Source organism: Cannabis sativa, chromosome X (assembly GCF_029168945.1).
Source record: "Cannabis sativa cultivar Pink pepper isolate KNU-18-1 chromosome X, ASM2916894v1, whole genome shotgun sequence".
NCBI classification, from domain to species: domain Eukaryota; kingdom Viridiplantae; phylum Streptophyta; class Magnoliopsida; order Rosales; family Cannabaceae; genus Cannabis; species Cannabis sativa.
Window position 1 is genome coordinate 16,409,114 of NC_083610.1, and position 142,117 is coordinate 16,551,230.

Sequence of the window (142,117 nt, forward strand, 5' to 3'; positions counted from 1 at the left end):
ACACTTAAAAAAACCTCAAATTAAAAACAATTACACTTAGATTTCTTTTTCTTTTAATAAAAAAATCAGCATTAAAAGAAAACACCTAAAGTAAATCTAATTAAAAAAAACTAAACCTTAGTTCACAAACTACATATGTCAAATATATTTATCTCAACTTTAATACGGATTTTAGAACAAAAATAAAGGAAAAAAAATCCAGCAATTTGTGATTCAAACCCATAAATTAAGATAATTTTTTGATTCTTAAAGCTAAAAGTAACTTAAAATAAGCTTACCTGTACAGGTTTTTTTTTTTCTAAAAAAAAAAAATAGTCCGGATAAGTTATTAAAAGAATAATCATTCTATTATAATAAGTTATACTTGGTAATTATAATTAAAAAAAAGTTGGGTTTTAGTATTGGTGGAATTTTGAGATGTTCATGTGGAATGTATGGATTAAATTATTATTTACTTATCCTACATGTGATTGTGATCAATGGTGGAGCTAGGACTTTCATCTAGTGGGAGCAAGAGCAAATGATCAAAATTAACATTGATGCAACTATTTTTGAAGAATAAGGTAGCTGTGTTGTGTGGTGGGAGATTCAAATGGAAGCCTTAATATTGAAGTTAGGACTTGTTACAAAGAAGTTAGAACTGGCTGAGGTAATTGGGGGTCAGATAAGCTCTTAGATAATAAACAAAACAATTGGACATAGTTATTATGGAGACTGACCACTTGCTATTAGAAGTAAATGAAAATGGTGTCATTATTTGGCCTACTTGTTAATTAAAGTAGGTTATTACTATCAAGTTTTTCTAATGTATCTTTTTGGTTTTTGTTAAACAATTTGCCAATAGGATTGCTCACTTTTTGCTAGAGAGCCTTGTTTAAATTCTGATCCTATTATTAGAGGGGATATATTGTTAGAAAAATTTATTCTACTTAATCACAATATTTTTTTTTTTTTATATCAATCTTGGACATGTGCCTAATGAAATTTTATGATACTTCCATTACAAAAAAATAGATACTTATCAAGTACCACAATAAGCTATATTAGGACAATTTGTTAGGAGTTAGTTAAAATGTTAGTTGTTAGGTTTTGTCAGCTTCCAACTATTCATAAGTTGGTTAAGTTCGGTTAGGTGTTAGTTACTTTCAATCTATTGTCATATGTATAAAGAGCATTGTAAGTAATGCTAAATCAATATAAAGCTTCTTTTTGTCCTCTCTCTTTCTCTCTTTTTTTCTTTCTTTCTCTCTTTCTCTCCTTTGTTTCTTTCTATTACAATACCTCCATCATGGTATCAGAGCCATGGCCGCCGTTGCTGGCAAACATGGCTACCATTTGTCCTAGAAACTCAAGTTCTCAAGCTGTCCAACAAGGAGCTCCGATTCCAGCTCCAAGAAATCGAACTAGAGATCAAGAAGATGTGACTGTCTACTTTAATCACACGATCTCAATCAAGCTCAATGACCACTAACCATTCGAGATCAAGTTCTTTGTAATCGATTCCCACGAATGATCACAACTATCTCCTATGGAAGCAGCAAATCCTTACAGCCATTCGTGGAAACTGATTACAAAGATTCCTCCAAGATCTTCCCCCTCCTCCTCAGTTTCTCAGTGATGCAAACAAAGCTGCATTAAATTTTAATCCCAACTTCGTGAATTGGGAAGTACAAGATCAAGTTCTTGTATTTTGGCTCCTATCTTCAATGTCTGAAAGCTTATTGACTCAAATGGTGGGATGTAATTTTGTCAAATAAATTTGGAAAGCTCTTGAACAACACTACACTCTAAAAGTTTCATCTAAGATCCTCGAGTTCAGAACCAAACTTCAAAAGATAAAGAAAGGAACACTGAACATTAATGACTATCTTCTTAAAGTCAAGCAACATGTCGACTTTTAGCCTCAATTGGAGAGGTTCTATTTGATCGAGGTCATAATACTGCCATTTTCAAGGGCTTACAAAGTGAATATGACACTTTATCATCTCTACAAATACTCGAATTGAAGGTTATACAGTTGGAGAAATGGAAGCCTTACTTCTTGCATCTGAATCTCGAATTGGAAATGAGGATCAAGAAGTTGAACCTAGTGTGAATATGGCCACTACTGATCAAGATCTAGCTATGAAAGCATTCTTTGCTCAAACAAATTGAAGCTACAAATCTCCTGCTTATTCCAGAGGTTAGTATTGGCCAAATAGCTTCAATTCTTTGAACTTTTCCTCTTTTCCCAACACGAGAGGAAACTTTTAAGGTAGCTCCTCTCGAAGAAGCAACACTAATCCACAGGCCACATCTATGGCAAGAGGACGAGAAGATCGATTCCCTACTGCACCAAACAGAATTCAGTGTCAACTATGTCATAAACTTGGTCATGTTATTATCGACTATTTTTACAGATTTGACAAGAGCTTCCCTAGTGTTTTCTCTACAACAGATCAATCTCAATCATAGGCCAATATTGCTCACACAACCCAGGATCAAGATGACAATTGGTACCCCGATTCTTGAGCAACAAATCACTGCATTCCAAATGGACAGAACATCATGACACAAGCTGATTATGAAGGCCCTAAACAACTGTATGTTGGCAATGGAGCTGCTTCACCCATCTCCCAAATTGGTAACACAAATCTGCATCCTAATACTTGTCATAAACCTTCAATTCTCAATAACTTACTTTATGTACCTAAAGTCACAAAGAACCTTCTTAGTGTCTCTAAGTTTGCTACAGATAATGATGTTTACTTTGTTTTCTACCCTGATGTGTGTTATGTCAAGGGTCAGGTGAGTAATTCCACACTGCTGACTGGGAGACATCACAATGGCCTATATACTTTTGATTCTAGCCAACTCTAGTTGTCTGCCTCCCCAACCCCCTACAGCACATCCAGTTTCACTAATCAACCATGTACTAACATAGCTACTGCATCTCTTCATCAGAACCATGTTTTTTTTGTCTGTGTAAATTGTAATAAATCTGTCAATGAGTATGAGTTGTGGCATAAAATTTAAATGTATAAAAATGTTAAATTACATAAAAATTAAAATATTACACATTATTTAATATTCAATATGTTAATTATTATACAAAACATAACTGAAAAAATTATAAAAATGAAAATACAAATACATATTATAAAATATAAAATGTTAATGAAAAGATAGCTAATATATAAATACTTACTGTAAATGTATATTTATTTAACTTTTTAATTTAATTTTTATCTATGCTTATTATATATAATTTAATTATATTAATAATAAAATAATATATATGAAAAAAGTAAAATTAGATTTTTAATAAAAATTATGTTAAAACACAAAATTTTAAAGCTAAAAAAAATTATAAGAAGCCCATATGGAGTCGGTTATTTCATAATAACCGACGTTATAAAGTCCTTATTTTTAACCCCTACAACGTCGTCTAAAAAGTGTCGGTAGCAAATTTCGTTATAACTGATGCTGAAAGACCTTAAAACTCGTCTCTAAAGTCTAATTTTATAGTAGTGCTTATAGCTGGAATATCATATGAGTAATCAGAAGGTTATTATGCCAGGGTGCTTGTAGTTGTAGGTTTACTAAATAGCAAAATAAAGAATTGAAGAAACTAAGGCAAAGAAAGTAAACCATAAGAGTTATAAATTATATCTGATAATGGAGGTTTTACCACTGATGGTTTAATCAAAGTTTGAACCTTCAAGAATGGCTGTAGTAGTGTTTGGAGATACTTCTCAAAGCTTTGGCAATAGTCTAAATGGACAGAAAGAGTTTCCTAACCATGAATGTTTGTTTAAGAGATAATTAATGCATTTCTTTCTCTTTCCATATATTTTATCTTTTAGTTTCATCAACACGGGAATTTATCCATAAAGGCTAAATATTATTTTGAATCTTATGTTTTGCAAAAGTTACTAATTAGACCCTCTGTTTTGTTAAATGATAACATGGATCCTGTATTTTCTAAAATTATAAAAATAGGACCTGGACTGATTTTTTTGTCAAAATAAAACTTAATAATAATCTGATTTAGAGATGTTATGATAAAATTTGTTACATTTCTTTTATATCTGTTAGTGTTAGAAATTGTCTTAAAGTTGATTATATTAAAAAAAAATTATTAAAAATTAAGCTCAAGGTCTTATTTTTACCCTTTTGAAAAATATAAAGTCAATTTTGTTATTTATTAAAATAGAAGGTCCAATTAATAACTTTTACAAAACAATAAATTATATTTACACATCTATAAATTAATTATAGGTTTTAAAACAATGATGTTGTTCTCTCTAAGCCATAAGTACAATGATATTAGTTTCTTTACTAATTATAATATTTAGTGGAAGAAATAATGTACAGTCGATATGTCCGAGTGGTTAAGGAGACAGACTTGAAATCTGTTGGGCTTCGCCCGCGCAGGTTCGAACCCTGCTGTCGACGTTTCAATTTTTCTTTTTCTTACTTTTATTTTTATATACCCTCATATGGGGGCAACTAACAACATTTGAGTATGCAAATTACAAAGCTGCACTTAAAACTAGTTCTTACATTATTTGAAATAATTATAATCATAGTGTTTTGATAGGCGACGACCATGTGAATTGTTGTTTCATAGATTATCTTATTCCACACAATAATAATAATAATAATTGAACAGCAACGACTCATGGAAATATCCATGTAATGCCTTTATCAGCTGGTCCTCTACTCTGTGTTGAGTATTAAGACCAGTTTAGTCTTTCTCAAATAATCTCATCATCCCATTCAAATCATAGGACCACTTTTCATTAATGCATGTTTTGATCATCTAACTAATACTAGGTATGGATGGATTAAGATGCCTCCAATTGGTGTTTGGTTTTGAATTGAAATATTTCTTCATTTACACAATTAACTGATAATTTGAGAATAATGCAAAAATAAAAGATAAAAAATGAATAAATTTCCTAAGCACTACACTACAGCTCAGTGACACCCTATCAATTTGCATAATAGAGATTCCCTCTTTCTCAAAACCAAACCCCTCTTAAGCCAGAGACCCATCAATCCTAGATGGTATTTTTAAATGTATTGTTGGGGATAGGGAGCCCACCTTTTTTTTTTTCTTTTCTTTTCTTTCTATTTTTTTTTTTTATTTAAGCGTTTATATATTACAACATGTTTTACTTGAGACTCGAATTCAGGACCTCCAACACTCACACACCCACCTATCACCAAGTGGTTTCTTTTCTTTCTATCTAGTATTTTATAACTTTGTATTAGATATATAATATATATATATATATATTATATATTCTGGCTCTAATCATTTCTGTCTCCACACTAGAATATATCAATATGGCCCCTGACCCTGAGTATATATATTGTCACCTTTTGATACCCATCTGTCCTTTTTCTTCTGTCCCCAAAAAAAAGGATAGTAATTATGCAGAAATTAATAATAGTATGGTACCCAAGATAAACCAATAAACCATATTGAGTGAGATTGTGTAAAGTGTGAAGAGGGAACCACTAAAACAGGAAAGAAAAGCTGTCATTTTGCTGAGCTCAGAGAACTACCTCCTATCTATCCTAAGTTTTAAACCAATGCATTTGGCATCTTTCTTCATATGTCTATCAAATCCAGCTAGACCCACCCAAAATTAAATGGTATTATTCTCTACCTAATCATTTTATCTCATATTTATTATTCTTAAAACAAAAGTTTGAGCACATATATACAAATTGTTTTTGTCAACTTTTTCATGTCTTAATTTCTTGGCCTTTTCTATAATCATGTACATTTTTTTTGTGTGTTTTTATTTCTTTTTAATGCAGGTGCCTTACTATATTCTAGTGCTTGTAGACATATATTAATATATTATATAAGTAAATATTTTTTTAAAAAAAAGTTTATTCTTGTGAAAACTAGAATCTTATATATGGGAATATAAACGATAACATCTTATTGTCAATTAAGAGATTTTCTGTTAAAAGATAGTATCCCATAATATATTAAACCAATTTTATTGTAATACATCAATTAATTTGAGCATTTAAAAAATATATATATAGATAGTTAATAGAATCTAAATAAATTTAGATTAGTTTAATATATTATGGAACATCAATTTTTAACATAAAATCTTAATTCGCCGTAAATAGGGTAGATATGAAAATTTATTGGGGCTTTTTTAATAATATACCTAAAATTAATTTTATTTATAAAAATACCTTTAAGAAAATTATTTGCGCAAATACCGATGTGCCACGTCAGCATACATACCGAAATTCAAAATAATTACCGAAAATAAAAAATTGAAAAAATCTCGTTTCCAGTAATTTTCGCTTTTTGGGAATTTTTAAAAAAGTAACCATTTAGTTGCTTTTAATGTGAATAAGATATCAATTAGTTACTTTTTCATTAAAATATTTATTTTAGAATTTTACACATATATACATAATAAAATAATTATTTTAATATATGAGAAAAATTATTTTTCTCTCCGAAAAAAGACTACTAATATTAAAAGTAACTTGTTTGTTTCTTTTTTATATTTAATTAATAAAAAATAATAAAATTTTAAACTTAATGATATCATAAATTATTGTAAATTTTTTATTATATTGTATTTAAAGTTACCATATAGTGTACTAATAAAATACTATGTGGTAATATTTTTTAAATAAAATGAAAAATAAAATATTTTAGTAACCTATAAAATCGGCTACCTATTTAAGATATGTTTATGTTATTTTTAATAACTTTTCATATTAACTTTGACTATATTTAATAAATTAGTAAATTGTAATCAAATATAAAAAGTTACCCTTTGGCAATAAAATATTTATATATATAAAAAGTTACCATTAAAGTTATTACTATAATAATATATAGGTATTTATTATTTTGAAACATAACTTATTTATGGGTTAAGCAAAAAAGAACTTATTTTATAGTGTTTAAATTACTATTTCGTATTCATATAAATAATCTTAAAAATATATTGAAATTTATAACATATAAGCTTAAAAGGAATATAAAAATTTATATAGTATTAGAAAATTAAAAATTAAAAAAATTTATAGAAAAGTGAGAGAGAGAGATATATATATATAATTTCATTTCATTAAGAGAAAAAGATAAAAGACAACTCTCTTCTCAAAAAGAAAAAATAAAGACAAAAAAGATAAAAAAAAAAAAAAGATTTATAAATAAATAAATCAATGATGAGTTGTTAAGAAAAATAAACAGAGTTTGAAAAAAAAAAAGAACAATAAATAGAGAGATGCTAACTCTTAATGGCTGGGTGGTGGGTAGCAAAAATTAAAAAATTGAGTTTCGGTACACCTTTACCGATTTATTGGAAAGAATTCAGGTATTGATATCAATAAAATATTTGAGCACATTTTCCTAAATATTTTCAAAAATATGTATTGTGATGTAATTATCTCAAATTTATTTACGGGTTTAATTAGTATTTTCTATTTTATGCTTTTGTTTTGTTTTATTTTTTAAATTACTTCAAGCGACAAAATATAGTATTAAGTCTGATTCAAATACTATATGTTTATTATATTATAATATTTTTATTGTATTTATTCTCTTTTACATTTTCTTACTATTCACATTCAAACTATTTTATACTATTTATCTTTAGTTACATTTGTTTTTTTTCAAAAAATCTTAATTAATTTCTTTTAATTATTACTAAAATATGATTCTTTTTCTTTTCACAAGTTTTCTCATATTTTTTTTAACACTTTTTCTCTATTTTACAAAAAAATTAAGAGCTAGCACTCCTCATTTATCTTTCTCTCTTTTACATGATTAATAAAAGTAGTATTTTTGTAGTTTATTCGGAGTTGAGTTATGAATAATTTTTGCATATTTTAACAAGGTTGATGTCTTGTTATTTTTCTATTGATATATAGTTATCTTTTTGTTTATATATAGTTATTTTATGTTGTTCTTTAAGTGTTTTATAATTGTTTTTATGTGTTTTTTTTTTTAAATTCACAATGTGCAGTAGTAAATGTTGATATATTAATTATATATTACTCATTATATTATATATCTTGTTTTAAAATCATAATATTTTATTATTTCTATTATTAATGTAATTTGTATTTAACTTTTAAAAAATAAATTATCATTTTAACTGTCATTTACTCGAAAAGAGAAAAAAAATTGAAAGTATGAAGTTGTAACAACAAATTCTAGTACAAAAAGATAAATTAAGTTGTCAAAATTAAGTTACAAAAAAAATCATAAAAACAAAAATATATTAAGGAATAAGGAGTTGATATATTGTTTTGAATATTACAATAGGTCATTATTTTGTTGTTATTTTTATGTTGCTTTGTAGTTATTATTTTGTTGTTTTATAGTGTTTTCATTTTATTTGTTAAGTTGTTTTATAGTTATTTTTTTTTTATTTTATTGAAATACAATATTTTTTTAATTTTAAAATTTTAACACATTATTTTTTAGAAACTTAATACTATAAAAATGTAAAAAGAAAATGTGACATAAAAATGTATTTTTTTTTTTTAAAAAAAAAAAGTATTTTTGTTAGATCCCCGTCTTATATTTCTAATAACGATCATATTAGGTTCTATAATTAAGTTAAGATAATAGTTGTAATTTATTAATATAGCCACTCTTCGTGCAACTAATTCAATTTTTTTTAGTATTATAATAAATAGTTATTTAAAAATATAATTCTAATATATAATAAAATTATAAATATATTATCTTATTTCATATTATTATTAATAATTTTATTTATTAAAAATTAAATGTATAATTTATTAATTATTATTTAAAATTATTTATTAATAACTTTAAATTTTATTATATATACTATTTTAAATTAATTTGTTAAAAGAAATTATTTTTAAAGTGACACATTGGAATAACGTGGCACATCTCTAGTAGAAGTGATACCTAAAAACCACCTACCATGTACGAATAATGTGTACATATAATTAAATATGAGTTAGCAAAGTAAGAATTGGTATTTAGATAGAAGTGAAAGATATTGTGGCGTATATATAATTAATGATATGCTTATTTATGCTTTAAAAAAAAAAAAAGATATGCTTATTTATAATAGATCATAATGCATGTGAATAATACTAATTATTATAATTGTGGGAAGAGAGAGAAAGAGAGAGTGATCATTAATTTCAATGAATATTGAATATCGAATAAGACATATAAGACATAGGAGGGCTTAGTTTTGTAGCTATTTATGTTATGAAGAATTTACACCATGTCCATTTCATGATAAAAGAGCTTATCTTTAACAAAAATGTAAATAAAAGATACCAAGCTAAAATATAATTCACTTTTGCCATTTCTGTAAATGCCAAGAATAATGTAGTTTCACACTTATATAATCTAATCAATTTGCATACCTAAATTTATAAATGAGATTGTTTACAGTGTTCTATTAATTTTAGTGAGCACCATAGATCACAGTAAAACTATTTTTTTTTTAATTTTCAAATTAAATAATGGTTGAATGATTAATTTTTTGAATATATATTATTTATATTTATATATGTATATGATAATGAAGAATATATTTTTAGTGTTATGGTTGGAATAAAAAGTAATTTTAGAGCTAAAATTACACATTTTGTTGTTGGTTTAATACATGTTATCTGTATTTTTAGAGTGATGACGTCTACAATTCTAAAATCCAATATCAGTCAAGGACATGCCCAAATCTAGGCCTAATCAAGTAAGTCATCCAGCCCATTGGCAATGTTATGCTACGGTTCTAGATTTGGGCGTGAGTCCAGCTCACCAACCTAATAAGGCCAGACTACTTTGGTCCGGGAGATGTTGTTCAACCCAGAAGATGAAGAGTCCATAAGGACCAGTCTGGATATCTTCATGGGGCTATCTGAATATGGGCAATCGAATAGACACTTGGAAAGCTTCTAGACATCACCCTACACGGAACCCTCCAAACATCGGGTCCCATAGTGTCAAAGTTTTTGCTCCCTACTTCGAACTCGCAGAGTGCGCACGCTACCAAAAGAAGATCACCATTTTATCCAACGCCATATTCTTTAACATTCTCGGTATGAGTGTGGATGCACACGACACCTAGCATCCTCAGATTTTCTCCTCTTGTACGAACAATCCTCACCTCGTGAATTAAACCTCACTCAAGTGGCCCAAAGTCAATAACTATTGTATTTTACCCCATCAAATGGCCTAATTGATACCTTTAAATCCTACTAGGTTCCCTATATAAATAGAACATTACCCTTTCATGGAAAGTGTTAGAAATTGAATTCTTGGGAGAAGAATTAAGAATTAGGATTCTTCAACTAGGAAAAAAATACTTATAAGAAATACTTTGAAGCTTTTCTGGCTCAATAATATTGACTCGTGGACTAGAATTCATTAACACTTGAACCATGTAAAATCTTAGTCTCTTCTTCTTCTTTAGTTTACTTCTTTCTTAAGCTTATTTATTTTATAATCAGTTTTTGAAAATTTCAGTAAACATTTTGGTGATTTCGTTGAGAGCTGATGAAAGAATTAGCAAAGTTGTCATCTACAATGATGGTTGCAACACAAAATAATTACAAGCATCAAGCCCCGTGGTTAGGGCGTTAAATTATCTCTGCAATATCAAAAAGGGAGACTCTTGTCCCCCAAATTCAAAAAATAAAGAGCAACAAAAACAAAAGATGGATAAATTCAAGCTGAGCTTTGGCGTTAGCTTCGGTGGAGGTTAGAATTTTCTCTTAAATGACTTGGTTAGAGATCGACTCTTGGACTATAGATCGTCTATGTTGTATAGCCATTCACATTAAAAAGTTACACTGATATTTTTTATTTGTCTAAAAAGTCATTTACACGCGTGTAAAATAGATTATTTCTTTTATATATTGTAAATTATTTTGAAATTATCAAATTTTTGTAGTCTTAAATAATATAACTTACATAACTATGAAAAAAATTGGACTAAAAAATTTTCTTGTAACAACAAGAGATACATTAGTATACTCTTTTTTGAAGTGCATTTTAGGAGTACCGGATAAAATTGTAGGAAAAAAATTATTTATATTTTGTAGTGTTAAAGCATCTCCAATAAAATACTAAAAAAGTTGTGTATTACTATATTTTTTTTTATCATCTTTATTTATAATATTACTGTTATTTAAGTAATAATATTTGTATATTTTCGATACAATAATAAATGATGATCAACAATAATTTTATTTTTTTACTTCTTTATACTAAACTACAATTATAAACAGTGAGCTAAATATAACAAAAACTCAATTTTTGTATCAAACTTAAGCACTCATTTTACATTTTGCATTAAGAATAGTCTTACTTAAAAAAATAATTCTGACTAGATACAAACTCTTCCAAATTATCATTAGAATAATTAGAAAATTTTATTCCTGAACTTTCGACAATATTAATTTTGCCTCCTAAAATATATAGCTTGTTAAGAATCCCACCTCAACTTTTACATCTACAGAAATTTAATCCTTCTGTTAAGTTCTGTCCCATCATTCCGTTTAAATGATAACGTGTCTTTGTAAATTAGTAACTATGGACCTTAAATTTTGACAACTATCAAATTGTACTCCTAAAAATAAACATGAAAAAGATTTAACACTTTTTTAAGTAAATCTTAAAAAATTAATTTAGATTTTAAGAAAAAATTATTTTGAATTATTAAAAAAATTAAAAAATAAATTAAAATTTTAAAACTAATTAAGCGATTTAAAAAATTATTTATTTTTTATTAAAAAATTCATTTAAATACTAAAAATTCAATTTTTGTAAAAACTAAATTTTATGGGAACAAACTTGAGTATATTTTATTTTTCTCAAAAATGTAGATTTGTTTAAGTAAATATCTATTCTATATAAAGTGTGCCTATATAACTAAAATTCTTGGTTTTTGAGAAATTTATGGGTGAGTTTTAATTTTTATTTAATAGAATAATTAAATATTATTTATATATAATAAAATAATAATAAAACAAATCTCATTAATATTTGAACTGATATTTGGGTGACTTTTAATTTTTATTTAATAAAATAATAAAATATTATTTATATATAATAAAATAATAATAAAACAAATTCCATTAATATTTGAACTGATATTTGATGCTAAATATTCGAGAATCACAACACACTTAAAAAAAACAACCCGGGATTTGATACTCTGAGACTCTCAATTAAAAAAAAAAAGTAATATGCTCATCAAATTTGTATTTATTTTTAAACATGGTGAAAAAATGAATTATCTTTCATATTATTCAACAGAGTAAAACAAGTTTTATATTGGTTTACTATTCAACAACTTTGTCAAGAATTCTTGTAAGTTGTAACCACAAAATTGTCAGGTCAAACCAACACTTTCATTGCAATATTCACAGACTAACTACAAAATTATTTCATAGCATTTACGGAACCGCAGACCCCTAATCATCTTTAATATGGACGTATCAGAAGCCAGATCATTAACCTAAATTGGTTAATTCTATTATGTTTTGGAACAAATCGTCTATAATATAAAAAACCCATCATACTTGTATCTTGAAACATTCTTCAGGAACCAAGATTTTAAAACACAATTGTTACCTCCTTAAGGTCAACCCACTCCCAAGTCTCATTTGTTGTATTTATATCATAGACCAAAGCATGTCGGCCCTGTAAATAATAAGAAAATCAAACGTGGTTTAAATCTCAAGGCAATAGAGCCTTTTCCGTTAAATCTCAAAGATACATAAATATACAAGATAAAAAAGCCAATCTAAGAAGTGGGTGCCACGTTAAAGCTAAGGAAACATTAAGCAACTGTTAGGCTTGTTTTACAATTTATGGTGTTTTAAAAGAACATATCGAAACAATATCACATAAAAAAAACCTCCACATCATTTAATTTTTTTAAGGTAGTGTTCAACTAGGAGATCTAACGAGTTTCGCCCCTTCGCTAATGGTTTCTAAGAGTTCAAATTCCAGTATTGTATAAATCTTCAATTTGTTCTATTTCTTATATTAAATGAAATTTTGCTACTTTTTTTTTTTTTAATTTACAATTTTATTGCTTATATATTATTAGGGACATTCATGAAATTAGGATTTCTTTGAAATATACAATTAATGAGCATTACTTTTTGATCATAGTGTGTTTTCCATGACTGAAAACCTCAATAATCTCTATCATTTGATATCAAATAAAATAAAATTATCATGATGTATACATTATGGTTATTTAATGAGTAATTAGTGTGTTGAAATTGTCAAGCTGATATTTAGAATTGTTTATAATTGAATTGTTTCTTTGTCAAAATTAATATTAAGTATATTTATATGTTTATAAGTTTATCTATTTTCTCTTATGCTCATATAGCAATAGAATCATACTCATATAGACATGTTATTTTTATTTTGTAATTTAGATCTTCTTAGTCATTATTTAGTTCACTTAAACCTTTTCCGATTATGCTAACTGAAGTTTTGTTTCTTTTAGGTACTTCATTACAAAGATCTGTATTACATGTATTGTTTATTTTTGACTATGAGGAGGTGGATTTCTTTATTGGGAAACATATAGTGTGACAAATTATTGTTCATATATTTAATAATTCTTTTTGATTAATGAGATTCATATATATAAATGTGTATATTGAATTCTTTATTCAAATAATTATTTTTGATTTTTACGTGATTATTTATTGTTCTTTATTCAAATAATCTCACCTAATAACTAATAATATTTTTTCTTTAATTTTTTATTGTATCACTTTCAAATGACATAGAAAAAAACTAGCATAAAATTTAATATACGTGCCTCGCACGTAGTTTTTGCTAGTATATATATATATGTATATATATATATAAAATTAGTTTACTTTATAACTTTTTTTCAAAATAATTTTATATTTTTATTGAATTTTTAATTATTTTCTTTATTTGTTAAGATATGAATTTATAAATAAAAATAAGTTTAATTTTTCTTCAAAAAATCTTAATTTATTTAAATTATTTATTAGATTCTCAATAATTTTTGTTTAATCTTTTAAGATACCTGATTATAAATAAAATAAAGTTTGAAAATAGTTTTTTTTAGGATTAATTTAAGTTTTTTTAAAATAAATTAATATCTTTATCAGTTTTTTAATAAATTTTATTTATATTTTTTCCAAAATTAATAAAATATTATAATTGTTTTAAAAAAAAATAAAGTATTATAATTTTTAAAATTAATTTTTTTAAAAAAAAAATGGGCAAAATTTTGTATTGGTCAAAGTTGTGAGGGTAAAAATGCTAACAAGTCGTATATTTTAAGGAGAATTTTTAACAAACCGTATATTTTAAGGGGCAAAATTAAGTAATGCCAAAAATTTAAGGAATAAAAATGCTAATTATTCTTAGGGTAAATTGCGGCATAAATGCCTAATGTTTCTGATTTTATACACTTAAATACCTAATGTTTATTTTTGGTAGTAAAAATACCCAATGTACAATTCTCTTACACTGTTACTACTACTTCCGTTAACTCATAAATATGGACACGTGAAGGGTTCAGATGCATTACATTTATTTTTATTTTATTTTAAAACTTAATATTCTTAATATCAGAAACTAAATGCTACTTGTTTAAAAAAAAAGTGTTCTCATTAACAATTTTCACATGATATTGACACTTCAATTCGATAATCATGTTCCATATACTATACTGGTTCACTCAACTATGGTAATTTAATATTGCATCTCTCTTATTTTTTTTAAAAAAACAAATAATATTTAGTATTTTATATTAAGAATATTAAATTTTAAAAGAAAATAAATAAATATAATGTATTTGGGCCCTCCAGGTGTCTACATTTATTAGTTAATAACGGGGTAAGAAAATTGTAACATTGGATATTTTTGCCACAAAAAATAAACATTACGTATTTAAGTGTATAAAATAAAAAACATTAGGTATTTATACCGCAATTTACCATTATACTTATCATTATTATTTATTGATGTAATGTAATCCAACAAAAAATGTTACTTTAAAGTCATGAGGTTAAGCTTAACTTTATAGACACTAGCTAGCAATAATACTGAATAATATAAAATTGATTAAGTTTAATCTCAAAGATAAAACGGATTGTAGGCTCCACAAAGATGCATTGGAGTTGGATACGCCGGATTTCAGGTGACGTGGCGTTCCAAATAAGAATCCTGCCTCCCTGCATGGCTTGGATCAGAGTTGTTGGCTGCTATATTATTTCTTTATTTATACTTAAATTAATTATAATTATGATGATTAATTCTTTTCTTATTAGTTAAAATTAAAATTATATAAAAACAAATTGTTCTATTTTTCATTTCCAATTACATGATTATCATATTGTACCTCACATCTTTTCTGTTCTGTACCAATTTTTCTCCGGAGACCGGAGCAGTTAAGAACGACATCTCTTCTTTCCCACTGTCCGTCACCAAAAAAAAAACAAACGTCACAGTCAAACACTCATTCACTGCCACGTGTCACCACGCACAATTTTCTTTTTTTTTTATTTATTTATTAAAATACTTGTAAAACTACTTATTCATTCATTCATGCCGAAGTTGCTCTCTTCAATATTCTCTAAAACTTTTCATGGTGATTTTTGAAGAGAGAGGCAAAGTCAGAGCTTTCTTGTGACCCATATACCCATTTTCTTACAATGTTTAAACTTTTCAATAAGAACCTTCGTCTTCTATGCTCCCGTTTCCGGTGGCCGATTCGCCGGAGGTCAAAACCCAAAGTCATCATCAGGAGGTTCGGCAAATCGAGCTCTAAACCTCACGACCGAGCCCAAACTGAACCAACCAGGGTTTCTGGCTCAGTGGCTTCGGCTGCGGTACACCCAAATGGTCATTTAGGTGAGCCGGCAACGGCTATATCGTCTGTACGGGTTGCGACGTTTAACGCAGCCCTGTTTTCTATGGCTCCGGCGGTACCCAAAACGGAGAGCTTCGACGACGAAAACGGCGACGTTTTAAAGTCTAGGAGCGTCAATTTACGAACCAAATCAGTTAATGAGCGACCCAAGAGTATTCTCAAGCAATCTCCATTACATCCCAATTCTGTAAATATTACCAATAATAGCTCTGAAAATCTCTCAAAGCAACAGAAGTTCACGAAATCGAAATTGAGGGTTTCGATTAATTTGCCGGATAATGAGATTTCGTTACTACGAAACAGGAAATTAAGCTTTGTAGAAGGTGAGATTGAGAAAGAGAAAGAGGGTTCTTCTTCATCTTCCATAACTAGATTTCTCAGAGGAAAAGCTCCATTGAGATCGAGTATGAGCTTTTCCGGCTGTATAGACTACGGTGGAGAAGGAGATGATCCGTACAGAAGCAAGAGGACTGTGCTTGAAGTTTTGAGAGAGCTAGACGCTGATATATTAGCTCTGCAAGATGTGAAAGCAGAGGAAGAAAAAGCCATGAAACCCTTGTCAGATTTAGCTTCAGCTTTGGGTATGAAGTACGTTTTCGCCGAGAGTTGGGCGCCGGAGTACGGTAACGCCATCTTTTCAAAGTGGCCCATTAAAAGCTGGAAGGTTCAGAAGATTTTCGACGACACTGATTTCAGGTATTCAATAATACTAATTAATATTCATTATTTATTGATAATTATTTATTTCCTTTTTACATTACCTTTTATTATTTTCCCTTCATTTATTTGTTTTTTTATTCTTCGATGATGATTCTTTTATTATTGCCTGAATAAAGTTATGAAATGCTTAGTACTTCTAGGAAATTTCTTCATCATTTAAGTGCTGAAATGATCAATCACTTTTCTTGTAAAGAAGGTTTTCATTTTCATCATTGTGTTTTTTAAATAAGAATCTACAAAGTTAAATTGCCAACATCCATTTATTTAAATTATTCCCCAAATAATAATAATAATAAAACAGCTACTGTAAAATGTATTTTGTTCTATACATTTTACATAGCTGACTTTGTGATTTTTGATCTTTCCCTTGATTCCTTACTCTGAAAAAGTTAATGTACTATTTTTTCCTCATATCATCTTGTCTGGTTGGTATTTACGCTATATATCAAAATAAAAAACCGATGTGAGGACTAAAAGGACCAGGACATGGGCCACTATAAAATAACAGCTGTATGAATTGACCAACGGCTGTTGACTCCCACCACTCTAATTTAATCTTTTATTTATCATCATGCATTATCTTGTTTAATAATGTCTTGATTATTTGTTAATTTGAGTTGATATTAATGGTTAAATTTAGATAATATTAAATAATAGATTAACCTATGTTTCTTTGTTTCGACTCTATTATTTTTAGTTTCATTTCAAACTATATGTTTGGCAAAATGAATCAAAATAGTGTTATGGAATATGGACCCGATTTTGGCGAAAATAATTTCAAATATAAAATCAATTGCTAAGTTCTGACACGATGACTCAAAAAAGCAAAAAAGATAACTGAAGGACAAAGAAAGAAATGTACTATATTTGGTCAAGTTTATGTACTATTTTGATCTCTTTTGTAAAAATAAGACTTTTGAAATATAATTTTTTTTAAAAAAAAAAAATATAATGTCCCAACACATATTAACCAAAATAGAAGGGTTAAAAATATATTTTCTAAATTTTTAATTTTAAAAAGAGAAAATTTATATCAGTATACTTCTTACAAAAGTATATTTCTTTCTTTATTATTTTTTACTCTTTTTAGTTAGTATTGTTGATATTTGGTAGATATTGAGTATGTGTTACAATTATGTTCGAGATGTATTTTTGAGAGAACATATTTTTGTCAAAAATTATACTTTCTTTTCTAAGAAAATACTTTTAAAAACCATAAATTAATTCTAAATAAAAATTCTTTTTAATTAAAATTTAAAATAAAAAACATGAATAAATAAATAGTGTGTTGGCCAGGTACCGTAATTAAACCAAACATAAAATATCAACCCATGTCATCTTTGAGCACTTTATAATAAGGTGCATTATTTTGTGCATTTGTTTGGAGCAAGGTGCAATCAGAAAGTGAAATTTCTAAAGTTGTGTAGTATTATTTGGGCTTTGAGAGAAATAAAAGAATTAATGGTGGTGGCAAATGAATGAGAATTGCTAAAAATCACTATTGGTGCATAACACTCTCTTTAGTGTCATACCGCTATTGGTGTAATTAAGTATCGGATCTCATATAACTTAAGAAAATAACTTTTAGACAAACTAAATTGTATGTAGTATTAATTGGGCTTTGAGAGATATAAAAGAATTAATGGTGGTGGCAAAAGAATATATGTGTAATTATTATTAATTGTCTACTTTTGGTTGATTATTATATCAGGAATGTCCTGAAAGCCACAATTGATGTTCCTGAAGTTGGAGAAATAAACTTCCACTGTACTCACCTTGATCACCTTGATGAGAATTGGCGTATGAAGCAGATAAACGCCATAATCCAATCAAATAACGAGCCCCACATCTTAGTTGGAGGCCTCAACTCCCTTGAAGAAACTGATTACTCACAAGAAAGATGGTCTGATATTGTAAAGGTTCGTACACATAAATAAATATATACAAAAATTATATATTATTGCAGCCATTGTTTTTACTGCGTGCATGTAAAAATATTTTCATACAGAAACAAGTGGTAACTTTTATTTTTGCTACATAATATAGTTACATGGGAGTGGTACTTTTATAGATTTTTATAAAATTTTAAATAATTTAAAATGCATGTCAGAACTTATAATTCAAAATTTCAAAAAACCTACACGTATAAATGCTGAAATAAATATATTTGAAATATTGGAAATTATTTAAAATTTTCTTAAAATCTATATATATTTATGTTGGTAAAGCATATATATACTATATATACATTGTTTTTTTTTTTTTTTAAAATTTTAAAATCATATTTTATATACATTATACACTGTCATATGAACAGTATATGAAAAAAAATGTTAATTTATATCTATTACTAAAATATAATTAAAGATGTTATCATATATATAACTTAGTGATTTTACATTTCTCCTCAAATAATTTCGAATTACCCTCCCCAAAATAAAAAATATGCATATATATAACTATAACTGTTAGAATTTGTGAATATTTATTTTCACACATTAGCAATGTGAGAGACTAACTCTAATAACAGCTCCACTTTGCTCACAAAGGATCACAAGTAGTTTTGATACTATGTTTTTCTTTTTAGAATGAGAGAATAAGATTAATGATAGTAGCTCATTCATCTTATATATGACAATTTATTTCCACACATTAACAATGTGGGACTAACTCTAATAATGATAACTAAAAATACTTATAATATTCAATGATTTTTCAAATATATATAACTCTCTTACCTTTAGATTTAATATATTTGCACATACTGATGCAGTACTATGAAGAGCTGGGAAAGCCCACACCAAAGGTGGAAGTAATGAAATATTTAAAGAGTAAAGAGTACACAGATGCTAAGGACTACGCCGGAGAATGTGAGTCAGTTGTGATGATAGCCAAAGGCCAAAGTACGTGCCAATTAATTAATTACATATTCCTTTGTAGTTGTCAATTACTGTATATAAATGATTATATCGTGTCTAGTTTTTATTCTGTCTTGATCCATAATATATAACCTGATATATTGAGCTAATTAATTAATATTGGAATATATATATATATATATATACAGGTGTACAGGGGACATGTAAGTATGGAACTCGAGTAGATTACATATTGGGTTCTCCAAACTCTTGTTACCAGTTTGTCCCAGGTTCATACTCGGTCTTTTCATCCAAGGGTACTTCTGATCACCACATAGTGAAAGTTGACATAACAAAAGTAGATAACACTGGTCAACAAAATGTCACCACAAAGAAAAGACATACTAAGAAGAAAGTTGTAAAGGTAACAGGCTCTTCTCAATCCAAAGCTATATGGAAAACACATACGACGTAAGACTATAATAGATTTGAATTTCTTTGTTTTTAGAAATTATAAAAAAATAATTTATATATATTAACTAATTATATGATTTATAGGTCTAGTGTTTTTTTTTCTTTTTCAAAGTGAGAAGAGTATCTGATTTTGAAGCTGCTCTGCTCTTGTGCCCTACGTGTAAATCATCTATCGGAATTGAGTGCTAGCAGCTGCTGCAATATATATTACATGATCTATATATTTGTTACTCTTATATTTTCTACACATAAACATTAAACATTGAGAATATCATTAATTATTAGAATAGATTTAAGTATATGTAAAAAAATAAATATTTTTTATTTAAAATTAATTGAAAGAAAACCCATGTTCGTGCATTAATACTATATATATGTGCATTCATTCAAAAAAAAAAATACTATATATGTGCATAAAGTTATCAAATCAAATTATATCCGATCTAATTATTGGATGAGACATTCGATCTAATGAATCACCGCTTCGATTATTGTCCAATTGTTATCAAATTAAATTTACATATTTTTGAAATATTTTTATTAATTATCTTTTAAAAATCTATTAAATTTGAAGCTGCGTAACTAGATTGTTCAAGCATTTCTTTTTAGGGAGTTTCAACAGAGATAAGGTGAAATAGATTTTCTTTTTGCAAGAGAAGTTCGATTCTTCATTCGAAATAGAAGTTACCATCAAATTTAGTTACATAGTAATAGGATAATTATGTGTCAATATTAAATTGCATGTTGGTCCATTTTATATCGTTATTAAAATGAAATAAAAGATAAATAACGTGGAAAATAAGCAATAGGATATAAATACAATATAAGTACCATAAATAAAAAATAAATATCAAGTTTAGAATTTAAATATGATGCATGCAAACACTTAGAAAAACATACATAAAACAATTTAAAAATTCCACGATATTAAAATTCTGCTTTAGGGTCGGTCAAATTAATATCGAATAATCTACAAAACTTGTTTGGTCTTTATTAATTGTAACTAAAGTAACTCTTATTTTTCTTACAAAATAAAGTACTGTTTGTTTGGTCAAGTTATGTCCCCTAGTGTCAAAGACAGAGACATGACTTTGTGAGTGTAATCCATTATTTCAGATTTCATGACTTAACTTAGTAGCGCCGCCTTAAGGGTTAGTATCACACTAAAATGTATCACTTTATCCTATCATAAAGGAAGCCAACCTTGACAATGTATGGTTCAGCACCTTTCTTAAGGGGAAGAAAACAAAACTGTCTCAAGGCCCTCACCATACCCTCGGTGTTACACTAATATGGAGACTATGGGTTTCATAACAGATGACAATCCCCTCTCCCACTCATTATTTTAAATTGTGTTTATCTTTATTAAAATCTCTTTTGAATAATTGATATTAGTCTTTAACCAAGTTGTAATACATTAATTAAATTACTATAACATAGACCTGAAAAATAATTTAATTAATACCATATTACATAGTGATTTTTGAAAATACCATATTTTGAAAAATATTAGCTAATTACGTGACTAACTTTTAAAGCAAGTCACTTGGTGTGTATTACTAGGTTATTAAACTATTTAATACAACCTAGCATTTTATATAATCGATTTCTCTAAATTCAATGCACATAAAATATATAGGACAATCCTAAATAATTATGTTTCTAAGAGATGCATGATTATCAAAAGTAAACTCTATGGGATTTTATATTGACAATTAAATGTGCATGTACTAATAATTATCAAATAATTAATTAAACATGAGATTGTTTCAAAAGTCATTGCTAATAGGCTTAAAGTGGTTATGCCTTCTATTATATTGGATACTCAAAGTGCGTTTCTTCAAGGTTGTTTAATATCCGATAATATTATGATTTATGGAATAATGCATCATTTGAAAAGGAAAAGAAGGGGTCGTGATGGTATTATGGCGCTCAAGCTAGACATAAGTAAGGCTTACGACCGTCTTGAATGGGGATATCTTCGGGCCATGCTCGAGAGGATGGGCTTTGATGGAAGATGGATCAATTTAGTTATGTCTTGTGTGGGTACCGTTTCTTACATGATTTCCCATGGGGGTAAGGAGTTAGGTCCTATTACTGCACAACGAGGCCTTCGTCAGGGTGATCATCTGTATCACCGTATCTATTTATCCTCTGTACTGAGGGGTTCTCAAGTCTGTTGCGTAGCTATGAACAAAGTGGTTTAATAACGGCCTGCAAAATTGCTAGAGGAGCACCGGTTATTTCACACATGCTTTATGCAGATGATAGTTACATCTACTGTAAAGCTACAGAGGAAGAAGCGTATAATGTGAAAGAATTATTGTACACTTATGAGATGGCTTTAGGGCAAAAGATTAATTTCAACAAGTCGTCTATTTTCTACAGCCACAACACCAGCACTTATCATCGGGATACAATCTGCCAAATTCTTGGTATATATGAGGCGGATGAGAATGGCACTTATTTGGGGCTCCCTTATTCGGTTGGTAGGAACAAGAATGCTATTCTTGGTTTTCTGAAGGACAAAATAAGAAAGAGAATTCAAGGCTGGGAAGGACGAATTTTATCTCGAGCAGGAAATGAAGTATTGCTGAAAGCGGTTGCGCAATCGATTTCCAGCTATGCTATGAGTGTTTTTTTGTTACCTTTGGATACTTGCAAGGAGTTGGAGCGTCTTATGGCAAAATTTTGGTGGCAAACTGATTCTATTCAGAAAGCAGGTGTTAGTTGGATGAGTTGGAACCGGTTGAGCCGTCATAAACATACTGGAGGCCTTGGCTTCCGAAGCTTGCGGGATTTTAACTTGGCTCTTCTTGGAAAGCAATGTTGGCATTTGCTAGTCAATGATCACTCTTTGGTGAGTAAAGTTTTCAAAGCAAGATATTATGCAAATGGTTCTTTCTTTTCGGCTGAGTTGGGAGATAACCCAAGCTTCATATGGAGGAGTATTTTTGAAGCTAAGGGGCTGTTACAAGCAGGTGTCACTCAAACCATTGGTACAGGTGATCAAATCTCAATACTAAGGGACCCTTGGCTTCCTCACCGCTACAATAGTTTTGTCTCTTCAACTCATCCTGCTCTTCAAAACCAATATGTCAGCAGCCTTTTAATATGGACGACCGTGCTTGGGACGAAGAGATTATTAGAGATCTCTTTAACGTTCGAGATCAAGAGCTGATTCTATCTATTCAACTAAGTACAACTGTTACAAATGACTATTAGAGTTGGAAATATGAAAGCCTCGAACAGTACTCGGTCAAGAGTGCTTATAAATATTTACAAGAAATGAAAGGGGCCTGACCTAATGATGGTGGTTCGAATTTTCGGAAGGAGCTGTGGAATCTGAAGGTTCCACCAAAAGTTAGTCATTTTCTATGGAGGGCAGCTTCGGGTTCGCTTCCTACTTGTTTTCAGCTGAAGCACAGGCATGTTCCTGTTAATTCTATATGTCCTTTGTGTAATGCTTCAGATGAAACGATCTACCATGCTTTGGTGGGGTGTGATTTTGCTCGTGCGTGCTGGCATAGAACTATGGTGGACGTGGGCAGCACTTTAAACGACACTTTCTGCAATTGGCTGCTGGTTTTGTTTAGTCGTGGTAGGCAAGAAGAGATGGAGGAAGCTGCGGTTGTTAGCTGGTCAATTTGGCTTGCTCGTAATGACTTTGTTTGGCAACAAAAGAGTCGTACTGCTGCAAATGTGGTTGCTTCAGCAAGAACTCTGCTTGATCAATACAAATTCGCTCAAAAAAGAAAGGGTCTTTCTTTGTCTCCGTTGATTGATGGGGACTGCATGCTTGAGCGGTGGCCTGCACCTGCTATAAATAAGATCAAAGTTAATGTTGATGGCGCTTTGTTTGAGCGAGAAGGCCGGTTTGGTTTTGATTGTGTGACTCGAGATTCCAGCGGTAATTTGGTAGAAGTTTACACGATGGGAAAGGTGGGGCGGGTGCAACCTGAAATAGCTGAAATTGTTGGCATTAAAGAAGCTTTAAGCTGGATTGACCGTCATTTGTGGGGACAAGTGATTTTGGAAACTGATAGCTTAGTTTGTGTTCAAGCCGTGTAAAGCCAAATTACTTTATCATCCTCTTTTGGTCTGTTAGTTCATGATGTTCGTACTCTTCTCTTATCCTTAAATAATATTGAGTTGTGTTTTGTCAAACGATATGCAAACAAGTTGGCTGTTTTAGCAAGAGATTCTTTTTTCTCTACAGGTTGTGTGCTTCAGTTAGAGGATTGTTCCAACGAAGTGCGTTCTATTATTTTTAACGATTGCTAGTTAATAAAGTTGCTAAGTTTATTCAAAAATAATAATAATTAATTAATTAAAGATTAAATGAAATGTGAACTGAATAAATATTGGGTATTTCTAAAATAATAATTTTTGAAATAAAAGAGATAAACTACACTAGAACAATCTCTCTCATAAAGAACTCTTTTTCTATTGTTTTTTGATGTAGCTTTAGGAATTTCACACCATCCTCCTTTGACCATTAATTTACCATTATGTAACTAGAAGCACTATTTTTAATTACTAATTAATTTTATTAAATTGATTTAAACCTCTCTTTATTAATTGTAATTAAATAGTTAGAATTTATTTAATTATTTTAAGAGAAATATTTTAAAATATTTTAAAATATTTCAAAAATAATTAATTATTAATTAATTTTTAAAATTAACTATTATATACAATATATAACATATAGTTAGATTTTAAAACATTTAATTAACTAACTATAAGACAAGATAAATGTGCATTTAGGTTAGTTTAAAATAATATTATAAAATATTTGTAAAAATAAGTTATAACAACCTATAACTAGTTTTAAGAAAAATAGTTAATTTATTATATAATAATATAAATATAAATAACTATCATATTTATTCAAAATAAATAATTAATTAGAAAATATTATAAGCTTATAACAAATTTTTTTAAAAAAATATTATTTTTATATATTTTTAAAAAACATCACTAACCACTTTTTAAAAAAATATAATTTTTATATGGTATATATATCCTTTTTATGATAAAATATAATTTTAAAAAATAAAATATCTTGATATCTTTTTATTTGAAAAATGATAAATACATATACCCAAAATAATAAAATTACTTTTTGAAAAATTATTTATTTTAACATATTAAAATAAAAGAATAATACACATAACAAAATATCTCATATTTTTATCTTATTTTATTTTTTCAAATAAAATATTATATATACACAAGTGAGGGGCCAGCCTTTGTGGCCTTGGATGGTGGTGGCGGTGACGGGTGGTGGCGGTAGTTGTCGACCACCAGGGGATGAGGAGGAGGGATCGTCGGTGCTGGACCAGTGTGGCAGATAGAGGATAGAGGCTTGCTCCGTTTTGGCTAGAAATGGGTCAAAAGACTCAATTGCTCTAATCATGGAGCTTGACGGCCTCACACCTACCATGATTTTGTTGGGTTTTGTATCATAAATAAAACTCATTTCAATATAATCAGATTTACTAATTAATATAAGATCAGAAATCGATTCTGTGTTGCATGATTCGCATGATAATATTTCATGAGTTTTGGTAGATCGAGAGGTTCAATGGTGGAGGAGAGGAGATTCGGTGGAGGTGGTTGGTGGTCTCGGTGCATGAGTCTGGGTGTATCGGTGGTGTGAGAAAGAGGAAGAGAGAGCGAGGAAAAGGAAGAGACAGAGAGAGAAATGAAAAAGAGGATATTTTCAATAGAAATTGAAAATAATAGCATTTAATTGTATAAAGTAATTAGGAGTTTAAATTTTATTAAGAGATATTTTTTTTAAGGATATAAGATGAAATTTTACCAAATTCAATTAGATTTGTCCTATTTAGAGGGATGAGAGTTTGCTAGCTCTTAATGTTGTCTTATAAATATAATTTTTAATTAAAATAATAACATAAAAACTCACTGTGAAGTAGCAATTCTTGTTAATTTTGAGCTGGCATGTTAAATTAATACACATTTTTATTTGTGGAATAGAAGATTATGGAACAGTCATGACCAACTGAAAATGACACTTTACAAAGCTTTCACCACATTTCAATAAATTGTACAAATGCATTTGCTCGTTCCCAAGTATAAATATATATTTTTTTAGTATAATAATCAAAACTTATAAACTCTTTTAAGAAAAAAAAAAAAAAAACTTATTATCTCAAAAAAAAAAAAAAACTTCTAAACAGAATATATATGCTTGTCAAATTAACCATTAATTGTTATATTGAAGCAAGTTTCATTCGATTAAGACTCGGAAGACAAAGGAGAACACAAGAAAGAACAGAGAAAGTTATTCTGATCTGACTTTAAAACGTAAGACTAATAGAAATTAATAACACTAATGAATTAAGTAGTAATAATTAATCAAAATTACCGTGAAATATTGAAACATCAACCAATAATTTGTTAATGATCATTATGTATTATTATTAGTTCTTGCAAAAATATTGATTATAACAAGCAAAGAAAATGGAAAAGAAAAATAGGGCATATATGATATGAATATTATAAATAAAATAGAGGATATATATTATGGGTTCATCTTCCCGCCAAAAATGAATTGAAAGCAATATTGGCAAAACAATAAAAGAAAGAGAAAAATGGGTACTCAGTAGTAATGGTCACTGGTCAGGACTAGTATAAGGAAGCATTAGCCTCGTGGTCGTTTCTCCGTCTAGGCTCGGCGTACGAACAACTCCTCTTCGCTGCTTATTCTTCTCCATAAAGATCTTCAACCGTCCATCACTCCTCACTCTCTCAAGAACGTATCTTGGCCGTCCAAACTCATCCATCGAAGACAAAAATGGCGGCAAATTCTCCAAACCCGAACCAATACTGTTTCTCCTCACAATTCTTTCAGACATTGCTGTTTCATTTCTCGGTTTTAAAATCGATCTTGATGATGGTGGTAGTCCTTCCAGTACCGCCCGATACGAATCATCATTGAGATTAACGCTTCTCATTATTACGGAGCTCTCAAACCCCAAGCTCTCACTCAATTCGAATCCGCTAATATCGGCTTTATTGTCAAGGCATCCCAGAGCTCTGGTATCGCCGTAAGTATTAGATGCACCTTCATCGGCTCCGTTACCGGATTGTCGGTCGACGGCGGTTGACGCAAGAACGTTTCGCTGTACCGGAGCAATGTCGCCGGTTGATGGTAATGCGCTGAGTAAACCGGTTGTCGGAGGCGGAACATTCTTGCACCGATGAGTATGTTCTTCTGGTTGTTGGTCACTAAGCATGGTTTTCTTGAAGATACCCATACCTTTTTTCCAACTAATATTTTAGTGTGATAAAAATCCCTAAATAATATTATATATACGTATAAATAATACTTAAACAACGGTTTTAGATGAACCGGAGAAGGTCAGTAGTTTTGGGCTTTCGGCCCGTTTATTGACAAGGCCCATTTTGAACGCAACTCGTTACTAATGGGAAATTTACATGGTGTACTAATTTTTGACATTTTTTTATAAAAATATTTTCAAGCGGTATTTTTTACTTTTTTATAGTATTTTTTTTATAAGTTTCATACTGCAGTATACTGTGTTAAGTTTTCACTAGTGTTCTACTGGTGTTTTTTAGCTGTTCTACTGTTGTTTTGAGTTGTTCTACTGTTGTTTTGAGTTGTTCTGTTCTGTGTTCTACTAGTATTTTATAAAAACACAGTATTTTTTAAAACTTTTCCGTGTTATAATATTTTTGTAAAAATTAACCCAAATTCTAATGTTTTTGTAAGTTGCTTATTAGTAATTTTTCTCCCCAAACTTTAACATGTACCAAATTATACCTTGAATTTTTTTGGCCGTTAAAAATTTTCCCTTAACTATTGAGATTGTTAGATTTAAGGATTTTTGTCTAATTTTAGTAAAAAAAATTCTAACATGGATGAAAGTTCAAGGGCATGGTTTGGTAGATATGAAAGTGTGAAGATTATGGTTTAGTACATAAATAATCACTGAAACATTAAAATTGAATGAAATGAGAAAAAAATACTTAAATCTAACAATTTCAATAATTCGGAAGAATTTTTAATTCATAAAAAAATTCAAAAAATACGATTTAGTAGATGTAAAAAGTTTTTGGAAAAAAAATTAGTAATTAGCCTTACTGATACTATACTCAATGTCGCGGGAAAATTGGCGTTGACTCTTTTGTTTCAAAGTTGATTTAATCAAACTTTGCTGGCTTCACCAACAACCTCCCTAGTCACGACGGCCGCTGCTAAACTGAACGGGAAGCGCACAGTAATATCCTGCGCACACTTATAGCTCGGTTAGAGGGAGATGGCAGATGACGAGAAACTCCTGAAAAAGCTTGAGGACTCCACTAAGGATGCCATGCGCCACCAGCTTGAAACACTCCACTCCATACTCGAACACCAGGGTGGCGTACGTTATCTCCAGCGCCTCCTGCAAGGCTACGATGCGCCTTTCGACGTTGATACCTTTCGCCGCGTCGTACCGTTGTCAACTTATGAGGATTACTCGGACGACATCAATCGGCTCGCTGATGGCCCTCACGATCATGATCGTGGTCAACCTCTTCTGTCCGTTGATCCTCTAATCTGCTTCTTTTATAGGTAATTTTTCTTTCAACTTCTCTTTTGTTGTTATGGAGATAAGTTTGTATGAAATTAAATATTGTTGGGTCATGAAGCTCTGGCACTAGCTCGATGAAACCCAAGTTGATTCCTTACTATGATTCACATCTTTCAAAATCGGCCTCGTATGTGGCTCATCAGGGCAGCGCTGTAATTCTTAGAAGGTATGTGTTTGAGTGACCTTTGATTATTTAATGTTATATGCATTTGGGTATTAGTTAATCAAATTATGGGTTGATCGATATGAAACTTGTTACCAGATTGTTTCCTCCGAGACCCTCAGTCAATAAATTTATTGGCTTTATTTATGCTGATAATGTCACAACTACCAAACTTGGTTTTAAGGTGATGGCTGCTTCTGCTTTTGCTTTTCGGAATAATAGTAGTAAGGCTGCCTATTGGGCTCATTTTGCCTCAAGTTCTAGTACTATAGAAATCATTCTTGGATCCAATGTTGAGCACCAAATGTATTGTCATATTCTTTGTGGACTTAGGAACTCTGACCTTATTGATGGTATTCGTGCTCCCTATGCCATAGGCTTGATCCGGGCATTTTCACTCTTGGAATCCAAGTGGATGCAACTATGTGATGATCTTGAAAATGGGTTCTTGAGTTCAGAAATTTCTGATGTTGCAATGAGAGATTCAGTTATTGAGGTTCTTGGTGGGCCTCAAGTGGAACTTGCCAACAAAGTTAGATCAATATGTCAAGAAAAGAATTGGGGTGGAATTGTGAGGAAGTTATGGCCAAATATAAGATATGTTAAGTGTGTTACCACTGGAAGCATGAAACAGTATTATCCAAAACTTAAGCACTTTGCAGGAGAGACACCTCTGTTAGGTGGTGACTATTTTGCTTCAGAATGCTGTGTAGGTATTAACTTGGACATTACACAACCTCCAGAGACAACCCGATTCGTGTTGCTTCCTACAGCAGCCTACTTTGAGTTTCTTCCATTTGATTTCAATCAGATCAGTTGTGTTGGCGAACAAACGGTTGACATTTCTGATGTTGAAGTAGGAAAAATGTATGAAGTGATTGTCACTACTTACAGAGGATTATATAGATACCGTTTGGGTGATATAGTAAAAGTTGTTGGTTTCCACAACTCATCTCCAGAAGTTGAGTTTATAATGAGAGCACCTAAGTCTCTTTCAGACATAATAACCGAGAGGGGTTTGATGTCTGCAATTGAAATTTGTCAATCTGTCATGAAAAATGCCTTGAGACCAGAAATCACAGAGTTTTCAAGCTTCTTAGACTCGGAGCTAAACCCGAAGCAATTGAAAGTGCTAGTTGAAATTGGAGAGGAATGCATGATTGTGGAGGAGTCACTTATTGTTCTTCTTAGGGAGATTTGCTCTATACTTGAGGATAACTTGGGAAGTCTTTACAGGGTTAAGCGAGATAAAGGCGAAGTAGGCTCTTTGTTGCTAACCGTTGTAAAGCCTGGTAGCTATGGTAAGCTGGCCAAGGTAGCCATTGATAATGGGGTATCAGCTAGTCAGTATAAACCACCAAAGATAATACGACGCCGTGAAGCTGCAGCTTTTCTTGAAAGTTATAGTCTTGTTACTGTGAGTTCGGATTCAGTTGAACAAGGGAGAAATTGAACCATGGAGCCCCCAAGTGGTGGCCTGGGGTGTGTGTAGAATTGAGTTCATGGAGACTCTATAACTACAAATTTACAGTAAATCACTTTACAATAAATGGCCAAGAGCATGATAGAATATATATACTACAGCATTGTAAAGGTGTAAACTTTTAAAACAATGAGTTATTTGTTTAAATTTTACAATTATGCTTCAATACAATTGATTTGATGTAAATTAACTAAAAAAGTAAATAAGAGTATTTAAATTTTATTAAAACTATATAAAAAAAATTATTAAATAAATAAATAAGTTGTAAATATATTAATTAGTGACAAAAATATAAATATAAATAAAATATATAATACATATTATGATGTAAGTTTAACTTATATTTTCTGTCAAATTTGACATAATTTTTAGTATCTCAAATGTGAAATTTAAGACACATTTGCATAACTATTAGAGTATCATTTTATTAAAATACTTTTTGGGAATAATACTTTTTAATATCACAAAATAAATTACAATTTTTATTTATCATTGTTACTTACTTTGAGATGGCTTACAATATTATTACTTGTAATTCTAAATTATAGAACATATGTGTTGTAATAATGCGTCATGATTTAGAGAAATAAAAAAAATACTAAAATACACCAATGGTATTTAGTACTACCTAAAATGTTATATTATTATTATTGTAATTAAGTATCAAGTCTCACACAATTTAATATAATAACTTTTATAAAATATCTTTAACTATTCATAAAGCGTCACCTTATAGTAGTATTCACCACTATTATTGTAGCAAACAAGATTCTAATAAGTGGCTTGTGGACCTAACTGCTCTAGCTACGTAAAAATTTCGGTCATAAGCTTCTTTAATTCACTCTTTACATATATTATTATTTATGTGTATAAAGTTTAAGAATTGGTTTATTTTGTATTGAGTACTTAATTTAAAGTAATAAAAGCCACTAAGGCTAGTTTAGTAGTGAGAGAGGGATGGGAAAAAGGGAGAGGTCATGAATTCGAACCTAGAATCTTAAAGCTATTAAGCTATTAATTGATTGTAAAATATCATTATGCTACAAAATAAAAATAATTAAAGTAATAATATAATAAGAACTTAAAATAATAATATAATAAAAAATATTCTAAATGGAAAGAGTCTGACCTTAGCAAGCCAACCTTTTGCTTTAATAAATGATTTTATCTTGTTTTAACATTTAACTATTAGTTATGGTTAATAATAATAATAAAAAAAAATAATTAAAAAAAAAACTCAAGCATGGTTTTGCACGACTAAGAATATATCTCAAAAAGTTGATAAGCAAAAAAAGAATATATCTCAAATATACCATAAATGATTTGTGTAATACATTGCGCAATTTTCATTTTGGTATTTGAGCTTACTAAACTGCCAAGAATTACAGTACTAAAACATTTAATAGTCAAATTTTCCAAAGAAAATTCCCCACAAAAATAATACTTTTTTATTAAAAAAAAAAATAATAAAAATGATTTCTCAAATCTCTACACGTTAATGGATGCTTGGATTTGTTCCAATGTTTTCCCTTTTGTTTCTGGCACCACTATGATGATGAACAATATACTCAGAACATTAATTGCTCCATAGAGAATGAAGGTACCTGAGACCACATTCAAAGCCCAATTAAGTAGGAATATCTATAGTAAAAAGAACAAAATTAATACTTAATACACATTGTTTTTTGGAACAAATAAAAGGAATTGTCACTTATACTCACCATAAGAGCTCCAGGACATTAGAAAGTTAAAACTGTAGGAACACAACCAGGCACCAAACCAATTCACCAATGTTGCTAAGCTTCCAGCTTGACCTTTGATATTAATTGGGAAAATCTACAACATGGATATATTCAGAATTATTAATCAATAAATTCAAGAAGGGAAGAAATAAAAATCCATATTCTTTCTCTGTGGTAGGTATAATCATATAAAAGTAAATCTTGCAAAATTGTTACCTCAGACATTACAACCCAAGGAACAGCTCCCATTCCAATTGAGAATGATCCAATGTAAACCTAGCGTTCAAAGAAAGAAAAACTCTCAAAAACCTTTGGTAGACACCAATATCTGAATGGGGTACTTGACAAAACAGATTATATATATACAATTCTTTACAAAGTAATATTTCTCACACTTTCCATCTCAGTCTAGAATGCTACTATTACTAATATTTGAATAGATAATATGATAATATACCAGTATGCCAGTTACAGCAAGAATGGGGACTGCTTTGAGTGCCAATTCATGAACCTGTAAAGGAAGTTTTTTTTTGTTATTATTATTATTTTATTTTGTAATATTAGATATCCTAAAAAACCACAAATGTTTTGGTGTTGGATTCATAAATCTGTACAATATGTACCTTGAAGTAGAATGAAAGAGCAGGAAGAAGGCAGCCAAGTACCAATCCTGATCCCGAAATCTTGAAACATTGAAATAAGATTAGCTCTTTAGACATGGAAAATGGGATTTCAATAAGAAAAAACTTTGAGGAGAAAAGATCAAAGTGTTCTACCAATAACAGAGGTTTTCTTCCTAATTTGTCAACCACTATTGCCCCAAGTCCAGTAACCACAACCTGAAAAACAAAAACACACCAACAAGTTAATATTACTATAATAATTTTTAGTTTTTAGTGAAATGAAGAATAAAAATAGGAAAACCTGAAGGATAGCATATATTGTAGTTCCAAGGCTGGCTGAGAATCCTGAGATATTATACAAAAATGAATATTAAGTACATGTTTAAAGCTAGATTTTAGAGAGAAGTATCTGGTTTTGGTTTAAGATTTAAACTCGGGCAAGAAGTATCTCATTGCACTATTATGATCACAGTACCTGCTGATTCAAAAATGCTGCTGGTGTAGAAACAAACTCCATTAATTCCACCAAATTGTTGACAAACCATCAATCCTATTCCTATCTGTTCATAAAAACAAAACAGAATCAACAGAAATAACTAAAAGATATAGAAAGGGTAACTCTATGATTTGTTCATGATGAATTATTACAGTAACAGATCGTTGATATCTCTTTTGGAACAAGTCCAACATTTTGGCCTTTGGAAGGTTTTCGAGAGTTGTGATATAATCCTGCAAACCATGACATGGTATCTCTTGTTATGTTATCTTAAAAAGACTAAGACATGTTCAAAATTGGTAGCAAAACACAAAAGTTTATGATCATTGTTCATTGACAGGAACCTGAATTTCGGCTGCCTCCTGAGCTATGTTGGCATTCTTACCACGAAGCTTCTGCAATGAGACTTCAAAGTCTTTATGACGTCCTGTCTTCGCCTGCATTCATAGCGAGGTTGAGAGTTGAGACCAGGAAGAGAGTTTATATTGACTTTGTTCTTTTTACACTTTGATAGCATCATACCAGCCATCTAGGAGACTCCGGAATGAAAAAGAGACCAAAAAGCAAAATAGCGCATGGAATAAGACCTGCGAATACTTTGAAAGTGAGTAATTTGCAAATGTATCAATCAAAATAGAGATTTCCACTCCTAACTATACTTCTTTGAGTCTGTCTGACTATTTGTCACAACTGTTAATACATAATATGCCTATGAAATTTTACCAACTAATGCTAATGTCCTCCATGAGAGTACATTGCCAATGATGAAGGAAACAGATACTCCACCGCAGATCATGAACTACAAGAGCAAGAAGACATCATCAGGCTTGCTCATATTTCATGCTTTTCTTCTCTTCAAATAACTCTTTCCTATAAAATGACTATAATCTCTAAAGCATTGCAACATTTGAATATGTTCACCTGGTTTGCAGCAGTTAGTGATCCACGAAGATTCTTGGGTGCGATTTCAGCTATGAAAACAGGTACCTTACCATTTGTCCAAAAGAAGCATCAAAAGACAATGGTTTTATCAAGTAGGATGAACTAAAACGACTAGAATGAGAAGAAACTCACCACATAGGAAAAGGCTCCCATCCCATATCCAGTTGCAAGTCTTCCAAGGTCCAAAGGCAAAACTCCCTTTTTAGCATTCAAGATTCAGGAAATTAATAATACATAATATAATATTATTGATCATATAGATAACTATGATATAAAAAGAAAGACCACCCAACCACAAACAACTTAAGTTTTTTAGGTGAAAAAACTCGTGAAATCCCAAATTTTGATAGAACAGACCTGAGCAAAGTAAATGGAAAGCCACCCTGCAACACAGAAAGCAGTATACACTCTCATTGCCTGCAAAAACAAGTACATTTGCTATGTTAGATTTAGACTGAATTCTGAAACGAAAAGTTCAGCAAGTATTCAACATGGTGCTATCTTGCTTACCCATTTTCTACCAACATAATCAGCAATTGGACCACTTGTGATTGCACCAATCATAGCACCAAAAGTCAATATGGAACCAAATAGAGAATACTGTGTACATATACATATACATAAAAGAGTGGAAAATTCAGCTTATAAATATCATAGTCATAACAAGTATATTCACAGAACACATTCAAAAACCAATATTCAGTCAAGTTTCTTTTCCAAAAATCACAACATTTCATCAATAATTGATTTGAATACTGTAGCTTTCAATCTTTCTGAAATTGCCTGACTGAGATTTTAAAAGTTCATAAGCAACAGCAGCTGTCTTTCTTTCTTGCTAGTTTTGACCATGAAATTTCATTTCAAAGTGCTTTTCTCTACATACCTCGTCTAAAGATAAGTTGAGATCCCTCCTTATAGCAGTCTGAGTAGGTGATGAATAACCCGCCTGTCATTTAAACAAAATGTCTCAGAAATCATAATAACAAACAAATGTGTCTGCTTATTACCTTAATAAATAGAGTAGTTGAAGATGATTATATATTTCTACTAAGAACTTACACAGGTTCCAAACTCATAGGAACCACAAACTGCAACAAAAGTGCTAAAGTAAACCATCCATGGATGTTCTCTGCTACTTTCATGGTCAGTTGATCCATCTTCAACAACCATGAGTGGCTCTCTTGTCTCATCTTCTTTGGTAGCCATTTCTGCTTTTTCTAAATAACCTTCAGTTGATTATCTGGGTTTCTCTTTCTCCACATATATAATTAAAGAGTGTTAGAAGATAAAGATTCAGACCAAGTGTATCTTAAAAATGGTTTTTCACCAACTCACTTGAAAATAAAAAAATCAAGAAACCCACTTGGAGGGTGTTCAGTTTTCTAACAAAAATGTCACTTTTCAATTCCTATGTTTGGCCTACAATTCCTCTTTCCCATACTTCTCTTAAACTCTTTTAAAATGTAACGTAGTCTAATATTATATTATATGATATCTACACTTTTCTTGCTCCAATTTGATACTCCTCTATATAAATTGACAAGGCAATAAAATATTATAGTTTAGTTTAATGCAGAATTCCTTGTCTTTTTGCAGGTAAATCAATTAAATAGCACATGGTGTATCTATCTATCTATCTATGAAAAAGATCTAAAATGAGAATAGTCTTTTGTTTTACCTTCTCTATTGACTGTTGAGGCAAAATTAAAAAAGAAAAAGGTTAGATTAAATTAGACAATGAGTAAGAAAGAGATCCAAAACAATGAATGTTTTTGTTTTGGGTGGTCCTTAATTGAGTATGGCCCACATTATTTGGTCCTCTACCTGTGGTTGCAATGGATTTGAAATTAGCTGGCGCAGCCCTAAGTTATTACCAAGTTGAAGAAAGACTACAAAAAATTGATTTGAATCAAATAAGATCTTGTGAAAATGTGTATTTTTATCATTCTTTCAACTACCATATTCTTATAATTATCAAAGAATAGCATCAAATTATATGAAGATGAAAGACGTGAAGGTAGCAGTTGTTGCAAGATTAGTGAAACAAAATGTTAATGCATACCAGCTAGTGGACAGGTGGGGGTGGAAACGAGACAGGTGATGAGTGGGCAATGCACCTCTCCCATGCAAATGCAATTTACTCGCACTCATTCTCGACTGGTGGCGGGACGAGAGTTGCCCTTGAAGGAGGTAAAATCCATATGGAGAGGGAGACTTTTTGGCAATCAATTTTCACATGTAACAAATTATAGTAATTGAGAAATACTTTTTTGTTTTTATCAATTAACTAAAAATAGTTGTAGTTCTCAAAAAAAAAAAAAAAAAAAAAAAAAGACTAAAAATAGTTCTATATTAAAATCAATTTAAATCTACCCTTTATTATGCAATATACTCTTATATATACTACCTTAATTAATTGACTCTTAAATATAAATAACCCCAATTGTACCATAGCAGCCATGGGATCTCTACCTCCTCTATGACTCAAAATATCTTATAATAATAAGGATATAATTGGTAGAGTAGTTGAAAAAAAAAATTAAAAATTTAAAAGAGAGTAAAATTGAAAAACACTTAAACTTTTTTTTTTTTTTTTGATGAATTTAAAAACACTAACTTAAAAGAGGTATATAACTTAATTTTCAGTAAATTATACATGGGTTTTTTTTTCGTGTATATATTAAAATGGTAAAAATATTACACAAATATATTGGGCTGACCCTATAAATATTTGTACCGCAATAATTAAAATTTACAAAAATACCTCTTGCCCTAATCTTTCAGCCGCACGAACCACCTTCTTTAACAACAACAGCTTCTAGCAACCAAACCAGCAGGCCGACCGTAAAGAAATCAAGTCAGACGGAGAATCACCATAAATTCTGGCTATTTCACTTAAGAATAAGATCGTAAGAAATTCAAACACATATGATTTTGAAATTTGAGAAAAAAATATACAACACTTATATTTATTGTGAGGCAATTAATATTAAACCTTAAAATAACTAATAATGCCCTTATGTAATACAACAAAATTTACCACAATTTAATTTTTTTTGTACGATTCGTGTATTGCCAATTTTAATTTTTATTTTTTTAAAATAATAATATTGTAGTTGCACAACTATTAATTTTTTAGAATTAAAATTTCTTGACAATGACCAACTAGACAAGTCAAATATACTATCATAGGATGCAAATATAATAACATCATCCCTAAATTAGAAGAGAAATGTTAAAAGGTACTATTGGTGTCTAATATTTTTTTTGGTGTCATATTACTATTAATGTAATTAAGTATCATGTCTCATACAATTTAAAAAAAATAACTTTTAAGAAATATCGCTAATCTATCATAAAATAACACCTATAAAAAGTGTTGGACACCACTCGTACTCAATAACAATACGCTAATTAAAAAAAATAAAAAATATAACAAATTAAATCAATAAAACTCATTATAAACTCTTTATTTATTTATTATTTTCAGGAGGATTGCTATTAGGCACTTAACGCACTTAAATTCAATAATAATTACAGTAGAACCTCTATCCAAGAATATACTTGGGACCAAGTAAATTATATTCTAATTGGGAGGTTATAAATAAATAGAGTTACACTAAAAAAAAAAAATTAAAAAACCAAAGAATATCAATGTAACAATAATAACAATAAATAATCATTAATACTATATCATAATAAAAATATTTTAGAATAAATATAATACTCACACATGTATTATAATTTAAAATGAAAATATTAATTTTACATAAATAAATTTACAAAATACATGTATATATTTTATTAAGATGTAATTATTCTTGTATAGAGGTATACTTTCTTAATACGGGACTTAGAAAATGTATAACTAATTACAATTTAGAGATTATTCTTATTTATAATTGGCCCAAATCGGGACTTGATTTTTTTATAACAAATTATAAGTTATTCTTGAATAGAGTATTCTTAAATAGAGGTTCTACTGTAGTATGAAGTGTTTAACGATTTTATTAATAATTACTCAATGAACCCAACAATAGCAATAGGAATTAGGATGCCAAGTTACCATGCATTGGTGCCTTTTAGTTTTAGTGTTTATCATTTCTGTGTCGAAGATTGCAAATTTAGTTACTTTTGGTTCTCTCCCAAAGCTAAGAAAGCAAAGTATCAGCTACCATCATTTTTAATATTTCAGCACAGAACCGATACCCTATTGGCTTTTGACTTTATGGGTTGCGTTTCATAATTACAAATTAATTACCTAAATCATCAAAAAAAAAAAAAACTTGGTGCCCTCATGGTTGTGAAAAATACAAATATTTAAATTAAAAGCACGATTATTGGCTGCTAATTGACAGCTTGGGCCCAAGTCTTGGCATGTGCAAACTGATTGGATGCTTTTATTTATGAGAATCTTCCCATATAATCAGATCAGATAGACACTATTTTAATTGGGAAAAATACAACTCAATGATCAAAAATTGAAAATTTGAAGGAAGTCCTCTCTTAAGTTCAAGCTGATGAGAACATTAGAATTGTCTGTGAACTCTTAAATGATTCTTAAATTCATAAACTTGTCATTAGAAAAAGGGAGAAAAATAATGTATCAATTCTCTTTCCCCTTAAGTGTTTATTACAATGCTATATTAATAGTTTATTGTAACAAATTATTGAGATATCATTACCCTCTAAATTAATGATTAAAAGGTCAACTCATGGATCCATATGGTACTATAGTATACATAACATTTTACAAACTAAGCATGCACAGAAAAAGAGCCAAAAAAGAACACAGGCTTCAGCTTCACAAAAATCACTAGATGCACAAGCAAAATTAATCTGTGGAATATAAGATAATATATACAATTCTAATGTTCTATCCAATCAGGCTATAATGAATATGATACAAATGAAATTGAAACGTCAGTGGGTATGTTTGAAATCATCATCTCTGTTCAACTTAAGAGCATGTAGGAAGAATGAACTAATGATACAAGAAAGTTAGCTCCAGAATTAGGAACTTACCAATTAGGACCTGATACTTTCGATTTAGTTTCATTGCCTATACTACTGGAAGATACCTACAACCAAAGGGTGTTAACTGTGATACTGGTGAAAGCCGGAACTTGAGAGATTACCTGAGCCACTACTGCTGATGGATCTCTCGATATCATCAATATCAGCGACTAAAGGAATTGGTCGTTCTGGGATATTGGGAACTGACAAGTCTGTTTCTAACATTTTCACAACCTGATCCATAGTTGGCCTGGCATACAACTGTGGATGAGAACAGAGAACAGCAATTAACACATACTTTTCTAAGATTTCAGGCACACCCTTTTCTGGCATATTATCTTCAATAACATCTAAAGCTCTCCCTTCCCTTACTAAAGACCATGCCCAATCTGTTACAAGAGAGGGTTGGCTCTCATCATTCACAAGAAGTGCTTTCTTCCCACTTAAAAGCTCAAGAAGGACAACACCAAAGCTATACACATCACTTCTCTCTGTCAACTGGCCATACAAGGCATACTCTGGAGCTACATATCCCATAGTTCCAGCTACCCTCGTGCTCAAATGTGTCATTCCCTCAGGTGTGAACTTTGCAAGTCCGAAATCAGCCACCTTGGCTTCAAATGTCTCATCCAAAAGTATATTATTAGCTTTAATATCTCTATGGATGATTGAGGGTTGTGCTCCATAATGCAAATATGCCAAACCCCTTGCGGTCCCCAGGGCAATATTTTGACGAATAGGCCAACTGAGCTTGTTATCAGGAGATCCAAACAAGTGGTCATAAAGAGACCCATTTTTCATCAAATCACACACAATGATTCTTTGATGACCCTCATAGGGAGTAGTAGCAATGCAATAACCTCTCAAAGCAACAAGGTTGACATGTCTAACACTAGCAATAACCTCAACCTCATGAGCAAAATTAGTATCTCCTGAAGCTGAACAATTCTTAAATCTCTTCAAAGCAACTTCACTACCATCAAGCAAAACCCCTTTATAGACATTCCCATACCCTCCTCTCCCAACTATGTTATCCCTAGAAAAGTTTCTAGTTGCCTTCTTAATCTCATCAAAAGTAAACTTTATCAAATTAGTACTGCCACTAATGGACTCTAAAGCCGAACCCAAACCTCTCTCTCTATCTTTAGAACGTTCCTCCTTCCTCTTCTTCACCTTATACTCCTTATGTTTATGCCATAACAACCAAACCCCACCAATTATCACGAGCAACCCTAAGCCAGAACCAATCAAAGCGACGAAAATCACAACTTTCTTCCGCTTCTTCGTACCTGTTGATCCCGGAGTCGCGAAATCGAGCAAAAACAAGCAGTTAGCCGTCCCTATATCCGTAGGTCCAAAATGGTTGGCGAAAGCCGCCGCGTAAATCGACGGGAACGCCGTGCAATCGGAGACGTTCCCGATGGAAGCTCCGATCAAATACGAAGCCCGCAAATTGGACAGGCTGGTTGTGCAAGCGGCGCAGGGCGAACCATTGAGTAACGACTGGTTACAATTATCAACTATACTGTTCACCACCGATTTGGGGACAACGGCTTCGAACTGCGCCCTGGTGGTGATGTTCATGCAACCCTGGGAGATCCAGCTGGTCTGGAAGCCACACTTGGACAGAATATCGAAATTAGGAACGTAATCCTTAAGCAGGTTTTGGTAATCGGACCAGCACGATTCAGACGAGTTGAGAGGAGGTACAAACGAGTTGGTGAGTCGGAGATAGTTCGACTGGACGAGTCGGAGGCTCTGGAGGACATACCGACACTCAGTGGCGACGTCAAGAGAACGCCGTTTAGGGCTCGGAGCTAGTTGCCGGAGGACGGTGAAGTTCAAAGGGCACGAAACGGCATCGTTTTGAAGCTGAGTTAAGGCGACGGAGTTGAAGCAGGATAGCAGTAACAAAAGCCGGAGGGCGACGAGGAAGAGGGCAGAGAAGGACATTTGGGCCTAGGGTTTCATGGAAGGAAAAACAGACAGAAGAGACAGAAGAAGAGTTTGGTGGTGGAAGAGGAATAATGGTGGGATTGAGTGAAGTAAGGCAGCCAGCCAGTTATGACAGTTGAATATGGAGATTTTGGAGATGGAAGGGAAATTGATATGAAACTTCCCCCCAAAACGACATCGTTTCTTTTCACCTAACCTTACTTGCTCATCCAATTGGGCCTGGCCCAGTCCAATATTTCAAAGCTCAGTGGGCCCAACATTCGCCGGCTTTGCTTTATCTCGGAATATTATATACACTTTTTTATGGTTGTATTATAATATGATATAAAAGATAAAATTTCAAGTGGAAAATAAAACTGTCCTGAGCACTATAATGGTTATATTGATGCGTTATAAATTAATTGATTCACTGATTTTGGATGTAAGCTTCGTCTAAAGTCATCAAACTTTGTCCTTATCAGTTAATTACTATTTTTGGTAGCGGAGATAAGTGAGAGGAAAGAAAAAAGTGTGTTTGGTTAGAAAGTAAAGGTGGAACAGAAAAAGATTAGTGGAAAGAAAAATTTCGACAATGGAAGAACCAAAAGAAAAATAAATTATGCTTAGTTAGACAGAAAAAGGTTTAAGAAAAAACAGAAAAGAAGGGAAAAAAAATGGGTGAACAGTGCTTGATAGGCGGCGGTTTGCGACGAGGTGCTTGGCTGGGTTGTCGGGGTTTAATACTTGTCAGGCCGATCCTGAGAATGAAGATCTTTTATTAAAAAATGGTATACCATAGTCATTAAAATCAATCTGATACATTAATTTATTTGAGAGTATTTTAAGAAAAAAAAAAACTGTCTACTACATGGTTAATAGTATTTAAGAAAATAGTTAGTTGAGTTCACAAATTTGGATTGATTTAATACATTATGGTACACTAATTTTTCACAGATGATCTTAATTCAATCCTAAGATATATTGAGCAGAAAAAAAAATTATCATTTAAAAAAGATGCCGTTTTTAAAAGTGCTAAAATAGTCTTTTAAGAGTCATTTACAACAATAGTAAAAATAAGAGAAAGAATTTTTTCAATTCAACAAGAGTCTTGATCCAACTTTAAAGTATATTTTACTAAACTACCAGCATGGTTAGCATTGCTCCAAACATGTGAAACAACAACTCAGGAAAAAAGAATAAAAGACAACGAACATCCATAATTAAATCTAAGAAACACGATAAATCTGTCAAACTAGAATTCAAAGCATTAGAGACTCTAAGTGCATCGATTTCAATATGAGTAATATGTATTTGTTCTTGCATCACCCCATTAAGGCTATGAAAAAGGATCTTAGCTTCTATTTCATCTGAACGAGAACAATCTTGAACTGGCTTTGAGAGAGCGGCTATCACACGACCTTGATTGTCTCGAACAATGGCACCAGTATAAACTTGCCTCCAAAATTTAGAGATTTTTGCTCCATCAATCCATATTAGAATAGTGTTCAAATCTGTGCTCAAGCATCTCTAACCAAGCCACTTTTTAATCTCCTGTAAATAAGTCATGCTGAAATGATAGTTAAAGTAAAGATGCTCCACAGATTTAGCCTGAAAATTACACAATAGACATGTATTCGTTTGACAAATATTGAATTTCATTAGTCATCTCTTGTTTGCAACCTTTGTAGAACAGCTAGCCAAAGTATAAAACGATACTTTAGAATGGATAGTCTCTCCTAAACTTGATTAGTCCAATTTACTTTCTCATAAGTAGGAAGAATAGCCTTATAAGCATGGTTGATGGAGTATCGGTGAGCTAAGAACTGTTGCTCACAACAAAACTGCTTAATTTTGTCCTTCACAACCACTATTTGCCTCCAATACCAGCTACTCTGCATGTTGGAAGAGTAGTTCCATCAGTTTTAACCCTTCAAGTAAACACTATGAACCTATTTCACCCAAAGATTATCTTGCTTTGAAGAAATGGCCCACACATACTTGTCAAGCCGCTTGATTCCAAATTAGTAACATTCTAAAACTCAAGCCACCTTCTTTCCGAGACTTACAAAGCTTTGCCCAAGATACATAACCTGAACCATTATGTTCTTCTTTACCTTTCCAAAGAAAAGCTCTACAAATAGCATTTATTTGCTTCAGTATCTTCTTTGGTAATAACATGATTTGTGCCCAATAAGAATGAATGGATACTAAGATTGAGTTGATTAAAGTTACTCTTCCAGCAAAGAAAATGTTCCTTGAGCTCCGAACTCTAATGCGAGCCACCATTTTTTCCAATATACACAAGCATTCAGGAGTTAACAGTCTCTTCACACAAATAAGAATACCCAGGTACTCAAAAGGCATGCAACTCCTTGTAAACCCTGAAGCATCTAGAACTCTTTGGACTTCAACTTCTTCCATTCCACTACAATAAATTGCTTACTTGGACTCACTAGGTTGTAAAACCAAAGCAGAAGAGAAAAGTTTTAATCATTGGAGCATAAAATAGATAGACTTGAAATCACCATTGTAGGAAAGCAACACATCATCAGCAAAGCATAAATGATTCAACTGAAGGCCACAACACCTCTCTTGGTACTTGAAACCATCCATCCTCCTAACCTTCATCATAATCCGAGATAGGTACTCCATCCCCAATACAAAAAGCAATGGAGACATCAGGTCACCTTGACAAAGACCCCTTTTAGCTCCAAAAAAATCTTTGCATTTGCCCATTAATTATCAAACTGAACTGAGAAGTTCGGATACAAATCATGATCAAATCTATAAAACTCTGAGGAAAATTGAAAGCTTGCAACATTTCTTCAATGAATCCCTATTATATGGTATGATAAGCTTTCTTCACATCCAACTTAATCATACAATTAGGCCTCTAATTCTTTCTTCTATAAAATCTAACAAGGTCTTGGCACACCATTACATTATGAGCAATGTATCTATCATGGATAAAATAGCTTTGATTTTGAGAAATCAAATTATTAAACACAAGTCTAAGCCGAGAGCAGATAAGCTTAGTCACAACCTTGTAAATAACATTACAATAAGATATATGACGAAATTCACTAACATTTGCAGGGTATTTATTCTTCAAAATTAAAATAATGATAGTTGAATTGATTTCTTTCAATATTTTACCTGAGTAAAGGAAATTTAATATTATTATTTATTGATCTCTTTATTATTTATTTTAATTATATATAATTTGTATATAAAATTAAAAATATGTTTCTCATAATTAATAAAATGTATAATAAATTATAAATAAATTTTTATGCACATATAATATAATTAAGTACTATACATGAAATTATAAATTTCTCATAATATTTAATAATAATAATAATAATAATAATAATAATAATAATAATAATAATAAAAAGAAAAAAGAGTCTCCCGATAGCTTCGGACTGCTGAAACTACCTGGGAAGAAGAAGTCCCTTCATGGTAAGGGTGAAGTTCGTGATTTTCTTTGTTTTGTGCCTGGTTTTTGTTCTTGTTAACAGTGATAGGGTTATGGATTTAGAATTGGTTAATAGGCTATCTGAAGTCTTGGTTCTTGATGAGGGAGATGGCCCTGTTCTACCTCTTAACAAGGTAGGGATTGCAGAGGGTAAGAAGAAACTTGATTTGTGTTTGATTGGGAAGGTTATTGGTCCTAGACCAGCCAATAAGGATGGGATTGAGAGAGCAATGAAAGGGATTTGGAAGATAAATCACAGATTCCAGGTTGAAGAATTGAGTTCGAAGAACACTTTTCGATTTTCCTTTGGCTGCCGTGAGGATAGGCAGAGAGTTTATGGTGGTGGCCCTTGGACTATTGACAAACAATTGATATGCTTTGTCAAACCGATGGGTCTAGGTGAAATTTCAAAGATGAATTTTGATTTCACATCTTTCTGGATCTCAATTAATAATGTGCCTTTAGCTTGTATGACGGAACTTTTCGCTCGGGAATGGGGTGAACGGATTGGTAAATTGGAGGACATCAAGATTGTTAATGGCACCATGAAAGTGAGGGTAAGAATAAATATCACCGAGCCTCTTAAACGGGGGCTGCGGGTTGCGATTGATGATAATGGGAATGAGGTTTCTCTCCTCTTTCAATATGAACACTTACCGGATTTTTGCTATGATTGTGGCATCATTGGCCATAAGGCTTTAGATTGTCCCCTGCGAGACTTTGGTGGAGATAACCCACGGATTGACAATGGGAGATTTGGTTCATGGCTGTGTGCTCCGACATCTCCTCCCCGTGATAATTTTCGATTCAACAGAAAACGAGCGGACTCTCCTTCAAGCAGACCGATCATGACGATGGGCGAAGCTTCTAGAATCATCTCGGCAGTGGAACGGTCTCGGCCTCGTTATTCTGGCCCTACCCCGGAGCAGTTGGCTCCGACTTCTGTCTTGGAAGCTCGTGAGCGTGAAGAGGAGGAGAAGAGTGTTGCTGGTGTTGATCCTGGTATTAATGGTGATATGGGTGAAGTTAATAAAGTTGATATGGTGGGTGGTGGTGTTCATTGTGTTATGGCTGAGGTTAATAAAGATAATAATGTGGTGAGAGAGAGTGAGTTGGCCGAGATGATGGATGGTGTGGCATCACATAGTGTAAATGAGTTGTTGAAAGGTAAGGAGGTGATTAATGGTGGGTCACATGACGTGATAGCTTCCTCGGTTGGAGTGCAAATGCAATGTAATGTTTTGAGTCAAATAGAGGGTCCCAGTAAGGTGCCACTTCAACCAATTGATAAAGGAAAAGCAATTTTGCATAATCATTTGAATGAACATTTATCTTTTAGTCATGCTTTTCAACAAACTTTTGAACCCCTTATCAAAGCACAAAAAGCTAAGACTTGGAAGCGCGTTAATTCGTCAAAGGGTCGTGGTTCTAAAGGTATGCCTAAGTCTAATTCTTTTCCTTTGAGCCCGAAACTTTCTCATGTTATTGTGGCTAATGTTATGAATAAATTGAGCCCGCGAGGTGGGGGTGGTAGTAAAAGAAAAATGGATGTGGAGTATAGCAATGATAGTGCGAAGAAAGGTCGAAAAGATGGTAGTTCGGTTAGTCCTTCCGAGGTCACGAATATTGTTTTGGCGAAGTCTGCAGAGCAGACTCGCCAAGAGCCATGAGTCTGTTATGTTGGAACGCTCGGGGGTTGGGGAACCCCGGTGCGTTGACTGCCTTGCGAGCTCTGGTTCGTAAGTTTTCCCCAAGTTTAGTTTTTTTGTCGGAGACTAAACTTTATGGTGGTTGGGCGGAAGGGATTAGGCGACAAATTAATTTTCCTAATAGTTTTCATGTTGATTGTATTGGGAAGAGTGGTGGTCTGTTATTATTATGGAATGACGATTGGGAGGTTAATGTTAAGTCATTCACTTCTGGTCATATTGATGCTTTGGTTAAGTGTCCTGGTAGGGAGGTGTGGAGGTTCACTGGGTTTTATGGCAACCCAAAGGCAAGTTTACGGGCGGAGTCGTGGAGATTGTTATGTCGGCTTAAGGATTTATTTGATCTTCCTTGGGTCTGTGGTGGTGATTTTAATGAGATTCTATCGATAAATGAGAAGAAGGGTGGTGCTGATCGTAGTGTGGCGGCAATGTCTGAATTCCAACAAGCACTGGATAGGTGTTCTTTGGCGGATTTGGGGTTTGAAGGGCAGTGTTTTACATGGTTGAACAAAAGGCATGGAGATGCGCATGTACAGGAACTGCTTGATCGTTATTTTTGTAACCAAAGGTGGCATGATTTGTTTCCTTCTGTTAAGGTTCTTAATGGTGATTTTCTTCACTCTGATCATAGACCGATTGTGGCCACTTTGGAGAATGTGACTAGAAGGCGGCATTTTGACAAAAAGAGGGGTTTTCGGTTTGAGACTCATTGGTTGAAGGATCCTGAATGTTAAGAAATAGTTAATAAGTCATGGTTATCAACGGCGTCTCCTTTAGCTCATCAAGATAGTCTTATTGATATTTTTGGCTCGTGTGCTAATCAGTTGGGGGAGTGGAATAAAGGTAAGTATGGATCAATTCCTAGGTTGGTTAGAGAAACACAGAAGCAATTGGATGATCTTCTTAGTGTCTCGGCGCCTTTAGTGCATATGGAAGAGGTAAAACGTCTTGAGTTTAAATTGAATGACCTTTTGACTCGTGAGGAATGCTATTGGAAATTGAGATCGCGAGCTGATTGGCTTGCTCTTGGGGATAGAAATACTAAGTATTTCCACAATAAGGCCACGGGTAGGAAAAAGAAGAACGCAATTGTGGAGATTATGACTGAGGATGGGCGTAAGTTGAGTTCTGAAGAAGATATAGTTTGTGAGATTGAGAGATACTTTGGTACTATATTCTCGTCTACTTCTCCTTCTGTGCAGCAGGTAGAAGAGGGTATTGGCAATATTGAAGCCAGGGTCTCTCAGGATGAGCGGGAGTTGCTTGAGGCTCGGTTCACTGCTGATGATGTGTTTGCGGCGGTTCGGGCTATTGGAGCCACGAAGGCGCCTGGGCCGGATGGTTTCCACGCAATATTTTTCCACAAGTTACGGGATATCGTTGGTCCTCGGGTTCTTCTTTGTGTGCCTGGATATTTTAAATGGGGAGCAATCGGTCAAGAAATTTAATAAGGCGCATGTGGTATTGATTCCGAAAGTCAGTAGGCCTGGGTTTGTGAAGGAGTACCGTCCTATTAGCCTTTGTAGTGTGATGTATAAGATTGTGGCTAAGGCTGCGGCTTTGCGGTTAAAAGGTACTTTGTCTCCGCTGATTTCTTCGTTTCAGAGTGCTTTTGTGCCAGGGCGGGCTATTCATGATAATGTTATGGTTGGGTTTGAATTGTTACATTCTTTGTTTAAGAAGAATAATGGAGTGCGTGGGTTTATGGCGTTGAAATTGGATATGAGTAAAGCCTATGATAGAGTTGAGTGGTGCTTCCTGCGTGCCATAATGTCTAAATTCGGGTTTCCAAGCCGATGGGTGGATTTGATTATGGATTGTGTTACTTCAGCTGAGTATGCTTTCTTGGTAAATGGGAGGCCTCGGGGTTGTGTGGTGCCTTCAAGGGGATTGAGACAAGGGTGTCCTCTTTCTCCTTATTTGTTTCTATTTTGTGCTGAGGCGCTTTCGATGCTCCTTCAAAAGGCTGAGATAAATGGGGAGTTACTGGGGTTTAGGTGCTCTCGGTCTGGCCCTCATGTGTCTCACTTGTTCTTTGCTGATGATAGTTTGATTTTTGGTAGAGCCAATGGTAGGGAGGCGGAGGCGATTCGTCGGATTCTTCAGTGTTATGAGAGGGCCTCTGGGCAACAAGTCAACTTTGATAAGTCTGCAATTACATTCAGTCCGAATGTTCAGCAAGCAGACCGTGCTAGTGTATTGGGTATATTAGGCTTGGGGTCAGTGGCTACTCATGATAAGTATTTGGGGTTGCCGACAGTCATTGGGAAGAATAAGAAGCGTACGTTTGCCAGTATTTGTGACAAGGTCCAGAAGCGGGTGCGTGGATGGAAACGGAGTTTCTTTTCAGCTGGGGGTCGTGAGATTCTTATTAAGGCGGTGTTGCAAGCGGTGCCGAATTATCTTATGAGTATGTTTCAACTACCAGTGGCGACTTGTGATAAGCTGCGTTCAATCATTCTCCAGTTTTGGTGGGGCACTAAGGGTGATAAGAAGAAGATTGCATGGGTAAAATGGGATGATGTTTGTCAACCAAAAGTGAAAGGGGGGTTAGGTTTCAAGGATTTGACCCTGTTTAATCAAGCTATGGTTGCTAAGCAAGTGTGGCGGTTGTTCCTTTCGGCCGATTCGCTCCCAGGTCGGGTCTTGAAGCATAAGTATTTCCCTGAGACATCAATTTTGGACGCTAAGGATCGTCCTGGTTCTTCTCATTTGTGGTCTAGCTTGGTTTGGGGGTTAGAGTTGTTGCGCCTTGGGATGCGAAAGGTGGTTGGGGATGGCTATACTATTGATGCGTTTCGTGATCCGTGGATTCCTCGGCCGAGGACATTTCGTCCTATCACTGCTGTTCCTTCGACCCAGGTGATGGTTAATGAGTTGATTGATGTTGGGGGGGTTTGGAATATTCAGGCGTTGTCTCAACACTTCTTGCAGTTGGATGTGGATGTCATCCTTGGTCTTCCGTTGGGGTGTGGGGCTGGTGATGATCGGTGGTGCTGGCATTTCAGCTCTAATGGTTCTTATACTGTGAAGAGTGGGTATGCGGTGGCCCTTCAACTCTTGGGGGAACGGTTAGGCTCTTCTTCTTGGAACCAATCTCATTGGTGGAATGGGTTGTGGAATTTGAAGGTCCCTCAGAAGGTAAAGATCTTCCTTTGGCGTATGTTTTATCGGGCTCTGCCTACTAATTCCCAACTTATTAGACGCAAGGTTCCTGTTCAGCCGATTTGTAATAGGTGTGGGGAGGAAACTGAGACCCCGGAACATGCTTTAGTGTTTTGCTCATCTTTACTTCCTCTTTGGTCTAAACTTCGTGTGTGGCATCATTTATATCGGGGTCGGGTGGGTTCTTTGGCGGAGTTGCTTGTGTATTTGTTTGAGGTACTGAGCAAGGGGGAGTTTGAGTTGATTTCAATGGTGTGGTGGTGGGTGTGGTTTGATAGGAATTCTGTTTTGTTTGGGAAAAAACAATCGCGGTTGACCGGGATTGCTGAGCTTGCGCATGCTGCTTTGGTGGAGTTTCAAGGGGCGGGTGTGAGTGTTGGGGGAGATGGCAGGAGGGCTGGGCATGTTGGTGGTTCGGCTGGGCCGTGTAGGTGGCGCCCTCCTTTGAGGGGAGAGTTTGTGTTATCGGTTGATGCGGCGGTTACTCCAGGTAGAGGATTTGTAGGGTTCGGGGGAGTTGTTCGGGGTGGAGATGGTGAGGTGTGGGCGGCCTGGGCGGTGGGTGGGGTTGGGGAGTTTCAGGTAGCGGTGGCAGAGCTACTGGCTTTGCGTGATGGGTTGCGGTGGGCGTCCATGTTGGGGTACGAGTTGGTTAGAGTGGAGACGGATTCTACGGTTGTTCATTCATGGATTTCTTTTCCTAAGTCTATTTTTATGTATAAACCTATTGTTGAGGAGATTATTTCTCTCTTAGCTGCTGTTGGTGGTGGTTCTTGTTGTACCATTCTGCGTGTTGCGAATGGTGTGGCCCACGCACTAGCAAAGTCTGTTACTAGTTCTGTTGGGGTCGATTTGTGGACAGATGCTTGTCCTAGATTTATTAGTACTCCTGTAACAACTGATTTAATTTAATATGATACATCCTTTCTTTCAAAAAAAAAAAAAAAAAAAAAAGAAACGGGTACATGTTAGACTTGTAACCTACTTGTAAATGTACACAGGTTAGACCCGACTCGTGAGTATTTTAATGGGTTCTTTGTATAGTACGGGTTCATGAGTCCGGATCCAAACGGGTAACAAGAGTCCGAGTTAAACCCTAGGCAAATTTTCAGTCCTACTTTTACTAAATTCGTATTAATCTCTTTAATTTCTAATAGTACTATCCGAATTTGCCTGTTGCATGTGATGTGATATATTGCTCGAACATAAATCTACACTATAAATTCTTTTTGGAGTTTGTATGTAAATGAAATTTTTGATCTGATTATCTAATTATAGGCATATACTGTAATTATTTAGTACTATGTTTTTGTTTTATTAAATTTTGTTTGTTCTTGTTTCATCTAATTTACATTTTTTTTTCTCCTAGTTCAACCCATAATTTAATTTGTACTAAAAACATTTAGTATTTTGACATTATGTCCAGCATCTGCAGACCATTTTGCATTAAGAACGGTCTAAGCGTACGTTGCTAATTAATAGAGAGAAAGAGTACTTTGCTCACTAACCAAACTAATATATAATACATTATAATTAGTCTTATTTGATGATCATTCTATATAAATATATGGAGATCTTTTATTCATGAAATGTGTATCTAAATCAATATTAATGATAATATATATGTATGAGTTGGCCCATCACTTTCGTACTCCATCCTTTGTTGTGGTATTGTAGCCCATTTGAATTTCATTCATTTGTTATATTTGGCTTTATTGAATGTTTCGTATTACGTACAAAGTTAAAAGTCCAAATTTTTCGTATTAGGATTTGCGATGAGTTGCATCTCATTTGCATATTGTGATAACTATTTACTAATAATATTTTTTTTAAAGAAAGAAAGAATACTACTATGCTTTCTTTGCCTCTTAATCAATGGAATTCTTACTTGTAAACATACATATTGCTAATTTCATTTAAGATTTTAGTTTTTTTAAGATTTTAAATATATTTTATTTTTAAAAATTATAAACTTTTTTCTTGAAAAAATTAAATATTTATATTTGAAATTTCTTTATATATTTGAAATATCTTTATATTTGAAAAAATTAAAAATAGAAATGGTATTTCTGCTAAACCATAACACTTAATCATCGGGGCGAATTAACACCAACCAATAAGAAAGAAAAAAAACAGAGAACGGTTTCAAGGTGGAGTATTGTGTTTAATATATGAGTTTGCATGATCAGATTTAGAACAATTACAAATAATGAGAAAGTAGATACAGAATTAAATCTAATCAAATTTAAATTTAAATGGTATATGATTTAGATATTTTTAATTAATCTATTTAATATTTAATAATTATTTAGTCAAAAAAAAATATCTACAAACATCATAGTGAAAAAAATAATAACAATAAAAAAAATAGTTATTCTTATATGATAGAAAAATAGAAAAATTAAATTTTATCATCAATTAAAATTAATAATTATACCTGTATAATTAATAGGTTAAAAAAAAAGAGTAATGACTTATATTATAGATAGATATATAGATTATGGAGTGCAAACACTTGGACTAATTTGATGACTCTCTACTGCCAAAAATTTATTTAGAATAGAAAAGAAATTAATAAAGCAATTAAAAAGAATAACATCACATTATGCATCGGAATCAAAAAAATAAAGATTTTTTTAAAAAATAAATAAAAAAAATTATTAATATTCTCCCTATATAGGTTTGTTAGAGAGATATGTGGCTAAGATGATTTTTTTAATTTAAAAATAGATTATTAATATTTAAAAGATTGTTTAATTTTTTGGTTTAATTATTGGGTTTATTTGTTAACGGGAGATGAAACCTAATCGTTAAATTTAACAGAATATTTTATTTTTAAGTATATTCTGTTAAACCAAGAAATATCGTTAGATAAATACTTTTAATATATAAAGATATAATTATATGTATGAGTTGGCAATCATTATATTCCACGATATGTAGTTGTATTGACATCTAATTAACAAATTAATGATTTTTATAAACTCCCAATTATAACCCAACAATCTATATAAAACACAATGCAAAAGTTATTGTGTGTTCCCTAATTCAGCCTGCGAACTCCTTTATATATTTTATAAAATAAAATATATAAAAACATGAGGCATGATCTCAAAATAATACGTATTGCTTTTGATAATTTTTATATATAATTACATTTAATTGAACATTCACTAATTACGTACATATATATACATGTCAAGTTTGATCTTTTTTTTTTTCTTTCTTTTGAACCAAAGATTGATCCTTTTGAAGTGCATTAAAGCACATGACATTTGACCCTTGAACAGACATATATTATGCGGTTGATTAATCAATTTCCATATCTATAATAAATTTTAATATTTTATAACATGTTAGATCTCACTTTTGGCTAATGACACAAATTCAATTAAAACAACAAGAATGATAATACAAAAACAACAATATAAAACGACATACGAAATTTATAGAAATTCAGCTCCATATAGTGATAATAGTTTACTCCCATTTTAATTGTATCATTTTAAAAAAAAAAAAAAAACTACTAAGATCACAAGGTCCCTCCCCCACTGAATGGTTTCACTATTTATAGGGGAGGGGAGAGGTAATACATTTAAGTTCTAGCAGTAAATTAAATTCCCTATTTAGTTGAAATCAGTTGAAGATCGACTCCAGGCTAGCAATCCCATGAATCTTCGGTCTGGCGAGTTAATCCCGAATGAATAGGGATTATGGTTTCTATTGTCGTGGGAGCAATTAGAAAAGAATTTGGAAAAGATCTATTCCCAACATAAATATGTATACGAACAATATATTCAGCCCGACATGCTCAATTGCATGGCATATCATAAGATACTAGCTCCCTTCAAAGAATGGTTGCAAGATTGGAATCTAGTCAGCCTATTTGGGGAATATGCTCCGACCAGGTTCTAACATATTCGCCACATGTTATCTTGTGTCTCCACCTCATGTATTAGCTCAATCATGTGTAATACATGAGTTTCTACAAAGACACTCCTCAGTAAAGATAAATGTGTGGTTCTCGCAAACTAGCATCAAATTCATATTAATTAGATTTCCATTTATGGAATATTCACCATTGATTTTTTTAATTGCTAATGAAGCAATAAGAGAATTTGTTATAGTAAACATGACTAAAATAAATAAAGATAACATAATGAATATATTTGAATAATAAATATCATTTTAGAATGACTATAAATGTGATGCATGAGCGCATACAAATAAAACACATAAAATAATATTTAAGTTATTACACGATAAAATTCTTTGACAATTGATTGCCACCTTAGGGTCATTATCGAGTCAATTTCATTGAGCCTATGAGGCAGTTCTCATCTTTATAATTTTTATTTGAAAATACAAAGTATCGCTTTTTAGTCAAGTTAACAACTAATCATATAAAAGTTTAGTTACGTGTGAGATATTAAATTAATAATCATATATGTTCTGGACTTAATAGAATTTATACATTAAATATATAATCATAAAATAAATCATGTGAATCATGCAACATAAAATGATTTCTGATCTTTTATTAATTAGTAAATCTAATTATATTGAAATGAATTTTATTTAGGGCACAAAATCCAACAAAAAGTGTGCCCACTTTGTATATCTATCCACGATTACCCAAATAGAATCATAATACCCTACTGTTCTTGGTAATCCAACCACGAAGTCCATGACTATATCTTCTCATTTTCACTCAGAAATCTTTAGAGGCTGAAGTAAACCCGCTGGTCTTTGATGCTCTGCCTTGACCTACTGACAGGTTAGGCATTTCGATACATACTCCATAATCTCATCTTTCATGCCTGACCACCAATACATGGCTTTTACATCGTAATACATCTTAGTTGTTCCCAGGTGTAAGGAGTATGGGGTGGTGTGAGACTCATATAAAATTTCTTGTCTGATACCTTTGTCAACTGGTACATAAACCCTGCCTTTATACCGTAATAACATGTTTGACAAAATTGAAAAGTCTTTTACCGACCTAACTTCAAGCCTTTCTTTGTACACATGTAGCTCGGAATCACTCTACTGGGCCATCTTGATTCTTTCTAATAGATCAGACTGCAACGTGATATTAGCAAGTTTTCCAACCACGAACTCAATCCCCGCTCTGATCATATCCTCAGCCAACTTCAGTGAAATCTTCTTCAATTGATAAACTTACTCTAGACCTTTTCGACTCAGAGCATCTACTATCACATTTGCTTTTCCAAGGTGGTAGAGAATCTTGCAGTCATAATCTTTAACTAGTTCTAGCCATCGCCGCTCCCTCATGTTTAAATCCTTCTGAGTGAAAAAGTATTTGAGGTTCTTGTGGTCTGTGTAGATTTTCCACTTTTTGCCATACAGGTAATGGCGCCAAACTTTCAATGCAAAAACGACTGCTGCCAGCTCAATGTCGTGGGTAGGATACCGCTGCTCATATTCCTTCAATTGTCTAGACGCATAGGCAATAACTTTTTCAGACTACATTAGAGCACAACCTAACCCATGTTTGGAAGTGTCACAATAGATCACAAACTTCTCATCATTAACTGGCAAGGTTAACAATGGTGCGGTAATCAACATCTGTTTCAATTCCTAGAAGTTATCCTTGCACTTATCAGTCCAAACAAACGTACAGTTCTTTTGAGTCAATTCTGTTAAGAGCGTGGAAATCTTAGCAAACCCTTCAACAAATCTTCTGTAGTATCCTGCTAATCCTATGAAGCTTCTAACCTCAATTGTAGACTTGGGTCGAGGCCAATCCCAAAAATATTTTATTTCAAAAGTGGTATCTACTATATCCACATAATTCGATAAAATCTCCGTAATTTATAAATTATACTTTATTTAATTATTTATTAGATTTACACTAATTATCACACAATTAGCTTAAGTAAGATCATAATCTTACTCCAATATCAATATCTCCACAGACCAATTTCAGTTTATAATACCCATAACTATAGTAATCTTTAGGCTAATTAGGATTTTTACCCCTTGAACTTTGACATGTACCAAATTATGCCCCTTGAACTTTTAAGGTCGTTAAAAATATTCTCCATGAACTATTGAGATTACTGGATTTAAAGATTTTTGTCTAATTTTAGTAAAAAACATCTAACATGAATGAAAGTTCAGGGAACATGCTTTAGTACATGTAAAAGTTCGAGTGACATGATTTGTATATAACAAAGTCTGAGGAACATGATTTAGTACATAAACAATCACTAAAATAGTAAAATTAAACGAAATTAGACAAAAGTCTTTAAATATAATAATTTCAATAATTCAAGAAGAATTTTTAAATTCAGGAGGTATGATTTAGTACATGTTAAAGTTAATGGGTCAAAAATCCTACTTAACCTAATCTTTAATTATTTGGCAAAGTTAAAAAGTAAAAATGATCTTTAGTTGAGGTATGATGGAAATGGAGCTAAGCTACCCACCACCAGCTGATGAGCTTATATTTGAATCAATCAACCCACAATATACATAATACATATTAATATAATCATCGATATTCAAGCTTATAATCACCCATAAAGCTTCAAATACAAGCAATTGTATATTTTACCAGAATGATCTGGATATCCATAATTATAAATCTTTTTTCTTTGAAAGAGAAAAGAAGAGAAAAAGGTACAAAAATCAGAAAAGGAAGTAGTTGATTTGTAGAGGAAGAATGTAACGTAATCATCATTTGCAATTCCAAAATCCAAATCCCTTTGCGTGACGGTACGTTTTGATATATTGGGACTACTCCAATTCTTACTTATTATTACTTTGTCATCATTACGAAGCAATGTATTATTATACATATTGTATTTTTATGTATATATATATTTTTTAACAAAATACATTTTTATATATTTAATTTGATTTAAAAAGGTTGGTATATGCTTAAGGCATCAGCAATTACGGCATCATAGATTCCAATAATGTCTCTACTTTTTTTATATACCATAAAATAATTACCAATTACTTCTAATTTGTTATTTATGTCAGTGAAAAAGGTAAATAAAAGTTTTATGCTTCGTGTCTTAAGAGTGCGTTTTGCTTTTGTTTATAATAATTCGCATTATCATTATAACATTAAGTATTTCCGAGTAAAAAACCTTTCATATTTTTTTCCAATAAAATGACTCAAACAGTCTTACTTTATTTGATTAATTAGCTATAAGAGAAGAGTCTACCATATTATTGTTAAAAAAAAAAAGACTTATAATAATGATATGAAATAAATTAATAAACAAAAACAAAAATGCCACTTTTCAATACGTTATATCTATCCATAAATAATGACCAAAAACTATCGGATAATTCAGATAAAATTTATGTGCTTCCTACACAAAATTTGACCTATAAATCCACGTGTCACATTCTACGTACTAGTCAATCCACGTGGCAAAATCAATAGCATGTTAATGAAAAAAAAAATTATCACATACAAAAAAGAGACCACAAAATGAGCCGTGTCTGAATAATGAAGTTCCGGTCAAAAAAATTACAATTTACAAAATAAAATAAAAATATTATTAATAATAATAAGAAAGTGTTTAACGGCTAAAAGCCCGCAAAGTTATGTGTCTTTTTTTTTATTAATATTATAATAAAATAAAAAAAATAAATTTGTGTAAGCAATACGCCGGGAAACATTGAAAAGGGCGTCATTTGCTGAAGCGGTTTAGTGTAGAGTAGCTCTGAGCTTACCTCTAATGGCGGTGAGGTAAAATACCCATATTCCTGCTCCAAAAGTCCTTTCATTTCAGTATATTTCTCTATCGTTATCGTTCCCACGCTTTGGCGCCACATTATTCCTCTACTTTCATCTCTGTTCATCAGCTTCAACCTCTGTTCTCTGCTCTCATTCAGGTAAGCATTAGAGTCCCCCTTTCTCTCTCTCTCTCTCTCTCTCTCTCTCTCTAGAATGTATGAAAGCTTCTTACTTTCACATTTTTGTTTTCTGCACTCTTCCTTTTATGTATGATTCCTTTTATTTTATAAAGAGAAAGGGTGGAAAGGGGGAGAGAAAGTGGTTTAGAAAGCATCAGTAGCAGCTGTGTGTCAAGTGGGAATTACTGACGGTTTTGGAAGTGGGTGTCTTTTTTTAATTTTTCTCTCATGGCCGTTTTCTTAGTTTTGTTGGCTTTATTAGTTTTCTTGTTCTTGTTTATAACTTGTTAAGTTATTGATGTTAATGGCTTTGAATTAATTGTTGTTTCTGAACTTTGGTGGTACGAGTGGATGATGATGATGATGATGTTTGTTGCTCTTATTTGGTGTAGTATGGGGTTGCTATTTTTATTAATTGATTAATTTTTTTAAGATTGGCTACATTTTTATCCCGAGATGTAATTGTGTTTTTATTGAGATCTGTTATAGAGTTTTGGGGTTATGGTTCAGTCTGATTGAATTTCAGATGTTTATTCCATTAATGGGATGGACATTGCAGACCCATTAATTGATTTTGATGTTTTCCATGACATTGTTTTGTTTGGATCTCTTTGTATTGTCTTGGAATAGGTCGCTTTTTGTTGTTGAAAATATTGGGAGGAAAGGATGGTTTTTTATTGGGAAAGTGCATGTCTTGTTATGGTCACCATTGCAGTGGTCTCTGCTTGATCTAAGACTCTGTAATTACTGAAATTAATCTCTACCATTATGCATTATTTGGAATTTCGATGAGGACAATGATACCAAGTTTGATGGTATCTTTAACAGCAAAAAAAATAACAGTTTGGTGGTATAATTTTTGCTCTCTTTCTTCTTCTTAATCTTCTTTCTTTTTTGTGCTGTTGTTTCAGCTGCTGATTGGAATCTTTGCTTGGATGTTTAAAACTTTGTATGTTTATATAGATCCAGAGAAATAAAGAGAATTAGAGATTATTGTATTATCTGCTGAGTAGTAGTGGTCACTAATTATAGTTGGTCTATACTCTACAAGCCAATTTCAAAGCTACATCTATTATTATGAGATGCAATTTTTCTCCTCTTTCTTATCTTCACCATAATACACATGTTACTCTGCCTTATCTTTGACTTGAATATATCTTATTCCCATGATGCTGTAATAGCTTTCTAGTGATTTTCATTTTGTATTTTATCCCTATAGAATGAAATAAGGGACATATGTATGATTACTTTGATAATTCATTTATGCATTAGCCTCTGTTTTTGGATAGGTAACTTGCTAAATATGACGGAGAAGGAGGACACTTGCTCTCCCACTGGTGTTTTAGAGGATTATTTCAGAAGCTCAGACTCTGAAACATGCTCTTCCAAAGAGCCCAATAATGGGTCCGAGTCTCACAAAAATCCAAAGCTACGTTCTCGATGGCATGGTTTCATGCAATTGCTAAGAACAAGATCCAAGAAGCCTTTGAATACAATGCACCCTCTTAATGTTTTGAACCTCTCTAGGAGAATGAGTGGCAGTATGAGGGAGATTATATCGAAATTTGGGTCGGACTCTGATTATGGTTTGAAGTCTCCATGGAAAAACTTTTCTTTGTATGAGCTTCAGGTCGCAACAAACTATTTCAGACAAGGTTTTTACTTTGTATTTGGACTTCAAAACCAATTAGCTTATAAGTTGTTTGTAGAAATGTCTAACTGAATTTTGTTTTTCGGGGTCCTGTTCTTTGTTTTCGGTGCAGAAAACTTGATTGGAAAAGGTGGTTATGCTGAAGTTTACAAGGGGTGTTTGAGAAATGGGCAATTAGTGGCGATTAAGAAGCTAACAAGGGGAAAACCAGAGGACACTACTGCAAACTTTTTATCAGAGATAGGGATTATGGCACATGTAAATCATCCTAATACTGCTAAGCTAATTGGCTATGGAGTTGAAGGGGGCATGCACTTGGTTCTTGAATTATCGCCACATGGGAGCTTGGCTTCCATGCTTTATGGTTAGCTAAATTACAGTTCTCTTAATCTTTCATCGCTTTAATTAAATGTTATGTATCCATTGGTGGTCCATTTCAGCTCATTTTTCAACACTTTAAAAAAATAGTTTATTTTTGTTCACAGGCTCAAAGGAGAAGTTGAAATGGGGCATTAGGTATAAAATTGCGGTTGGAACGGCTAGGGGTTTGCTTTATCTTCATCAGAGCTGTCAAAGGAGAATTATCCACAGGGACATCAAGGCTACAAATATTCTGCTAAGTGAGGACTTTGAGGCTCAGGTACCTAACTTTTTGTTGATGAACTTAATGAGTAAAATCTTAATTATACTGTGTTTTTTCTAATGTAGCCACTGATTTCTACTGTTTGCAAATTAAGTAGTTACCACTCCTTGTACAGATTTGTGATTTCGGTCTTGCAAAGTGGTTGCCAGAGCAGTGGACTCATCACACAGTGTCAAAATTTGAAGGCACCTTCGGGTTAGTAAACCTTATACTTCAGTAACTCATTTCCCATCTTCCATGAAAGATTTTGTCTAGTCTTAACAGTTCTACATTTCGCAAACTCAGCTATCTTGCTCCAGAGTACTTACTCCATGGCATAGTAGATGAGAAAACTGATGTATTTGCCTACGGGGTGCTACTATTGGAATTAGTCACTGGACGCCGAGCGCTAGATTATTCCAACCAAAGCCTTGTTCTTTGGGTATGTTGTATTGTGTTGTAGTTCCCTTCTTACTTAGCCAAAGGATGATATTGGTTCCATAACTTTACATGCAATGACAAGATAAAAGGATGCTTTTTTTTGACTTTTCCAATTGCTCCATGTCAATTTTCTTTCTAGGCAAAACCCTTGCTGAAGAAAAGTGAGTCAAGAGAGCTAATTGATCCCTCTTTGGGCGATGACTACAACTCCAGACAGGTGAATCTCGTGCTCTTGGCTGCTACTTTATGCATACAGCCGTCGTCAATTCGTCGGCCCACTATGAGTCAGGTATAATATTTTTCTACAAAGTCAACCTCAACATATAGTATCTTTAAAAATTAATGAAAAACCAATCTGAGAGGGTAGGAATAGAATACGTGTTTTAACTTATTAATGTTGGTTATCTCAATTTCTTGTACAAGGTGATAACCTGTACGTGATATCATAACCACTGGATTAAATTAATAATTAAAAATCAGAAGCTGAACATGACATTAATTGACTCTTTCTGTATTTTATGAAATTGATTTGCATTGAAAATGGGGTGCAGGTTCTAGAGCTTTTACACGGCGACTTTAGTTGCTTGAAGAACGTGAAGAAAACTCGAATTTCATTTTTCCGAAAGGCATCTCGTGAAGAACTCACCAATACAGAAGGCCACAAAACAAAACCAGGAATAGGTTGATCTTTGATTAACCAATTCCTGAGACAAAGATGGTCGGTAAGAAAAAACATATTGATGATGGTGTACATAATGAAAAAGCAAGAACACGAGAATGAAAAAGCAACTTCAGTTTGTGTACATAGAAAGATAAAGAAAGTTATAGGAATTTTTACAACCAAATACAGTGATGCAATTACAAAGTCTCAACCCTATATCCTATATAAAGAGCTTCTGGCTCCTCTTCTAGAAGACTAAAAGTTCATGAGGAACCAATTTTTGTTTAAACAAAACTACAATGATAATATATTTGTGAATTTTGCATTACTTTCCCTTTTTTGTTTTCATCTTTTCTTTTTTATTTTTATCTATGAAGTTGAATAATTTAATATAAGGTGCTTCTATGTATAGACATATTTCTTCTCTGTCCGAAGAATTTAGACAACACAGAATTTATGAGTATTCAAAATTATTTGAACACTCAAAAATAAGGAGGCAAGTACTCAAATAATATAACATGAAATATATAGCATAAAATATATGTATATGTATGTACACTCCATTTGTGTAGAGATCTCTTTACATATATACTCACTCAATCTTTTTAAATTTCTTTCCAACACCTACATCATTTTTAACAAAATTATCCTCATTAGTAAATTAAAAATAATATTTACTTTTATTATTATTATTTTTTTTGAATGGAATATAATAATTTTATTAAATAATTATCTCAGTTACCAAACAATGTAACAAATTAGTAGGAACATATTCCAAATTGAAGCTACAATCAGGGTACTGTTAGACTATCATCATCTCTATTCCCTTTATCAATTCTCCTATCCCACCTAGGTCTATGAATTTCTCTATCAATTCCATTACCTTATCCTTACCCATGAGCTTCCAACATTTTTTCCTTAATTGACCTAGGAGTTGTTCCCGGGCATCCTAAAAAAAAGGTTATTATACATCCCAACCCCATCCCTTAGAAAGAAAAAGGTAGCACCGAAGAAAGGAAAGAGCGAGATGGTGGTTTTTGTTGTTCCCGCGAAGCGAAGATCATTCGCCAAGCGAATGAAGTGGGTCAACCTCTTTTTGGCTTCGGCCAAACACTTTTTCTCACTGGTCAAGCTTTCTACAAAAAAAGCGATGCGAGAACGTATTCTCTTATCTAAGCTTCTTCCCTGTGCATTCGCTCCCCCCATCGTAGATGGTTCAGCCACGCCCGGTGCCGCGAAATGATTGAGAACTCCGATGGGGTCGAAATTAATTTGGTTCTTTGTATTCAATATTTTGATAATTTCTGTGATTAGAGGGATTATACCTATTTGCACAAATACCTCGGCGATTACCGCTCGCTAGGCAAGGCTGCCCCGTCCCAACAGCTATAGTCTCTCTGTTGGTTTTTCGTGTTTCGCGATACTGACCTCTGCCTCTCTCCGCGATAAGGAGCAGGCTTTGTTCTCACGGGAAAAAGGGTTTTTGGTTTTGTGTTATTACATTAATTACTAGGAAAGGGCTTGATAGCAGGACGATGGACGCTCTAAGCAAAGCGAGCACGGCTTAGAGGTACAATGAAATTAATTGTATTGTGTTGTCCCGAATTAGCAAAAGCAATGTCTCCTTGCATAATATGGATTCCAAACATTCATGATCTGGATGTGAATGAGTCGAATTACTTATCCCTCGGTCTATTATTGAACTATCTCTCCAGGGATTGTGGCCAGTTGTGGGCGAGGAGGGATTCGAACCCCCGACACCGTGGTTCGTAGCCACGTGCTCTAATCCTCTGAGCTACAGGCCCCACCCCGTCTCCACTGGATCTGTTCCCGGGAGTACCCTTTATTGTTCGGAAATTCTCAGCTATATGGGGGGCTTGGATGGTGAGCAAAAACAATTGATCAAGAAGTTGGTCAACTTTCGCATGAAAGAAGGTAAAAGAACGAGAGTTCGTGCTATTGTTTATCAAACTTTTCATCGCCCAGCTCAAACTGAACGCGATGTAATCAAACTTATGGTTGACGCCGTAGAGAATATAAAGCCCATATGCGAAGTGGAAAAAGTAGGAGTCGCTGGTACTAGCATCAGTCAATCTTCTTTGCACGAGCATTGAGAGAGAAAATAAATAAAGAGCTGTTGTTCCCCTCCCAAGGGCAGGTTCTTACGCGTTACTCACCCGTCCGCCACTGGAAACACCACTTCCCGTCCGACTTGCATGTGTTAAGCATGCCGCCAGCGTTCATCCTGAGCCACTAATTGTAGTAACCAGAACAGGGCCTCGGCAACTTTCGATCTATTTCTTGCCACAACTCACTATAATTCTTCACTACTCCTACAGGCTTTACGGAGTCTGGAGGGATTCATTTTTTCTCAATCAACAAGAATGCCTCAACTGGATAAATTCACTTATTTTACACAATTCTTCTGGTTATGCCTTTTCTTCTTTACTTTCTATATTTTCATATGCAATGATGGAGATGGAAATGGTAAATTAGTGTATCAAGATGTCAATCTGAGATCTTATTTCGGTTCGATACGTCCACCTACGAGACTCACCTTTGGCTTTCGTCTCGGTAGGTGTATTATTCTACATTTTCCAAAAAGAACATTCATTCATTTCTTTCTTCCCCGTCGACCACGACGACTGAAACGACGCGCTCCTCGCTCACAGAACTCCCCCAAATCTCAGGTCAAGAGAGAAGAGCGATGGCATATTTTTTTAGTGAACGTGCCACAATTAATTACTCCTATTTTTTTTTATATTATAAAGACGAAGAAACAAATTCTATTTTCTCTCCTATTTACTACGGCGACGAAGAATCAAATTATCGCTATATTTATTCCTTTTTCTACTTCTTCTGCCAAGTGCAGGATAACCCCAAGGGGTTGAGGGTTTTTTTCTACCAATTGGGGCCCTCCGTTCACCACCCCCATGGGGATGGTCTACAGGGTTCATAACTACTCCTCTTACTACAGGACGCTTACCTAGCCAACGTTTAGATCCGGCTCTACCCAAACTTTTCTGGTTCACCCCAACATTCCCCACTTGTCCGACTGTTGCTGAGCAGTTTTTGGGTATCAAACGGACCTCCCCAGAAGGTAATTTTAATGTGGCCCAATTCCCGACCCTGTCCTATATTCGTTTTTTACGAACAAGAAAAAGAAAACAAGAAAAAGAAAAGGACATACGAGTACGCGAAGGGAAGAGAGTTGGGACGGAGACGAATCCAAGCCAATGAGGTTACGAACGAGTTGGAGAGCCTGTTGACGATGACTTTGAGTGCTATTCCCGCTCCAGTGGAGATTGCTTTCTCAATAATAAAATATATATAAACGATATATGATGCGAAATAAACTCTAAACATATCGAAAACGTATGTGCAATGAAAGGATCGAAATACTTCCAGCCATTGATGTTTGAGTTTCAATCCCTACGATAGCTTCAGTATTGGAGTTCAGGCTTCCTCGCTCTCTCAACTCTCTTTAGATGGAATTTTGTTGTTTTGAATAGAATGAGTGAAGAACTTGGGGATCGAGACCCTATATTTATAGGTGAGATATTCTATCAGTATATGTGCCACATTAATTGTCAGAATCTTTTGACAATTAATTTAGAAATCAAATCGGGTAATCAATATTGAAATCTGACCATATATAGAATGTCCCGCAATTAATATTGTCCAGATTTAATGAATATAAAATATTCATTTATCTCAATAATAATTCATTTATTCTATTTCATAAATACAAATATTCTAATATTCACCCACTTGGTTAGTATTTAGACTAAAACATTCAAATCCAATATTTCTCATTATATAATAAACACATCCTCATTATCAGTCGAGTATTATCTTTCATGTATTACAATATATTTACTATATAACAATATACTTTATGTGACAATGTACTTAAGCGAATAAACCTTAAACCTTATGTTTATTCAGGTCCTCTAAAATTTTTTCAAATGTAAAATTAAGATACGCATAATTATGAGAAAATATCAAAAATAAAAATTTCATTAATAATAACTTTATTTGTAATAAATTACATAAGGGAACCAAGTTCCATGTTCACTACATGATCCTTGAATTTATGAGGTGGCAAGCTTTTTGTCATAGGATCGGCAATCACTAATTCAGTGCTAATGTGTTGAATGGCCATTTTATTTTCTTTAACACGATCTCTAATAGCTATATATGTACTTAATATCGATGTGCTTGCTTCGACTTCCACTTTTGTTGTTCTTAGCCATGAAAACAACAGTTGAATTATCACAGAACATTTTTAACGACCTTGCTATGGAATCAACAACTCTAAGGCCTGAAATGAAACTCTTTAGCCATACACCATGTGATGTAGCCTCAAAACAAGAAATGAACTCGGCCTCCATAGTAGAAGTAGCAGTCAAAGTTTGTTTGTTACTCCTTCAGGACACAGCTCCACCAGCAAACATAAACACGTAACCTGATGTTGATTTACGTGAATCAATACAACCATCGAAATCTGAGTCTAAGTAACCAACTACTTCTAAATTGTCAGTTCGTTTGAACATCAGTGTGTAATCCTTAGTACCCTGAAGATGCCTCATTACTTTCTTTGCAACTTTTCAGTGGTCTATCCCCGGGTTACTCTAAAATCTTCCTAACACTTCGACAAAATAAGCAATGTCAAGTCTTGTGCACACCTGAGCATATATTAAGCTTCCGACAGCAGAAGCATAAGAAATGTTCTTCATTTCTTCTCTTTCAAGATCATTCTTTGGACACTGACTCAAATTTAATTTATCACCCTTCATAATTGGAGCAACACTCGATGAACAATCTTTCAACCGAAATCTTTCTAAAACTCTGTTGATGTAGGCTTCTTGAGATAAACCTAAGATACCTCGGTATCTATCTCTATGAATCTTAATGCTTATTACATAGGATGCTTCACCCATGTATTTCATTTCAAAGTTCTTTGAAAGAAATTGTTTCACTTCATGTAGCAACCCTTTATCATTGGATGCAAGAAGAATATCGTCCACATATAAAACAAGAAAACAAATCTTACTCCCACTTTCCTTCAGGTATATGTATTGATTCATGACATTCTCTTCAAATCCAAAGGTAAGAGATGACATCATGAAATTTTAAATACCATTGGTGGGATGCTTGTTTTAATCCATAGATGGACTTCTTAAGCTTGCATACCAAATCATGACCTTCACTAGAGGAGAATCTTTCTGGTTGTTTCATGTATACCTCCTCCTCCAGATCACCATTCAGAAAAGTAGTTTTTACATCCATCTGCTCCAGCTCTAAATTAAAATGAGCAACTAATTAATGCCAAGATGACTCTGAGAGAATCTTTCTTTGATACAGGAGAAAAAGTCTCCATATAGTCATTTCCTTCTTCTTGAGTGAATTCTTTAGCAACAAGTCTTGCTTTGTATCTCTCTGTGTTGTCTAATGAGTCTTTTTTAATTTTATAGACCCATTTACATATATTTATATATATGTATGTGCATTATAGTTAGATAATTAATATTTAAATAGAATAGTTTTTTAATTTTAAAAATAATAAATTAATTCAATTTTAAAATTTTATTGAAATAGTTTTTATTTTTTAATTTGTTATGTCTTATTTTTTTATAATATGAATTTTAAATTTTAGAATGATAAATTACACATAGCATAGTTTTGTAAAGTATTATTTAATTTATTTATTTTTTAAATTTTAGATTTTATTAATATTCATTTAATATTATTCTTTATTAATAAAAAATTTTAAAAAATAATTAATTAATTAAGAAAAACTTATACGCTATTTTGTCTTATTCTACACCAAACATAACATAGTACTAATATAATTCAATCCAGTCCAATCAAATTCACATTAATAGTCTAATTCAATCCAATCGATACTAATAATCCAATTCAATCTAATCTATACTATGTTGGAGTTATTATTTGCATCTCACATTAAGAGAAATAACATGTTCCATATTCTAAATAAAAAAAAGACATCTTCCATATTCTTAATTTAATTTTTGTAAACCATTGGATTACATCTAGGAATAACATGTTCCATATTCTGTAAAAAAAAAGGGGGAATTAGTAATGTGTCAGGAGAAATTGGTACAAGAAGCTGTGGATACCCTTCTTGATAATGAAATTCGCGGACAACCTATGCGAGACGGTCATAATAAGGTTTACAAGTCGTTTTCGGATGTAATTGAAGGCAAAGAGGGAAGATTTCGTGAGACTCTACTTAGTAAACAAGTTGATTACTTGGGGCGTTCTGTCATTGTCGTAGGTCCTTCACTTTCATTACATGGATGTGGATTGTCGCGCGAGATAGCAATAAAACTTTTCCAGACATTTGTAATTCGTGGTTTAATTAGACAACATTTTGCTTCGAACATAGGAGTTGCTAAGAGTAAAATTCGAGAAAAAGAACCGGTTGTATGGGAAATACTTCAGGAAGTTATGCAAGGGCATCCCGTATTGCTGAATAGGGCGCCCACTCTACATTGTGAGATATCACATTGTTCGAGGAACCCTAGATGCTGTCGGAGTAAAGGATCGTCAACAAGGGCGTTCTAGTGTGTTGTAGATTCTTATCCAAGACTTGTATCATTTGATGATGCCATGTGAATCGCTAGAAACATGTGAAGTGTATGGCTAACCCAATAACGAAAGTTTCGTAAGGAAACCGGAGCAGGCTACCATGAGACAAAAGATAATCTTTCTAAAGAGATTCTATTTGGAACTATTATATGTCCAAGGTCCAATATTGAAATAATTTCAAAAGTTTTCCTTGACTTTGTCCGTGTCAACAAACAATTCGAAATGCCTCGACTTTTTTAGAACAGGTCCGAGTCAAATAGCAATGATTTGAAGCACTTCTTTTTTACACTATTTCGGAAACCCAAGGACTCAATCGTATGGATATGTAAAATACAGGATTTCCAATCCTAGCAGGAAAAGGAGGGAAACGGAACCACTAAGGGTGTGAATTGATGTTTCATTTAGAGATGGAAATTTTAAGATAATATAGTAGGGATTCCCAACTTAAATAAAAAATGAAGTAGAGAAGAAATAATTTTCTATCTCCGAATATTAAACAGAGTGGGAATAAAGATAACACTTCCCGCCTCGACAGACCTCATTTAAATTTTTTATTTATTTATTTTTAGTTATTATACATATATATTTATGTGTTTTTTGAGTTTATTAGTAGCTTATTAAATAATTGTATTTTCTTTTATATAATAGTGTATGTTTTGAATTATTAATATTATTATAATTTTTGTGTAATTTATTTTATTAATTATAATTTCATTTGTGTTGAAATAAATGTGTTCCCCATAAAAATTACCCACTCCACAATGGGATTGAGATAGGAGAAGCACTCTACACCTATTTCTTCTGTTGACAAAACTAAAAATGTCAATGTTTTTATTTTTTAGAATTAAATGTCCACAGATTTAATTAGTTTTAAATATACAAATGTGGAAAAAACTCAAAAATAGCAGCTGACTGACACTCTTAACCGTTACTATTGCTTTATACCTAGAATCTAGCTAATTTTCATATAAACATGCACTAAACAAATTAGGAAAATTATTGACAGAAAAAAAAAGTGGTTTATAATCTCAATTAATTACTTTAGTATTTTTTGGTAAATAAAATCACCATAATTTCTTAACAAAGCAACTTCAAGTCTCTCACTAATGTATTAATTTCTGTTACAAAAACTTCTTGAAATAATACAGTTGTAATACTTCCTTATTCTTTAAACTTTGAAATACTACTTAAACTGTTCCATACACCATATTAATTTCGTGTCTAAATTATAAGAATATTAAAATATAAGTGCGTTTTTATTTATTTATTTTAGGACATAACAGAACACAATCTGCTGTAGATATAGTCATATATATTTTTCTGCAATTTTTTAATCTTAAAAAAACGTTTGACCGTTGTATTGTCTGAGTGGATATGAGGAAAGGATAAGTAGTGCCACAATAGAAAAATGGTCAAAAAGTCAGACATATATTCTATCTGGAGATCACAAAACCACTTAAATATTTTTTTAGAATAAGAAAAAGAGAGAAAGAAAAAAGGAGAATTATTGGGTAATAATTAAAATTTGGAACAAAATTGAGTAAAGGCTTGAATTACCAGTCCGACAATACCAACACGTTCTTGGCAACTCACTTACTGAGTTTTCCACCCATATCAAGCCATTAAATTTTTTTCCTTCAAATAACCAAAAACCCTTTTCAGGCATCTCTGTTTCTCTCCCAATTCCCTCTCTTTTCATCATTTTTAAGATCTGCCCACCTTCACATATCGTCTCATCTCATCTGGGTTCTTATTTATTTTGAATTTTTGTGGTTGAAAGTAACAGAGGAAGAGAACACACAAGACCATGGATGCTATTTCTCAGTGGCAAAAACAATGGTTTGATTACATCCACTACCTCCGTCAAGAGGTATTTTGTTAAATATTAAGTTGTGTATTTTGTTTATAAAGAGGTATTTTTTTTTCTATGTCGATTTTTGTTTTAGCGAAGATACTAGTATTATATATTATTATGAGTAGTATTGGTATAAACCACCAACAATATTGTTGAATGTTTCAAATGACTTACAAAATTGTGGGTTGTTTATGTTTTGAGAAGGGATTCTTGGACGATCAGTTTGTGCAGCTAAAGAAACTGCAGGATGAGAACTCCCCTGATTTTGTTGTTGAGGTTGTTTCTCTCTTCTTTGAGGACTCTCAGAAACTCCTCACAAACATGGCAAATGCTTTGTTAGTCTCTCTCTCTCTCTCTCTCTCTCTCTCTCTCTCTCTCTCTCTCTCTCTCTCTCTCTCTCTCTCTCTCTCTCTCTCTCTCTCTCTCTCTCTCTCTCTCTCTGATTATTATTTAATGATGTTCAATGGGCCATTCTCACTTTTGTAGTGAGCAAAAAGTGGTGGACTTCAAACAGGTGGATGCCAATGTTCATCAGTTAAAGGGTAGTAGTGCCAGGTATATACATTTTTATATTTGCATTTGCATTTAATTTTTTTAAAATTTTTTATTTGATTTTGTTTCTTATCTCTGTGATTTGGTTCTCGGTAACTTTTCCAAACATTCCTTTATGTTATATAATAATAATAATAATAATAATAATAATAATAATAATAATATATTCCTTTGGAAACTGTAATACATAATTGACTAAAATCTATACAGCTTGGAAAATATGTCTAATGATTGAGGTTTAATATAAGATTAATATGTGGTCTTCTGATCAAACAGTATTGGGGCAATGAGACTTAAAAACGTATGCGTTAACTTCAGAAATTACTGTGAAGCTCAGAACGTAGAAGGGTAAGTTCTGTTCTGCTCCTAAATTTTCTTGCTGGTTTTTTTTATTTTCATTTTTTTTTTCAAATTTTGCTTTGTCAAGATTTGAAAACTTATTCATTCTTTTATTAAACATACATGTATTCGAAATGAGGCAATGGATTACATCCTACGGGTACCTAGTGCCCTCTTTGGTGTTTTTCTTGATATATTTTCTATTAGTTGATGAAACCAAAATCTTGAAATGTGAGACTGAGACTGTGAAGTTGTTTATAGCATTGGTTTGTGTTGTAAAAGGTGTGTAATCTGCACCCCAAGATTTCAAATATCCAAAGGAAAGTAGTTATTATTGTTGATGACTTTAACATGGATTCATCTTCTACTTAAACATATTATCATTGAAAATGGAGTTTCATTATTGAGTATAAAATTATTGAAATAGGCTAACACTTCTTTTCTTTCTCTATTTCATTATTTTTTCACTGACAAATCTAATTCTTAAAACTTTTGTGCAGTTGTTTGAGATGTTTGCAACATGTGCAACAAGAATGCTCTGTGTTGAAGAGCAAGCTTGAGAAATTGTTCATGGTAAGTACATAAAAATGGTTTGTGATTGATCTTTGTACTGGTTTGAAGATTTGCTCTTCTTTTTCATGTATATATAATATGTATTTTTCTGGTCAATGTAGCTGGAGCAACAGATAGTGGCAGCTGGTGGAAAAATTCCTGTCTTAGAATAGATCAACTCTACTTGAGAAAAACGTCAAGAAACACTGATTTAATTAAGTGTGTAGTTTTTGATATGCATCCTTCTTGCTCACACAGAAGAAGGCACACAGGATTTTATCCAAGACCTTGTTTGAGAGCCTAGCTTTTTCTTAGCATATATAGATATATATATATTTATATTATCAGTTGAACCGTATAGAGTTAAGAGTCAATATTAGACTAGTGGTTTGATAATAGTCTATTATATATGACTTTGGTATGCATGTGTAATGGTGTTTGGTGTTACCTCTATTTTGCAAGACACATCAGGTTGTGTAACTTCTCTATGATATGAAATCTTCTTTGGTTTAATTACTTTTGAACACTCCACATCTTTTTATGTGCATTATTCTAAAAAGTTTTAGCTCAAATATTTCCCATTTGCAATTTTTGAGTTGTAAGCCTTATGTCTAAATAAGAATTTTGGGTATCTATATAAATAAGCTTTTGGTAATATACTAATTAATGTAGTGGTTTGGTGTAGTGATAAAGTTTTTATCGAGCACGGGTGAAAACAGTAATAATCGTCTGCTTAAATTTTAGGCTAATTAGTAATTTTTTCGCCGAACTTTGACATGTACTAAATCATGCCCCCTAAACTTTTTTGGCCGTTAATAATTCCCTCTGAATTATTGAGATTGTTAAATTTAAAGACTTTTATCTACATTACACTTGTAAGAATATTATGTATATGAAGTATTAAATTCGAGGATATGATTTAGTACATATCAAAGTTTGAGGGGCATGATTTGGTAGATATCAAAGTCTGAGGAGCATGGTTTAGTACATAAACAATCACTGAAACAGTAAAATTGAATGAAATTAGACAAAAATCCTTAAATTTAACAATCTCAATAGTTCGGGGGGAATTTCTAACGGCCAAAAAAGTTTAGGGGGCACGATTTACTACATGTCAAAGTTCTGGAGAAAAAATTACTAATTAGCCTAAATTTTATTTCTAGCTTCGTCCCTTCAAGAACAGAGGTAGTTTTGTTCTCAAACTAGTTATAGTGCATACTACAATAATGTATAGTATCGTCAATGCAATTTTGTTATTAAATTACTATCCAAAATTTATAAATATATACAGATAGATCTCAATGATACTGGTTGGGGACCACTTGGTACCAAGTGATAATATTATTCGTATAAACTCCCCCATTATTTAGTGTAGTTAAAATGGTGGTCAAATGGCCTAAACTTTAGCTTGAAGAAAACTTTTGCTTGGGGGCAACACCATATCATCATTAACACAACACATAGAATCTAATTTTCCCATTAAAACACAGGAGAAAAAACTAATGACACAACCAGGTCGGCTCTAGGCATAGACGGACTAGGGCAAATAAAAGTGATTTGATAATTTTTTAAAATACTATTTATCTTTAAAGTAAGGGCCCAAAATTTTATTTTAATAGTGGCATTGAGTTTTTCAACCCTTTGCCTTAGAATTAGTCAGTCAAAAAGAACGATAGAAAGCTCTGACAAAGCCATTCAGAGGAAATCGGGCAAGCATCAGGACCGGGCCGCACAACTTATTTCTTTCAATTCGTGGCTTTGCTCATGATAATTTATCGACCATTGACTATTGATTTGGGATACATAGAACTATGTTTCTTGAGTTGTTTTGTTCTCCCAAATCTAGATTTCATGAGCAATAATGTGAAACTCACATGAATATGTATTTTGAGGAGATAGATAGATAGAGTAGTGATTAGAGGTAAAGTTTATACCCCTATCTACCATATAACTACAAGAAAGTACTTCACAAAGGTTATTAGGTTACAAAAGGAGAGTGTAGCTGGATGAAAATGACATCTCAGTAAGAGTTACATAAATGCATGCATATGCATGCCTCTGGTTATGGAAAGGAGAAGATTTGCCATCCAAAAATTATGTAACTCCATAATAGAAAAAGGGGTCATTGGTACCACATCTACAACCATGAAGTGGCTATTGTTTTTTGGTAGTTGGAGTTGTTGAATTATATATGCACCCATCCCAATGGAAATATTATCACTATGCCATGGCCCATTTTGAGCTGAGGTTGCTATGATATACCTACATCTATTACCTAAACCATAAATTGGTGAAGAAAAAACAATCCCAATACACCAAAATTATTTTCTAAAAAAAAGGATTCAAATTTGAGATGTAGTATTACTCATATGACCATTTGACACCTAAGTTGAGTGTCACTTCTTCTTTCTTGAATTCTAATAAATATGAGGATGTGTATTAATGTACTTACAAGATAAAAATATTCCACTTATATTGTTATAAGGTAGAATCTCTCATATCTTGTCAAACTCAAACCCTCCAATTTATACTTATGTAACTTCTATTTTACAATGACTCAAATGAGCCACTCGTTCAAAACAATAGCGAGGTAAAAAAAAAAAAGTGTAAATATTATTTTAGATCTCTGTTTTGCAAAAATTATTAATTAGACTTTTATTTTTGTTAAATGATAAAATGAATTTTTTATTTTTTAAAATAGTACAAATAAAATACTCAATTGATTTTTTGTCAAAATAAAATTTAATAATAATCTGATCTAAAAGTATTATGACAAAATTATTTATATTTTCAATATCTGTTTGTGTTAGGATTGTTTCAAGTTAGTTATATTATGAAAAAAAGTTGTCTAAAATTAAGCTTAGTGTCTTATTTTTACCATTTTAGAAAATACAGGGTCCATTTTGTCATTTAACAAAACAGAGAGTCCAATCAGTAATTTTTGTAAAATACAAAGTCCAAAATGATATTACCCAAAAAAAAAATCGCTTAGAAATTCGATTTAAAATTGGCATCTTCTCCTACGTTTTATTTGAGTATACAAGATTTTTATGTATACAAAAAAAATCGATCTTTGTTATGTTTGAATGTAGCTCGAAGAGAAAGTGAAAGTTGTTGTCTTTAACCAAATGAGCTAGGTTCGATCAAAACATAGATTGTTCTTGGCTTTTACCTAACTAATCCACAAAATCATATGAGGTTTAAATCGTTTTGAATATCAATCCTCCTCTTACTAACTACCTAGTCTTTCTTCTTCTTCTTTTTTTTTTTTTTGGCAGTGCTTGATTTTTTGTCAATACATGTCCATATGTGTCAAGTTTGTATTAGTAAATGGTAACAAGACAAATTCCAAACCTTCTTTCAACCTTCCTCCTCATGAATAAATTTATATTATTCCCACATTTGGATATTTTGTCCATTTATTCATCATCATGGGTTTCTTATCCTGTTAACTCTTTTTTTGGTAGCACTAACTCTGTAGCTTAAAATGACTTTGTAAACCAAAAGTTACCAAGTCTAAGACTAAACAGCATCTAAATGTGAACTAAAAAGAAGTTTCTTTGACTAAAATTAGACAAACAGTTTTTATAGTCAGCTTTATAATTAATTATTTTATTTGTGTATGTTGGGTAACTTTTTTTCACTTGATAATAGTACAAAATAGCATAGAGGATCAAATAGAAGATTGGGAAACAAGTTAGCTTTTTTACCAAGTTTCTTTGACTCCATGGCGTGGGTTTGTGTGTACCTTGTTCTTTCTTTGGGTCCAAGGGAAAAGAAGAGCCTGGAAAATTTCAAGAATATATGCCAAAATGACAACAAATATGTGTGTCGTTACCTTTTGTTTCAATCTCACTAATTACAAAATGAATAAACAAAACTTCCAAAGTTTTTTTTTTCTTCTTTTCTACAGCAGCACATTTTTTACAAGGACTAGCACATATATCCTTTCTCCTTTGTTTTATAAAGTTTGTGTTACTTGTAAAAAGAAAAAATATATTATTATAATTATTATTATTAGAGTAATTTGTGACATAAATACTTAAGTTTAAGTCTCAATAGTAAATAAATACGCAAGTTTAATTTTTACAGTAATAATACCTAAGTTATAATTATGGAACTACTGTTAGTACATGACTGTTAAGTGTTAAGTAAATTGATATGTAGTAATTCCTAATTGGTCCAGGTCATTAAATTTTATTTTTTTAGAAAAATTAATTTAAATGTACCAATGAAAAAATAACATGTGGATGATGACTTGATATTTAACGGTCAGGTACCTACAGAGTTCCAGAAATATAATTTATGTATTATTACCGCCAAAAATTAAACTTAGATATTTATTTGCAATCGAGAGTTAAACTTATGTACTTATGCAGCAAATTATTCTTATTATTATTATAACCTACTTTTTATAAAGTTTTACTTTTATTATAATCAACAATCATTTGATGGTGAATTTTCTACAATCCAACCCATAAGCATATTTTGCTAAACCATAAGCAGTTTAGTTAGCATTTCTCTTTACATGAGAAATAATAATTTCAAAGAAAGAGGATAGAAGACAACGAATATCTACCATCAAAAGAAAAATAAGATAAACTTAAAGATGCATTATTATAGATGTTGAGACACGTAGGGCATCTGTTTCAATATGAATGATCTACAATGGAAGTTGAGAAATCCAATTAAGGGCATGAAAGAGAGCTTTTAATTTGCTTCTATTTTATCTGATTTGAAACAACCTTTAATAGGTTTTGACATCATTTGGCCCTCCTGGTTCCTTACAATCGCTCCTATTCCTAATACTTTTGTTGATGTATTTACTGCAACATCAACATTAGGCTTCAACCCATTTAAGTGAGGTGGTTTCCAAGGAGTTCCTCTAGTTGGAAGTCTTGTATTGGGTGAAGTTGAATAAGGTTCAACAACAAGAAACGAGTGGATTTTAGCGTTATGATAATTGTCCATGTAGTTTACAGCATATGTAGCTAAAGAGGAACCATTAACTCACAGATAACAGACATATATTAATCATACAATTTATTCTTAAATCAATAAACAAACAAAATCATACATTTCAACACTAAATCACACAGAATACTATAAAATAAAATAAAAAACTTACATTCATGGTGTTGCGAAAATTATTATTTACTACGCAAGTGCACGCAATCAAGTAGTATACTCACGCAAGTGAGGTCGAACCACAGGGAATTGGATTAATTACTACTAAATTATACTTATAATTCTATTTGGCAAATCAAAAGTATTTATGATTGAAAAAGGAAGAAAGAAATTCAAGAAACTTAAAGAAACAAGTGAATATTAATCAAGATGAGAGATTAGGGAGACGAATCCTGTTGTTAAGTTACCAATGTTAATGTTTAAATGCTATCCTTCTCTTGAAGTGAATGACAGATTATGAATCAACCTAGCTCTTTTCAGATCTTCTAGGTTCTAAATCTCATGCTCTCTAATTAATTTCTTAATTAAACCAACATGAAATCAGCATTAAGCAATAATCTAAATGTCACAAAGGCTATGTAAATACTTTCGTTTCACATCAAAACCTAGACTATCCAATTTTAGCATTCTCAATTCTCACTTTTCAGATTTTGAATTAAGATCATAAAACATGTAAAAGGTGATCAATCTTGCACATGGAAATTAAACACAAATATGAATAGTATTCACAATCAAGATGGAGGAATGGCAATTATTCATTAACTAGGAAAAACTTAAACAACATTCATCATTCTCCCTAAATAGGAGTTTAGTTCAAAACATCCATAATCAAATCCATAATTAACATTGAAATAGAAAAGAACGTAGAAAAATTAAAGAGAAGAGAAAGAACTAGTTGAAGCAATTGATCCGGGTCGCCACAAGCCGCTCTTCTAGCCTCCTTCTTTGTTTCTAGGGTTCCAATTCTGAATACTCCCTATTTTTCACGAACCCTTGCTATTTAAACCAATTCTCATCTTCAAAATTCGTGAAATTACGAAATTGCCCAAAAATCCCGTCAACAGGGTCCCCGTCGCGATCGGCACAGCCCCCCGTCGCGACGGGGTTGAGCAGAGAATTTTCGAAGATTTTCTGTCAGTTCCCGTCGCGACTGGCAAATCCCCCCGTCGCGACGGGAGTTCAGCATTGAATTTTTGAAACTTTCTGTAAGTTCCCGTCGCGACTGGCAAATCCCCCGTCGCGACGGGAATAGGCAGAAACACCAATTTTGGTTTTTCTTCTCGATTCTTTCACCGTTTTTCCTCAATTCTTGTACATACTTTCTTTAAATGCCTGAGGACCTGAAACAAAAGAATCAAGCGTAATATAGCCCTAAAACTAGAAACAAAGAGTGAAAACTAACCGAAAATACGACCCGAAACTTAGACTAATTCTAGCCTAACACATGGCGCGGTGGTCGTGGTTCGGAGATCATAGGTCTTGGGTTGGTAGTCGTTAGTGGGTTGGTGGTTGGTAGTCGTGGGTTGTTAGAGTCTTCGTGTGTGTGAGAAGAAGAGAGCGAGAGAGACATAGAGAATAGAGGAAGAGGGAGAGCAGGGGTGAGTTATGAGATGAGTAATTTTGAGTTTAATTAGGCTAAGTTTTGTGTACCAATTTTGTCCAAATGCAAGATATTAATTTAAATTTTTTTCATGTATTTTTTTATTGAATCCCCATCAAAATTTAAAAATTTCTTTTCACTTTAGCTTTAAATAAAAAATAATCCATTAATAATTTTTCGGGTTATACTCAACAGTTTTCTTTGTATATGCAAATAAATATATTTTCAACTAAGCAGTAATGCAATTTTTTGTTATATATTTTGTATTTTTTTTTTTTGAAAATATATTTTGTGTAATTTTTATCTCTTAAAATTGATATAATGCAATTTCATTCAGAAAGAAAAAAAAAATTGATAATTTAGTTTTATAAATGTTACACTAACATGGTGAATTAAGAATTATTATTATTTATTATTTAAAAATTATATAAAGAAAACATTATGATTTATTCACAAATTAAATTTAAAAAATTAAAAGAAGAAGAAAAAAAATGTCAACACTTTAAAATAATAATGAATATAGTATATGGACCTTAGTCTAAGCTTAGCAGTAAGTAGGTTATGGTCCATGCACTTAGCTTTGGCAATTGCAATTATTATTATTATTGTTGGATGAATTTAGACAATATTAAAATAAATAATATAATAAAGATATAATAAGAAAATGTGCGAGTATTCAAGTTATGAACACACAGACGTATTGGAAATATAATGAACACAAGAAAATATAGTGGTCCAGTCAGATCATAGTCAGCTTAGTCCACTGTTGCAAGGGATTTTTGTCTTGCTTATTTCATGTTGGATCACTCATTTATATACAAAGCAAGTGTCCTTTGATTACACAGAGATTGAATTAATTATCAATCCGTTTGTACGTTGAATATAACATTTAAATCAATAAAAAACGTAAATAAAGTAAATGAAGAATAATTTTGGCCCAATTTACTAAATAAGCAACGTATGCGACTTCTATAGTACGAGTTGCATGTTCAGATTCTCGCATAAGCTCGCAGGCTTAAGATACACACAAGACTAATCGAGTTTGGGATGTCTGCGTCCTGTTCGAGTCGAGTCACTTATACGGACATCGATCCTACAGTAAGTTGATAACTTAAGACATGCGAGTCTTCATCGGGCTATCGAGGTTGTTGGATCATCCGGACCATCTCGCTGAGTATAGAAGCGATCTTTACCTCTTCGCAGGAAGATCTTTATATTTCTCGCAACCTGATCTTCAGTCCTGCTTCATGCAAGCTACTCGAATGCAACTAGACACTGTCAAGGTCACATCATCCCGCTGAATCTGGTTCAGGCGAGGTTTGCACTCAAGAGATCTCCTAATAACATCTCAGCCCTCCTCGAGGAGAGTGAGTCCACGTATCATTTTTATAGGAGCCTAGTCTCAAGTTTTTAGGTGAGATTTCTCACTATAACAATTATTATTGTTGTTGTTGTTGTTATAAGAGTATATACAAATACAAAATCTGTACTACTTCGGTGGGAGTTCATGTTTGGGCAGATGTTTGTTCTAGATTTTTATGTACTCCTGTAACAGTTGATATTTAATAGTACCACGTTTTCTTTCAAAAAAAAAAGTCCACTCCAATTGTATGCCAAATTATGATACAAATATGTCACATAATAAAAAGTGATTCAAATTTAAATCACAATATAGCATTGTGCAAAATTTACATCACAATAAATTTTATATTTTTTTATTTACAATTATACTATTTTTAATATATTATTATTAAATTTTATAGTTACCTTTCTATTATTATTATTTTATATTTGTTTAATAAATTATTAAGTGAGCATTAAATGATATTAAATTTTGCATCAAGATTTATAATTATGTAATAGAACACGATAGTAAAAGTTAATGTAAATATATCACAAAACTATTTTTTGTGTCAAATATAACTAAACTTTTACATCTCTCATTGGAAATGATTGCTAATGCTATTAAGCATATTATTGATATATTTTATCTTGGGTTTACTATTATGGACATTACTTATCTTTGTAACACCTTTAGTGATCTTTCATTTTCTTATTGTGCTGGAGTTGTTAATAATGTTGCACATTTTTTAGCGAAACTTGCTCTTTCTTTGGACGATCATTATGTTTAGTGGTTTGGTTACCGGATTGTATTAGTGCCTCTTTAGAAGTTGATGATTATTGATTAATGATATTTTTAGGCACTCTTTTTGAGAAAATAGCCTTAAAAAACACCACCAATGAGCATGAAACTCAAAGGGGCTGAGAGCTATAGAGATTCTTTAATAAATGGCATGAGTTAGGACAAAGTTCCTGATACAAATAAGATATCTAGGCCACCAGACTATGCTAGAATTAGTTGTTAAAGCAAATTTAGCAAGAGAATCAACTATTGCATTAATAGTTCTGGGACAAAACATACAACATTGAGATGTTTACATAAAGTTCTAATGTCATCTAAAATTAAACCCAAAGATGAATCTAAAGAATTATTAAGTTTATGAATCAAGCTTTTGCAATAAGATTCAAACTGAATATTATAGATGCCAAAAGTGAGACATTGAGATACTTCATTTCGAATAGCAAGGGCTTCAACCCACTCTGATGGGAAAACATTGTCGATCTTCTAAGTCGCCGACGTGACTACCTTCCCATTTGAATCATGAAACACCATTCCTAAATAACAAGAACCTCCAACAGAGTCAATGATTGTGTCTGAATTGACTTTGAGCACATCGTGAGCAAGGGGAGCCAATAAGGAGGAGAACTAACTCTGTGAGTAGCAAGTAGCTCATGATTATGAAAAGAATCTCGCTAGTTATCATCGCAATAGGCCTTGAGGAAATTAGTCGCCCATGGACCAACTAACTCAGACAAGATGATGGTTTTATCATGTACTTGCTTGTTACTTCGATACCAAATGTGCCACCAAGTGATCAAAACTAATTCAAGAGATACCAAAGGGGCCACCAAGTGATCAAAACCAATTCAAGTAATGGTTTTGGCCACTCTTTTCCCTCTTGGAGTTTTTACTCTCGGTTTACTCAATAGATTTTAACGAGGCATGTTTCTTCTAAAAAAAACACAAAGGACTATTAAGTAACAAAATAAGATAGGAGAATTTTTATTTTTATAGTTTTTAAGATATAAATTTGTAAAAATATGGTTTTTTTTTCAAAAAAAAAAAGATTATTTTATGAAAAATATTTAGAAAAAAAGTTAAAAGAAATGGGAAAATAGTATAAGGTAATTGGTTATCCCTCTAGTTACCATAAGAGTACCTGATTTTCTATAATTTTCAAATTTTTTTCAATTTTCGTAAAATAAATTTTTTGAAAAAAAAATTATATTTTTACATAGAAAGTATAAAAATCTATAATATTTGTAATTTCCTTAATTTGAAAATGCTTAAATAATCAAGTCTAATATCATATAAATAAATTTATCATATTTAATGTAATTTAATTTAATAACCAAGTCTAATATCATATAAATAAATTATTATTTTTCTTTTTCAAAAATTACAATCACTTATTCTATATCTTTTTCTCTCATTTATATTTTTTTTTTTACTAATTCATACTATTTTTTTAATTAATCACATTTTATAAAAGAATTTTAATTAAGAATAATTAACAATTTTACCCCTGAATCTTCAACAATACTAATTTTGACCCTTAAAATATACGACTTGTTAAGAATGCCCCGTGAATTATTACATTTACAGAAATTTAGTCCTTCTATTAAGTTCCGTCCAATTATTCCGTTTAAATGATGACATGTCTTTGTCAATTAGCAACTTTGCCACCTAAAATTTGACAATTATTAAATTCCAGTCATTACCCTTTTGAAACCCATGTTCAAAACCCACGAAAACTACCTCTCAGTCATAACTTTCGCCATCTTCTTCTACCAACTGCCTCCTCTATCAGTTTTTTTTTTTATATATCATCTTTTGCTTCTCCATCTTTATTGCCAAAAAAAATTTCAAAAATGGGTCATAAATCAGCTGTTAACAAGGTTAAAGGAAAACGCCCAATCATCGACGATGATGACTCTGATTTTGCTCCCCCCGTGGCTAAAGGTGGTCGTCGTCCAGTAAAAAAGAAGTCAAAGGTGTCTTTACCTGAAAATAATTTCAACTTTGACGATTAGAAGAGAAAGAAGTTAACTTCAAGGCAACTGTGATAAAACTGTAATGACACAGATGTATCTATTGTGAGCCAACTAACATAAAACCACAAAACAACTAATAATTCCACATATTTAATACAAACAAATATTATAACAATCGTGTTTTATCTGCTGAGGTTGCGTATTTGACAATTCCAAGCCCTGTTTTTATAATACTATAGTATTGTAGTAGCAAAACTATTATTTAACTAACGTGCAATTTAATTGCAACTAAAAATATTAAATGTGAATGTGTATCTATAAGAAACTATTTGTTATTATTTTTTTTTATCACTGATCGATAATTACTTATACCTTAATAGTAATATGTGGAGAAACAACTGTTAGCAAAATGTTTATGCAACTGTTACGAAATATTAAAAATCAGAACACTGTTTCCACGTACATAACTCTATCTACATGTCTCTTCGTGATTCAATATGAACAAATTCACCATTAAAAATTTAGAAAACAACAAAAATGCACCAGGATAAATATTTTACTTTAGTATTGATGTAAATTTTTTTAGATTATACCTGAGTTGGATTGTTTGGGAACTCCAGTTTATCTTTTTGAGATCTGCATTTCATTGATCTGAAAATTGAAGTCAGGACATTAGTTTATGCGAATTAAACTGGATTTCTGGTTGAATTTTAGTTTCATAGTAATTTTTCTGCACTTTTTTTATGAATTCGAAACAACCCTTATTTTTATTGATTCATGTCGTCTTCTCAGGTAAAGTTTCTGGAATTAATAGTGGTTCTCTTTCTAGTTGGGTTTCGTTTCGGTTGTGTTGGGTTGCTGGGTTGGTCGTAGGGCTGAGCATCGATTGGTTTGGTCATTTTTTTATATAAAAAACCAGAATTCGATTTTCGGTCTGCATTGGTGCAATCGAAAACTGACCTACCAATCTAGATTCTATCTTAAAACTGACTGTTTTGAACCTCGTACTGGTCGATTTAAACTGCCCAAATCGAACTTTTTTTTTCTTTAAAATATGATCCAATTTATTCTACAAATACATTATTCTACATTTTACAACTACAAACATACAATTAATTGTTCAAAAACTAATTATTTTATTCTTTTAACTTTAATATTAATAAAATAATAATATATTATTAATAACTACAGTACATAAAGCAAAAAAAAAAACTTAATAAATTAATATATATGTATAACGGTCGGTTTCGGTTTTTTTGGTCGGCTTATTTCCAAAAAAAAACAACTGACCGTTTAATAGCAATTTAAACCGTTAGTAGTTTTTTTAGTTTTTGGTTCTATCGGTATCAGTTCCAACGATGTTCGGTAGGTCAGTTTGAACAGTTTTTTTGGTTTTTTGGATTTTATGCTCAGCCCCAGTTGGCCGATTGAAGGTCAAATCACATGAAGGTTTCAATTCCAAAAAGCATAGATCATGAGTTGAAGGTGTGTGTAAAAAATATTTGCATAATTTTTTTTATTTGAGTTGTACATTTATTTATTTGTCCGGATAAGTTTTTTTTTTTGTAATATTATTACTTTTTTTAGTTAAAATTAAAAAAAAAAATTATAAATTTTAACAGTGTAAATAAATTTGGGAAATTCTACAATGCACCCCCTTAAAATGGATATATTGATATACCCTTATCTATTTTAGCACCCGAAATAATTTTTTAGTCAAATTTTTTTCCATAGTCATGTACGTTATAGTTATTTAAGATATCCTGCAAAATTTTAAGAAATTTGAAAAAGTTTAGCACGCTGAAAAATACGTTCAAGCAGTGTGTTGCATGCGTGACTATTTTATTTTATACGCGTGTAAAATAGACTATTTGAACATTGTTCTGAATTTCTCAAAATTTTATAGGTTATCTTAAATAGGTATAATGAACATGAATATGAAAAAAAATTAGACTAAAAAATTATTCTGAATGCCGAAACAAGTCAAGGGTGCATCAGTACATTCCTTCAGTACATCCTTTTTAAGGATGTGCATTGTAGAATCACCCAATAAATTTTTTTAAAAAAAAAATGGTTGTAAAATAATCCGAGGTGGACAATGGAGGAAGGGTCCCGCAGTTAGCTGTCACCCACCCGAATATCACAGTACAACTCCGCCTCTTTCCTTCTGATGTTTTTACTTTTTAACACCACTTCACTGCTAACGTGGCAACTTCATTGGTTAATGCCATTTACTATTTCTGTTCTTCTACCACCTGTCTGTCACTCTAAAGTTAACCAACACACCACTTTTGCTTCGTTGGCTTTAGTTTAGTGTTAGTAGTAGTTGCTTCTCTTCCACGATACTCACGTGACCCAACTCCAAACCACCGTCCCAACACCTGCTGAGCTGTCTTCCGAACCTGACACTCCTCCTTCCACGTAGGCTCGGACAACCGTTTGCCCCATTTCCCAAACCCCAATAAACAAACATTATTAAAATACATTAATAAATAAATAAATAAAAATAAAAATAAGAAAAAATATATGAGTGTGTCTTCTTCCAGACTCTGTAAATTACAAGCGTCTTGTTTGAGAAGCCAAAATAATGAAAAAGCAGAGACATTGAGAGTTTCATCAGAAGTAAGCGAACAGCAACAAAGATTCACACGAAGTTTCTTCCTTTCCAAGCCAAAATCCATTACTCTAATATATTCATAGCTCTTTCTCTTTCTTTTTTTTTGGTTTTTTTTTTTTTCCTTTTTATACATATTTGTAAATATATAGACACTAATCTATAAAACTCGTTAGCAGAGATTTTGATACTGTTACTACTTACCAGTCTAGCCATTAAAGCTTTCACGTTCTTGTTGTACCCCACGAGAAATCGGGAGGTTCTTCTCACGGAAAAGCATTTCTTTTCTCAACCCCTCTCTTTGACCCTTTTCTCCAAAAAGCTCACTCTCTGTCTCCCTCTATATAAAAACCAGAGATCTTCTTCTTCTTTCAACTCACTTTGAATCTCAAGCTTTATTTTTTATTTTTTTGGTTTTCTTTTTCTTCACTCTCTAATGGCGAAACAGAGGTGTTTGGGAGTTGGGTTTTTGGTATTCTCCCTCTGTTTGTTTCAATGTAACATGATCACATTTGCCATTCTCGACCCACTTGATTTCTTGGCTCTGCAATCGATACGGAAAGCTCTCCATGACTTGCCTGGCTCAAATTTCTTCGCCTCCTGGGATTTCACTTCCGACCCATGTAACTTTGCCGGGGTTTACTGTGATTCCGACAAGGTTATTTCCCTCAATCTCGGCGACCCTAGAGCCGGTTCTCCGGGTCTCACAGGTCGGGTCGACGCAGCAATAGGAAAGCTCTCCGCATTAGCCGAGTTCTCGATCGTTCCGGGTCGGGTCTACGGTCCGCTACCGCAATCAATCTCTCAATTGAAAAATCTCAGGTTCCTCGCCATCAGCCGGAACTTCATCTCCGGCGGCATACCAGCGACACTGGGTCACCTCCGCAATCTCAGAACTCTTGACCTGAGCTACAACCAGCTCGCCGGAGAAATCCCACGCAGCATTGGAACGTTACCAGAGCTCACAAACCTCATTCTCTGCCACAACCACATCTCCGGTTCGGTCCCTCAATTTCTGTCTCAATCACTGACCCGACTCGACCTGAAGCACAACAGTCTTACCGGTTCGCTAGCTCCGAGCTCCCTCCCACCTTCTCTACAGTACCTCTCCCTGGCGTGGAACAAGCTCTCCGGTTCTGTAGACCGGGCACTGAACCGGCTCGATCAGCTGAACTACCTAGACTTGAGCTTGAACCAGTTCACGGGTTCAATTCCGGGTCGGATATTCACATTCCCAATCACAAATCTCCAATTACAAAGGAACCAATTCACAGGGTCAGTCGAACCGGTCGACCAAGTTACGATCCCGACCGTTGATCTGAGCTTCAACAGTTTCTCAGGTCGAATCTCACCTTTGTTCTCGACCGTACAGAATCTCTACCTCAACAATAACCGGTTCACGGGTGAAGTTCCGGCTAGTTTCGTGGACCGGTTACTAGCCGCTAGTATACAGATACTGTATTTACAGCATAATTTTTTAACTGGGATTCAGATTAATCCAACGGCTGATATTCCTTTGAGCAGTTCATTGTGTCTACAGTATAATTGTATGGTACCTCCCGTACACACTCCTTGCCCCTTCAGGTCCGGAAAACAGATTACAAGGCCTACATCTCAGTGCAACGAGTGGAAAGGGTAAATCTGTAAACTCGTATTAATCTCTAAGGGTATAATGGGAATTCAAAGTTAAAACGGGTTTTTTTGATGGCATTATTATTATTAAACTAATATGGACTCCTTCTGTCTTTTGGGGATTCTTTTATAATATTCATTTTATTATTTATTTATTGAACATTTTTGTCTAAATTTGTGGGTACAAAACTAATGTTGATGAAGAGAATAAGATTTTGTGGATACTTGAGAAAAATAGTTAATTAATAGCTATGAATGCAGGGGCTTATTTTTTATATTTTGGGGCAGGAATTAATGTTTATGTATCATAATGTTATGGTTGTTATTAATATATAATACTTCTATTATATATTGAAGTGTTTGCCGTTTAGCTTTTAATTGTAGCTCAAAAGTTGTCTGTCTCTTCATTTACTTCTTCAGCAGAACTCTACACACACTTTTTTGTGTTTCTTTATTAGTTGCTATGTCAGTTTTTACAATGCCATGAGAGAGTAATGCAAATTGGTATCTTGACTTGAATCGATGATCATTGAGCTTTTAATTAAGTTAGATATTGGTTCAATCTTATCAAGCTCTTGTAAATAATGGCATACCAACTTAAATTTGGGAATTGATTGAGAAATTGTTGAGATATATTTGTTCATTTTCAAACTCAATTGATAATATAAAGAAAATACAGGATATATATCAAAGCTATATGTTAGAATGTGCAAACATGATTGTGAAACTAGAATAAAGTGTATGGTTAAAATTATAGAGTTTCATCTCAAATGTCTTTTTGATTTAAATTATATACTCATGGTGATATGTAGGTAAGAAGTAATATGTTTCCCCTTAAAATTAAAATTAATTAGCAAGTAGAATAACCGATAATATAATATTACAAGAGTGGTTTAAAATGCATACAAAAAAATTGATAAAAAAATTATTAAATTTTTTCTCATGTTACATTGGAATGGTCATTCTTTTTATTTCAAAATTGAATAGTCATTATACTAAAATAGTAAAAATAGCGTTTCATTAAAACGACATTCTAATATTTTGAAATGTAAACGTACAAAGAAATGGAATGAAAATTATTTATTTTCAATTCTATTCTATTTCATTATCTCCCACCAAACGCCACCAAAATACTAAAGTGAATCATAGCATGTTGAAATGAAGTTGGGCAAAACACTTCTATTGGTGCTGAGACCTTTCTCTGGTACTCCCAAATGCAACAAATGGTCATTCTTGAGTGTTCCAACCATAAAAAGGCTGAAATGCTTTTCCATGGAAGAGTTTTTTTCATGTTGGGTACTCCGATGATGGTCCTAAGTGCTTTTCAGCTTTTTTATTTTATTTTCTATGCACGAGTATATTGATTTTTGTGGATGTAAATAATCATCATTGGAGCCAGCTACTTCATCTATTCATGTACTTATTATTTGTAGGTTTCACCCACCTTAAAAGGGGTGGCCACAATAATATCTTCATCTTGTTATTGTAAAATAAAAATAATTGTATAATTTGTTTGGTTTTGGTTTGAATGGTAATTTTGGATGAACAATACTAAACTCTCTTTAGAATCATATTGTGCCTTCTAATCCAAGCCATGCATGCACATGTGAACGAGGATGAGATTAGGTGGGGTTGGATATTATATATCATCTTTTTGTGGCACTAGCACATGGATATGAGACCGAATAGGCAGTCAATCCAATAATATATATGCTATTATTTTTTTGGAAAATTTAATTTAAATTTTACAATTATGGATTAAATAATTTTGCTACCAAAATATTTTTTCTTTTACTATAATCGATTATTGATATAGACGTATTATTTCAAAAATTAATGTAGTGGTACTGGTAACAATTACCATCATATAGCTTACTAAAGTAGAAAATTGATAGTAGTAATCGGTTATTATACCAATAAATTTTCAATACAACTAATTCGACCGATTATTTTAAAAATAAATATATCAATTTCTAAATAATAAAATATGTGAAAAAAATCCCATAAGAAAAAAGTCAAAAAATACACAGTTAAATGTTGCATATTTATTAAACTTAAAGAGATATTTGTATATTTTTATTTCTGATTTCCTCTTTTTTTTTTTCTAAAGAATTTCATTCATTTGCTTCACATCAAACTAACTACATAGTACATTAAAATAAAATAAATTTTGTAGTAGATGTTAGGTTATTTTTAGTATTAATTTTAGATTAAGTTTAGTATATTTTTAATTAAGTTTTAATCGTGTTTGGAGCATTTTTACGCTTGTTATCTTTTATTTTTACAGATTTAAAATAGAAGAAGATTAGAAAAATATCAGAGAAAAAGATGGGAAAAAGATAAAAAATATCATGATATTTAAAATAGAGAAAATTGTGGAAGCCGAAACTTCAAGCCTTAATTCGACGATGTTTTGTTCAGATTTTGGAAAAAATCAAAACATGAAAGTTCTAGATCTCTCTTTTATCTTTCCAGGACATCTTGAATCGTCAAATTCCGAGCAATATTGAGAGAGATATGGCCAAAATACTATCAGTCAACGCAGCAGAAAAAATATCTCGTTTGAGGTTTCCCAAAAATTTAAATCCGAATGGGAATTTAAATATTGCGTTTTTTTCCATATGTGGAGAGATCAACTGCAATATTGGAGGCATTCTTCAGAGGGTTTTCAACATTCTTCTCTTCTCTATTTTCATGTCTTTTCTTAAAGTTAATATGTGTGATTGTGCTCTCATAAACATGAGTAGCTAAACACTTTATTAGGGTTAGATGGATATTGTTTGACATTGTTTATGGTTTTAATATGATTTATTTTCCCTCTAATTTCTATGTATTCTATTTTATTTGTGCTTAATTACTTTTAATTGTCTGATCACCAATTATCTGTCTATGAGTTTGATGCGAGATCTGAGAAGTGAGTATCAAATATGCTATAGTAAAATAGAACTGAATTTCGATATAGGACGAGAGTACCTATATGGTTTAGATAGCTTATAGGGTTTTTATGCTTAATGCCTGTTGCATGTTAAATTTATCACGAGAGTAGAAAGTTTACATGTAATTGAGGTTTATATATCTGAGAAGACTATAAATTACCTTAGTAAACCTGCTATTGCATAGGAATTAATATTAGGAAAATAATCATATTAGGCCATAATCAATAGAAACAATTGAAATCGACACCCTAGTTTATTAACTATTAATTTTCTCGAATTGTTGCTTCCAACTATTTTTCTTATACTTCATTGTTTTTTTTTCCTATCTTTTATTTAATCAAATAGAAGTAAAAATTTAATTTTAACGTACTTAAACTTGTTGCTATAATTTTAAACACTACGCAAGTATACGCAATCAAGTAGTAAATCTCACACAGGTGAGGTCGATCCCACAGGGAATTGGATTAAGTACCACTAAATTATACTTATGATTCTATTCGGTAAATCAAAAGCAATTATGATTTAAAACAGTAAAATATGAAAGAAATTCAGAAAACTTAAAAACACACTTTAAGGTTGAGCAAGATGAGGCAATAGGGAGGAGAATCCTGTTGTTGTTTACCCAAATTGTTAATGATTAATTACTACCCTATTCTTGGAGTGAATGACAGATTATGAAATAACCTAGCTCCTTTCAGATCTTCTAGATTCTAAATCACATGTTATCTAATTAATTCCTTAATTAAACTAACATGAAATCAGCATTAAGTAATAATCTACTCGTCACATAAGTCATGTAAATACTTTCGTTTCACATAGAACATCGATTATCTTAATTTTAGCATTCTCAATTCTCACTTTTCAGATTTTGAATTGAGATCATAGAGCATGCACAAGGTGATCAATCTTAAACATGAAATTAAACACAAATTAAGATAATTTCACACACAAGAATTGAGGAATGGTAATTAAACATTAACTAGGAAAACATTAAACAACAATCATCATCCTCCCTAAATGGGAAATTTAGTTCAGAAATAAATCCATAACCATTCCTATAGCAATATTCAACATAAATAAATTAAAGAGGAATAAAGAAAAAGAACTGTTTGAGGATGAATTACGGATCTTCACTTGAATCTCTATGCTCTTCCCGCCGCTCTCGAGTGTGTTTTAGGGTTCCAAATCGCTCTTTCTGACTTTCAATCGCAGTTTTCTATTTATAATTGAAATTTAGGGTTCGATGGACGAAAATGCCCCTGGTCCGTACGGGATCTCGCCGCGGCCAAGCTTCCTCTCGCCGCGGCGAGAAATTGCCAAATTTAGGCCCTCTCTGTATCTCGTAACTCGCCGCGGCGAGCCTCTTCATCGCCGAGGCGACTGATGCTTCTGAATTCTCGAGATCTAGCCGCGGCCAAGTTGTGTTTAGCCGTGGCCAGATATGCACAAAAACTCAAAAATTAAGTTTTTCTTCGGCTCAGCACGTCTTTTAATGAATTTCTCACTTTTAGAGACCTCTTTTACTCCAAAGAACCTGAAAACATAGAAAACAAGCGTAATTCCGTCCCAACACAGCTAAAGATGCACATAAATTGGATCCAAAACATAGGCTAAAAATAGCCTAACAAACTCCCCCAAACTGACTCTTTACTCGTCCCCGAGTAAACTAAGACTAAACTAAAAAAAACTGACAATGATAGCTGAACTTTCCAATAATTAAATTGTTACCACCACCTGCACAACTTCAATCCATCAATAACCAGAATTTCAACTTGCCAACTCTAAGAACTAAGTTGAATGTGCAATTTACAAGTAAGTAATTCATACAAACATAAAGCATCGCAATTTCCATCAATATCACAACTGTTCTAACTTTCCAACATCCCACTAACACATGATCAATAAGTTTGAATGACATACCTCTCTCCACTAATGTTGACAAATTTCTATCTGGAATCAATAGGTCTTTTTCGGTTAAAATCACATGGCTTAGGTACATGGGTAGGTGAGAAGTCATTTAGGCTATACTATACCATAAGCACAATTATACCAAACAAGCCTAGACATTTATTTTGCTTTCTTTCCATATATCCCAAAAACAAAAATAAGAGATTGCAAATTTTTTTCTTATGTGTGCCTCATAATTTTCTTAACTTTTTTTCAAGAAGACACATTTTTTTTCATAGGCGCAACACACAATATTATTCTTTTTTTTTCAATCTCTCATTCCTACACTTTATATTTTTTCACTTACAGCACTTATTCCCCCCAAACTTGCTTCAAGGCTCATGGCATAATAAGATATGTTCAGGGTGAAAAGAGTTGAAGATAACGAATTTAGCTCAGTTAAGTGGTGAAATTTTTTTTTTTCAAACAGGCTAAGGCTCAACTTTGGGTATACTATGGTAAAAAATTCATAGGCAGGCTTGAAAGGCTCAATCGTTCCAAAGAAAACTTGCCTAAATCACTTTCCAAACAAAAATCATCAAGGATTTCGCTTCAAGAGAGTATGTCAAACAAATTCTATTCCATGTTCAATCAATCATTCCACAATCCAAATAGAACAGAGGTGATACGTGAGAATAGCAAATGTTTTAAATCTACATGAATCACTTCCTAGCACACATCCAATTTAATTCAAACAGTTGCAAGTCAAGCACACAGTTATGTTTCAATCCATTGCACAAGTGAATAACAACAATTTAATCCATCTTTCAATTTAACTATCACGCAAGACTAAAAAAAACTAAAACAAACTAAACTAAAACAAATAAACTGAAAAATTTAAGTCTCCCCCCCCCAAACTAAAATGCACATTGTCCCCAATGTATGAAAATAAACCAGGGTGAGAGAAACTTACCTGAGCCCCATCAGAAGGGATCAAGTCCACCCTTTGCATTCAAAAGAGCCCTCGCACTAAATGAAGAAAATTTACCACCAATAGTGTTGATTTCAGAGTTTTGCACAAGAGTAAGCTCACCTTCAGAACTACCACACATCAATCTTTTCCAACGACGCTGAATCGTTCGAAGTCGCTCTTTAGGCTTTGCTTTCTTCTTATCAGCTTTAACAAAAGAACCCTTCACCATCTCAATCTTGCAACAGGTAGGAATGTCAGTTGGGGCAAAAACATTAAAATTGACCTCTTCATCTTGGACTCGCAACTTTAACTCCCCCTTTTGAACATCTATTAATGCTCGACCCGTGGCCAAGAATGGTCTTCCCAAAATAATGGGAATAGTTGAATCTTCCTCCATATCAAGAATTAAGAAATCAGCAGGGAAGATAAACTTACCAACCTTCACCAGTACATCTTCAATTATGCCACGAGGATGAGTTAGAGAACGATCCGCTAGTTGTAGAGTCACTGTTGTGGGCTTTGCTTTTCCCAATCCTAGCCTTTTGAAGACAGACAACGGCATTAGATTAATGCTTGCTCCCAGATCACATAGAGCTTTAGTTTCCACTGAACCCCCTATAGAGCATGGAATATTGAAACTACCCGGATCTTTAAGCTTGGGCGGTAGTTTCTTTTGCAAAATGGCGCTACACTCCTCAGTTAATGCCACTGTTTCATAGTCCTCCATTTTTCTCTTCTTAGACAATATCTCCTTCATGAACTTCACATAACGGGGCATTTGTTCCAAGGCTTCAGCAAAAGGAATGTTGATGTGTAGTCTTTTGAAGACCTCTAGAAATTTTGTAAACTGCTTGTCTAGATTGGTCTTTCGGAGTCTCTGAGGATAAGGTATCTTCACATGATGATCAATACTGATTGGTGGAGACTGTTGTGGTGGTGCAGGGCTATCAGTAGCCTTCTTTTCCTTTGGTGCCGGTGTCTGTGCCTGTTGATCCTGAGCCCCATCTTCAACTGGTTGCTTGCCACTAGGTCCTTCATAACTCTTTCCACTCCTCAAGGAAATTGCTTTACATTGCTCTTTTCCTTTTGCCTCACTAGTGCTAGGTGAATTTCCTTGAGCTTGGTTTGCCACTTGAGTAGACAATTGTTCCATTTGAGTTTCTAGAGTTTTAATAGAGGCTCTAGTCTCCATCATGAATTGGAGCAATAAATCAGCTTGGATATTGGAGCCTCCACTAGGACTTTGTTGTTGGTTTTGTTGGGGCTGATTTCTCTGCTGGTAGAACCCCTGTTGGTTGTGCCCATAATTATTATTTTGGGAGTAGTTCCCAATGGCTTTTGCTTGATCCATTGGCAAATTATCCACATCTGCCTGACACTCTGAAAAGTGATGGTTGCCTCCACATATCTCACAAATAACTTGGGCTTGTTTAGCTTGCCCTGCAATCAGCTTTGTCAAGGCCTCAACTTGAGCTGTCAACTTTGTGATGGCATCAACCTCTAGCACACCAGCTACTTTCTTAGTTTGACTCCTTTCAGTTGGCCACTGCTGATTATTTAGAGCCATCTCCTCCAATAGATCGTACGCCTCATTAGCACTCTTTCTCATAAAAGCTCCACCAGCTGCTGCATCTATCAGAGTTCTAGTGTTACCAACCAACCCGTTGTAGAAATTGTGAACCAGCATCCACTTTTCTATGCCATGATGAGGGCATTTTCTGATTAGATCTTTAAACCTCTCCCAAGCCTCATGGAGAGATTCATTATCTTGCTGACAGAAGTTGTTTATTTCTCCTCGTAGCTTTGCAGACTTTGCTGGAGGGAAGAATTTAGACAAAAATTTTGTTGCTAAGTCTGTCCATGTTGCTATAGAATTTGGTGGCAAGGAGATCAACCAACTCTTGGCTCGCTCTCTCAGTGAGAATGGAAACAGTCTCAAACGGATGGCGTCATCACTAACCCCATTGACTTTGAAGGTCTGACATAACTCCATGAAGTTCGATAGATGCAGATTGGGGTCTTCAGAAGGGAGTCCACCAAACTGGACTGAAGACTGCACCATTTGTAGTATGGCAGGCTTAATCTCGAAATTGTTTGCATCCACTGCCGGTGGCCTGATACATGACTGCACTCCCGTCAGAGTAGGGAGAATGTAATCTCTCAAGCTACGGCCATTGGCTTGATCTTCCACGGCACCTCCATTATTACCGTTATTACCCCCATTGTTTCCAGCATTATTGTTCACATTCGCAGCCATGATCTCTGATGTTTCAGCAGTTGCTGAAACTCTTTCTTGCCTCTTGTTCTTTCGATTCCTCCTGCAAGTTTTCTCAATTTCAGGATCAACTGGTAATATGACTGTTTGTCCTTGGCGGCGCATGCACTTAGGATTCCTGAAATGGATGAAGAAAATCTTGCAAGAAAAAGGTTAGAAAAATCAGCAAGAGAAAATATACCAAAGTAGAAGTTAGTATAATTTTATGTAATATTAATCTTTAACAATTCCCCGGCAACGGCGCCAAAAACTTGTTGCGATATTTAGCACACGCAAGTGTACGTATCGTTATAAGTAGTAAACTCACTAGGAGTGAGGTCGATCCCACAGGGAGTAGATCCTTGTGAAGAGGAACTCATTGAACATGAAATCACAAGCAAGGTTATGGATAGCCAAGTGGAGAGTGAGCAACAAGAAAAAAGGTTGTTCGATGAAAGTGTAGATACTGTGACATTGGAGGATGAGGAAGAACATGGCATCATTGATTCGACTTCATCAATGATATTGACTAATAAATCACTACTGAATCCATATATTTCATCTGCACCATATTATATCCTCTACAAGCCACAAAAGATTTCTCCCCAACCTCATCATCCAAAGACTTATGTTGTTGGTGCTGACTTTGGTTCAAACTCATCACTTGCCAAGCTTGAAGGCAAGTACAACAACAATTTTCAAGTTGTCTTGCATGACGCTTATTATGGGCGTCAACCGATTATTGATGTGGCACCCAGGTAAGTTTCCTTTCCTTTTTCTTTAATGTCACATTGGGGACAATGTGTCACTTTAGTTTGGGGGGAGCAGTGACTTAATTTTTATTTGTCAAGCACACAGTTATGTTTCAATCCATTGCACAAGTGAATAACAACAATTTAATCCATCTTTCAATTTAACTATCACGCAAGACTAAAAAAAACTAAAACAAACTAAACTAAAACAAATAAACTGAAAAATTTAAGTCTCCCCCCCCCCAAACTAAACTGCACATTGTCCCCAATGTATGAAAATAAACCAGGGTGAGAGAAACTTACCTGAGCCCCATCAGAAGGGATCAAGTCCACCCTTTGCATTCAAAAGAGCCCTCGCACTAAATGAAGAAAATTTACCACCAATAGTGTTGATTTCAGAGTTTTGCACAAGAGTAAGCTCACCTTCAGAACTACCACACATCAATCTTTTCCAACGACGCTGAATCGTTCGAAGTCGCTCTTTAGGCTTTGCTTTCTTCTTATCAGCTTTAACAAAAGAACCCTTCACCATCTCGATCTTGCAACAGGTAGGAATGTCAGTTGGGGCAAAAACATTAAAATTGACCTCTTCATCTTGGACTCGCAACTTTAACTCCCCCTTTTGAACATCTATTAATGCTCGACCCGTGGCCAAGAATGGTCTTCCCAAAATAATGGGAATAGTTGAATCTTCCTCCATATCAAGAATTAAGAAATCAGCAGGGAAGATAAACTTACCAACCTTCACCAGTACATCTTCAATTATGCCACGAGGATGAGTTAGAGAACGATCCGCTAGTTGTAGAGTCACTGTTGTGGGCTTTGCTTTTCCCAATCCTAGCCTTTTGAAGACAGACAACGGCATTAGATTAATGCTTGCTCCCAGATCACATAGAGCTTTAGTTTCCACCGAACCCCCTATAGAGCATGGAATATTGAAACTACCCGGATCTTTAAGCTTGGGCGGTAGTTTCTTTTGCAAAATGGCGCTACACTCCTCAGTTAATGCCACTGTTTCATAGTCCTCCATTTTTCTCTTCTTAGACAATATCTCCTTCATGAACTTCACATAACGGGGCATTTGTTCCAAGGCTTCAGCAAAAGGAATGTTGATGTGTAGTCTTTTGAAGACCTCTAGAAATTTTGTAAACGCTTGTCTAGATTGGTCTTTCGGAGTCTCTGAGGATAAGGTATCTTCACATGATGATCAATACCGATTGGTGGAGGCTTGTTGTGGTGGTGCGGGGCTATCGGTAGCCTTCTTTTCCTTTGGTGCGGTGTACGTACTGTTGATCCCGAGCCCCATCTTCAATCGGTTGCTTGCCACTAGGTCCTTCATAACTCTTTCCACTCCTCAAGGAAATTGCTTTACATTGCTCTTTTCCTTTTGCCTCACTAGTGCTAGGTGAATTTCCTTGAGCTTGGTTTGCCACTTGAGTAGACAATTGTTCCATTTGAGTTTCTAGAGTTTTAATAGAGGCTCTAGTCTCCATCATGAATTGGAGCAATAAATCAGCTTGGATATTGGAGCCTCCACTAGGACTTTGTTGTTGGTTTTGTTGGGGCTGATTTCTCTGCTGGTAGAACCCCTGTTGGTTGTGCCCATAATTATTATTTTGGGAGTAGTTCCCAATGGCTTTTGCTTGATCCATTGGCAAATTATCCACATGCGACACTCTGAAAAGTGATGGTTGCCTCCACATATCTCACAAATAACTTGGGCTTGTTTAGCTTGCCCTGCAATCAGCTTTGTCAAGGCCTCAACTTGAGCTGTCAACTTTGTGATGGCATCAACCTCTAGCACACCAGCTACTTTCTTAGTTTGACTCCTTTCAGTTGGCCACTGCTGATTATTTAGAGCCATCTCCTCCAATAGATCGTACGCCTCATTAGCACTCTTTCTCATAAAAGCTCCACCAGCTGCTGCATCTATCAGAGTTCTAGTGTTACCAACCAACCCGTTGTAGAAATTGTGAACCAGCATCCACTTTTCTATGCCATGATGAGGGCATTTTCTGATTAGATCTTTAAACCTCTCCCAAGCCTCATGGAGAGATTCATTATCTTGCTGACAGAAGTTGTTTATTTCTCCTCGTAGCTTTGCAGACTTTGCTGGAGGGAAGAATTTAGACAAAAATTTTGTTGCTAAGTCTGTCCATGTTGCTATAGAATTTGGTGGCAAGGAGATCAACCAACTCTTGGCTCGCTCTCTCAGTGAGAATGGAAACAGTCTCAAACGGATGGCGTCATCACTAACCCCATTGACTTTGAAGGTCTGACATAACTCCATGAAGTTCGATAGATGCAGATTGGGGTCTTCAGAAGGGAGTCCACCAAACTGGACTGAAGACTGCACCATTTGTAGTATGGCAGGCTTAATCTCGAAATTGTTTGCATCCACTGCCGGTGGCCTGATACATGACTGCACTCCCGTCAGAGTAGGGAGAATGTAATCTCTCAAGCTACGGCCATTAGCTTGATCTTCCACGGCACCTCCATTATTACCGTTATTACCCCCATTGTTTCCAGCATTATTGTTCACATTCGCAGCCATGATCTCTGATGTTTCGGCGATTCTTTGAAACTCTTTCTTGCCTCTTGTTCTTTCGATTCCTCCTGCAAGTTTTCTCAATTTCAGGATCAACTGGTAATATGACTGTTTGTCCTTGGCGGCGCATGCACTTAGGATTCCTGAAATGGATGAAGAAAATCTTGCAAGAAAAAGGTTAGAAAAATCAGCAAGAGAAAATATACCAAAGTAGAAGTTAGTATAATTTTATGTAATATTAATCTTTAACAATTCCCCGGCAACGGCGCCAAAAACTTGTTGCGATATTTAGCACACGCAAGTGTACGTATCGTTATAAGTAGTAAACTCACTAGGAGTGAGGTCGATCCCACAGGGAGTGTAGTTAAGTACGTTAAAATTAAATTTTTACTTCTATTTGATTAAATAAAAGATAGGAAAAAAAAACAATGAAGTATAAGAAAAATAGTTGGAAGCAACAATTCGAGAAAATTAATAGTTAATAAACTAGGGTGTCGATTTCAATTGTTTCTATTGATTATGGCCTAATATGATTATTTTCCTAATATTAATTCCTATGCAATAGCAGGTTTACTAAGGTAATTTATAGTCTTCTCAGATATATAAACCTCAATTACATGTAAACTTTCTACTCTCGTGATAAATTTAACATGCAACAGGCATTAAGCATAAAAACCCTATAAGCTATCTAAACCATATAGGTACTCTCGTCCTATATCGAAATTCAGTTCTATTTTACTATAGCATATTTGATACTCACTTCTCAGATCTCGCATCAAACTCATAGACAGATAATTGGTGATCAGACAATTAAAAGTAATTAAGCACAAATAAAATAGAATACATAGAAATTAGAGGGAAAATAAATCATATTAAAACCATAAACAATGTCAAACAATATCCATCTAACCCTAATAAAGTGTTTAGCTACTCATGTTTATGAGAGCACAATCACACATATTAACTTTAAGAAAAGACATGAAAATAGAGAAGAGAAGAATGTTGAAAACCCTCTGAAGAATGCCTCCAATATTGCAGTTGATCTCTCCACTTTGCATCTGTATTCTCTCTTTTTTTTTCTCTCTAAAATTGCTTGATGAAATCAACTCCATTCTTCCCTTTATATAGGCATTGAAGGCCTAAAAATATGGAAAAAAACGCAATATTTAAATTCCCATTCGGATTTAAATTTTTGGGAAACCTCAAACGAGATATTTTTTCTGCTGCGTTGACTGATAGTATTTTGGCCATATCTCTCTCAATATTGCTCGGAATTTGACGATTCAAGATGTTCTGGAAAGATAAAAGAGAGATCTAGAACTTTCATGTTTTGATTTTTTCCAAAATCTGAACAAAACATCGTCGAATTAAGGCTTGAAGTTTCGGCTTCCACAATTTTCTCTATTTTAAATATCATGATATTTTTTATCTTTTTCCCATCTTTTTCTCTGATATTTTTCTAATCTTCTTCTATTTTAAATCTGTAAAAATAAAAGATAACAAGCGTAAAAATGCTCCAAACACGATTAAAACTTAATTAAAAATATACTAAACTTAATCTAAAATTAATACTAAAAATAACCTAACAAATTCCCCCAAACTAAGCTTTTACTCGTCCTCGAGTAAAACACTAAATAAACATTAAACAAGTCAATCTCCAAAACACGAGTAATTTTCAAGTAGGTTCAATAATATGATTAAGAAAAAAATTCACTTATGCATATAATCCAGAATTTTAGTTCAATTACACCCTTGACAGATTTCAATTTATTTTCATTTAGCTCATGAAACCATAGAATGCAATTAACTAACAATTAAACCACTTTATGCATGCCAATTAAAATAAACAATCCACTAACCCAAAATTTCATATGCTTGTAATACTTACTATTCTCCACTAATATAGATTAATGCACAACCAAGAATCAGAAGGTCTTTCTAGGCTTGTATTGTTAGGCTTAGGTAAGGTAGTTGAAATGGTCATTTAGGCTTTCCTATACCATAAGCTTCTCAAATTATGTCACCCACAATATTTTTCACACAATTCCAATACCCTTTTTTCTAATTACATGAGAGATATATTCTTCAACAAGGGTGCAACAACTTTATATTTATTTTTTTTTCTAGATTTGACACTAGTTGTCAGATTTTTCTTTCTTTTCTCCTTTTTTTTCAAGTTGTTGTCAATCAATTTTTTTTTTTTTTATATTCTCTCAATTTTCACACTTTTTTCCACTCACATACAACAAACTTCCATCCAAATTCCCCAAACTAAAGATCTACTTATGGTATGATTAGAATTGAAATTTTGGGTATTTATGGGTTTATCTTTTTAGGCTCAATATGTGTAGAAAAAAATAAGTTAAGGCTCAAAAAGGGTAACTAGGATAAAATTATAGGGATGGCTTGACAAGCACAATCGATCCAAAAAAATTGCCTAAATCACTTTCCTAGTCATGCATAATCTATTATTTCGCCTCAAATAGCAAGCAAGCAAGTTCTAGAATTTTCTAGACAACTTTCCACATGTCAAATTAGCATACATAAATCAATTCAATTGCGAGAAAATTACCTAATATGATTCTATGCTCAAAATTGAAATTAGTCAAGAACGTAATATCACCAAGCACACGGATTTTTCGAAAATAAGTGAACTTTTCAAATCATGCTATCTACCTACTTTCAGATTGACTCATATTAAGAAAATTTACTCAAAACAATAAAAACTAAAAATTAAAAGACATAAAACTTAAAAAAAAAACTCACAAATAAAAATTAAGTCACTGCTCCCCCCAAACTAAAGTGACACATTGTCCCCAATGTGACATTAAAGAAAAAGGAAAGGAAACTTACCTGGGTGCCACATCAATAAGCGGTTGACGCCCATAATAAGCGTCATGCAAGACAACTTGAAAATTGTTGTTGTACTTGCCTTCAAGCTTGGCAAGTGATGAGTTTGAACCAAAGTCAGCACCAACAACATAAGTCTTTGGATGATGAGGTTGGGGAGAAATCTTTTGTGGCTTGTAGAGGATATAATATGGTGCAGATGAAATATATGGATTCAGTAGTGATTTATTAGTCAATATCATTGATGAAGTCGAATCAATGATGCCATGTTCTTCCTCATCCTCCAATGTCACAGTATCTACACTTTCATCGAACAACTTTTTTTCTTGTTGCTCACTCTCCACTTGGCTATCCATAACCTTGCTTGTGATTTCATGTTCAATGAGTTCCTCTTCACAAGGATCTTGATCTTCAATTGTAGGCTCATTATCTTCCTTGTACTCAACTAATGACCCTTCTTCATTGTAGCAATAACTCTCATAACTTTCAGTATTGGAGTTATTACATTCTGAATCATGAGCCACTAAATTATCACATAAGGATCTCACCATGTTTGTTAAGCGATTAATCTCTCCTGGAAGTGATTGAAGAAGTGCTAGTAGTTGTTCCTCTTTTTCAGATTGTTGAGATGAATTTGGGCAATAAGGTGGGTATTGGTGACTCCAACCCTGAAGTGATGGATCCCAATGCCAATCGTAATCAAAATCTGCCATATTATTCAATAGATCTATTACATCATAGCCTCTCATTAGTAGAGGCACTCCAGTTGCCTTTGCTCCATAATCAACCCAACTTCTTGTTTCATTATTAAGTCCATTATAAAAGAGCCACGTAAAACATCCACTTGAGAACGTGGGATAACATCTCTCTCCATACTCTTTAAATCTCCTCCAAGCAGAATAGAATGGTTCATTATGTTGTTGGGCAAAATCCTCAAGATATAGCATCTGGATTTACCTTGCAGGTCAAGCTCATCAATAAAACATTAGTAAAATAATAAAAAAAAAAAACTAAATTAGTACTAAAAAGATAAAAATTTGAAAAAAAATAATACTAAAACTAAAAAGAAAAACCAAATTAGAACAAAATTTAATTTTTAATAATATTAACTATCACTCCCCGGCAACGGCGCCAAAAACTTGTTGCTATAATTTTAAACACTACGCAAGTATACGCAATCAAGTAGTAAATCTCACACAGGTGAGGTCGATCCCACAGGGAATTGGATTAAGTACCACTAAATTATACTTATGATTCTATTCGGTAAATCAAAAGCAATTATGATTTAAAACAGTAAAATATGAAAGAAATTCAGAAAACTTAAAAACACACTTTAAGGTTGAGCAAGATGAGGCAATAGGGAGGAGAATCCTGTTGTTGTTTACCCAAATTGTTAATGATTAATTACTACCCTATTCTTGGAGTGATAGTGGGATGTTGGAAAGTTAGAACAGTTGTGATATTGATGGAAATTGCGATGCTTTATGTTTGTATGAATTACTTACTTGTAAATTGCACATTCAACTTAGTTCTTAGAGTTGGCAAGTTGAAATTCTGGTTATTGATGGATTGAAGTTGTGCAGGTGGTGGTAACAATTTAATTATTGGAAAGTTCAGCTATCATTGTCAGTTTTTTTTAGTTTAGTCTTAGTTTACTCGGGGACGAGTAAAGAGTCAGTTTGGGGGAGTTTGTTAGGCTATTTTTAGCCTATGTTTTGGATCCAATTTATGTGCATCTTTAGCTGTGTTGGGACGGAATTACGCTTGTTTTCTATGTTTTCAGGTTCTTTGGAGTAAAAGAGGTCTCGGGTGCAGAAATTCATTAAAAGACGTGCTGAGCCGAAGAAAAACTTAATTTTTGAGTTTTTGTGCATATCTGGCCACGGCTAAACACAACTTGGCCGCGGCTAGATCTCGAGAATTCAGAAGCATCAGTCGCCTCGGCGATGAAGAGGCTCGCCGCGGCGAGTTACGAGATACAGAGAGGGCCTAAATTTGGCAATTTCTCGCCGCGGCGAGAGGAAGCTTGGCCGCGGCGAGATCCCGTACGGACCAGGGGCATTTTCGTCCATCGAACCCTAAATTTCAATTATAAATAGAAAACTGCGATTGAAAGTCAGAAAGAGCGATTTGGAACCCTAAAACACAGCTGAGAGCGGCAGGAAGAGCATAGAGATTCAAGTGAAGATCCAGAATTCATCCTCAAACAGTTCTTTTCTTTATTCCTCTTTAATTTATTTATGTTGAATATTGCTATAGGAATGGTTATGGATTTATTTCTGAACTAAATTTCCCATTTAGGGAGGATGATGATTGTTGTTTAATGTTTTCCTAGTTAATGTTTAATTACCATTCCTCAATTCTTGTGTGTGAAATTATCTTAATTTGTGTTTAATTTCATGTTTAAGATTGATCACCTTGTGCATGCTCTATGATCTCAATTCAAAATCTGAAAAGTGAGAATTGAGAATGCTAAAATTAAGATAATCGATGTTCTATGTGAAACGAAAGTATTTACATGACTTATGTGACGAGTAGATTATTACTTAATGCTGATTTCATGTTAGTTTAATTAAGGAATTAATTAGATAACATGTGATTTAGAATCTAGAAGATCTGAAAGGAGCTAGGTTATTTCATAATCTGTCATTCACTCCAAGAATAGGGTAGTAATTAATCATTAACAATTTGGGTAAACAACAACAGGATTCTCCTCCCTATTGCCTCATCTTGCTCAACCTTAAAGTGTGTTTTTAAGTTTTCTGAATTTCTTTCATATTTTACTGTTTTAAATCATAATTGCTTTTGATTTACCGAATAGAATCATAAGTATAATTTAGTGGTACTTAATCCAATTCCCTGTGGGATCGACCTCACCTGTGTGAGATTTACTACTTGATTGCGTATACTTGCGTAGTGTTTAAAATTATAGCAACAGTAGACATTCTATCTTCTATTTATACATGCATTTTTCTGAAAGAACCAAAAAACACAATCTATATAGTCATATTTATATAATCTACATTTTCCTGTGTTGTGTGTGTGTGTGTGGCTCTTGTGTATATATAAATATCTATAGAATAAACAATATTCTACTCTGTGTCTTTACAAATGAATGAAAGCATATGGTACTAAGAACATTTGGGTAGCCTATGCAAAGTCAAAATCATATCTTTTTAGTCTATACTACAAACCATTTCTAGGTAGGTAGTGCGCAAACCAGCTGTGTAGTGACTGTAGTCATCACAATTATGTGTGCAATTTTTTACACTAGAATTAAGAAGATGGAATTTCAATTGGATGAGGACAAATGGAAGAGAATGAAATAGTTAGTAGATTATATTTGCTTGGCGGAGAAATAGAAAAGATAAGAGGAAACACCTTAAAACAAATATATGTTGTTTAAATTAAACAATAGTATAATTGAATTTGGTTCCAATATACTCTCTCCTTCCTAAAATCAAAATCTTCTATGTTTTTCTTATTCTTCCAAACATTAGATTAAAGTTCGACAATACAAGTAAGTGGTATGTTGTTAGTTGTTATTGGTCCTATGATTCAATATTATGTCTTACATTTTTTAATTAAAAAATAAAATATAAAAAATTATTAATTACATAAACACTACCTCTTGTAATATTAAGCACATTATTATGCTTAATAACAATTGCTCAAATGTTAACAACGCAGCTTTACTTATAATGATAATTCGATGATCACTGAAAATATTAATTTACTAATAATTATCTAGAAAATTATCAAAGGAGGGTAACTAAAGAAACATATTAATTAAGATTGATATATATATTTATTGTGAATATTATTATGGGACACTAAAGTATTTAATACCATTACGAGATTTTATTTTATAATTGATTAACAATTTTTTATAATCTTTATTAAAATAAAATAAGTAAACTTGAAATTAAATTGTACCAATAATAATATTACATTTTATAAGAATGCTAGAGGCACCATGAATATTTTTTACCATTTCTCATATACTCATATAGAACTTCATCAAGAAAAAAAAAAAAAAAGGATGGATTTTTAGGAATAAATAAAAGTCAATAATGTGTTTAGTACACGAGGGGGCCGAGGGTGACTGCTAATTATTTAATAATTAAGTTACTGAAAAGAGAGGCTGCTAATGATGATTTGTGTAAGCTTCATTATCCTCATACGTCTTTTTTTCTTTTTTGTGAAACCTAGTTCTCCAAGAAGTTTGTCTCACTACTTTCTAATCTTAATTTAATAATCACTCATCATTCTTACCCATATGGCCCCTCACATCATTTCTATCTTCTCATTCATTATTCAATAAATCTTTGTTTGCCCTCTATGAATGACCACTTGTTTCTAAATGGTCCCACTAAACTTTAACTTCTGAATAGTGACCTTTTTCTCTTTTCTCCTTTTTTTTTTCTTCGTTAAAACGGCTCCTTTAGCCAGATCATGTACGTATATATATATGCATACATTGTTGTACATGTATACGAATACGAATATAAAGTAATAAATGATTACCCTTTGAGCTTTCGATTGTAAAGAAGTATTTTTATGATTATTATTAAAATTAAAACGTAGTATTTATGTGAACCAACATGGCAGAAATCTTCTTTTATTCATGAATTTACTACAAAGGTGAAGCCCGATATCGATTGTTGCATTAAGTGATTATTTATATACAAGACATAAACATTTAATAAACTGTTCTCAAATTCCAGCAACCAAGCCTTACTGATCATTTAAAACCAACTTGAACTACTACAACTAATGATCTCCCATTTTTATATATATCCAGAAGAAATATATTCAAGATTCGCACCTTTAATACCATACTCCAGCCCTGTCTGCCTTCTTAAAGGAAATATCTCCTCCGAACTCGTTTCTTGGTCAAAGGTGAAGGAGTTTCTCCATTACCGGGGAATTCCCATTTGACGACATCACCGTCCCAAGAAGAGCTTACCAGCATAGGGTAATAAGGGTGCCAACTACAATCTCGGACGGGAGATTTGTGATGCTTGAGCGTCGCAACTAGTGCACCACTTACCTGTAAGAAAATAAGAAAGTAAGTAATCCGTGAGGACAGATCACTATGGATGTAGAGGCAAGGCATCAACATTCATCACATAATAAAACTTTAGGTTGGCACAAGCTATACTTGGCCATTATTGTGCATTGAAATCAGGCTACCAGGTTAGTTGGGAACATTTACTAACACTGACACATGTGAATTGAAATTTTCTTCCAATAAAAGATTGGTTACTCACTTGACATATTTTAGGTAACAATATTATTTACCTATTGACTGTCAAGAGTATAATATTGTAGCAAATCTTTAAATAAGCTAGAAGCAAATGAACCTTCATGAGCCAATTTCTATGAGAAGTACAGGAATAATAAAGAAAAAAATATGGCATCCCCAGACTTTTCCCTCTCATCATCATTACAGTTTGGCAGTAAAACAAGAAAAATACTTCAGAATAACGAGAAAACAGTGTAAACTGTAACTACGTACCAAATCGTATATATAAACGCAGGAATTGTGAGATCCTGTGTAGATGTACTTCTGACCAGTGCTGCAATTTTTAAAGAACCAGAAATATTTCAATCAAAATAATAAATATTCATCACCAATAGCAAATTGTGACAGTGTTAGTTTAAATGTATCCAACCTATTGAGAATTCAGCATTTTCTTTTCTATTTGAAACAAAATAAACAATAATAACAATATTAATTATTATGATTATTGCTTACCTGTATGCTGGTGAGAAGTAGCAGCGGATAAGTGTACGCAGGACTGAATGACCCCTATATGTAAAGATTGATTGATCACACGGATGTTTTAAATCCTTTGCTTGGGTTGGATAGTCCATCCATCTGTAGTCCCATTCATAGTTTCTATACGCTGGAGTGCTGAAAATACAAAAATGGGAAGGAAAAATAGGTTGGACTTTAAAGGATTCTGATCAAATGGAAAAAAAATTGTGAAATGTGAGTTATATATTATCAAGATAATGTTTTCCGAGCTATATGATATGTCATAAATCATTGCATAACAATATAAGAGGACAGAGTTGAGTTCAGTGAAACGGATTAACAACGCTCAAATTATTATATCATTGCATAGCAATATCTTCTCACAATTCCCTGTTCCTATATCCCCAGCTAGTTTGTGCTATAACTCCCTTTGCAGATGGTAACATATGGCTATGAGACTTGCATCCAAATTCTATTAATTCCTTTATGAAGTTACAAATTATACAATCAAGATCAAAGATAGTATCTATCAGAAGTTTCTTAAACCAAATGAAGATTTCAGAAGATAAGCATACCTAATAGTAGTATTAGAGGATATTCCCCTGATATCCCAAAGTTTAATAGCCTGATCTTTACCATTTGAAATGAGATAACGACCATCTCCCCTAGTGTCGATGAAGGTAATACCTTCCAGGTGTCCAGTCAAGACCCCTGTTGGTTTCCCGTTAGCATTAAAGCAACGCCTGTCCCAGACCTACACAAAGCTATAACATTATCCTCAATATTACACCGCCTCTGCTCATTGTGGGCCTGACATGTACCCAGCATGCAAACCCAGTACTACACTTGGGTATAGGAACGAATTGCAGAAATAGACATTGATATAAGTGATGCTGATTCTCATAAGTTAACAATATCCATTCAATACAAGTAAAATGTAAAACAATATTAATTCCTTCAAAAAAAAATAACTACAGTTTAAGTGGTATTAGAATTGGTAATGGCCTTCTCTACCAGGCCAAACCACAACATAGATCGGATGCCACATTTCTTGGTGCAGCATGCATTTTCTTTTTTCAAGGGAAAACTAATAAATAAACATATTGTATGAAAAGAAAAACAAAGAAGGATACACTTTTGCTATATTTACCTTACAGAGAGCATCATCACTCCCAGAATATATAAGATGGCCACTTTCATCAGCGAAACATACAGTGTTCACGTCTGACTGCAAAATGAAAGTCATGCAAAAAGGTAATTACACATTAGTCAGTATAATGAAGCAAATATGAAAACATTGACTTGGAAAACAATGAGTAGTCTCAACATAAATAGGTAGATGAAGCACAAATGAAGAAAAAACACATAAACTGAGTCAAAGATTCCACATTAAGTTTTCAATGATAAAATGTATGCCATCAAAAAACAATAAGAGAGGGGTATAATAAAGACTTCTATGATATGGCTATATACCGAGTGTGCCCGAATCCGAAGGGATTGCTTATTCGCATTAAGATCGTAAACATATATGGAATCATCACTACTTCCAGCAACAAGTTCTCTTCCATCAGTCGAAAATTTCACAGAAAAAATACCAAAGGAATAACCTCCATCATCATCGGCAGAAAAATCCAAACCTTCATGTATTTCCTGCAAAACAAATAAACATTTTATATTTTGGGAAAGGTAACTATCCAAGAACAGAGATATCCAGGGTTTAAGTGAAATTTTATAAACGCCAAAGCAATCATTTACAGTTACAATCTTGCAACAGTATTTAAAAAGCCAAAATTACAGAAAAACTCATTTTTCTTTTAGTGACAAATTAGAATATCATTGTCCAAATAAATTATAATTCATTTCATACAGTAACGTTAGCTAGTGACTCCGTTTCAGCAGACCCCACGTTAACAATATGGACAATAGGTGACATACTGGCATAAACCTGCAATACCAAAACATAAGTCTGTTAGATTAAAGATAAGGTCTTCAATGACACTTTGAGAAAAATCCTCAAATTACTGAAAGATATGTGAACAAAAGGAATTTACTAAACGCAGCAAAAAGCATACAAAAGTTGAGCCATGTTATGTGGAAAATCAAATTCTGTTACCAATAATTTTGTCCTAGTTCCCAGAAACCATAAATCTCATGTATAAAACAAAAGGCATTTCAAAATTATGAAGAGCAAAAACACCAATTATACATAAAGTACAAATGATATACAACTTACCAGATGACGTTGATCTGCGGAAAGAGATGTATCAGTAATAGTCCATCGCAAACTTTTGGCAACAATATTTTTCTGCACTTTCCAGCCTTTGTCCACGTTATATACTCTAATATTACTTCCCTGGAATTTGCAAATGAATATTCTTTCAGAATGGTAGGTAGGACTTGAAAATTTCCTTAAAGGAATGACGAAATGAAAAATTTAAAATTCCAACATCAAGTTTTCAGTAATGGAATCTACAATAATTCCCATTAATTTCAAATGTTACTTGTTTCTGTCATTTTGTCTCAGCAAGCTCACCAAGGATTTAAGTCTTTATTTCAACATTTAGAAGATTTAAAATTTTCTTTTCTGGCATTAGATTAAATACCTGGAATCCAGCCACAAAAAGAGAACCATCAGCAGAAAACTGAGAGACATATGCCCGGGAATTCATTTGGTCCACAAGCCATGGACCATTAACTGGCAAATATCTGCTTAAAACATGACAACAATCTGCAGATGAGAACCTTCCTCTTCCAGAATAATTACCTTCTCGACGTGCAAGCATCTTCACTGTAGACACTTGCTGCTCCCTCCTCCCAGGTTCAACATGGCTTAGCAACTCATGAGGTCCTGATCTTAACTTCGTAATCTGGGCTATCTCATGGTCTAGAACATTTAATGGTCTGGTGGATCTTTGACTACTACTGACTTCAGGGATGTTTTTCTCACCATCACAGATATCAGACTCTAACTCCAATCTACTCATTGAATAGCCCATCTCATCAACGTCTGCAGCTTCAGCTTCAGCTGTAACATACATCTCAATGAGACCAAACGGAATATTTGCTACAACAAAATTACTCAAATTGAAGTTGAACCTTCATATCACTCCCACGTGTGTTCCAGCCATTTGAACTCTGAAAAGCCAAGTCATAGAACACCCATAAGAAACATAATGGGAGCCCCAATACACCCATTGTTCAAATTCTCATTTCGGTCAAAGAAAATCAAATCAACAAACAAACAAATAAATAAACCCCCTCAAACTAATCACTGACTAAAATATTTTATTTTGCATTTTCTTCTATCTTTAAAGTCAGCCAAATTGTTGCAGTGTGACAGTGAGTTAACTGAAAGGAAAGTGTGTGGACTTCCTGCTACATGAATTGAAACTGAAAATACTGCATTTTCTCGGGAAAATTCTGATTTTTTTTCTTCCCCATTCGAAACAAACAAAAGATAACAAAAACCAATTTCCCAATATCCTCAGCAGAATCAGAATATCATAAATATACCTCACCAACACCCCCAAAAATTCATCCAAAAAAAAAAAAACATCCGCATCACATAACCGAACCATTTCAAAATAAAATCTATAAAAAAATGAGTTTCAAGACTAAATAATTTAATAGTTATCCATCACGAAATTAAACAATTGACCAATTAAATAGCTGGGAAATGAAAATCGGAAAGAAAAGAAAATCCCAAAAAAACAAATTCAAAGCTAATCAGGCACTGAAACAAACCAAAAAATTAATATAATAGAAGGTTGGAGCACAAGGAAAATAGATTTTTAAGGAGAACTTACCTGACCTGTTAAAATTATGAAGCTAAATTTGTTGTCGGTCTCAAAATTTCTTCGGTTTACATTACGATACGAGTAGATAATATGTGTAGTTATATATATTAGCGGGTAAAGAGTATAACTTATTTATTAAAAATATAAAATAATAATAATAATAATAATAGGGTCACTATTCACTATTCAGTATTGTGAAAAAAAAAATTATGGGGTTGGAATGGGCAACAAAACAGAAGAGAGGACTTGTGATTGAGAAATGCTAAAGGTACTTTTTTTTGTGTCAATATTTTTTTTAATCCAATTAAGTATCTGTTTTCATATAGTTTAATATAATAATTTTTAAGGAGTATTACTAACTAATCGCAACGCGACATGTGAAGAAGGTGTTAGGTACTACTGGTGCCTAGTAGCAATACTCTGATTGAGAAATATTAAAGGTCACTAGTAGTGTCTATCACCTTTATATGTGTTAATATTCTTAACAGCAATTAGGAGTGTTCATCAAACCGCTAAAACTGCTCAAACTGCTTGCACCACATCGCACCCCAAAAAAAATATGGTTTGAAATTCTTTGCGGTGCAGTCGCGGTTTGAATTTTTTTTAAACCGCACGGTGCTGTGCAGTTTGTGGTTTTGAATTGTTAATATGCGATTTAAACCGCACCGCACCATACATTATAAAAATACTAATTTTTATATTTATTTAGGTCCAATATGTGAATGTCCAACCCAAAGCCCACTAATTATTGTATTGTTGAAACTTAATTTATTTTTTTTCATTTTTATTTTCAAGCCTTATGTTCAGGGCCGGCCCTGAGGGTAGGCGGGCTAGGCGTGCACCTCGGGCCCCCGACCGCTCAGGGCCCCGAAATTGTGAAAAAAAATATTAATATATAAATAAAATATTAAATATGAAGAAAATATAATAAAAATTGTTTGGTGTAGTGGTAAAAGGTCTTACTTTAAAGTAAGAGGTCAATGATCAATTCCCAACTCTTACTTTTTAATTTTTTTAAAAAAAATATTTAATATGTAGTTACGAGGGATTGAACCTTGGATCTCTTAAGTTTTTTCCAAAACTTTACCATTACACTAAGCACCAGATCTATAATTTTCATTATAGTTAAACTATATATATAAGCGCTGCAAAATTTAATTTCGCCTTAGGCTCCATATACCTTAGGGTCGGCCCTGCTTATGTTATTTTTGATAAGTGTTGCTCAAAACTTTATTGTATTTGTGATTGTTTAATTATTTGGTGATAGTCCAAATCGCAAAAATTGTACCGCACCATTTTTTGCGGTGCATTTTTTAGTTTCGCAGTGCGGGTGCAGTTCGAGAAATTGAAAAAAACTGCATGTGTGAGTTGGTTTGAAAAAATTGTTTAAACTGCACCATCCACATCGCGAACACCCCTAATAGCAATGCTCCTTGTGATTTGGGCTCCACTTGCACTTGTTGTTATATAAATCACCACGTGTACTCACCAACTATATTTATTATTTCTTTAAAAAAAAAATTGTGTGTTTTGTCCATCATAATTTATATTACAGTTAGTTTTGGAAATTGATTAATTAAATTTATGAGAAAAAAAGAAGAATTTGGATGAAGGAAAAAAAAAAAAAAGGCTAATTAGTTTTTTTTCCCTCTGAACTTTTTTGGCTGTTAAAAATTCTTCTCGAATTATTAAAATTGTTAAATTTAAGGACTTTTGTCTAATTTTAGTAAAAAAATTCTAACATGGATGAAAGTTTAAGGGGCATTATTTAGTACATATCAAAGTTTGATGGACATGATTTGGCAAATATCAAATTTTGGGGAGCATGATTTAGTACATAAACAATTATTGAAACAGTAAATTGAATGAAAATAGACAAAAGTCCTTAAATTTAACAATCTCAATAGTTCGAGGGGAATTTTTAACGGCCAAAAAAATTCAAGGACACAATTTAGTACATGTCAAAATTCAGGGGAAAAAATTACTAATTAACCATTAAAAAAAAAACTTGTGTGTGTTTTACCCCATCCATCATAAGATTTTCATAATTAAATAAATGTTATTTTGTTTTTTTTTTTCCGGTAAAGAAAGTCCTCACAAATTTTTATTCATTTATTTTGGGAAAAATTATATATTGTATGGCGTGCCCTTGTAAGTTGTCTATTGCTATCCAACGTCAATGCAATTGGAGAGCAAGTATTTTATTTAATAAAAAAAATGATAATAAATTGAAAGTGAACCCAATTAAATTATGTGGTCCAATACCTTATGTACAAGTGGCTTGGTTCAATTGAATATTACTTATTGGATTGTATGTTTAGTCAATGATAAATAATAATGATTAATCCTATTTGTTAATCTTTTTCAAAAAAAAATCCTCTTTGTTCATTTTGAATAAGAATATACTTTCTCTAAGAAAAAAAATATAATAATAATGACAAAAATCTTATACCATTTATTTTAAAAAATCAATGATTATTTAAAAAATTATAATATTAATTCTTGCAGCTTAATGCTAGAAGAAGGGCTGTGCTGCAAGATGCTCTTCAAGTGGCTATTGTTTCAGCCTTCAGGCAGGCCCACCCAAGTTCATCAGGAGTTTTGGAGCAAAAATTTTAATTTGAGTTTTTTCTTTTAACAAATTAGTTTTTTTGGTATATAATGGTAAAATTTTAAAATAGGTATTTTGAATATTTAATTATATTTATACCATTTTTAAAAATAAATGGGTCTTTTCAATAAAATAATTATATATTTATTAAATAAATAGTGTTACAAAACTAAAAGATGGTATTTTTAAAAATAAATTGGGCTTTTTTCTAAAGAGATTTATAGGAAGAAATTAGACTCTATACTATTTTTATATGTCTCTTTTTATATTGTCTTTTTTTAATTTTATTCTCTTTTTTAAATCTATCATTTTTACTTCTTTTTTTAAATACTGTACCAATTTTGCCCCTGTCACTTCAAGATACTCTCCATATGACTCTCTTACGTCATGGTATATTGGGTACAGTATATAAAAAGAGATATGTTTCAATTAAATATAAATTAGAGGTAGATTTGGTTAATTGATAAATAAAAAAAATATTTTTTCAATTTATAGTTGACGTGGGCAATACCCATCCTAAAATTATCCCAAGTCAAGCACGCTTAACTGTGGAGTTCTTTCGTGATGGGCTACCGAAAAACAAGATGCACCTTGTTGATATAGGTAGTACCAATCAATCCATTTAATCCATACTTAAGCGGGCTTGACCTGGGGGTAATTTCAAGATGGGTGACCTCCTGAGAAATTTTCCCAAGAAGTGTGCGAGTGAGGACAAAGCATGCTAGAAACACTCATGTTGGTTTGTAGGGTTAGTCATCAATCCAGGAAGCAGCTAGAGTGGCGTACTCATGTATAAGAGCCATCATTCCATGGGTGTAAGGGCCCAATGGAGACTTAAAGCGGGGATGTTACAAATAGTATCAAAGCCTTTACCTAGCCGGAAGTGTGGTCAACGAGGATGTCGAACCCGGTAAGGGGGGTTATTGTGACAGTCAGTAGTCTCGTGATCCGTAGGGAAAATACCGGGTAAGCTATGCAATCCCACACCGCCTGGGGAAGGTCAAGTGGGATGATTATGAGATTGTGTAGGTATGGGACTACACAGCTGAAAAGGGTTTAAATTGATTGATTGATACTACTTATATCAACAATGTGCATCTTATTTTTCGGTAGCCATCACGAAAGAACTCTACGGTTAAGCGTGCTTGACCTGAGAGTAAATTCAAGATGGGTGACCTCCTGGGAAATTTTCCCAAGAAGTGTGCGAGTGAGGATAAAGCATGCTGGAAACACTTGTGTTGGTTTATAGGGTCAGTCGTCAATTCAAGAAGCAGCCAGGGTGGCGTACTCATGTATAAGAGTAATTATTTTGTGGGTGTAAGGGTCTAATGGAGGCTTGAAGTGGGGACGTTACAAATGGTATCAAAGCCTTGACCCAGTCGGACAAATTATATTTTTATTCCATTGCAATTAAAGTTTAAATTTTCCCGCTCTTATCTTCCTAGTAATCCCGATTTACCGGGATTAGGTTATATTATCAGTTGTCGTAGTGTGACATATTGTTAGGGCGTTACATTTGGACTTAGTGAAAACTCAAGAAAAAGTCTTAGCTGGTCAGGCTAAAGATTTCTCGGTCTCAAATAATGGAATGTTACTTTATAAAACTCGAGTTTGTGTTCCAAGCAATGTTGAACTAAAAAAGAGAGATACTAGATGAAACGCATACCACTCTCTATTCATTACACCCTAGTACCACCAAGATGTATCAAGATTTAAAGCGCTTCTACTGGTGGTACGGTAAGAAGAAGGATATGGTGGATTACATGTCGAGATGCTTGACTTGTCAGTAGGTTAAGGTTGAACATCAAAGACTTGTGGAGTTGTTGCAGCCATTGACACTTCTTAAGTGGAAATGGGAGGATGTCACTATGGATTTTATGGTTGGTTTACCTAGAACCACAAGTATGTTTGATTCCATATGGGTGATTGTGGTTTGATTTACTAAATCAGTGCATTTTCTGCTAGTGAAAATGACGTACATAGTAGATAAGAATATGTTCAATATATTTTTTTTTGTTGAGAAAAATTATGTTGAACATTATGTACAACTTTATGTGAAAATTTAGTAATGGGCCATAATTATAGTAATATTAATTTGATTATTAAACATGTATTTGTAAGTTTTTTTTGGTGATTTTGAAGCTAATTTTAATCAAAACAATCTATTTATGCTTTAAAATATAGAAACTAATTTGAAAAGTAAAAAAATTAGCAATTTTCTATAGGCCCATTTGATAAATATGGGTTGGTCATTTCATAAAAAACAGGATGGCCCGTTTAGGCCCAGCACAAGTTTGGCCCAGCACGAATAATTTGTGCTTAGGTCGCTGGACTTACTTTAAAAATATGGGTCAGGCCTGGCCCAACCCATTTTATAAAATGGGTCGGACTGGCTCACATTAATAAAGTGGGCTTTTATAAAAACAAGTCGGGCTAGGCCGAGTCGCCTGAATGTACATCTTTAGTCACAATACAAAATTAATTGTAGGGGTGTATGTCAGACGGTTTGTTCAGTTTACGTAACATTTTATTCAACCAAATGTAAGAACAGGGTTACAAAAATCTAAGTGCAACCTACCCAATTAAGAAAAAAAAAATTAAACCCGCCCAATGAATTGGTCAATTTGGTCGAGTTAACTCGTCTAAACCGAGCACTAATGTTTTTTTTTCACATTCAATTATTATATTTTAGTTAATTGTGATAATGAGACAAAGTATAGAGAATGAATTCAAAGTTCAAATCATCCACCATAAAAGAAATATAGTAGTTTGGACTTTCTATTTTTTATAAATATGTATATAAATTATATAATATATATACTATATATAATAAATATATATATAATTCAAGGGTTAGTTTGGGTTGATTAGGCGGGTTATATTTTTGTCGGGTTTTTCGGTTTACATTTTTCATTGAGTTTTTCGGTTTGCATTTTTCGTCGAGTTATCTCAGTTTGGTTTAGGCAGATTATTCGGGTTTGGCAATTTATAAAAGTTTATGTATATCTCTAATTAATAGGTTCGAAGATTTAGAGAAACTTACTTGTAATATGACGCGGGGACAGAGGAAGGTGAGGGTGCTTGGCCTTGAAATTGAAAGCCCAACAAAAAATCTGGTCACAGCCTACTTGAATGTCAACTATATCAGACGACTGGGGGTGGCTCACAACAAGATTCAGTGGCGGCACTCTTGAAAACTCCATTGCTCAAATTTATAGTAGGAGGTGGATAACAACGTCAAAGAGATCGCTCATTCACCAAAGGGTGAAGCTTAGGTTTATTGGGATTTTTTCTAGGGATCGTTCTCTCGTAAAAATCTTTCATTCAAATTCGAAGGCAAAAGTTCAAAATTTTTAAAGTGCAAAAAAGGTGAAAGTGGTTTCCTCGTGCCTATATATATGCAAAAGTGGATATCCACGTACTTTGAAATCAAGGGCCAAGATCTCCCTAGAAAAACACAAATCACAATTTAATGGATATGGAACTGAGGGGATGACATTAAATGTCTTTATAGGAATCGAGGCATTTTTTCATGATTAATACTCACCTCGGGGCCCACATTGACAGTAAATGGTCGCCGTTCCATCGTTTCACACAGAACATGCCTTCCTAAAGTGCATGGCACTCATGAACCCAAGAGGTGGTGACACGTATGTGATGACAGTTGTTCTCCAAGCAGATTCTCGACTCTTCAATTGGTCGAGTGTAGGAAAGAGAAAAAAGCTTCCACTACTTTTAGAATTGTCCACGTGCCTAATGACACCAAGGTTATTCAGAAGGAAGGTTTCAAGCTTCTGTCACTCTTAAGTCCTCGAAGCTTGGGGGAAAATATTATTCGTGTTTTCGAAAGATAGAGACATTGCATAATATGAAGGTAATCACCACTTAAAAATGGGCCTAAGCCTTCCCCCTCCCAGAAGGCCAGTCTAGACTTGGAACCGACCCAAGCCCAACGAAGACCCAGAACTTTGCCTTGGGTACATAATGTTCTTCCATGTCCCGAAAGGCTAGGGAGGCTTTCGGGACATGGAAGGAATGAAAACCTCCTAACAAAGATAAGGGCACACCTAGAGGTAGGCCACACGAGATACTCCTGAACGCCTACCACAAGATGATGCTCGGAAGCCTACCACAGGTCAATAATCAGATGTCTACCACGGGGTGAATAACGGATGTCTACCTAGAGACAAGAGGCAAATGTCTCCCCTAAAATAACGTGTCCACCTATTTGACACAAGACTAGATATTGTCCCCTATGTCAAAACATGATAGTGCGGGCACCACTACTACATTTTCATACACCACTTTTGTCTGACGGCTCCCCTGACACCTTTGTCTGCCTAGCATGACCCCCGTGTAACACGTGTCCTGCAACAAACGATCCCCCTTTTAGTACGGAACCGTCACCCCATGAGCTAGACATTCTTAGCGGGCCTCATAGTAATGTATTTGTGTATTTTATCCCATTATAGGGCTTGCTTTTACAATAAAATCCAAATGGGTCATAGGTATGCCCAAACCCGAACTATAGCCTATATAAATAGAAGGGGGACGAAATTTTAGCCGAAGCTCTACTAGTTTTTATTTTAAGATTTTTTCTTCTTCAAGAGAAACCACCTTATAGTAAGAGTTAAGGTTCCTTATTGTAAAACTCATTTGTAATACATTTCTGTTGACCGAGGTTTTCGGCAACTATTAAAATATATTTATAATAATGAGCTGTAAGAAAGCGAGATGAAGACTTTTTACGTGGTTGGGGCGTTAATGAGCCTTAGTCCACGAGCCACTGCTATTAATGGATGTGTTTAATACAGATTCTACACTTGAGAGAATGTTTTTCTCTTTAATACAGAGAATGTTCTTGGTGAGTTTTTTCTCTTCTTGCTCTTTTGCAACCAAGATTCTCCCACCCTCTTAAATGAGCTTTGAGGGGGTATTTATAGTGTTTTGGTGGGGTAATCCCTAGAATTGTTCTTACACATGTATCTGTAAGTATCCATAAAGTTGGGCATTTCCGATGAATATACCATGGGTGATGCATGGTCAAATCCCTAGGTGCTGTAGGGCTTTTATGGAGAATGTCCTTTTTGTCTTATGATTGATGTGACTCTTCGCAGAGTAGCCGTCGCTAGACTTAAATGATCATTACTGTAGCGCTGCTGTTTGGGGGTTGTGCCGTCAGACTTTATTGCGTGTTACAGTCCCAACACGCTTCCTTCCATGCAGCATTAAATGCGACTTGATTTCTCGGGAGAGACCTGACACATCCCGGAGAGCCTTCACGCTATATTGGCTTCCAGGAGTAACTTGTACTCCGGGTGTCTCCTCCGGGACCCATGTAAATAGCGCTTCCTGGTGGCATAAAAAGACTTAGCAAATCTTTCCAAGTTATCTGATCCACGTGTCCCCTCTTGACTGGTCCACGTATTTTGGGCGAATTTTGGAGCAACATTTACCCCCCAAGCCTTGTTTACTTAGTAAAAATAAACCAAGGCTTGTTCGAGTGTCTCCGGTTGACCCCTCGTTTCCCTAGCTCGAGCCTCGAGCGCGTGGGGGCACATTAAATGATGTTATTTAATGCAGCAATATGCTTGTTCGCAGGAATGTTTCCAGCCGCCTCCTCGGTCTTATGATACGACTTGGGGGCGCGTGAAGGTGTGTCTAATAATGGCATTAAATGCGGCGATTCTCTTTTGCAGAGGTCGATTCGTTTCACGCCCCATGATTGATGCGGCGCATTGATGGTGTCAGACGGATACTCAAACGTTTCCACCGCCTTAATGGTAGATTGATCTGGTCCGTTAATCTTTTGGGAATTCGAATCGTGCGTTTCCCCCACCGCACGATTGGTAGGTGAAGACGCCTGTTCCTCATGCACTTTTGCCTATAAAAGCCACCACCTTTCCTTCATTTCGGTTACTTTCCATTCCTTACCATTTCTGCTCGAATTTCTCAGAAAGAAAATTTCTCGAAGTAGCACAAACTGCGTTAACACTTAAACACTTCCTTTAATTTTCCAGTGTTCGGTTTTGCCAGTGCTTCTCAACTTTCACTCAACTATACCCAGTACTCCTAGTTCAACAATCAACTGTAAGTTTCTTGCATCTTTAGATAATAACATGCTTACACTTACTTTGTTTGTTTTCTGGGTTCGCACTTAGAGATTTCTGGGTGTGTGATTGTTTAAGTTCTTCGAGTTCTGCTTTATGTTTACTGTGTTAGTTGTAGAGTCGCCATTGTCATGCCTCTGTTGTAGGCGTACAGCTTTGTTTGAAGAAGGCCATGTGTTCTTCGATTAGCAATTGCTTAGGGCATAGGAAGACTTTTCTCTTTTCTTTTCCTTTTTGCAAAACCACTTTTCTGCGATTTTACTGCACCCGACACTTGTTCAGGGATTCTCTCTTGAGTTTCCCAGGCGACACGTGTCCGGAGGGGGCCTCTTTCCAGCGGTTAGGGGACCCCCACTCCCTTTTTTCTGATTTAGGGTTTGGTATGGGGCCTAACTGCTGGGTTTTTTTTTTTTGTCTTTCTCAGAACATAAAATGTCTGCTTCTGGCTAGAAGTCTTCGAAGAAGAAAGGGAAAAACATAGCCACCCTGGAGGAGGTTTCTCTGGGACCTGTTGCCCAGGAAGGGTACAAGTCCCGTGCCACTGGTTGGGAAGCGGCCGAGCTTCGATCGACCCTGACTTGCCCTCACCAGCTGGAGAACATCATTAATGTGGCTGGGATCAAACCTTCTACCTCAGGGACCTTCCACCGGCCTCCTCGTGACTCGGAGACGCCTAATCACAACTATGACGGCTTCGGGGCTTGGAGTCAGACCCACTTGATGGCCGGTGCCATGCTCCCGCTCCAAGATTACTTTGTGAATTTTCTTGTTTTTGTCGGCCTTGCGCCATACCAACTTATTCCTCAAGCTTACCGCCTGCTCTCAGGCTTATTTATTTTTTACACCGCCCGCGGCTGGGGGGCTCCCAGCCCGGCGGAAATTTTATATTTTTATGAACTTGTATCCGTCCCCAAGAAAGGGGACAAACTTAAGGATGGTTTTTATGGGTTCCGGATCCACCCTGCTAACGAGGGGATGGTTCCATATAATAGGCAGACTCATGTTAAGGAGTACCGCCACCGATTTTTCTTCTCCTCCGGGTTCAGGGCCGTGGACCACCCGGAGCTTCTCACGGAGTGGGTGCGGATCCCACCTTACCAGCGGACGCTCCCCACTCAGGCTTTCCTTCGAAGGGCCCAAGCCTTCGCCTCCTACGACCATGCCGATCTTGATGTCGGGGGCCTGGTCACCACGGAGAATTGTAGAAAGGCTAAACTTATCCTTTCTCATCAATCCGTGGATGACTCCAACCTCTCCAAGGTCATCTGCCCTAATGTGAAGGCGCCGGTTGCGGAGAAGGCCTTCCGGGATGAGCTCATTGCTACGACAGAGAAGAAGTACCAAGATTATCCCTACCGGAAGGCCCAGGAGAAGGCGTATTCTAAGGCCCAGGCTGCCTCTGGGAGAGGGCTTCGCGTGGGGAGTCCGGTGGTGCGAAGGAGCCAAGCCATCGGCGGGAAGTCCGAGGCAAAATTTTTTGACAAGATTCTTCAAGAAGAGATTGGGGGTCCTTCCGCCGGGGGGCCCCTTCGTCTTGAAGGTTCTTCTGAGAACCAGACTTCCCGGCCTCAGCCTTCAGCCCCCGAACCAAACTCGGGTGCTCCTGGTGCTAGCACTTCCGGTGCTGGTGGTAAGTCTCCCTTGATAATTCGCTATGTTCCTTCCGTTGATGAATATACCAGTCATAGGCCCATAGGGTTTGACGAGCGTCTCCGTAGGTTTAAGATGCCGTCGACCCGGTGGGGGGATCATTTGAAGGAATTTTATTTTACGAACTTAGGAGATTACCTAGGTCGGTCCCGGATGGGCTCCGGCCCTCCGGAACCTATTCCCTTAGGTCCGTCGGCTTACATAGCGTCCAGCTGGTTTCGGCCCTCGGACAGTTATCTCGGAGATGATGCTGCCAGCATTACAGTTCGGGACTTTGCTAGGGCCGAATTAGGAAGTTCGGTTAGGAGTAGTTTATTTGCTGCACCTTTTATAAGCAGTTTCTCACGAACTTCTAACACTTGCTTATTTTATTATAACAGGTACCTCCATGGATGCCATCCTGGAACAGCTTGCCGGGGTTCATACTCCCGTGGCTCCTCCGGCTTTCACCCCCTCTCCCCCGGCTCCTTCCTTGAAGGTTTCTTCCGGCGCTCCTCCCGAAACCATTGACTTAGTGGATGACGAGGAGGTGCTTCCGGGAGAAGGCCAGGGGAAAGGGTGGGACTTCTCGGAGGAAGCCGCCGAGGGTGCTGGAGAGCCTCAAGCCCTTCCAGTGGTAGCAGAGGAGGACGAGGAGGAGCCTGAAGTGGCTCTGATTCGCAAGCGTAAGGGCAAGATGATTGCCCAGGACGAGCCGAAGAGGCCTCGGAGGGCCGACACTCCTGCTCATGGCCTAGACGGCGGGGTTTCTCCGATGGAGGAAAATCCTGCTCCTCCTCACATTGATCTTACCCCGATTCCGGGGGATGAGGTGAGGCAGGAGCTTCGCATAGCCAAACACAACTACGCTATGGATGAGTACTCCCGGGGATATGCCGAGGTGGAGGCCCTTAGGAGGATTCTGCGAGCTGAGGTTGAGGCGAGCATCAACCATCCGGATTATCATGATCCATGGAACCTCAACCTGGACCCTTTAACGGACTGGTTCCGTCCCCTCCTAGGGCCCACTTTGGCTCCCTTTGCCGCGGAAATGACCGGTGAGTTTGCTTCCCAGCTTACACGCTGTGCGCCCAAGCGGTTTGCCACTTGCGCTTCCCTGAACTCCATCTTCCAGGTCCAGGACCTCAGCCATTCCCTCACAGTGGTAAGTACTTTGCAACTTTTTGCGTTTCCTTTTTGTTGTTTGTATTTTGTTTTTTTTTTTCTTTGAGTAATTTTTCCTTGCGCCCCGTTATGGTTCAGCTTGCTGCTGAGGCTGGTCGTCTCTCCAGGAACATCATAAACCATGGCTTCGCTCTGTCCGAATTTGGGGACATGAACGACGTCAGGAAGGTCCTCCAAGACCTCACAGCGGAGAGGCAGATCTACCAGGAAGCTGCCGAGCGCCAGGAAGCGGCGGCCAAGGCCAAGGAAGAGAGGGCCAAGGCCAAGGAAGAGGAGGCCACCCGGAGGGAGGCTCAGGCGGAGGCCATGATCCAGGCCGAGGCCCAGCGGAGAGGCAGGATGGAGGCCCACCATCAGGAGGAACTAAGGGCTCAATCCGAGGCTGCCGAGAAGGCCAGGCGAGATCTTCGGGAGGCCAGGGAGGCTTTGGATGAAATGGCCGCCAAGGTGAGGTCTCTAGAGGAGACTCACCAGTCGGATATCGAATCCAAGGCCGCTCTGGCTGCGGAGTTGAAGGAGCTTCGGGACTACAAAGATCAGTCTACCAGGAAGGCCAAGAGGGCCGAGCTCCTTTCTCCTGTCTCCTGCGCCCGGTGTCCGAAGCGCTTTGACGATGGTGTCTACATGGCTTGGGCCACCAACGATCAGAGTATCAAGCTCACTTTTTATCCCAAACCCGAGGACATGATTGCCAAATTTCGGGAAAAGAAGAAGAGGCTTGATGCTGAGCTTGAGGCACGGATTGGACCTCGTCTTCCACCGCGGGCTGACTGAGCTGCCATATTATCGACCCAGATTTTACCCGTTCTTCTTATAACTCTTTTTTTTTTTTTGTTTGTACATATTTGCTGCTGCCTTAGAACAATTTACATACAGGCGGCAGCTTTTATTTGAAGGGGAGACAATTTAAGGCCTGTCCCCGGGCCATTTACATGTGTATGACCTACCCTTTGGGCTAGGATATTTTTTATTTATTTATATATATATGCGATCTTTTTTTTTTCACACTTATATATTTCAACCTGTCCTTCGGCTCAGGGTTTTTATACTTATGCTTTTTATTTTTGCGCATATTTTTTGACCTGCCCTTTGGGTCAGGATATTTTACTTAGCTTGACCTGCCCTTTGGGTCAGGATATTTTACTTAGCTTGACCTGCCCTTTGGGTCAGGATATTTTACTTAGATTGTTTTTGTTTGTCCGTGCGGTATACCCTAGTACCCCCCTGAGTGGCATAGAAACTTTGTTTTTAAGGCACTCAGTTTTATTTAATATAGAGGAGGCATACATTTGGACGGTACAAACCCTTTGAACAAAATCTAAGTTTAATTCGCTACTGGTAATATTTTCTGAGGTGATCGGCATTCCAGGCTCTTGGGACAGTAGTTCCGTCCATTCTTTTCAGTTTGTAAGTGCCAGAACCGATTTCGTCCTCGATTTCATATGGTCCTTCCCAATTTGGTCCAAGTACCCCCACTCCGGGTTCTTGGGTGGCTGGGAAGACCCTTCTTAGGACCATATCCCCAATAGCGAATTTTCTGTTTTTAACCTTGGAGTTAAAATACTTGGTCACCTTCTTTTGATAAGCGGCCATCCGTATTTGGGACTCATCCCGGAGTTCTTCGACTTGATCCAGAGCTTCTTGGAGCAGGGCCTGATTGGTGGCCGGATCGTAAGTCGTCCTCCTGTGGGATGGGAATAATGTTTCCACCGGGACCATTGCTTCACAACCGTACGCCATTGAGAACGGCGAGTGACCGGTTGTGGTTCTGGGGGTCGTCCGGTAGGCCCACAATACCCTTGGCAATTCTTCAGGCCAGTTATTTTTACAGGCCAGCAGCTTCTTTTTCAAGGTGACCTTTAGGATTTTATTGACTGCTTCCGCCTGGCCATTTGTTTGAGGCCGGGCAACCGCGGAGAAGCTTTTCACTACTCCGTGCTGGTTGCAAAAGTCAGTAAATTCCTCGCAATCAAATTGCTTTCCATTGTCTGAGACTATTTTGTGAGGCAAGCCGTATCGACACACTATGTTTTTAATAACAAAGTCCAACGCCTTCTTAGCAGTTATTGTCTTCATAGGCTCAGCCTCTGTCCACTTGGTGAAGTAGTCCACTGCTACTATTGCATACTTTACTCCTCCTTTTCCCGTAGGTAGAGACCCGATGAGATCTATGCCCCAGACCGCGAAGGGCCAGGGGCTGGTCATCAAAGTGATCTCATTTGGAGGAGCTCTCGGTATGTTCGCGTACCTTTGGCACGAGTCACACTTTTGGACATAGTCTATACAATCTTTTTTCATTGTTGGCCAGAAGTATCCCTGCCTCAATATTTTCTTTGAGAGGCTGGGTCCTCCCGTATGATCTCCACAGAACCCTTCATGGACCTCCAGCATGATTTGTCTAGCTTCAGGGTCCGATACACACCTTAAATAAGGCATGCTGAGTCCTCTCCGGTAGAGAATTTGATCCATCATTACATAACGATGAGCCTGATACTGAATCTTTCGAGACAGTGCCCTCTCTTGGGGCAACTCACCTGTGGTTATGTATTTTATGATGGGGACCATCCAGCTGGGTTCTTGCCCAACCGTTTGTGTGGTCTCTTTTATTTTGATGCTTGGCTCTGCCAAGCGTTCCACTGGTACTACCCCCAGCTCTTCGATTTCGCTATCCGAGGCTAACTTAGCCAGACAGTCCGCGTGAGCGTTCTTTTCTCGGGGGATTCTTTCTATTTTATAGTCCGTGAACTCGTGGAGCAGTTCTCGGACTATTGTTACGTACGCGGCCATCCTTTCGCCGCGAGTTTGGTATTCTCCGGAAACTTGGTTTACGACCAGCTGAGAATCGCTGTAGACTTCCACCCTCTTGGCTCCTACAGCTTTAGCCAATTTTAGCCCTGCTATCAGGGCCTCATATTCGGCTTCATTATTCGAAGCTGTAAAGTTGAATCGGAGTGCTGCCTGGAGCCGCAACCCAGTAGGTGATATCATAGCCACTCCGGCTCCTGAACCGTTTTCATTAGAAGCTCCATCCACAAATACTCTCCAAGTGGGGATGGGTGGCTCCGGTGTATTGGCTGTTGCCTCGGCTTCGTTACATTCGGTGATGAAGTCCGCCAAGGCTTGGCCTTTTATGGAAATCCGGGGCACGTAATGTAAGTCGAACTGACTCAGCTCCATTGCCCACTTGAGGAGTCTTCCGGATGCTTCAGGCTTCTGGAGAACTTGCCGGAGTGGATGATTGGTCAAAATTCTGATCGGATGGGCTTGGAAGTATGGTCTCAACTTCCGTGATGCCATCAGGAGGCAGAATACTAACTTTTCAATAACCGGGTACCTTGTCTCGGCCCCTATCATGCGTTTACTAACATAGTACACGGGGTGCTGAATTTTTTCTTCCTCCCGGACTAGTGCAGCACTGACCGCATGCTCGGAGACGGCCAGGTAGAGGAACAAGTCTTCTCCAAGGACGGGTTTTGACAGGATAGGAGGCTTAGCCATGTGGTCTTTTAACCTTTTGAATGCCTCCTCGCATTCATCTGTCCATTCGAACTTTTGGCATTTCTTCAGTATGTTGAAGAAGGGTATGCACTTGTCCGTGGACCGTGAGATAAAGCGGCTCAGTGCGGCTACCTTTTCGGTCAAACTTTGCACGTCCTTATGTTTCTTGGGGGATGGCATGTCCAGGAGAGCTTGGATTTTCTCCGGGTTCGCCTCGATCCCCCTTTGGCTGACTATGAAGCCCAGGAATTTTCCCGACTTGACCCCGAAGGTGCATTTTTTCGGGTTGAGTTTCATGCCGTATCTCCGGACGACATCGAAACATTCCTCTAAGTCGCTTGCATGGCTGTTGCATGCTTTGGATTTGACGAGCATGTCGTCTACATATACTTCCATGTTTCGTCCCAGGAGGCTTTTGAACATCCGGTTAACCATTCTTTGATAGGTTGCTCCGGCGTTTTTCAGTCCGAAAGGCATGACTAGGTAACAGTATACCCCCTTATCGGTCCTGAAGCTAGTGCACTCCTGGTCTGCCGTATGCATTTTTATTTGGTTGTACCCAGCATAGGCATCCATGAAAGATAGCAGTTTAAACCCGGACGTGGCGTCCACCATCTGGTCGATCCTGGGCAGCGGAAAGCAGTCCTTTGGGCAGGCTTTGTTTAGATCTGTGAAATCTATACAAACCCGCCAAGTCCCGTTTGGCTTGGGCACCAGGACCGGATTGGCCAGCCATTCCGGATAGTATACGTCGCGGATCATGCTATTGGACAAAAGTTTATCCACCTCTTTCTCTAAGGCCTCGGCCTTCACCGAGTCGAGCGGGCGTCTCTTTTGCTGTACAGGGGGCAAAAGAGATGGTCATGTCTTCTTGGCGCCATGCAAAAATGTCGATGGCGCCCTTCAGTGTTTTTATTATTTTATCTTTTTCCTCCGGATCTAGGCTTCTCCCTATCCGGAGTACTTTGGTGGAGTCGTCGTCGCACACTGGTATCTCTTCGACGTCCTCCATTGGTTCTACGACCCTTTCGGATCCTATGCGAGGATCCAGCTCGTCTTCTTCAGCCTTCTCTACTTCAGGGGGCCCCCGGACCATGAGTACTGGCAAGTGGGTGGCAACGTTGTAACATTGCCTGGCCTCTCCTTGATTTCCCCTCACCGTTCCGACTCCGGCTTCCTGGGTAGGGAATTTTAGGCATAGGTGTCGGATTGAAGTTATTGCACCAAAGTCGACGAGGGCCGGTCGGCCTAAGATTGCGTTGTAGGCTGTTGGACAGTCTACCACCACGAAGGTGCAATACTTGAACGTGCTCTGGGGGGTATCCGGGCACAGGGTAACTGGGAGCCTGACTTTTCCCATCGGGATTAGCGTTGTCCCGTTAAACCCTGTGAGCTGCGATCCGCTAGGAGAGAGGTCCCGGTCGGTCAACCCTATCGCAGTGAAGGCTTCTTTGAAGAGCAAGTTCACGGAACTTCCATTGTCAATCAGGACCCTAACCACCACTTTATTTGCGATGAGGGTCTCTATGACCAGCGGGTCGTGATGAGGAAAGCGCACCGTCTTGGCGTCTTCTTCCGTGAACGTTATGGGTTGGTCCATTAGCCGAGGCCTTTGAGCTGGGAGTTGAGTGACCTCCCACACCTCACTGTGTCTTGCGGCCTCGGCATATCTCTTTCGCTCCTTTCGAGTGTTTCCTCCGATATGGGGACCTCCGGAGATCATGGCTACCCGTCCATTAGGCCGGGGCGGTAGTCCGGGTATATGCTGGGTGTCACCTGCGGGAGCAGCTGGAGGCAATACTCCTGCTGTACCCCCTGGTGTTCCCGAAGGCATACCCCCTGCCACCTGCCCCGGATTAAGGTGGGGCAACCTATTTTTGATCCACTCATAGAGGTGGCCCAAACGGATCAGATTCTCAATCTCATCTTTGAGATTTTTACACTCGTTGGTGCTGTGGCCAATGTCGTTGTGGTACTCGCACCTTTTACTCGGATCTCTCCGGGAGCTGTCTCTGTACAATGGCTGGGGTCTCCGGTAGTGCGTATTCTGCCTTGTGGCAAAATATACACGTTCCTGAGAGTCCGTGAGCTCTGTGTACTGGGTGTATTGGGGTGTGTACCCCTTCTTTTGGCGCTTCTCTCCCGTTCGGGTGCTGCCCTTGGAAGACCTTTTGCTTCTCGACCCTTGGGTAGGGCCTGTTAAGCTAGCGGTTGGGGCAGCCTGTGAAGGAGTCCGTCCATTCACCCCGGACGGGTTGCCGTAATGGGAAGATGCCGGGGGCAAAGCTTGGCCCTGGCTGTATCCGGGAGTAGCAGAAAACTGTATGCCACTTATCGGAGGGGTCGCGGTTGGGACAGTACCCGAGGGCGATACTCCTGGCATGTATCCTGCTATCCCGGTGGGATAATAGCCTCCGTAAGCCACGATCTGGGCTTCTTCGAGGTTAATATATTTTTGGACTCGCTTCTGGAAGTCCTGAAGGCTAGCAGCGCCTTCTTGCTGTAATTCGTTCCAGAAGGGAGTCCCGGTGCGGATTCCAGCTTCTTCGAGGTTAATATTTATATATATTTTTTTTTTTCTTTGCTGATTTTTTTTTTTTTAAACTAAAAAGGAATTTAGTACTATATTATACTTATACATAGCAAGAGAAATTTAATTAAAAACGCATACTAATATACCTTGTGAGCTAATTCCCCCCACCCCAAACTTACAACCCAACATTGTCCCCAATGTGGCTAAAAGTATGATCTTGAATTAGCTCGCCACCTAGTACACTCACCACACTCACCCCAAACTTAATGTGAAACTTGGCTCTTGACAAGTGAGCAATTAAGTTAAGATATATGTGGAAATGCAAGTTAGAAATGATGTGATATGGATGATCGGGTTGCACAACAAAACGAGGTTAACGGCTCAAACTTGGGTGACTAGGGAAAAATGGATTGATAGGGAGAGTTAGAAAGGCTCAAACGTCCAAGGAAGGCCTAAATCATTTCTAAGGGACAAATCTAACTAGGATTTCGCTTCAAAGAGATGCACTAACCAATTCTAGATGCTAAAATTACATGTAAAATAATCGTAGGAGAAAGGTAAAGCATGGTGGAATAATACAAGTATAAACTAGTGAGGAGAGACTAAGGGGAACATCCATAATATCCAACAATGCAGCATGATAAGGCAACAAGTAAATGTAGGCAGCAACAATAATGGAATGGGCGGAAAGTATCATCATCGAGCAGAACACTAGGCCACCGAAAAACTCATAAATCTCTCAATGTCAAACTAACAATCACATAAACAACATAAAATAAAAGTTTCAAACACAAAAGACAACACACAATGAGCACAAGACAATCTAAACACAAACAACACAAAACAGAAAAATATAAAATAGCTTAGGTATGAGAAAAACTCCCTCTACTCGGAGTCCTCGTGGGGCTCCTCGGTGTTCGAAGCTGATGGGCCTCCCCACGGGTCTAGAACATGCTGAGGGAAGTCCGGGAATTTGGGATCAAAACGGGGCGTAGTCCTCTTGAATGCACGCTCCATGACAACGTCACGCTTCTGCTCATAATCCCACATCGCGTGCAATCGATCACACATTTGTTGTTGCACTTGCTCAAAGCGAGCAAAGCGATCTACGGGAGGCTCCGTGGCTGAAGACGCCGCTGGGGTAGGCGTTGTTTTCGGGGTTCGAGGTGGACCAAAATTTATAGGCCCCCGAGGATTCAGAGCGCCTTCTTCCTTCCACATGGGTACACCCGCCTTGCGGCAAAGAGCAGTGATGGTAGCAGGGAGAAATAACTTCCCCTTCCCCCTGTGTGCACAGTCAGCAATCTCTTGGGCAAGGACAGCCCCGACGTCAACATCCCAGCCCATTCTAATGCAATAAAGCATCCAGGCGCGGTCTCTACTGACGGTCGAATCATGTGAAGTAGGGCAGAGAGCAGTTTGCACGAATGTATACCAACATTTCAACTCGTGCTCCAAATCAGTGCGCCGAAATCGAAGATTGCCATAACTATCAAAACTCCATTCAGATCCTGGCTTAGCGAGCGTCGGCATCATGTCACCCACAGTCTCGTCGCTCACCTGCCCTTTTTGCGCGGAGTATTGGCACTCGACAGAGCTTAATCCAAACAGGTCGTTGATTGCTGCAGCTGAAAATGAGACTGGGACTTCACGCACCACCACTACAGTTGGCCATTCTTGGGATAGGAAGTTGGCGTAAAATTCCTTGACAACTTCCATGACCGCCTGCTCTCTTTGTTGGACAAAAAGTCCCCAATCTCGCTGATGAATTGTTGCACTGACCCATTCGGGCAACTCATCAATGTCCTCAATATCGGCTACTAAACCACGCTCCATATAAAATTCCCGATTGTCCACCTTCTCGTGATACTTTGTCTCAGCTGCCGGGCAATGAAACTTAGGAATTTCATGCAGTGATTTCTTTTTATTCTTGTTGGCGGTCTTCTTAACTTTGGGCATTTTCTTTTCTTTTCACTTGCACACTACCCCAACACAATAATTTTTTTTTTTTTTTCTGCTGTCTTACTCACTGCTGCCCTTTTTATCCAACACCACTACTCTGTTCAATTTGCAATATTTCCAACAATACTACAAAGTCCAAGTCAAAAGTGTCACACTGCTACCACACTTAAATCACAATGACAATCCTTAGCACCCAATCTATCCAACACTACAACAAAGTTCACACTTGCACTATGTCTAACACGACCACTGCCAATTCAACCTCATACAAACACGGTAGAGAACAGTAAAGAATTCAAAACCACACTGAAAAACAAAAATTCCAAATGACAACCCCAAGTTCACAATCAATATTGTTCTCAGATTTACCAATCTTTCTCAGCCCAATGTGCAAAAATCCCACCAAATTCCAATTCAAATCGTCCAAACCAACATTATCACACTACTGCTACCACCTTTAAATCATAATGACAAACTCAAGCACCATTGACTATAACACTAGCAGTTCAACCACAGCCACTAATTAAGCACTGTAATCCAAAATAAATTCCAAATGAAATCACCAAATCAGAACTTAGCTTGGATTGGCTGAAAAATTTGGCTTGACAGAGAACGCTCGGTTGCTGTGTTTTGAATGAAGTTCGAATGAGACAACTCGGGCGTATGAGTGCAAGCTGAAGGGAACGGAGATGGAGCTGTGATTTGAGTCTGCTGGGTTGTTGCACTTGGTGGTTCTGATATGAGGTGGCTGCGCCTGGTTGTGAGTGGTGTAGTTCGAAGGTTGGTTCACGGTGGAATAGCTGAAGGGAACGGCTGGGTTGTTGTGGTGGCTTCGGGTGGTACAGGGAAAAATGGAGATTGGATTGTGTGCTTGGAATGAGGTTTGAAGGAGATGGCTCGGGCTGGTGAATGGTGGTTGCTGGTTGACTTCGGGGGTGCTACTGCTGTTGAATGAAGTGGCTGAGTTGATGTTGAGTGGTGATTCTGTTTCGTGGTTGGGTGGAAACTCAGGTTCAATGGGGGAAATGGAAGCTCGGGTTCAATGGAGCGGGTTGAGTGGTGTTGGACTGGACAATGGTGATTCTAGTGGGTTGGTGTCGACTTGGAGGTGGCTCGGGCTGCTATGGGATCAGGCGGGTTCGAACTTGGTGGGTGAATGGTGAGTGGAAGCTTGGTCTGTTGAGTTTAGGCGGGCTGGTGCGATTTGGTGGATGGTGAAAGGGACGGCTGAAGGTGGAAGATGATGAGGAATGTGAATGGGGTAGGGTTAGGAGCTATTGGGCTGGTATTGAGAAGGTGGGCTAGTCAATGACAACAGGGGGCCCAGTTGACTCAAACCAAAAGAGAAAACCCAATAATTAATCTTTATATGCTTTATTTGGCATTTTTGAATGGAAGGGTCAACTAAAGTACATAAATCCAAATCATTGGGCTGAGTAAAAAGAGTTTTGCCCAATGATTGCATCATTAACAGAATTGTCACATGTTCCTCTTGATTCAGACCATGTACTTTTTTTTCTTCTGTTTGTTTGTTTTTTTTCTTTTTCAAAACCCCAATCCTTTGATCAGCCCAAAACCAAAACTCCTCTTGCTAAGCCTTTGCTATAGCAACGGAACAGCTTCATGCCACCCCAAACTTAATGCTTTAGCCCAATTCAAAATTTCTTCACTTCCACAGCCTTTGTCACTTGAGTCTCTACACAAAGAAAAGAAAATTTTCAATTTTACCATGACAATTATTTAAACTAATTATAATATATAAAGATATAATTTTTTTTTATATATATTTTTTTCTTCTTTTATATATATAATTTTTTTTTCTTTTTTTTTCTTTTTTTTTTTTCAAGGGGTGCCTTTCACCGATTTTTTTTTTCTTTTCATTCTTTTTCAATTTTTTTTTTTCAATTCAATCATTTTTTTTTTTTTTTTTTAGGCACCCCAAATTACAATGATCAAGCATCTCTCAAAGAAATTGAGGTCTTCTCTCGGTTGACCTCGCCTCTCCAATAGTGTTTCAACCGCTGCCCGTTCACTTTAAATTCCCTCTCGGATTGTTGATCTTTCACTGTAATCGCACCAAAAGGAGTCACTTCTTGCACAGTAACGGGCCAGACCAACGGGACTTTATTTTTCCAGGAAAGAGTTTGAGCCTTGAATTAAAAAGTAACACTTCTTGTCCTTTTGCAAAAACTCTTTCCTTGATTTTCTCATCATGCCATCTCTTTGTCTTCTCCTTGTACAATTTAGCATTCTCATAGGAAAACAAACGCAATTCATCCAACTCGTTCAGCTGTAACTTTCTTGCTTCTCCAGCTGCTGAAATATCCATATTGAGATGTTTTAGTGCCCAAAACGCCTTGTGTTCTAACTCCACGGGAAAATGGCATGCTTTCCCATAAACTAGGCGATATGGAGACATGCCTAGAGGAGTTTTATATGCTGTCCTATACGCCCAAAATGCATCATCGAGGCGTTGGGACCAATCTTTTCTGTTGGGATTTACAACCTTCTCCAATATGCCTTTAATTTCCCGATTAGATATTTCAGCTTGCCCGTTAGTGTGTGGGTGATAGGCAGTAGCAATTTTGTGTTTTACACTATATTTTGCCAAGAGGGCAGCCAACACTTTGTTCACAAAGTGTGTTCCCTCATCACTTATCAAAGCTCTAGGAGTCCCAAACCTTGTAAAAACATGTTTATGAAGGAACTTCATAACCACTCGAGCATCATTCTTGGGACTAGCAATTGCCTCCACCCACTTTGACACATAATCCACCGCCACTAGAATGTAGAGATTCCCAAAGGATTATGGGAAAGGTCCCATGAAGTCGATACCCCACACGTCAAACAACTCCACCTCCAAGATACAATTAAGAGGCATTTCATTCCTGGCGGAGATATTTCCAACTCTCTGGCAGCGATCACATTGTTGAACAAAAGCATGAGCATCTTTAAAAATAGAAGGCCAATAATACCCGGATTGAAAAACCTTGGCCGCCGTGCGTTGTCCACCAAAATGACCACCATAAGGAGCTGAATGACAATGCTCCAAGATGCTTCTAACTTCACCCATTGGCACACATCTCCGCATAATACGATCGGGGCACTGCTTGTACAAGTATGGCTCATCCCAAAAATAAAACTTGCTATCATGAAGGAACTTTTTGAGCTGCTGCTTGGTAAAATCAGGTGGATGGGCACCTCCAACTAAGTAATTGACAATGTCTGCATACCATGGTACCCGTGTTTGCTCTACCAATAGCAGTTGCTCATCTGGGAATGAGTCTTGAATTTGGAATTCTCCCTCTAAGTGGCTGCTGTGATTGTTAGTTTCCAACCTAGAGAGATGATCCGCCACTTTGTTTTCTGTCCCTTTTCTGTCTCGAATTTCCAAGTCAAACTCTTGTAGCAACAAAACCCAACGAATAAGCCTCGGTTTAGAATCTTTCTTGGTTATCAAATACTTGATTGCCGAATGATCAGTATACACAACCACCTTGGTTCCCACAAGATACGATCTGAATTTCTCAAAGGCAAAAACCACCGCTAGCAACTCTTTCTCAGTAGTGGTGTAGTTAATTTGGGCATCAACAAGAGTTTTGCTTGCATAATAAATGGAATGAAAGATCTTATTCTTCCGCTGCCCTAGAACAGCCCCAACGGCAAAATCACTTGCATCACACATGAGTTCAAAGGGCAATGACCAATCGGGTGCTACAATCACGGGGGCCGTAACAAGAGCTGTCTTCAACTTCAAAAATGCTTCATTACATTCAGCGGTAAACTCAAATGGTCTATTTTGTTCTAGCAAGTTACACAAGGGTTTGGACACCTTAGAAAAGTCTTTAATGAAGCGCCTATAGAAACCGCGTGTCCAAGGAAGCTTCTTATGCCTTTCACCGTGGTAGGGGCTGGTAGCTTCTCAATCACTTCTAGCTTTGCCTTGTCAACTTCTATCCCCTTGCTAGACACTTTGTGACCCAACACAATACCCTCTTGAACCATGAAGTGGCATTTTTCCCAATTAAGCACCAAGTTGGTTTCTTCACATCTTGCTAACACTCTTTCCAAATTCTCCAAACACACCCCAAATGAATCCCCGTAGATAGAGAAGTCATCCATGAAAATCTCCAAAATACTTTCAGCCATATCCGAGAAAATAGCCATCATACACCTTTGGAAAGTCGCGGGAGCATTGCACAATCCAAATGGCATCCTCCTGAAGGCAAAGGTACCATATGGACAAGTGAAGGTGGTTTTCTCTTGATCTTCCGGTGCTATAGAAATCTGATTGTAACCCGAATATCCGTCAAGAAAGCAATAAAACTCTTTTCCCGCCAAACGATCCAACATTTGGTCAATAAATGGCAGCGGGAAATGATCCTTCCGAGTAGCATTGTTTAGCTTCCGTAGTCCATACACACCCTCCAACCTGGTCACGGTTCGAGTAGGAATCAACTCATTGTTTGCATTGGCCACCACCGTGACTCCTCCTTTCTTGGGCACACATTGAACAGGACTAACCCATGAGCTATCCGAAATTGGGTACACAATACCATAATCTAGCCACTTGATCACTTCTTTTCGCACCACTTCTTTCATGACGGGATTCAATCTTCGCTGATGCTCAACAGAATTACTACAACCAGCTTCTAAAAGTATCTTGTGCGTGCAAATCGTTGGACTAATACCCCTTATGTCCGCCATAGTCCACCCGATTGCTTTCTTATGCTTTTTCAACACCTCTAGCAAAGCACCTTCATTTTCAACTACCAAGTTTGATGCTATAATAACTGGCAGCGTGTCATTCTCCCCCAAATAGGCATACTTCAGATGGCTTGGCAAGGGTTTCAACTCCAACTTCGGTGGTTCTTGGATGGAGGGTTTTGGAGGCTTAAAATTACTTTCCTTCAACTCCAAAGATTCAAAGGGCTTCTTGAAGTTAGGAATAGGTTGCAATGGCTCCACCCAAGCAACTTGGTTGTCTTCATCTTCACTCAAGTCTTCAAGCTCATCAAAAGAACTTATAAATTTCTCATCCCTCCAAGCTTCCTTGTGAAATTTTTCAGCCACTATCGAGTCAATTACACTTATGCGAGAGCACTCTTCTATCTCATCCGGAAATCTCATAGCATTGAACACATTAAAGGTGACTTTTTGGTCATTCACCCTCATTGTGAGCTCCCCATTTTGCACATCAATCAGAGTTCTCCCGGTAGCAAGGAATGGTCGACCCAAGATAATAGGCACATCTCTATCAGCTTCATAGTCTAGGATGATGAAATCAGCTGGAAAAATGAACTTGTCAACCTGTACTAGAACATCTTCTATTTTTCCTTCTGGATGGGCCATGGACCTGTCAGCAAGTTGCAATGTAACAGTTGTAGGACGTGCTTCACCAATACCCAACTTCTTAAAGATCGACATAGGCATGAGGTTGATGCTTGCACCCAAATCACATAAAGCTCTTCCAACATCCCGCCCCCCAATAGAACAAGGGATTGTAAAACTACCCGGATCCTTCAACTTCGGTGGAATCTTACTTTTCAACATGGCGCTGCATCCTTCGGTAAGAGCTACAGTTTCAAACTCCCCCAACCTCCTTTTCTTCGTCAAAATGTCTTTTAAGAACTTGACATAGTTTGGCATTTGCTCCAATGCTTCCACCAAGGGAATATTGATATGGAGCTGCTTCAACACATCTAAAAACTTCTTGAATTGCCCATCTTGCTGTTGTTTCCGAAATCTTTGAGGAAATGGAAGGGGTGGTTTAGTACATACCGGTGCGGATTCTTGGCTTGTCGGGTTCGACCACTTTCTTTGTATCAACCGGTCCGGTATCGGCAATTTCTCGGCGCTTTTTTTACTCAATTTTTCGTCGTTTTGGATTGAAGTGGGCTCCCCACTACCCTTTATTTCCTCCTCAGAATTTCTCAGATGCTTGCCACTCCTCAAGTGAATGGATTTGCATTGCTCCTTCCCATCCCTCCTTGGATTCTCTGTGTCACTAGGCAAAGAACCTTGCGGCCTAGCTTTTAATTCATTGGCCAAATGTCCAAGTTGCAACTCTAAGTTTCGAAGAGAGGCAGCTTGACTTTGTATCACCACATCATTTTTTGCCATATAATCCCGCATTAGACTTTCCAAAGAACTTGGTTGGGCATTTTGAGCATGTTGTGAATGTCGGGGTTGTTGTGAAAAACCCGGTGGATATGCTTGTCTTCCTTGGGCTGGTGCGGTGCTTGAGCTTGCTCCTTGACCTCCCCAAGACAAATTAGGATGATTCTTCCAAGATTGATTGTAAGAGTTTGAGAATGCCCCATTGTTTCTGTTAAAATTCTGATTTCCCATGTAACAAACGGACTCCGGATTAGATGGACACTTCTCAAACACATGCCCTTCTCCACAAAACACACATGAGACATCATCACTTTGAATGGCAGCAGCTGGTTGAATATTTTTAGCGTTCCCAATACTCAAATTCTTCAAAACATTCGTCATGGAGGCCATTTGAGCTGTCAAAGCCGTTATTGCATCTACCTCAAGGACTCCCGCCACTTTTCTACTTGTTGGAGCTCTAGTGTTGGACCATTGGTAGTTGTTACTTGCAATGGTCTCCAAAATCTCAAATGCTTCATTGTAAGACTTCGACAAAATAGCACCATTGGCCGATGCATCCAACACCATTCGAGAAGCTGCATTCAAACCATTATAAAAAGTCTCCATCTGAATACAATGTGGAATGCCATGATGTGGACACTTTCGCAAAAGTTCCTTAAACCTCTCCCACGCATCACTTGTGGACTCATCTTCAAGTTGCTGAAAAGACATGATCTCACTTCTGAATTTTGCATTTCTAGTAGGAGGAAAGTATTTCCTCAGAAACTTCTCAGCAAGGTCATTCCAATTGGTCACAGAATCAGGCGGCAAAGTGTTGAGCCATGATCTAGCTCGGTCTCGTAGTGAGAATGGGAATAGCTTCAACCTTAACACCTCTTCACTCACTCCTTGGATCTTGAAAGAATCACTCACCTCCAAGAATGAACGGAGATGGAGGTGAGGATCTTCAGTTGGCAACCCGCTGAATTGCCCCACGGTTTGGAGCATTTGAAACATCACTGGCTTGAGCTCAAAGTGCGGTGCTTGTATTTCAGGCCTCACAATGCCTGGATTGAGCTCATTAAACATGGGGGCTGCATACTCCCTTATAGCCCTTGCTCGATCATCTGCCAATATGATGGGATTAACAATTTGTTGAGCAACCCCATCATCATCAAAATTTTCAGCCATGATGTCTCGGCCCTTAGCCTTTTGAACCCTTCTTCTTCTTCGGAATGTACGTTCAATCTCGGGGTCAATAGGAGCAAGTTCAAAGTCCTCTTGTTGGTTCATACACTATAGATACCTGAGATTTCAAAGACAAACCAGCAAGATTAAAAGCACAAAAATTCTTAGAATGTCAATTAGTTGATAAAACAAAATTTAGAACTTAAAGTCCCCGGCAACGGCGCCAAAAACTTGTTGTGAAAATTCTATTGCTTTATAATTGCGCAAGTGTACACAATCACAAACAAGTAATACAATGATAAGTAAATCAAAGTTCGTCTCCACATGGACTTTTTACTAAATAATGCTAGATCAACTAAGAGCAATTCCAAGAATTTCAAATAAAAATAAAATAAAATCACACATCAATTCATAAGAAAAATTTATAGCCTTGAATCTAAACTTGAGAACTAATTTTTTAAACTAAATAAACTAAGAATAAGAAACTAAAAGTGATTAAAATGGTGGTAATTTCAGATTTGGAAAATAGACTTGGGTGATTAATTTCCCCTTGTATGTCCCAGTTGATACAGCAATGACACAGCAATGACTCAGCAATCCTGGGAAAGTTAACAGATTTCAAAAAAACCAGCAAGCTTTTTCCAAAACTTGCAATAAACCATTCACAATCTCACAATGCATTCCTACATCAGTTTAGATCACAAATAGCCCAATAGAGCATCAAATCCTTAGTTATACATGGTAGCAAAATATTCCTATTTCACTACTAATTAATACCTAAAAGAAAAGGTAAAAATCATGCATCAATTAGAAGGGTTCAACTAGGTCTTACTTTTCCAAGTAGGATCTAGCTTGCTAAATGTTAAAAATGGCCAAAAATTAACATTCATTCAACATTTCATCACAGCTAATTGAACTAAGTCAAGATTACTTCATCATTGCAAAGTCAAAACACTAGTCCATACAAGGGTTTATAACCACCCAAATCTCAAAAAGTTTAGTTCATAACTGAAATTAAAAACTCAAAACCAGAAAATGTATTGTTCATGAAGTTAAAGAGAAGCTTAAGGAGAAGAAAATGATACAAACGAAGTAGAGAGCAAGGGAAATGAGTGATGAGCTCAAATCCTTCCTTTGGTAGTTGCCTTCTTCTCCTTCTTCTCAATCTTCTTCTTCCTTGTACTCTCTTTCTCTGTACTCTTTCTATCCTTTTTGCTGCTGTAATTTTCGTACCACTCTTCTTCTCAATCTTTTTTTTGCTCCCCAATTAGGGTACCAAAGTTTACCCTAATTGGAAATCCCAATCATCACCCACTTGTCCTTCATTTTCCACATGTTTGTTGAGTCAATAGCCAAATTCCGCCACCTCAGCTCGTTTTTCTTTTCATTAAAGCCAGCTGGACTATCTGCCAAAATAAACTTACTGGGCTGACAAATTGCTACGCGATGAGTGCTACAGCAATGCCAGTCAGCAATAATCATTTTCCTGCTCCTTTTTCTCCTTGTCCCAAACATTTTCAAATACCTATTCTTGTATTTTTTCTGCTTAAAACACATAAAAACAATAACATAAGTCTATTTAACACTTACTAACACACACACTTTCATTTATTACAAAGACACAACAAACTAGACACAATTACACAATATAAACATTAATTGATCCACAAATCACATTAAATTCAAGCTTAAAGATATGAAAATAACTCTAAATATTAGAGTTATCAGAAGATGCCGGGGGCAAAGCTTGGCCCTGGCTGTATCCGGGAGTAGCAGAAAACTGTATGCCACTTATCGGAGGGGTCGCGGTCGGGACAGTACCCGAGGGCGATACTCCTGGCATGTATCCTGCTATCCCGGTGGGATAATAGCCTCCGTAAGCCACGATCTGGGCTTCTTCGAGGTTAATATATTTTTGGACTCGCTTCTGGAAGTCCTGAAGGCTAGCAGCGCCTTCTTGCTGTAATTCGTTCCAGAAGGGAGTCCCGGTGCGGATTCCAGCTTGGAGAAGCGCAAGCTGTTGTCCGTCGTCGACCTTCTTGGTCTTCAAGGCTTCCTCTCAGAACCTCTTGATGTAATTCTTCAAGGTCTCGGTGGGCAGTTGCTTGATGTTGGTCAAGGCACTAACCTCCAAGTTGACCTTCCTGGCGGCGACAAATTGTCTCCGGAAGTTGGTTTGGAGTTTGTTCCAACATCCCACCGATCCTGGTTCCAATTTCTTGAACCATTCCTCTGCCGATCCGCTCAGAGTGAGGGGGAAGCATAGGCATTTGGCGTCATTGCTGACCCGCATGACTGTTATGACTCGGTTGAATCGTGACAAGTGATCACTGGGGTCGGAGTTCCCAGTATATGCCGCCATCTCGGGCATCTTGAAGTTTTTAGGGAGCTCCGCCTCCAGGATATGTTTGGCACAAGGCTCCCGATCCTCACTGTCTAAGTCGGAGTCATCTCCCTTCTGCCTCCGGGAGACTCGGGCAATATCTTTTCGAAGTATGGCAAGCTCTGCCATAATCCCTTCGTTTACAGTACCCGAGGAGATTACGGGTCTGTATCTTTTTTGGTCAAGGTGATCCCGGAGGTCACCTTGATTCCCATTGATTTGATTTCTCAGATCAATGGGTGGACATCTCTGTCCTCCTCTTCCTCTACCCCCTGGTTCCTGGTGCACAGAAACGCTTTTCCGGTCCCCTCGATCCTGAGGGCCAAGACTCCCTCTTTGGGGCTTGCCCCTCTGCGGACCTTTCCCTTTAGGGAAATCCGAGCGGACCTTTCGCGGATCCTGCGCCTTTTTCTTTCGACCAGGGGCAGAAGTAGGGTTTTTTGCTTGGTTTTCCTCAGCAGGGTGCCTTATAGGGCTAGGTTCCCTAGGCCTTTGCTGCTGGGAATTAGGCGAAGACGTCGCTGGCTCCCCGTCGAGTCCAGCGGCCATCGCCTTGGGATGCACGTGAATACCAGCTGCCTCCATGGCTTTCTGCATGGCTAGCATCACCTCATGCATCTTTTGATTTTGCACTTTCTGAGCTTCGATCTCAGCTTCGTGATCGATAGCTTTTTGTCTGAGGAGCACCAGCTCTTGGTAGCTTCCATCATCGTAAGCGTACTCGTCGAGGTGTTCCTCGTGGTTTTCATCTGGAACTTCTTCCTCGGACTCCTCTGCTGCCCTTGAGGCTACATCTTCCTCATTGGGATCTTGAGCGTCTTCTAGAGGGCGAGGATGACGTGTAGCTCTTGTCTCCACCATTATCGTGAAGTTAAATGCTTGTTGTGAAGCTGCTTTCCTCAGCTCTCAATGAAAGCACCAAAATGTTGACCTAGGTTTTCGGCAACTATTAAAATATATTTATAATAATGAGCTGTAAGAAAGTGAGATGAAGACTTTTTACGTGGTTGGGGCGTTAATGAGCCTTAGTCCACGAGCCACTGCTATTAATGGATGTGTTTAATACAGATTCTACACTTGAGAGAATGTTTTTCTCTTTAATACAGAGAATGTTCTTGGTGAGTTTTTTCTCTTCTTGCTCTTTTGCAACCAAGATTCTCCCACCCTCTTAAATGAGCTTTGAGGGGGTATTTATAGTGTTTTGGTGGGGTAATCCCTAGAATTGTTCTTACACATGTATCTGTAAGTATCCATAAAGTTGGGCATTTCCGATGAATATACCATGGGTGATGCATGGTCAAATCCCTAGGTGCTGTAGGGCTTTTATGGAGAATGTCCTTTTTGTCTTATGATTGACGTGACTCTTCGCAGAGTAGCCGTCGCTAGACTTAAATGATCATTACTGTAGCGCTGCTGTTTGGGGGTTGTGCCGTCAGACTTTATTGCGTGTTACAGTCCCAACACGCTTCCTCCCATGCAGCATTAAATGCGACTTGATTTCTCGGGAGAGACCTGACACATCCCGGAGAGCCTTCACGCTATATTGGCTTCCAGGAGTAACTTGTACTCCGGGTGTCTCCTCCGGGACCCATGTTAATAGCGCTTCCTGGTGGCATAAAAAGACTTAGCAAATCTTTCCAAGTTATCTGATCCACGTGTCCCCTCTTGACTGGTCCACGTATTTTGGGCGAATTTTGGAGCAACAATTTCAAAGCCTAAAAGGTCAATATACTGACACGTGGACTAGGGATAATTAATGCCTGAATCACGTAAAAATCATCAATCTCTTTTACTTAATCTTTATTTAATTGCTTGAAACTCTTACTTAATTAGTTTTCAAAAATCTCGATAATAATTTATAATTTTATTTATTTGGAAAATGAATTTTAAAAAATAATTTTTAAATAATAATATTAGGTGTACCAATATAAACGTGACACGTGTATAAGAGTGTACACATGAGCAATCCATGGTGGTAGTTAACTGGATGACACCTTAAAATTGTCACGATTTAATAATTTTAAGGGTTTTAAAGGGATTTTTACACCACATACTAAAATTTTTAATTTTTTTTTACTGTGGGGCAGAATTGTTTTCAAAAATACTATATATATATTTTTTATAATACTGTGTACTGTGTTACGTTTCATCTGTTGTTCTACTGTTGTTTTTAGTTGTTCTGTTTGGTGTTTTATGCTTATTTTATAAAAGGTAGTATTTTTGTAAAAATTTCCGTGTGGCAGTAAAATTGTAAACTTTTTCCCAAAATTTAGTTTTTTTGTAAAAATCCCAAAGTTAAATAGTATTTTTGTAAAAAATTCTGTGTGACAGTAAAATTGTAAATGTTTTCCCAAAATTCAGTTTTTTTTTTTTTGGTAAAAATTTCAAAGTTAAATACAAGTGAAAGGCCACCAAAAACTCTAAATTAAATGATTTTGGGAAACTTACAAAAATACTAGAATTTAGGTTAACTTTTACAAAAATACTGTCATACAAAAATCTTTTCAAAAATACTTTGTTTTTATAAAATACTAGTAAAACACAAAACAGAACAACTTAAAACAACTAAAAAACACCAGTAGAACAACAATGAAAACTTTATACAGTATACTGCAGTATGAAACTTATAAAAAACTACAGTAAAAGAGGAAAAAATACCATCTGACAATATTTTTATAAAAAAAGGGCAAAAGTCAGTAAAATTTTCCATGATCTTTTAGTTGGTAGATGGGCAAACCCAAGTTTGGGCCGTTTTGTTTTGCGACAGTGAATCCTTAATGGGTCGAGGATATAATGGGCCAATTCGAGAGAGAGAGAAAGATAAGTAAGCCTAGTTATGGATCTGGTGTGGTCCACGTTGCACCGCCGCTTTCACCCGACTGCTCCCTACGTTCTCCAATCTTCTTCGTCTTCAATTCGCCCAAACTCAAAACCCTTCAAAAACCCTCAGAGGATGAAACCTTACGTTATCACCAGGCAATGAAGCGGGTCTGGAAGATCTCTCACTTGGCCCAATCGCAACTACTCTGCCACCATGGATTCTTCTCCTCAGCGGCTAAGCGCAAAGCTCCAACTCCTTTTGCTTTCCCTGTTAACGAATTTCCTAATTACGGCTTCATTCGTGACTTCAATGCCGATACCCACCCTCCTCCTTCCCCCGGCTTTCCGCCGGAGGTTATTGGATTGTTTTCATTGAATCAGTCGCACCAGGACTCGACGCACTGGGAGGATCTCACCAGGAAGGTGACCCAGCTCAGGGATGAGCTTTTGATGAACGACGATGACTCTGACAGTGCTATTAGGTTACTCGAAGAGAAGGGCGATACGCTACTTCGGAGCTGTACTGTTGGTTACCCAGTCGTTGAGCTGCTGAAGCAGTTGGATTCGCGGCCTCGGTTAGCATTAAAGGTTTTATATTTTTAAATCTTTTAAATTTATTTTGTATTTTTAGGGGTTTATATTTTGGCTCTTATTAGTTATTACTATTTAACTTGTCCAATTGGCTGTGGGTTTGAACGATGGGAATTCAAATTTCGTTTTTAGTTATATTTTGATTTGGGTTTTGGTTCTAGTTGCGTGGAATTATGTATATTGAGGCATGTTAGTGTACTTTTGGCCCATTTGGATCTATTTGCTTTTGGTGGAGATTCATAGTTAGATGAGTAAAACCTTATCATAGTGCCAAGTGCC

General features: G+C 35.1%; 15 protein-coding genes and 5 non-coding genes across 31 annotated transcripts in view; 13 read left to right on the forward strand and 7 right to left on the reverse strand.

The window, feature by feature from the left end:
• Window positions 1–4,355: 4,355 nt before the first annotated feature.
• Window positions 4,356–4,437, forward strand: TRNAS-UGA (transfer RNA serine (anticodon UGA)). The gene has a single exon. It is a non-coding gene; the product is annotated as a tRNA-Ser (tRNA).
• An 11,139-nt stretch (window positions 4,438–15,576) lies between these two features.
• On the forward strand, window positions 15,577–20,203 carry LOC115702965 (uncharacterized). The gene is made up of 4 exons (XM_030630444.2): window positions 15,577–16,613; window positions 18,349–18,556; window positions 19,411–19,540; window positions 19,705–20,203. Exons 1-4 carry the CDS (start codon window positions 15,700–15,702, stop codon window positions 19,968–19,970), a joined length of 1,518 nt encoding a protein of 505 aa, XP_030486304.2. The 5' UTR covers window positions 15,577–15,699; the 3' UTR covers window positions 19,971–20,203.
• A 3,300-nt stretch (window positions 20,204–23,503) lies between these two features.
• Window positions 23,504–24,040, forward strand: LOC133032062 (uncharacterized). Its single transcript, XM_061105881.1, has one exon. It carries the CDS (start codon window positions 23,504–23,506, stop codon window positions 24,038–24,040), a length of 537 nt encoding a protein of 178 aa, XP_060961864.1.
• A 4,081-nt stretch (window positions 24,041–28,121) lies between these two features.
• LOC115707249 (probable indole-3-acetic acid-amido synthetase GH3.6) lies at window positions 28,122–30,394 on the forward strand. The gene is made up of 3 exons (XM_030635147.2): window positions 28,122–28,577; window positions 28,655–28,762; window positions 28,859–30,394. Exons 1-3 carry the CDS (start codon window positions 28,282–28,284, stop codon window positions 30,210–30,212), a joined length of 1,758 nt encoding a protein of 585 aa, XP_030491007.2. The 5' UTR covers window positions 28,122–28,281; the 3' UTR covers window positions 30,213–30,394.
• Window positions 30,395–31,489: 1,095 nt separating this feature from the next.
• On the reverse strand, window positions 31,490–36,440 carry LOC115702938 (sugar transporter ERD6-like 7). 2 transcript variants are annotated; one of them, XM_030630434.2, is made up of 19 exons: window positions 36,108–36,440; window positions 35,105–35,295; window positions 34,929–34,991; window positions 34,556–34,645; window positions 34,403–34,462; window positions 34,178–34,243; window positions 34,025–34,090; window positions 33,827–33,902; window positions 33,626–33,690; window positions 33,448–33,540; window positions 33,256–33,336; window positions 33,083–33,167; window positions 32,909–32,952; window positions 32,761–32,823; window positions 32,608–32,667; window positions 32,442–32,495; window positions 32,201–32,260; window positions 31,964–32,078; window positions 31,490–31,846 (listed from the first exon to the last, which is right to left on the reverse strand). In XM_030630434.2, the coding sequence occupies exons 2-19, from the start codon at window positions 35,249–35,251 to the stop codon at window positions 31,731–31,733; spliced, it is 1,404 nt and encodes a 467-aa protein (XP_030486294.2). In that variant the 5' UTR covers window positions 35,252–35,295; window positions 36,108–36,440; the 3' UTR covers window positions 31,490–31,730. The 2 variants fall into 2 exon arrangements, with proteins under 2 accessions (XP_030486294.2, XP_030486273.2); XM_030630413.2 differs by lacking the exon at window positions 36,108–36,440 and having other exon boundaries at window positions 35,105–35,638.
• A 2,408-nt stretch (window positions 36,441–38,848) lies between these two features.
• On the reverse strand, window positions 38,849–41,847 carry LOC115702928 (probable LRR receptor-like serine/threonine-protein kinase RKF3). The gene has a single exon (XM_030630402.2). The coding sequence runs from the start codon at window positions 41,012–41,014 to the stop codon at window positions 39,143–39,145; it is 1,872 nt and encodes a 623-aa protein (XP_030486262.2). The 5' UTR covers window positions 41,015–41,847; the 3' UTR covers window positions 38,849–39,142.
• A 4,296-nt stretch (window positions 41,848–46,143) lies between these two features.
• Window positions 46,144–47,634, forward strand: LOC133032063 (uncharacterized). The gene is made up of 2 exons (XM_061105882.1): window positions 46,144–46,915; window positions 46,964–47,634. The coding sequence occupies exons 1-2, from the start codon at window positions 46,144–46,146 to the stop codon at window positions 47,632–47,634; spliced, it is 1,443 nt and encodes a 480-aa protein (XP_060961865.1).
• A 9,309-nt stretch (window positions 47,635–56,943) lies between these two features.
• On the forward strand, window positions 56,944–60,953 carry LOC115702903 (receptor-like cytosolic serine/threonine-protein kinase RBK2). 5 transcript variants are annotated; one of them, XM_030630384.2, is made up of 9 exons: window positions 56,954–57,229; window positions 57,364–57,450; window positions 58,540–58,905; window positions 59,014–59,265; window positions 59,387–59,541; window positions 59,660–59,739; window positions 59,830–59,965; window positions 60,104–60,253; window positions 60,516–60,953. In XM_030630384.2, exons 3-9 carry the CDS (start codon window positions 58,554–58,556, stop codon window positions 60,648–60,650), a joined length of 1,260 nt encoding a protein of 419 aa, XP_030486244.2. In that variant the 5' UTR covers window positions 56,954–57,229; window positions 57,364–57,450; window positions 58,540–58,553; the 3' UTR covers window positions 60,651–60,953. The 5 variants fall into 5 exon arrangements, with proteins under 5 accessions (XP_030486237.2, XP_030486251.2, XP_030486244.2 ...); XM_030630377.2 differs by lacking the exon at window positions 57,364–57,450 and having other exon boundaries at window positions 56,944–57,229; XM_030630391.2 differs by lacking the exon at window positions 57,364–57,450 and having other exon boundaries at window positions 56,953–57,083.
• A 1,403-nt stretch (window positions 60,954–62,356) lies between these two features.
• TRNAR-ACG (transfer RNA arginine (anticodon ACG)) lies at window positions 62,357–62,435 on the reverse strand. The gene has a single exon. It is a non-coding gene; the product is annotated as a tRNA-Arg (tRNA).
• A 988-nt stretch (window positions 62,436–63,423) lies between these two features.
• Window positions 63,424–65,424, reverse strand: LOC133032064 (large ribosomal subunit protein uL2cz/uL2cy-like). The gene is made up of 2 exons (XM_061105883.1): window positions 65,314–65,424; window positions 63,424–63,759 (listed from the first exon to the last, which is right to left on the reverse strand). Exons 1-2 carry the CDS (start codon window positions 65,422–65,424, stop codon window positions 63,424–63,426), a joined length of 447 nt encoding a protein of 148 aa, XP_060961866.1.
• A 1,306-nt stretch (window positions 65,425–66,730) lies between these two features.
• On the forward strand, window positions 66,731–67,216 carry LOC133032065 (DNA-directed RNA polymerase subunit beta'-like). Its single transcript, XM_061105884.1, has one exon. It carries the CDS (start codon window positions 66,731–66,733, stop codon window positions 67,214–67,216), a length of 486 nt encoding a protein of 161 aa, XP_060961867.1.
• A 1,361-nt stretch (window positions 67,217–68,577) lies between these two features.
• On the forward strand, window positions 68,578–71,054 carry LOC115702884 (histidine-containing phosphotransfer protein 1). Its single transcript, XM_030630343.2, has 6 exons — window positions 68,578–69,110; window positions 69,300–69,430; window positions 69,582–69,650; window positions 69,924–69,995; window positions 70,487–70,559; window positions 70,661–71,054. Exons 1-6 carry the CDS (start codon window positions 69,048–69,050, stop codon window positions 70,709–70,711), a joined length of 459 nt encoding a protein of 152 aa, XP_030486203.1. The 5' UTR covers window positions 68,578–69,047; the 3' UTR covers window positions 70,712–71,054.
• Window positions 71,055–83,701: 12,647 nt separating this feature from the next.
• On the forward strand, window positions 83,702–85,846 carry LOC115702881 (LRR receptor-like serine/threonine-protein kinase ERL2). Its single transcript, XM_030630336.2, has one exon. It carries the CDS (start codon window positions 84,273–84,275, stop codon window positions 85,473–85,475), a length of 1,203 nt encoding a protein of 400 aa, XP_030486196.1. The 5' UTR covers window positions 83,702–84,272; the 3' UTR covers window positions 85,476–85,846.
• Window positions 85,847–90,634: 4,788 nt separating this feature from the next.
• LOC133032572 (uncharacterized) lies at window positions 90,635–92,231 on the reverse strand. Its single transcript, XM_061106564.1, has one exon. It carries the CDS (start codon window positions 92,040–92,042, stop codon window positions 91,275–91,277), a length of 768 nt encoding a protein of 255 aa, XP_060962547.1. The 5' UTR covers window positions 92,043–92,231; the 3' UTR covers window positions 90,635–91,274.
• A 730-nt stretch (window positions 92,232–92,961) lies between these two features.
• On the forward strand, window positions 92,962–93,068 carry LOC133032824 (small nucleolar RNA R71). The gene has a single exon (XR_009685411.1). It is a non-coding gene; the product is annotated as a small nucleolar RNA R71 (small nucleolar RNA).
• On the reverse strand, window positions 93,028–95,387 carry LOC133032066 (uncharacterized). Its single transcript, XM_061105885.1, has 3 exons — window positions 94,795–95,387; window positions 93,196–93,378; window positions 93,028–93,079 (listed from the first exon to the last, which is right to left on the reverse strand). Exons 1-3 carry the CDS (start codon window positions 95,349–95,351, stop codon window positions 93,028–93,030), a joined length of 792 nt encoding a protein of 263 aa, XP_060961868.1. The 5' UTR covers window positions 95,352–95,387.
• Window positions 95,388–96,264: 877 nt separating this feature from the next.
• On the forward strand, window positions 96,265–96,371 carry LOC133032825 (small nucleolar RNA R71). Its single transcript, XR_009685412.1, has one exon. It is a non-coding gene; the product is annotated as a small nucleolar RNA R71 (small nucleolar RNA).
• A 7,886-nt stretch (window positions 96,372–104,257) lies between these two features.
• On the reverse strand, window positions 104,258–109,438 carry LOC115702843 (LEC14B protein). 6 transcript variants are annotated; one of them, XM_030630303.2, is made up of 11 exons: window positions 109,239–109,438; window positions 108,529–108,567; window positions 108,036–108,457; window positions 107,666–107,785; window positions 107,300–107,377; window positions 106,906–107,082; window positions 106,583–106,660; window positions 106,008–106,186; window positions 105,430–105,588; window positions 105,190–105,250; window positions 104,258–104,721 (listed from the first exon to the last, which is right to left on the reverse strand). In XM_030630303.2, exons 3-11 carry the CDS (start codon window positions 108,426–108,428, stop codon window positions 104,530–104,532), a joined length of 1,437 nt encoding a protein of 478 aa, XP_030486163.2. In that variant the 5' UTR covers window positions 108,429–108,457; window positions 108,529–108,567; window positions 109,239–109,438; the 3' UTR covers window positions 104,258–104,529. The 6 variants fall into 6 exon arrangements, with proteins under 6 accessions (XP_030486163.2, XP_030486170.2, XP_030486178.2 ...); XM_030630310.2 differs by having other exon boundaries at window positions 109,244–109,422; XM_030630318.2 differs by having other exon boundaries at window positions 108,036–108,451; window positions 109,239–109,353.
• Window positions 109,439–135,499: 26,061 nt separating this feature from the next.
• On the forward strand, window positions 135,500–135,606 carry LOC115703343 (small nucleolar RNA R71). The gene has a single exon (XR_004009115.2). It is a non-coding gene; the product is annotated as a small nucleolar RNA R71 (small nucleolar RNA).
• Window positions 135,607–141,205: 5,599 nt separating this feature from the next.
• Window positions 141,206–142,117, forward strand: part of LOC115702824 (pentatricopeptide repeat-containing protein At2g30780) — a 4,466-nt gene continuing 3,554 nt past the window's right edge. For both annotated transcript variants that reach the window (XR_009685320.1, XM_061107028.1), the window contains exon 1: window positions 141,206–141,835. Coding sequence is in view for 1 of the 2 variants with exons in the window: in XM_061107028.1 (XP_060963011.1) it covers window positions 141,221–141,835 (615 nt within the window). In the remaining variant the exon portion in view is untranslated. The remainder of the gene's footprint in view (window positions 141,836–142,117) is intronic.

Bases quoted from the DNA above. Each gene is read 5' to 3' on its own strand.
- LOC115707249 (XM_030635147.2), top strand. From the start codon at position 28,282: ATGGCAGATGACGAGAAACTCCTGAAAAAGCTTGAGGACTCCACTAAG. The intron at 28,578-28,654 runs GTAATTTTTCTT...TGGGTCATGAAG, and splicing joins CTAATCTGCTTCTTTTATAG to CTCTGGCACTAGCTCGATGA. The intron at 28,763-28,858 runs GTATGTGTTTGA...ACTTGTTACCAG, and splicing joins AGCGCTGTAATTCTTAGAAG to ATTGTTTCCTCCGAGACCCT.
- LOC115702884 (XM_030630343.2), top strand. From the start codon at position 69,048: ATGGATGCTATTTCTCAGTGGCAAAAACAATGGTTTGATTACATCCAC. The intron at 69,996-70,486 runs GTAAGTTCTGTT...ACTTTTGTGCAG, and splicing joins GAAGCTCAGAACGTAGAAGG to TTGTTTGAGATGTTTGCAAC. The intron at 70,560-70,660 runs GTAAGTACATAA...TGGTCAATGTAG, and splicing joins AGCTTGAGAAATTGTTCATG to CTGGAGCAACAGATAGTGGC.
- LOC115702928 (XM_030630402.2), bottom strand. From the start codon at position 41,014: ATGTCCTTCTCTGCCCTCTTCCTCGTCGCCCTCCGGCTTTTGTTACTG.
- LOC133032065 (XM_061105884.1), top strand. From the start codon at position 66,731: ATGTGTCAGGAGAAATTGGTACAAGAAGCTGTGGATACCCTTCTTGAT.
- LOC133032064 (XM_061105883.1), bottom strand. From the start codon at position 65,424: ATGAAGGGTGATAAATTAAATTTGAGTCAGTGTCCAAAGAATGATCTT. The intron at 63,760-65,313 runs GTGTGCACAAGA...AAACGAATATAG, and splicing joins GAAGCTTAATATATGCTCAG to GACAGGGTCGGGAATTGGGC.
- LOC133032572 (XM_061106564.1), bottom strand. From the start codon at position 92,042: ATGCCCCGTTATGTGAAGTTCATGAAGGAGATATTGTCTAAGAAGAGA.
- LOC133032063 (XM_061105882.1), top strand. From the start codon at position 46,144: ATGAGTCTGTTATGTTGGAACGCTCGGGGGTTGGGGAACCCCGGTGCG. The intron at 46,916-46,963 runs GTTAAGAAATAG...CGTCTCCTTTAG, and splicing joins TTGGTTGAAGGATCCTGAAT to CTCATCAAGATAGTCTTATT.
- LOC133032062 (XM_061105881.1), top strand. From the start codon at position 23,504: ATGGTGGACGTGGGCAGCACTTTAAACGACACTTTCTGCAATTGGCTG.
- LOC115702843 (XM_030630294.2), bottom strand. From the start codon at position 108,470: ATGTATGTTACAGCTGAAGCTGAAGCTGCAGACGTTGATGAGATGGGC. The intron at 107,083-107,299 runs GTATGAAATGAA...TTTGTTTTGCAG, and splicing joins AGTCACTAGCTAACGTTACT to GAAATACATGAAGGTTTGGA. The intron at 104,722-105,189 runs GTACGTAGTTAC...ATTTTCTTACAG, and splicing joins GCGTTTATATATACGATTTG to GTAAGTGGTGCACTAGTTGC.
- LOC133032066 (XM_061105885.1), bottom strand. From the start codon at position 95,351: ATGCCCCGTTATGTGAAGTTCATGAAGGAGATATTGTCTAAGAAGAGA. The intron at 93,379-94,794 runs GGGTTCTTTTGT...GTCATGTATCAG, and splicing joins TGCAAGATCGAGATGGTGAA to GCCACCGGCAGTGGATGCAA. The intron at 93,080-93,195 runs GTTTCCATTCTC...TCTTCCCTCCAG, and splicing joins GACGCCATCCGTTTGAGACT to CAAAGTCTGCAAAGCTACGA.
- LOC115702903 (XM_030630368.2), top strand. The intron at 59,542-59,659 runs GTACCTAACTTT...CTCCTTGTACAG, and splicing joins GTGAGGACTTTGAGGCTCAG to ATTTGTGATTTCGGTCTTGC. The intron at 59,966-60,103 runs GTATGTTGTATT...TTTTCTTTCTAG, and splicing joins ACCAAAGCCTTGTTCTTTGG to GCAAAACCCTTGCTGAAGAA.
- LOC115702965 (XM_030630444.2), top strand. From the start codon at position 15,700: ATGTTTAAACTTTTCAATAAGAACCTTCGTCTTCTATGCTCCCGTTTC. The intron at 16,614-18,348 runs GTATTCAATAAT...TTATTATATCAG, and splicing joins TTCGACGACACTGATTTCAG to GAATGTCCTGAAAGCCACAA. The intron at 18,557-19,410 runs GTTCGTACACAT...ATACTGATGCAG, and splicing joins GATGGTCTGATATTGTAAAG to TACTATGAAGAGCTGGGAAA.
- LOC115702938 (XM_030630434.2), bottom strand. From the start codon at position 35,251: ATGGCTACCAAAGAAGATGAGACAAGAGAGCCACTCATGGTTGTTGAA. The intron at 32,953-33,082 runs GTACTGTGATCA...ATAATATCTCAG, and splicing joins CAGCATTTTTGAATCAGCAG to GATTCTCAGCCAGCCTTGGA. The intron at 32,261-32,441 runs GTATATTATCAT...TTTGAACGCTAG, and splicing joins TTGCTGTAACTGGCATACTG to GTTTACATTGGATCATTCTC.
- LOC115702881 (XM_030630336.2), top strand. From the start codon at position 84,273: ATGGCGAAACAGAGGTGTTTGGGAGTTGGGTTTTTGGTATTCTCCCTC.